Source organism: Mesocricetus auratus, unplaced genomic scaffold (genome assembly GCF_017639785.1).
Source record: "Mesocricetus auratus isolate SY011 unplaced genomic scaffold, BCM_Maur_2.0 Super-Scaffold_100015, whole genome shotgun sequence".
NCBI classification, from domain to species: Eukaryota; Metazoa; Chordata; class Mammalia; order Rodentia; family Cricetidae; genus Mesocricetus; species Mesocricetus auratus.
In genome coordinates this window covers 53,988,768-54,095,928 of record NW_024429198.1, presented here as the reverse complement: position 1 = coordinate 54,095,928, position 107,161 = coordinate 53,988,768, and the positions used below count along the sequence as shown (strand labels likewise).

General features: G+C 45.3%; 1 protein-coding gene, 1 long non-coding RNA gene and 1 pseudogene across 3 annotated transcripts; all 3 read left to right on the top strand.

Moving 5' to 3' along the window:
* Positions 1–22,122: 22,122 nt before the first annotated feature.
* LOC101834944 lies at positions 22,123–34,066 on the top strand (annotated as a pseudogene).
* Positions 34,030–57,225, top strand: Ino80c (INO80 complex subunit C). 2 transcript variants are annotated; one of them, XM_021234784.2, is made up of 5 exons: positions 34,030–34,337; positions 40,037–40,147; positions 41,266–41,398; positions 42,315–42,382; positions 56,827–57,225. In XM_021234784.2, the coding sequence occupies exons 1-5, from the start codon at positions 34,185–34,187 to the stop codon at positions 56,956–56,958; spliced, it is 597 nt and encodes a 198-aa protein (XP_021090443.2). In that variant the 5' UTR covers positions 34,030–34,184; the 3' UTR covers positions 56,959–57,225. The 2 variants fall into 2 exon arrangements, with proteins under 2 accessions (XP_021090443.2, XP_005065387.1); XM_005065330.4 differs by having other exon boundaries at positions 34,037–34,337; positions 41,266–41,377.
* Positions 57,226–69,284: 12,059 nt separating this feature from the next.
* Positions 69,285–87,535, top strand: LOC110343416. Its single transcript, XR_002385680.2, has 4 exons — positions 69,285–69,430; positions 81,398–81,486; positions 84,468–85,589; positions 86,692–87,535. It is a non-coding gene; the product is annotated as an uncharacterized LOC110343416 (long non-coding RNA).
* The last annotated feature ends 19,626 nt before the right edge of the window (positions 87,536–107,161 follow it).

Here is a 107,161-nt window from a genome sequence, read left to right as displayed (position 1 = left end):
GTGAGCGCACTAAGTGCTGATGGTTGAGTAGTTCTGTGGGCGTGTCCCCAGATTCACGCGTTAAACCCTCATTCCCAGCACCTCTAATTGAGACTGCGTTTGGTGACATTGATGTAAAAGGACTTCAGGGTGGATCCTAATCCACTGTGGCTAAAAATCAACTGCTTTTCCCCAGAGGGCCGTCCTATCAGCCCGTCTCACACATTCCAAAGCACGGGATTTTCATTTTCCTTCAGTTTGGAACGGTTTCAAATTTCTCTTGAGAGTTTCCTTTTGATACCATTGTTTCTAAACAGGGTCTCATGCCGCCAAATGAGTATTCTTTGATACAATTGTCTAGAACTTTTTTATGTAATCTGTTACTATTTTGAGTCTTTTTTTTCTACTTACACTTCTATTCATTTGTAGTTCAATTTCAATGAGGGCATAGATAAACCTTTATAGAATTTAAATTCTGTTTCTGTAGTGTTTGTTTCATGGCTCTGGCAATATCTGGATATGTTTTGGGTACAATGTTTAAGTGTCAAGTCCAGTTGTTGCATGTTGGTGCTTGTTAGATTGGGATTGATGGAGGTGGCATGGAAATTAAAGACAACAGTATGGCCGCCCTCTTGCCAGAAGCTTCTGGAATCCAAGGAATCCAACAGCCCACTGGTGTTACAGTGACATCAACTTTCCTGCCCAGTACTTTCCAGTTCCTTTGAGACTTTTTTGTTTTTGTGTTTTTACTGGGATTAAAGGCGTGCGCCACTACCGCCTGGCTTTTTTTGGTTTTTGAGACAGGGTTTCTCTATGTAGCTTTGGAGCCCATCCTGGCACTCGCTCTGTAGCCCAGGCTGGCCTGGAATTCAACTGCCTCTGCCCACCGAGTGCTGGAATTAAAAGCGTGTGCCACCAATGCCTGGCTCGCTTGAGACTTTTAAACCATTAACCTTCTAGTGCCCAGTTCTAAATTTTTGCCTAATTTTTCATCAATTTGTTTTATCAGTACACAAGGAATGAGGGCTAAAATCTCCAAATATATTTCTGGATTTCTTTGTTCTTTCAATTGTGCCCATTTTTGTGTTTTATGTATTTTAAAGCTATGTACATATGTGCCTATGTACATATGTGTATATACATATGTGCACATATTTAGGAGATGTACATCTCTGTGTGCTATACCTAATAATTTTCCATACTCCGAGGTCTACTTTGCCTGACTCCTGGCTGCCACCACCTCTTCCTCTTCCTCCTCCTCCTTCGGCAGTGTCTTATTATATGGTGCCCGTGCACATGTACACACACACACACACACACACACACACACACACACACACACACAGTGCCCTAAAACATACAATTCTGGAGTGCTGAAATTGCAGGTCAGTACCGACAAGGCCAGCTTTTTGCTTAACACTTATTCATCAGATCCAGTGTTGATGAGTGGTTGCACGACACACTTTTCCTGACCTCTCACGCTACGTAATTATATGTGCAGTGAGATCTGAGAATCTTGTAGACAGCACACAGTTGTATCTTGCTTTAAAAAAAAACCAATCCTCTCTCAATATTACGGTCTTTTTGTTTATGTGTTATGTTAGGACTACTTGTATGTCATTTATATGTCACATAAGTGAAAATTCTTAGAGTTCCTCTTTATGATCTGTTCAGCTTGTTGAATCTGTACATTTATGTCTTTTAGTAAATTCCAGAAGTTTCCAGCCATTATTTGTCAAATGCTTTGTAACCACATTCTTTTTCCTTCCTCCAGTTTTCTGATGATTCAAATTTAAAATTTTCCTCATTGTTCCACAGTTCCCAGTGGCACTGTTCACTCTTTGAAGTAATTTTCCTTTATTGCTCATATTGAAGAATTTCTGTCTTCAACTTCCTGACTCCTCTCATTTCTGTTCTTCTATTGAGATCTTCCAGGGCATCTTTATTTTTGTTATTTTATACTTAAAATCTAAAGTTTTCATTTGATCCTCTCTCTCTCTCTCTCTCTCTCTCTCTCTCTCTCTCACACACACACACACACACACACACACACAAACACACGTGCCTCTCTCTGCTTAGACTTCTTTTTCTTTCCAGTCATTCTAAACCACTCTTGCTTTTTTTAAAATCAAAACCTTGTTGCAATATCAGCTTTGAATTTTTCATCTTATAATCCAAGCTGACCTGATATCTGGGAGTTGCTGTCTTTAGATGGTATGTGTTCCTGAGAGTTGTTAAGATTCACTTAGGTTACTCTCTTTTCATTGTGTTTTTTTTTCCCCTAAGACAGGACAGGATCTCTCTATGTAGTCCTGGCTATCCTACAACTTACTATTTGACCAGACTGGCCTTGAACTCATAAAGATGCACCTGCATGTTGCTGGTTCTTTTTTCATTCTTTGTTCTTTGAGGTCCCATCATCCAGCTCCCAAATAAACACACACAGTCTTTTTCTTACTTATGAATACACAGCCTTAGTTTCTAGCCAACTTTTCTTAACTTAAATTATCTTGTCTACTTTTTGCCACTGAGCTTTCTATATTTTCTATCTCTTTTTTTCCTCCTTACTCAGAGGCTGGTTGTGTAGCTGGGTGGCTGGCCCCTGGAGTTCTCTGTCTCCTTCTCTTGCTCCTCCCTCCTCTCTCCTCTTCTCCTATTCATTCTCTCTGCAGACCAGCCCCACCTATCCTCTCTCTCCTGCCTATCTATTGGTTGTTCAGCTCTTTATTAACCAGGCAGGTGTTTTAGACAGGCAAAGTAACACGGCTTTATAGAGTTAAACAAATGCAACATAAAAGAAATAACATACAAAAGAAGGAAGAAACATATCTGCATCATTGAACAAACATTCCACAACATGAAAGAATGTACCCCATCTTTGACTAGTATCCCACAACACTTACCTTTTCCTCTCAAGTGCTGGGATCAAAGGTGTGGGCCACCGTGTGCTGCACTTCTTCATTTTGAAGATGTATTTATTCTTATTTTGGGTGTATCAATGTTTTTTTCTCGCCTGCATGTATGTACATGCACCAGGTATGCACAGTGCTTGAGAAGGATCCCCTGGAAGAGAAGTTACAGATGGCTGTGTGCTGCCATGTGGGTGCTGAGAACCGAACCTGGGTCCTCTGTACTCTTAACTGCTGAGCCGTCTCTCTTGGTCTTCTGGCTAGAAAGCCTGAACTTCAGTTTCCCCACTCTGGCACGTTTCTGACTGCACCTCGCCTCTAAGAAATGGGAAGACAGACTCAGAAAAATCATTTCACGTTTTGACTAAGCTCTGGTCAGAGAGGAGGGTCCCCCACCTTCAGAACTTCAGACCTATCTGACTGTTGCCATCATCATTGCTGTCACCTCCGTGGGACACAAGGTTAGGTTGGGCATGGTGGCCCTAACTAAAAGGGGGATTCCTCATGCTCTCTGACCTTTACATTTGTCTTACCATCAGGCCAGAAAGAGAAGTTTTCTTGGAGCAGCTTCTGGTTATCCCCAGTAGGCTATTCTGTGTTTTAGGCTACCTCTGATTACAAGTGAGGGTATATGGGGTGGGGGACACGATGACTCATCGAACAGTCTCTTTTGATACCCTGATTTTCTTCCCCAATCTCCCTGCTATTGTTCCCTCAACCAAGCCCTCAGGCATCGTTCATGTATAATCTGTTCATGGTCCACGGATGTATCAGTAACAGCGTTTGTATTGAAGTCAGAATGGGAAATGGCTTTTTGTTGCAGTCATTTCTTTAGGATGGTTGAGTCTTCTCTGAACTTTCTTCGAAACTCATCCATTTTGGAAAACTCTCCCCCTAAAAGTGTCTAATTCTCCAGATGTGGTGATGACACCTGTAATCCCAACAGCTGGGAGACAGAGACAGAGACAGTGGCAGAGGCTCTCTATCGTGAGACTAGTTAAGAGGACAATAAAGAGAGGGGGGGCTTCCTCAGCTCAGAATTCCCGAGATTCAATATGAAACAAAGTCAAAACCAGCAGGCTAGGTATGTCTTGGACCTTAGGACTTCCTGTGCATAGATTCTAAGCTGAAGTCTGGATATGGGAAGCTACGAAGGAGACACAGAGGGAAACCCAGAGATGATCTAAAATGTGGCTCCAGGTAGGGGTTCTTGGAGAACCCTATGGCGTAGTCCTGTGAGATGCCATTGGGTCTCACTTGTTAAAGGGATAGATCTATCCTGTATTTGAGACAGAGGCTAGCACCCGCGCGCGTGTGTCTGTGTGTGTGTGTGTGTGTGTGTGTGTGTGTTTCCAAATGCACTAGGCACTTTCACATCCAGCCTCTTGAGTCCAGCCATGTTGACTTCTGAGTCTGTGAGTCTTTGGACCATGTGCTTGTCCACCCTCAGACTGGACTTCAGCTGGGTGTTGTGAACACAGTAGCGTTTTCCTCTCATATATATATACCTGCCTTTAAGAGCTCCACTGAGTGCTGGAGAGATGGCTCTGAGGTTAAGAACACTTGCAACTCTCCCCGAGACCCTGGGCTGCGTCCCAGCACCTCCGTCACCTGGCCCACAAGTGCCTGCCGCTTAAGGAGTGAAGAATTTATTTTGGCTCACAAAATAAATTGATGTGCAATCCATTAAGGGGGGAGACACAGCAGCAAGAACTTGAGACTTCTTGTCACATGGTACCCTCAGTCTGGCAGCAAAGAGTGCTAAACGTTCCTGCTCAGCCAGCTTTTCCTTTTCATTTGCTCAGTCTGGGACCCCAGCGGGCGGGATGGGGCCATCCACGGATAGGGTGAATCTTCCCTTCTCAGTTAACCCCACCCAGAAAGTCCCTCCCAAGCTTGTCCAGAGGTGTGTCGCCTAGTAATCCTGGAAGCTGTGAAACCATCACCGCCAGGAAGGGCGGTGTGTGAGGAGGCGCGTCAATGGCCAGTCCGTTCCCGCCTGCCTCCTCAGCTCTCTAGCCTGCGGTCTGCCCTGAGGAGTTCTTTACTGGGGCTATCTCACTGCACTCTGGGAAGAGCCTGGTGCACGACCTGGTGTTCCGTGATGGGAGTTTTCACAAGGATGCCTGGACTGTGTCACCCAGACATTTTCACGGGGTAGCTTTCTCGTGTGTTCTTGCCTTCCTTAGAGGGACCTGTTTCAATCATCCTTCCTCACTGTTCAGTTGCTGTCAATGCCTCTTGTCCCCTCACTAAGTAAACCAGAGGTAGCCATGGAGAAAATGGTATTTGGGATTATTATTATTATTTTTTAGTCCCAGAACTCAAGAGAGAGAGGCAGGTGGGTATCTGTGAGTTCAAGACCAGCCTGGTCTACAGAGTGAATTCTAGGATAGCCAAAGCTACATAGAGCAACATAGTTCCACTCTGTCTCAAAAATAATAGACAGACAGACAGACTACTTTAAAAGCCAGGTACTGTGGTATGTGTCTGTAATCCTACCCCCTAGCTACATGGGAGGCTGAGGCAGAAGGATCTCTGAGCCCAGAAATTTTAAGTCAGTCTGCTAAATAGCGTGAGATATGCTCTCAAACAAACAAACAAGCAAAGACAAACATGAGACGAAACACTTTAAAATGCTTGAAATCTGGGCTGAAGTTCTGTTCAAGCTGGCAGGGGCAAGCAGGGTAGGATGGGTCACCCCGGAAACATACAGGGGAGAGGTGACTTTGCCAAAAGCTTTAGCGTCTTCAGGCTTCTAGAGTCATGCAAGAAGACTGATCTGAATTAGGCGTCAGTACTCTAGGGTTGGAATGAACCAGAGTGTGAGGGAGGGAGGGAGGGAGAGAGAGAGAGAGAGAGAGAGAGAGAGAGAGAGAGAGAGAGAGAGAGAGAGGGAGGGAGGGAGGGAGGGAGGGAGGGAGGGAGGGAGGGAGGGAAGGACAGAGGGAGGGAGGGAGAGAGAGAGAGAGGGAGGGAGGGAGGGAGGAGGAGGAGAGGCCTGGGAGAAGAGAAGAAAGATAATTGGCTCAGGAAGGGTCACCAGGTTGGGAAGTGTGACAAATGTGGGCTTTATGTACAAAAACGTCATAACGAAACCCATAGTTTTGTGTGCTAAAATAAGCTAATTTAGGAGGGGAAAATTAATAGACGATATGAAAGCCCCCAGCTGAGAGATGGCCCCAAGCAGACACCCTGAGGACAGAGAGCATGGAGCCCACCCCATAACAGAGAGGAAAAACCACGATTTTGGCGGACACAGTACCTACAAAAGGCCTCCACACAGATCTCTTCCACACCCTCCAGAAAATGAAAGGAGAAGGAAGGCAAAGAGAAGCCTGGGACCCGGGAAGGGAAAGCTCGTCTAGGTTTTCTCAATATATGTATTCTATAAATAGATGTTGAAAAGGCAAGGACAGGAATAGCCTGCAAGGTTGTTCCCCTCGTGCATTCATGCATTCCCTCCGCCAGCTGTGGGGCTGTGGCTTGCCAGGCATGCTGCCAGGTGGTGAAATATGAACACAGTGAATTCACATAGTCTCCCCAAAGTCACTTATAAGCTGGAGTCAGCAATGTGCTGGCTGACAGTTTCGTAGTTTTTCCTTCAGAAGCCTCCCGGAGGGAGCAGGTCAGGTCCTCTCTCATTTTGAGATAGAAAACTAAAGTGAACAAGAATTAAAAACTGTGTAAAAAATCCCTTTCTGTTGCTATAGCAAAATGCCTGAGGCTAGGCACTATATAGAAGAGGATCGTTAGCTCACCGTTCTAGAGATCCGGCAGCCCCAGCTAGTCTGCCTCTGGTGAAGCTGGCATGAAGGGCTCTGTCATGGTGTAAATGCATGCAGGAGGCCACATGGAGAGACCAGAAGCCTGAGAGGAACACTGAGGAGGACCAGTCTTGCTGTTTATTACAACCCTTTATGAGCACTCAGTAGCCGTCTCAATATAGATAGTCATTCCTAAGGGCAGCCCGCGCAATGACCTTCAGCTAGACTCTCTGCTCGCGTTTTTCTCTGTCTTTTCTTCTCTCTCTCTCTCTCTCTCTCTCTCTCTCTCTCTCTCTCTCTCTCTCTCTCTCTCTCTCTTGAGACAAAAAACCAACAACAACAAAAAGAAGAAAGAAACAAAGAAAGAAGGAAGGAAAAGGAAAGAAAGAAAAGAAAACACAAATTCACAGCCTTAGGGAAATTCTCTAAACTCCCACAAGGCAAAGGGAAATGAGCAGCGTGATGGGTTTCCTTCAGAAGAATGACCTTAGCGCGTGTCTCACCACCTAGGAGCCCCAGGGATAGCCTCCTCCTACAGAACTTGAGCCAGACGCTCGGATTTGTGAAGGCTTGTCCTCTACACATAGAGCTTCTTGATATGCGCCCTCGTTTCTGGGACCCAGCACACCGGGCACATGGTTGGAGTTCAACAAACACTTGGTGAATGCAAGAAATGAGCACGCTCACTTCTCAGGCTTCGTCTCTCCTCCCAAGAGCAGCCCCTTTCTGTCATTGTGTCAGCCACCTGAGCATGTGTTGTCTAAATTAATACCCAGGTGAGCTATGTAAGATTAAGAAATTTCTAATTGTATTTATTACCTCTGTGTGTGTGTGTGTGTGTGTGTGTGTGTGTGTGTGTGTGTGTTCAGTGTGGGTGTGGAACTCTGAGGACAGCATTCAGGAGTAGAATTCTCTCCTTCTACTGTGGATTTCACCACTCAAACCCACTCTTTAGGTTTGCAAGGCAAGCACTTTTTGCTTCCTGAACCATCTCACAGTTCAAGATAAGGGCATTTCATGATGGAAATTCCAGAGTTCAGGTAGGCTCACATGTGCTCAGACATCACTCAGTTGACTCCATCCAGGTTATAAGCAAGACTCAACTTCTCCCAAGCACTCCCAGGTTCCTTCCTTCTGCCAGCTGGACCTGTCCACACTGAAACTCCATTCCTAGTAGTCCAGATTCCAGTTATTATCACCAAAGAAAACAGTTAGTGGCTGGAGAGATGCCTCAGCAGGTAAAAGCACTTGCTGTAGGAGATGGGGACTTGACTTCACTTTCCCAGCAGCCACATAAAATCTAAGCATGAGACATCTGTAACCCAGGGCTGGAGGGCAGAGACAAGTGGATCCAGGGACTTTCTGGCCAACCAGTCCAGGCAAATGGTGAACTCCAGGTTCAGTGAGAGACCCTGTCTCAAAAATGGAGATGGAGAAGCAGCTGAGGAGCACACATGACATCAACCAGTGATCTCCACACAACCCCACACGCGCCTGTGAACACATGCACATACGGTGCACACTCATACAAAAGCAAACACTTAATTGGATATGTTAGCACATGTTTGAAATCCCAGTAGTAAGGACAATGAGATAGAGCAATTTTGTGTCTAAAGCCAGCCTAGACTATTCAGCGAGAGCCCTGTCTCTAACACAAACCAAAAAATCAAAACGAAAAATAAAATAAGCTTTTATTGAGGATCTGATCTATTTGCAAATCTGAGAATTCAATAAAGTGGGTCATAGTTCAGCACCTAAAGTTTAGAAACTTGTATGTGTTCGTTTTTGCTGTGTAACAAACAATCCCCAGACACAATGATATTATAAAATAAGCATTTGTTGATTAATTCACAATTCCCAGCTTGCCCAGCTTGGCTTTTCTTGTCCAAGACAGCTTAGTTTACCTGGATGATCTGTGATGGTTTCTCTCTTGTGACTGGTAAGCTTGCACAGGACAACTCATCTTAGGTTGGACAGCTGAGATCATTGCTCCTTGAAGCTTCTCTCCTTCTCTGGCTAACACAGGTTCCTTACATGTGGCCTCAGGGTTTTCTAACATTCCACTGGCCAAGTCCTATTCAGTAGCAAGCTCAGATTCAAACATTAGGACAGAAAATGACTTTTAAAAAGAACATTATTGTTATGGTTTGTGTGTATGTGTTGTGGGGGGGGGAGGGAGGATTCATGTGTGCCCCACGTACTTGTTGGAAGTCAGAGAACACCCTGTGGAGCTGATTCTCTCTACAATGGGTTCTGGAGACCAAACTTTTGTCACCAGGCTTTCTGCTCCTTCACCCACTAAGCCATCCATATAGTGGCCCTGGAGACTGAACCTTGGCAGATGGAAATCGTGGAATGGTGCATGGGAGAAACCGGGGTGGTCACATTGCAAACTGTTCTCCATAAGTCTCTTTGGGACAATGAGGGTGATACGTGAGAAAATCAATATGATGCAGCCTCAGACTTGTGCCAGGAAAAGCACACAGAGAAAGTCAGCTTTGACCTGAGCAGGTGAGATGGCAGTGAGGGGAGGGGGGTGACGGCGAGAGGCAGAACGAGCGATGTGGCAATGCATTCGGCACGCACACAGTCAGCAGCTATGGTGTAGCTCTGATCATAGCAAAGGGCTCATTTTCAGGCAAGGAAGAACCGAGAAGAGTAGAATTGTGCTCTGCAAACTGGGTGCAGCCTGGAGAGAGAGAGAGGCTCTGTAGTCTCTAGCTCAAGTACACAGTGGCTACATAAGACCTTGCATAGAGCATGAGCGATCTAACCGCAGCTAGCTGGCCACAGAGATGGGTGGGATGGAGGCTCCTGTTGTAGAACATTAATTTAAGATGTGTTACATTTATTTACACTGTGGAATAATTGTTTAATATGCAAAGATGTGTTACATTCTTTCATGTTACATTTGTTAACTCTGTGAAGCTGTGTTACTTTACCTGTCTAATATACCTGATTGGTCTAATAAAGAGCTGAATGACCAATAGCTAGGCAGCAGAGAGGTAGGCGGGGTTTCCAAGCAGAGAGAATAAAGGGAAGGAGAAAAAGAGAAGACGAGGAGCAAGAAAAGGAGGGGAAGAGGACATTAGGGGCCAGCCACCCAGCCACCCAGCCACCCAGCCACCCAGCCACCCAGCTACTCAGCCACCCAGCCACCCAGCCACCCAGCCACCCAGCCACCCAGCCACCCAGCTACTCAGTCACCCAGCCACCCAGCCACCCAGCCACCCAGCCACCCAGCCACCCAGCCACCCAGCCACCCAGCCACCCAGCCAGTCAAGAAGTAAGAAGTAAAGAAAGGTACACAGAATATAGAAAGACAAAAGCCTAGAAGCAAGAGGTGATGGGAGAATTTAAGTTAAGAAAAGTTGGCTAAAAACAAGCCAAGTTAAGGCCGGGCATTAATAAAAAAGAACAAGCCTCTTTGTGATTTATCTGGGAGCTGGGTAGAGGGACCCCAAAGAGTAAAAAGCAAAACAAAACAAACAAAAAACCAACCAACAGCACTTGGTGCCCACGGGCTCTTGCTTCCTCTATATGCATGCTAAATCCAACCATATTAGCACTTAGCCCCCAGGGTTGTGGCGCTGAATTAGCAAATGTGTGCAAAGGGCTTGGCACAGCTCTTAGATTCTCACAGTAAGAACAGAGAGGTTTTAGTGAAGAGCCAATAAGCAAGAGACAAGCTTATGTATACCAAGGCTCTACTGTCACTGACTCGAAATTATTTATATTTTGATATATTGTTATATATTAATACTATATTAGACATAATACACAGCGATATATTATATTATTAATGTTTTTGAAAGAGTCCAGCACTGTCATCTTCACTGAACCAACAAATTGTGTTAACTGGTGCTGGCCTTCAGTGGTGGAAGCTGTGACAGAGGAAGACCCTGCATCTGGAATGGACCTGAGTGGACCCATGAGGCCCGACACCCAGTGTGCTCGCTCCTAAGTACACACTGCCATTACAGAGCAGACCGAGGAAGAAACCTAGCATTTGGAAGCCTGCAATTTTCTTTCTTTGCAATTAAGTTGTTTTAGTACATTTAAAAGTAGAAATGTCAACCTTTCCTTCCCCTAAACGTTCTCTCATTACTCCTGTGTGGTTATTATCCCATGATGCAATGGGGTGGGAGAGATGGGAAAATGGAGGAGAGGTGAGCTGGAGCCAGGAGAGTGCTCAGGGGGCAGAGGAGGTGGGACAAGGGTGGGAGGAGAAGCAGAAGGTGCTCAAGGAGGTCTTAGAGGAGGAGCATGTGGGTGGCCTTGATTTGCCAAGAGTTCCGTCGCAATTTTCCACAGCCTGTCTTGTCTAGCATAAGCCTTCAAGATGTGAAACCCAGCAAAGTTTAAGCATGAGAACAGCGCCAATGTATCTGGTTTATGCTAGCATATGTGCTCGTGTGTGTGTGTGTGTGTGTGTGTGTGTGTGTGTGTGGTGTGTGTGTGTGTGAGAGAGAGAGAGAATATATGCACACGTGTATGTGTGTGTGCATGCTTGTGTGTATATGCTTGTGTATGCTTGTGTGTGTGCATGCTTATGTGTGTATGTGTGTGTGCATGCATGCATGTTTGTGTGTGTGTGTGCATGCTTCTTCTGTGTGTATGTGCGTGTGCGTGCGTGTGTGTGTGCATGTGTGTTATGTACATGTGTATGAAGTGTGTGTCTGCTTGCATGTGTGTATGTATATGCATGCGTGTGTGTGTGTGTGTGTGTGTGTGTGTGTAGATGGATGGGGAGACTGGCAGGCCCTTGGATGTCAGCCATCAACCTCCGCCTTGTTTGAGGCAGGGCCTCTGGTGTTCACTGCTGTAGTCACTCGGCTCCTCAGCTCTGTGAGCTCCCAGGGCTTCTGCGTCCTCCTCACCTTCACTGCAGGAGCAGTGGGATTGCAGACTTCAGTATTATACAAGTTCTGAACACTCAGGTCTTTGTGCTTGCATGGCAAGTGGGTTAGCCATTAAGCCATCTCCCCAGCATTGAATGTATGCACTCGTATTTCTGTGTGTGTGTGTGTGTGTGTGTGTGTGTGTGTGTGTGTGTGTGTTACAGTGAAAATGTGGAGGCCAGAAAGCTACTTGCAGGAGTTGGTTCTCTAACCAAATAGGCTCTGGAGATTGAACTCATCAGTCTTGGGGGACAGTGCCTTTATTGAGCCAGCTCCTCAGTTCACCCCTCCCCCATGCAACACACACACACACACACACACACACACACACACACACAGTGCCTTTACTGAGCCATCTCCCCAGACCCCCCCCCCCCCACACACACCTGGCATCTTTCCCATTACAACATTGTTTTCCATGACTGTGAGTCCACATGTATTACAGATTAGCTTGAGCTTAGGTTTTATGTAAAACTGAATTCTGAGTGCCAAGTAACCAACATGCAGCATTATGTTTGGAATACAACTTGTCTGTAAGATGGACCAATGCCCATTTAAAATTAACTTAGTACTGGATGTCGAAGTTCCAAAGGGCTCCATAGGAAGGATTCTCAGAATATTTCCTCAAATTGACCAGTCCCTAAAACACCCTCCACAGGTGACGATGATGTCCGGGACACTTGGGGACAGAGTGACTGTGTGCAGAGCTCTTAGTTTCATTTTGATATAAATCGATTCCATACCACTTCTATGACCTTGCTGGAACCAGTCTTGGGATCTCTTTGGCAGTCAGGAGTTCAGACCCCCAGATAGATACTGCCTTACTACTTTCACCATTGGGGTCCTCTGTAAGTCGAAGACACCAGCCCGGCACACAGGAAGTTTTCAAGGATCCTAGGCTAACTCTACTATGTAATCTCTGCTTGTTCATCACCGGTGTGTCTGCACTAATGTGCTTTGAGAATCATTTCTGTATGCTTTTGCCTTCTTCTGGCCTGCACTCAGCTGTCTTCATTTCCCTTAGGAATTGTCTTCCAAAATAACCCTGTGCTCTTAGCCCAGACCTAGAGGGCATGGGCTATCCACAGAGGGAGGGATTTCCTTGGCTAGATTGAGCCTCTGGGGGCTAAAGAAAGTCAGCCTACTGAGCTGGCTGACCCTGCTGGGGTGCCAGCGGGAAATGGCTTTATTTTCTCTCTCTGTCTTCAGAGCCGGTGTTTAGTTGAATTTCCACTCTTGACTCTGTGACAGACAGACAGCTCAGGATAACCTTTACTCTAAGGCTTGTATGCCTCAGAGGCATTTGGTTGAAAATGCCAGCTTCCTCTTGTCTCTGCCCCCGCCCCTTATTCCACGGTGTGCTGCATATTCCGAGGTGTGTTGCAGAAGCAAGAAGAACCCTTTACTCTTGAGGCACTCTGCTCCTTCAGGGAGCAGAGCCCTCGAGTTTCAGTCCTCCTCTTACCTGAATGAGGGACGGAGGCGGAAGGGCCGGGTGAGCCTTCTCTTGGTCTGTTCTGAGAGGATGCTCTTGGGGATGTGAACTCGAGAAGCTGGGCGTGGTGGCATGAGTGGGAGGCTGGGTCATGGTGACTGCAGTGAGTCCAAGGTCAGCCTGGGCCACAGAGTTATAGAAGCGCCTTGACTAGAGTAAGGCCTGGTCTCAAACACCAAAGCAAACAGCACAGGAGAGGAAGAAAGTGGGAGGGGACACCCCCACCCCTGCCCCACCCCTACCCCACCCCCACCCCACCCCCACCCCTACCCTCCCACCCCCCAACAAATCCCCTACCCCCGTCTCTGTGGCCCTGAAGATAGAACCCATCTACACTGAGCTGCTTGGCAGCCTTTAGAGAGAGAACAGATTCAGGGAGGAAAGTCTGCCAGCCAGAGGCCACGTTCAGATTTGGTTAGACAGACAGATGTCTTCTTGAACATGGCATTGCAAACAATTTAAATTGTGAACTTCAGGCCACAAACTGCTTTGGCCCAGAGTTACTTTCCTGAGGTATCTGTGGCACAGAGACTCCCAAGGAATCCTCAGAGGTCACTTAATGACCGAAGAGGTCATTTAAGCCAGAAGGCAGAGCAGGTTGTCCCCGATACTGCCCACCTCCAGGTCCCCGATTCTTACTGTGCAACCTGGGCAGGGAGGAACACTATCACGGAACACTCAGTGCTGGGCACTAACACTTAATTTAGCCAATTCATCACTCTTTTATGGAGACAGGGTCTTAGGTAACTCAGACTGGCCTGAACTCACTATGTAGTCAAAGATGACGTGAACTTCTGATCCTCCTGTCTCCACTCCTTAGGGGTTGGGATTACAGGCTTGCCTGACCACGCCCAGTTTTATGTGGCATAGGGATTAGAGCCAGGGCCCTGTGCATACTAGTCAAGCTAGGCTTTTAGAAACAGGGCCCAGCATGGAGTCCAGGCTGTCCTGGGGACTCACACTAGTCTCATGTTTCAACCTCCCAAGAGCTGAGATTGCAGGTGTGACCTACTGTGTCTAGCAACGGCACTACTTTGGACACGGTCTTCCTGCCGTTCATCTGTCTTAAGACTGGGTGTGCATGGGATGGTGGCTGCTGAGCCAGCCTGTCTTCGTTGCTGGGGTCCTGGCAAGAAAACACCTGCAGGTCTAGCAGCACCAGGGGCCGGCTGTGGCGGGCCAAGTCAGGATGCTCACACCTGTAACCTCAGCACTCAGGATGCTCACGCCTGTAACCTCAGCACTCAGGATGCTCACACCTGTAATCTCAGCACTCAGGATGCTCACACCTGTAACCTCAGCACTCAGGATGCTCACACCTGTAACCTCAGCACTCAGGATGCTCACACCTGTAACCTCAGCACTCAGGATGCTCACACCTGTAACCTCAGCACTCAGGATGCTCACACCTGTAACCTCAGCACTCAGAATGCTCACACCTGTAATCTCAGCACTCAGGATGCTCACGCCTGTAATCTCAGCACTCAGGATGCTCACACCTGTAATCTCAGCACTCAGGATGCTCACACCTGTTCCTCAGCACTCAGGATGCTCACACCTGTTCCTCAGCACTCAGGATGCTCACACCTGTAATCTCAGCACTCAGGATGCTCACACCTGTAACCTCAGCACTCAGGATGCTCACACCTGTTCCTCAGCACTCAGGATGCTCACACCTGTAATCTCAGCACTCAGGATGCTCACGCCTGTAATCTCAGCACTCAGGATGCTCACACCCGTAATCTCAGCACTCAGGATGCTCACACCTGTTCCTCGGCACTCAGGATGCTCACACCTGTTCCTCAGCACTCAGAATGCTCACACCTGTTCCTCAGCACTCAGGATACTCACACCTGTAACCTCGGCACTCAGGATGCTGAGCTGGCCAAATTCACGTGAACTTGACACAGGCTAGATTTATCTGAGAGGGAGAGAATGTCTCCATAAGACTGGGCTGTAGGCTCAGATAAGACAAAACCATCATATCGAAGTTGGACAACAGAAGGAAAAGAGCCCCAAGAGGAGGTACAAGAATCAGAGTCCTGCTTGCTCACACACTCAGGAGTTCCATAAATACACTAAACTGAGCTATAGTGTATGCAGAGGAGCTGGTGCAGACTTGTGTAGACCCTATGCTTGCTGCTTCAGTCTCTTTGAATTCATATGAGTTTTGCTCAGTTGATTTAGAGGGCCTTGTTCTCCTAGTATCCTCCATCCCTTCTGACTCTCACATTCTTTCCACCTCCTCTTCCAAGGGGTTCACTGACCTCTGATCTCTGAGGGGAGGGATTTGATGGAGACATCCCATTTAGAGCTGTGTGTTCCACGGTCTCTCTATGTGTGCAATGTCTGTCTGTGGGTCTCCGCATTTGTTCCCATCTGCTGCGGTAAGAAGCTTCTCAGATGGTAGCTGAATGAGGCACTGATCTATGAGTATAGAGGAATATTATTAGGAGTCACTATATTGTTCCTTTTTCTTTTTTAGACCAGTTGTATTTTGGTTTCACCATAGGTCTCTGGGCTATGTAGTCTCAAGTTCTCGATCACTTAAACAGTGTCAGGTCTGGGTTCCATCTCTGTGGAGTAGACCCGGAATCAAATCAGACATTGGTTGGTAATCTCACAAGCTGTATTATGACATTATCCTAACATGCTTTGCAGGCATTGTAGATCAAAGGTTTTGTGACTGAGGTAGTGTTTACATTTCACTTTTTGTAGCCTGCAGAGTACCTTTCTATACCAAAGATGTTAGAACACAGGGGTGAAGGTTCTATGCAGGCACCAGCTCAACCTCTCCATGTTCAATGAGTTGTGTGGGTGTTGTCTTCAGCAATGGGCCTTGCTGTCAGTTTGTGGAGAGCAACCTATTGCCTTGGAAACAGCCTTGGTTGGTTGGGAACTTTCACGGAACACTTCAGTCAATCTAGTCCTAGTACTGGAAGCTTCATTTGGTGACAAGGGATGGACAGTTGGAACTCCATCTCCCTCATTATTTGGAGACTTCATTATGACAGCCTTCACATATTTTAGCAAGTTTCCACACTACACCTCAAATGCCCCTCAATTCTAGCTGTTTCTCGCTCATTCCCCCTCTCTCTTCCCCCAGCTCCCTTCTCCCTCCCCACCTGATCCTCCCATCCCTGTCACCCCCACCCCTGCCCCAGTCTACCCATGAAATCCATTCCACTTCCCCTCCCCTGGAGATCCATGTGATGCTCCCCTCCCCAGCCCCTTCTTTTATAGCTAACCTCTTTGGGTCTACATTTCTTTAATGGCTAATACCCACATATGAGTGAATACACACCGCATTTGTCTTTCCGGGTCTGGGTTACCTCACTCAGGATGCTTTATTTCCTAGTTCCATCCATTTCCCTGCAAATTTCATGACGTCATTTTTTTAAACAAGTGAGTAATACTCCATTGTGGAAATGTGCCCCATTTTCTTTATCCATTCTTCCATCTTCTTTCTTCTGGGACACCTAGGTTGTTTCCAGTTTCTGGCTATTATGAACACAGCAGCAACGAACATGGTTGAGCAGGTGTCCTGGTGGGAGGATGGAGCAGCGAAAGCAGTTTTACATCATCTTCATGCTAACAGAACAAAGAAAGCTATAAACCATGGCATTTAAATAATACGCTGGTGGGAAAACCAGAGAGGTGGGTTACTGCAAAATGGAGGAATGTCAACTGCAGGCCTTGGATGCTCTCTGATGACATTCTCAGCCCTTCCATTGGTGGAGGATAGGGTTGTGTGGAGTTAAGACATTCCAAAGGTTTTTATCTGTTTTCCAGAATCTTAGGACAGATACAGAGGTGGGCAGGAATGGCTCTTTGTGGGGCTAAAGGTAGCCCAAGAGAAATTGTAATTATGCTTCCAGACCTGTAACGTTCCAAATTCTACGGTCATTAAAGTTTTCATCAGCCTTTGTAGCTTATTTTCAGAGATCCCCATTTGCAAGGCTCAGTCCCCAGAATGAACATTGGCTTTACCAAACTTCCCGTCTGGCTTCAGCTATCATAACTGAGGAACTGTTTATACCAGTGTGACTGCCCTGACCCTTCCCAGAGAAAACAAAAGAACTTAAAAGTGTTCATGATTCTACAATTCAAGTGTAGTTTAAAACATGTTTCACAGTAGTGTTGACAGTATCTACCCCTTTCATAGTAATCTTGTGACATTTAGACTGTAACCAATCCGTATATTTTTGTTACATGTTGCTTATTCGTTTGGGACAGTCCATGTGCACTGTGGTGCCTGTCTGGAGGTCAGGACAGTTTACCCAAGTCAGTTCTCTCCTTGCATCATGGAGGTCCCAGAGACTGAATTCGGGTTGCTGGGCTTGGTAGCAGGGACCTTTCCTCATGGGGCCATTGAAGCGCTCACTTTAAACCATTTTACTCTGAGAGTTTTGGACAGGATATTAAATGTGGGTCATTAAGGAAAGCTTGCATTAAATAGGTGATCTATTGGAGATGCCGCTGCCTGAGTGAAATCAAAGAGCCTGCAGTGTCTTCTCACCTGACTGGGTTATGCTCCTTTGTTGGGAGATTATGTCAAGTTGTCTATACCATGGTATGAAGTGACTTTTCTACCTGCTATTAGTTCTGAACAAAGAACTTCAGAATCCTTTGGCAGGAAATCAATGGCATACTCAAATTAGGAAAGTTCATGGGGAATTTAATGATGTAACAGGGAGTCTGGGAGTCAAGAGACCACAGGGATAGTGCGATCCCCACAGGGTCATTATGGGAATCAGGAAGGAGAAGTCACCTGGAAGGAACCAAGTCCTCCAAACCTTAGGCTGAGCTTACTCAAAGGGATCTTGTCTAGGGGGAGCTGGGAGAATAAATATCCTGTCCTTTCACCTGCTTGGTGGCCAGCAGCCAGGAGATGTTTCCATTTGTTTATCTAATAAACTGTGTGTGTGTGTGAGTGTACATATGTGTGTAAGTGTGTATATGTACAGGTAACTGTGAGTGGTGTGTATGAGTGTGTGTGTATATGTGCCTGTAAGTGTGAATATGAGTGTGTGCATGTGTGAGTGTGTATATGTGCCTGTAAGTGTGAGTGTGTGTGTGTATATGTGCCTGTAAGTGTGAGTATGAGTGTGTGTATATGTGTCTGTAAGTGTGAGTATGAGTGTGTATGCATGTGTGTGAGTGTGTATGTGTGTGTGTATATGTGCCTGTAAGTGTGAGTATGAGTGTGTGTGTGTGCACGCGTGCAGGAAGGAGAAAGAGGGAAGATCAGGAAGATCATTTGTCAGGGGGATTTGTGCATTCTCATTTTCCATGAGCACATCTGACAGCTGAGTTCACCATCTCTCAGATACAGGAGGAATGCTAAGCCAAAGAGCTAAAAAAATGTACAATTGCACTTTTAAGGCCTGAAGGTTATTTTATCTCGAGATCTTTTTAATTTATTAGCAGCAGCAAAAATATAATCACAGAAAAGCCGCATTACCATAGGTGAGTCAATTCTAACGTGACCTGTCAGGGGATGTGAGTAGAGGTCTTCTTACACTCGGGATTGGGGCTCTGAGGCTCTTGGCATTCGTGATGAAGACTTGGGCTGACAGCTGGTGTCTAGGGATTTAGTAAAATGGGAATAACTTTGGGCACAGGCTGAGTTAGGCACAGGGCTGTGACAGATGCAAAGAGACACTCAGGATACATTCCCTTACAAACAGGATTTTAAAAATGTAGAAGTGGAAAACAGGGAGATAATGTTCTCAGTTAATGGATATTGATGTTAAAATAAAAAGTGTGTGCATGTGCATACATGTGTGCTTGTGCACGCGCACACACATTTTCAGATAAGGTCTCTCTATGTAGCCCTGGCTGTCCTAGAACTCATAGAGATCCACTTACCTCCTAGATGTTGGGATTAAAGCTGTGCACCACCATGCCAAGCAAGAGTACATATTTTTAACAATAGATTGATATTCCAGCATGATTAATTCTGCCTAGGCATTTGCTTGTAGGTGTGTGTGTGTGTGTGTGTGTGTGTGTGTGTGTGTGTGTGTGTGTGTAATGGACCCTGGTAGCTTTTCAGTGCAAGGGAACAACATAGGCCTGGGCATATAACAGCAGAGGTGGGGCGGGTGGGTGGGTAGGGATGAGTGATGGGGATGAAACATAGGTACGGAGTAAGTATGATAGTGCCATGGAAAAATGAAACTTGCTCTCTCTACCTCGTGATGGGATGGAAAAGTGTTTCAGATATTGGCAGATTGTAAGGAGTTGCATGTGAAATGTTCCAGACTTACCTATTTGAACACGAGGTCCACAGTTGTTTTGGAAGATTATTGACCCTTTTGGGAGTGTAGCCAGAGGAAGCGGGTCAGTGGTAAGTGGGTCTCGAGGCTTACGGTCTGGCCCCACTTCCTGCTCTGGCAGGCTTGGTGGTCTGTGGAGATGTAAGCCAGCAGCCCCGGGCTACTGTTGCAATACTTGCGACTGCTTCTGCCGAACGCCCCGGTTACCAGTGTGGGCAGCGTGCTCACCCTGCTTCCCCTAAGCTGCCCACATCACAGGAGATGGAGCTGATACAGTCACATGCTCCCTGTCTTCACTGTGCTGATAGAAAGTGAAGTTAAGTTTAACGGAAGCACAGATCCGACGTACAACATAAGCAATAAGCCAGGCATGCAGGTGTACGCCTTTAATCTCAGCACTCAGGGGCAGATGTCTGAGTTCGAGGCCAGCCGGGTTTTCAAGTGACTTCCAGGACAGCTAGGGCTGTGTAGAGAGAACATGCTTCAACAACAGTAACAGCAAACCCAAAATGAAATAAACTAAACAAAGCATGTGTAAGAAGGTTGCATATGAAAAAATATCTTCCTAGTATCTGCTTTCTAGTGGAGCAATTTTGAAATGATCAGGCTTGTGAAATTAGGATTCTCATACACAAGCTATAATGACTAGCTATAAAGCCAACCGCCTCCCATCAGGGTTACAGCCTAGTTAGAAACATACACAGAGGCCAGCAATAAAAGCACAAGGGAGATGTAACAAAAGGCTCTGTTGTTCCAGCTGCCAGGGTTTCAGGAGTCCAGGGAGATCTGTGTGGTGCTGCCAGGGTTTCAGGAGTCCAGGGAGATCTGTGGTGCTGCCAGGGTCTCGGGGAAGTCGAGGAGGAACCAGCTGGCTTAGGAAGGAGGCAGGGAATCTGACATGCTCAGGAGGGAGTATTTGCAGGGTGGAAGGTATTTGTGCAGAAAAGTGGTGAGACTCAGTCATGACAGGGCATCAGTTGGAAAAAAATCCTAAGGCGACTTAAATAGCCATTGGTCTCTGAAATATTTAGGTCGTCAGTGACAGAAGCCCTGTCTGAATCACCCCACAAGTCACAACTAGAGTGTCATTCAGATGCCAGGTCCACTCTTCCCATGAGCTTTGGGGACGATTAAAGTTAATTAACACTGTCTGCTGTTGGTTGGGATGTTTATATTAACTGTGCCAACTGGAATTACTGACATTTGCAGGATTCCTCATATTAACTATTTTAGATAACATCCTGCAAATAGTTGCAATTAGCTTTACTAGTGAACACAGCCAAACAGGCTTAGAAGAAATAATATGCAAACTTTTACAGGAAACTGAAGACAAAGGACTACATTGTGATTCAGTCTGTGAGGTTGGTGCAATTTAATCCAAACCCACCAAAGAAATGACAAGAAAAGACATTACAGATCAATATTTTTCATGGATATAGATGTAAAAAATTTTAATAAACCTGAAGCAAGTCAAACCTGATATTGACAGGGTAAGAAGAATTTTAACACAAGAATTCAAGGTCAGTTTGACTTTCGGGAGGAGGACATCTAATTTGCCATTTAAAAAGTTATATGGGTTTAGTTTGGTGGTACATGTCTTTGATCCAAGCTCTTAGGAGGCAGAGCTCTGTGAGTTTGAGGCTAGCCTGGTCTACATAGTGATCTCCAAGACATCTAGAGCTACAAAGTGAAAATTTGTCTCAAAAAGCAAGACAAACCAAAAACAAATTTGTGTGTCTGTGTGTGGGTGTGTACAAGTGAGTACAGGTGCCCGCAGAGGCCAGTACAGGTGCCCACAGAGGCCAGAGTATCTGGCGTCACAGACAGCTGTAGCCACCTGGCGTGAAACTGAGCTCAGGCCCTCTGCAAGAGCACTATGTGCTCCTAACCACGGGGCCATCTCTCCAGCCACTAACTCGTCTCAGAAATGGTCTAAAAAGGACGAGCTACATTATTTCTTTACTAGATGCAGAATAAACAAACATTTGATGAAATCCAACCTTCACTCCTGAGCAAAAGCCCTTAGCAAACCGGCACTAGACCTGATGCCCAGAGACGTGGCCCAGTATCGACTAGGTGGCAGCAGGCCTTGGTCAGACAACTTGCTGGGTGGGACACCGGCTTGGGCTGTACCTCTTCTCTCCGGTAGGGGTCAAAGGTGGGAGCATGGGTTACTGGAAGGGGGCAAGACACCTGAGTGAGATGTTAGCAAATGTCCTCCTTGGACAAATGGTGTTAACTTGATGGGGTCTAAAATCACCTAAGAGACGAGCCTCAGCATATGTCTGAGGGAGTTTCCAGCTGAGGTCAACCGAGGTTAACTGACCCACCCTCAATGCGAGCGGCGCTATGTCATGAGCAGAGGGGTCCTGGGCTGAAGAAGATGGGAAATGTGAGCCGAGCGCTCCCATACCTCTCTCGGCTACCTGACTGCCGGACGGTGTGACCTGACTGCCGTGCCATCCCCGTCTTGATGGACAGTGATGTGCCTTGGATCTGGGAACCAAAGCAAACCCTTCCCTTCTAAGCTGCTTTGGTCATGGCAACCAAAGCAGCTCACACAGTGCCCCTGCTGACCTCTTGATGCTCTTCCTGTCCCCAGAGACTGTCGTGCTGGGGAAAGTGACCTGCCAAAGCAATCTACAAGAACCCCCAGGAGCTGGATAGTCAGCACTTGATTTCTCTGAGAAAGTTCTGAATCTAAAGAGGTTCCAAGACCTCATTACTCACCTCGACCCTTAGCTGTCGGGAATGGTAACCAGATCCAGCTTCTGCTAAACCCCTAGCTCCCATATGTGTATCATCTCCCTCTACACGGGCCAGGCTGGTGTCCAGATCAGCAATGCCTGCTGGGAACTCAGCCATCTGAAACATGGCATCCAGCCCCATGGCCAGATGCCAAATGGCAAGACCGTTGAGGGAGGAGAGGACTCCTTCAGCACCTTCAGCGAGACGGGAGCTGGCAAGCACGTGCCTCCAGCAGAGTTTGTGGGCCTGGGACCCACAGCTATTGGTGAAGTTCAGACTTCCAGTCCACCTTGGAGCACTCTGAATGTGCCTTCATGGTACACAAATGAGGTCATCTATGACACCTGTTGTAGGAACCTTGACACCGAGTGCCCGGCCTACACTAACCTTAACCGCTGCCTTATTAGCCAGATTGTGTCTTCCATTACTGCTTCCCTCAGATTTGACAGAGCCCTGAGCGTAGACCGGACCCAATGCCAGACCAACCTCGTACACGTCACATCCACTTCCCGCTGGTCACATGTGCCCGTCATCTCTGATGAGAAAACCTACCGTGAGCAGCTTTCTATAGCCAAGATCACCAGTGTCTGCTTAGAGCCAGCCAACCAGATGGTGAAATGTGACCCTCGCCTTGGTAAACACATGGCTTGCCGCCTGCTGTGCCCTGGTGATGTGGTTCCCAAAGGTGTCAGCGATGCCACTGCCACCATCAAGTGCCCCGCTGGCTTCAAGGTTGGCATTAGTTACCAGCCTCCCACTCGGTACTTGGGGGAGACCTGACTAAAATCCAGAGAGCTGTGTGCGTGCTGAGCAACACTACAGCCATCACTGAGGCCTGCGCCTGCCTAGATCGCGAGTTTGACCTGATGTATGCCAAGCGCGCCTTTGGGCACTGGTGGAGGGCACGGAAGAGGTGGGGTTCTCTGAGGCCCGTGAGGACACGGCTGTCTTAGAGAAGGATTATGAGGAGGTTGGTGAGAATTCTGTTGAGGGAGAGGGTGAGCAAGAAGGAGAGGAATACGAATTCAGTCTTTCAGTCCCTGGACCATGTCAAACTCTAGAACTTCAGCTTCAACGTCAGGTGTCAGGCATTGGTGCTTCTAACAATTCTGTGATCGTGTCTTCTCCATGTGTTACCCGTACGATTTATTTTTTTTCCATGATGTCTCAGAGTAAAAGCTTTAATAAAAAAATACAGAGGTTCCAGGGGTAAGGTTGTGACCACAGTAGCTCTCCAAGTTGTGACAGGCGCTCAGGGCTTCTACACGAGTCACATTCTTTGCACACAGTCCCCTGTTCTCATTTGCATGGACTGCTTGCTTGCCTTGTAGCAGGGAGTAGAGGAGGCAGGTGAATGGCCTTCATGAGAGAACAAGGCACCTTCTGGAAAAAGTACCACACAGTTCAGAGAGCAGAGACAGGTGTGTGGCTGTTAAGCAGTCTTCCCACGGCTGGCCACCATGAGGAAGACCCAGCCACACAAAAGCCAGATGCTCTGGTCAGCCATAGGAGGGTCACAGGCTGGGAGGGGGTGGGAGCTAAGGAGATGGACACTAACTGTGGTGTGTCCTTGTTAGTGCGCAGCCATTGCTTCTGGGAGAAAGAAATTTTCTCTGTTGTTGAAATTTTTCTCTGACCAGGTGTTTGCTTGAGGGAGAGAGGGAGGAGACTCAAGCCTTGATTGAGGAATCACAAAGCATTCTGGTCTTGGTCTGGGAACAAAACACACCCTGCTAAGATGGCTGCTTCTGGCCAGCTTGCTCTGGCCACCTTGGCTGTGGCAAATGCTCCTGTGCACCTTTGTATACATGACAGTCGTGACATTTGGGGGTAGGCTTGGGTCTAAGGAATGGATGCTGGGAGTTTTAACTATAGAAAACAATGGAGAATATAATAAGTGAAATGAAGAATAACACCGTTTTAGCTCAATTTAGTTGTGATTTGTTTAGAAACTGAGAAAGAATGGAGAACCAGCAGTCACTCTGGCTTTTGTTGCTAACAGTAACCAAGTCTAACGGTCCAATCTCTGGATCCCTTCCTTCCCCAGAGGCTGGGGATGCCAGATTTACTCTGAGTCTCCCTGTGGCAAAGCCCCACCGTCCAACGTGCTAGCTTCAGCTTTAGGTGACATGGGTGTCACATGTGCACAGTCATGCAGAGGCAGAGGCAGACCCTGTGTGTCCTGATCTGTCACTCTCCACCTTATTCCTTTGAGACAGGGTCTCTCGCTGGAGCTGAGCCGGCAGCCGATAATCCTCACTGATCCTCCTGTCTCCATCTCCTTCAGCACCCGGGTTAGGGCTTTCACGGGGATACCGGGGATTAGAGCTTAGCTCTGCAAGCTTGTGCAGCAAGTGACCTTCCCCACAGAGCCGGCTCCTCAGTCCCAGGTGTAGCTCAGCCTGGCTCTGACCTGTGATCCTCCTGCTTCTGCCTCCTCAACACCCTTTCCCATCTGTCTTACCCAGGTTTCTACTTCTGTGATAAAAACACACTGGGGAGGAAAGGGTTGATTTCCTCTCACACTTCCAGACAAGAGCCCATCGCTGAGGGCAGTCAGGACAGGAGCTCAAACAGGGCAGGAACCTGGAGGCAGAAGCTGAAGCAGGGGCTGCGGAGGGGTGCTGCTCACTGGCTTGCTCTCCATGGCTTGCTCAGCTACCTTTCTTATAGAACCCAGGACCACCAGCCCAACGATGGCCCCACCCACAGTGAACGGGCCCTCACACATCCATCAGTAATCCAGTGATCGGGAATATTGTCTATCACAGATTCAGGCAAGGATCCCATGACTGAGCAGCATCCAAACCCAGAAGAGAGGCTGCAGTACCTTGAAGATCCCGACGCTCAGTCGCCAAGCAGACGTCTCAGTTTAAAAACATTGTTTTTAAAAAGTACAACATTATCAAGCCCCTAAAAGCTTTATTCCCATTGTGAATCCGATTATAAAGCCTGCCGTACCTCAAGGTTGCCTGCAGGCAGTCTGAAGGATGCATTTTCTCAGTTCAGGTTCCTCCTCCCAGATGACTGACTTGTGTCAAGTTATCGCACACAGAAAATCTAAGCAGGACGCTATCCGTGTGTGCCACCACAGCCAGATCAAACTTTACTCTGGCAAAGACTCGTGGATGGCTGACAGAGGTGCGCTTTGCCAGTCTGGGCATGAAGGAGCAGGCGTTTGTCACCAAGTCAGCGAGTGTGGGGGTTTGAATAAGAATGGTCCCCACAGGCTTACAGATTTGAATACCTGGTTACCAGGGTTACACTGTCTGAAAGGATTAGGAGGTGTGGCCTTATTGGACAGAGTGTGTCACTGAAGGTAGGCTTTGAGGTTTCAAAAAGCCCTTTCCAAACTCAGAGTCTCTGTCTTCCTGCTGCCTGTGGATTCGGATGTAGAATTCTCAGCTACTTCTCCAGCACCGTGTCTGCCTGGGTGCCAGGGGGCTCCCACCATGGTAATAATGGACTGAACCTCTGAAGCTGTAAGAAGCCCCAATTAAACGCTTTCTTTATAAGAGTTGCTGTGGTCATGGAGTCTTGTCACAGCAATGGGCCTCTGACTAAGACAGCATGACACCTCGCCCATGGTGACTATAATGGTACACCTCTGTGACTGGCTTCATTTGGACTCTGCCCATGATGTCAGGTCTGCTTTGCTGCCTGGAGCAAAATGACACCACCCAGAGACCAAGGATTTCTCGCTCAGTTTCCTCTTATTTCCTGCCCACCTTTCATAAACAATTCTGCTGCTCAGCATCCTCGTCCCCTTCAGTCCCTGCCTGGATAGCACATGTGCAACACGTTCCGTGTCCACCCAGAGCTAGTTCTGGGACAAATTCAACAAGACACCAGAAAGTGCATGCCACAGGAAGCTTTTTTTCATGAAAGGTACAAAACGAGCCAATACTTAGAGATGAAAGTGGTCTTAGACACGAGGGCTTTATGGTCCAGAATGACTATATGTTTCACTATACAGCATTATTAACCTTCCCTTGCAAGGGGCAATGGTTTGGTGAAAATAGTTATTCATAAAGTCAATTAGAAAAGTCTCAGTCATGTGGAAAAACTGGAGCTTTCATTGTAGATGGCGTGATGGTAGAGTGATACAATTGTTTATCTGAACTCTGCTAAACCATACTCTGCTGCCTCAAAACGCTATTCTTGGTATAATCCAACATGCATATATACATGCACACATTCAAACACAAGTACCGTCTCATGAGGCTAAAATAAAACACGGACAGGCAGTGTTCAAAACATTTTCTTTTCAAGTTTGCTGGCTAAATGATTGTATTCATGGGTTCATTTTTCTTAGTTCTCTCTCTCTCTCTCTCTCTCTCTGTGTGTGTGTGTGTGTGTGTGTGTGTGTGTGTGTGTGGTGTGTGGGTGCATGCATGTATATGTGTGTTGGTGCTGGGATTAAACCTGGAGTCTCTACATGCTAGGCTGGTGCTCCACTATTAAACATTTCCAGCGCTACTCAAAGTACTGATTCAAAAGAGCCAAACACCCTGGAAAGACCCTAAAAGTCCTGTAGAAGAATGTATGGACACGCTGAGAATAATGTCAGTATAGAACACTGTTCAGCAATGACAGTGAAGAATTGCCCCATTCTGTGAAAGGAATCTCACCAGAGCAGACACACACATAAGAGAACATGCAATGTGTGCATGACTACATTGCCATGAAGTTTTGGATCATTGTTGAGTTAGAAACTGGATGGTGATATCTTGAGGTATGGTAGTCTTTGGTGATTGGATTGACAATGGGAACATTACCTTTTAAGGTGCCAATATTTTTTTTTACAAAATAAGGGAGAGGGGGAGGGATATTTGTCTTGGAGGGACAAAGGACTACCTCTGGATAGACTGACATGGCCCCTAGGCAAATGGCAGCTAGAATGAGGCATTTAATTTTGATTGGACAGGCTCATTAGGGTAGCAAAACGGGGCTTTTGATGGCTGGATTTCAATAGTTTGATAGTTGAACCTTGGTAGTGAGTCTCAGGAGGAGGAAGTGGCCAAATAAGGGATCGGACTTTTGTGTTCAGAATGTAATCTAAAGGTTTTTAGCAGGGCAGAGGAAGTGGGAAAAGGGTCAGGCCTTCCAGAGCCCCGTCATAAACTTTACGACTGATGGCTGAAACCCTCAAGATGAATTGGGTGCTGTAGCATCCTCTTGGCTCTGGAGTCTGAGTCTGTGACAGACAAGTTTCAGGTGCCTCAGCTGCCCTGGTATGGCTCTCTCTCTCTCAGCCATGGCACGACGGTTGTACTTTCTTGGGAGGGCTGCCACTTTTGCCTCAGTTTCTGAAGACAGTAGGCCTTAGAGCAGCGGTTCTCAACCTGTATGGGCCGTGACCTCTTTGGGGGCCAAACCTTTCACAAGGGTCACCTAAGACCACTGGAAAGCACAGACATCTACATTCATAACAGTAGCAGAATCACAAAGCAGCAATGAAAATGATTTTATGGTCGGGGGTCACCGCAACATGAGGAACTGCATTAAAGCGTAAAAGCACTAGGAAGGTTGAGAACCACCGCCTTGGAGACACAATGGTAGCACAATGTGTGCATCTCACGGCAACGCTTTCCAAATGATGCTGTTCCCTTCTTCTGACTTCTGCCACCAAGGCCAAGGGAGCAGATGCGCAACCTTGTATTTCTTAGTTTTGATTACCGAATGTATTTGTTTTGTAAAACTTGACCTGCTTATCTACGTATGATTCCAGGATGCTTTTGTGAGCTGTGCTTTAAGAGAAACACTCTCTGGGGGCTCAGGGGATAGAGTGCTTGCTTCACAAGCCTGAAGAGCACATGAAAAGCCAGGCCAGGCAATGTGCACTTGTGACCCCCCATGCCATGGGAAGCAGGGACAGGTGGATCCCTGGAGCTTGCTGGTCTGCTAAGGGTCGAATCAGAGTTCCAGGTCTGTTAAGAGTTCAAAAGTCAGGTGGGAAGCCAGCGAGTGGCTCGGTGGACCAAGTCTCCCAGCCTTGGGTTGATCTCTGACTGCCACGCGAGCTATGGCGCCCACACCCACAATAAACGAAATGTTAGGAACAGTAAGTGGAGAGAAGGTGGAGGACAACATGGCCTCCATGTGCATTCAGACATTCAGATGTGCGCTCTCTCTCTCTCTCTCTCTCTCTCTCTCTCTCTCTCTCTCTCTCTCTCTCTCTCTCTCTCTCTCTCACACACACACACACACACTTTCTCTCTACCTGACAAACCCAGCTCCTTATGGAGAGGAAGACACTGAAGCCCTTGTTTCTTCCCGCTCCAACTGCAGGCAAAAGGAAGGCACAGCACTTACCACAATGGAGTTCTTGATCAGACAAACTCCATTTCCCCGGGAGACGTTGGCCATGTGCCTTTGGTCTCTGCACCTTACTCATGGCCTTATGCGTGGGCACCTGTGACCATTTTAGACACACTTGTAGCACCCATGGTGGCTTATCACTCCAGTCCACAGTATTTAAAGGACATAAATTCTGTTAAAATGTGTGAGCCGAGGGAAACGCCTAAAGCCAGTCCTCAAAGGCAGAAGTGGAAAACCAGAAGGCGAGCAAGCGCCCAGTTGCATCTGTGCACCGGGCTGTGTAGCGGAGGGCAAGGCTCTATACACCTGCTCATGCTGGAACACGGTCCAAAAGCCTGGCAGCCTGCACCAACGATCTGTAACCCTCCTCAGAAGTTCAGAGACGCAGTGTGAACAGCCCGAGAACACAAACATGAATTTCCAAACGTGTGAAAGGGAACGTGGGGTGAGGGAAGCAGTCAGAAACACTAGCCACAGAGGTCCAGGAATTGGGATCAAAAGAGCCGAGGCAGTAGGGGATCCAGGTCCCGGGCGGGGCTCAGCCCGCAGGAGCCCTGTGGGCTGGACTAGTGGGGTCAGCAACTGCTCTGCAGACAAGCGCTCCTGGCGGGATTTACAAAAGAAAGATGGAGAGTCAGGACGTGGGTCGTCCCGTGCCGTTTGTAAGATCTAAGACAAACGAACAGCAAACAAACACGACAGCATTGAGTCTCTGGCTCTGGCAAACGGCTCCCTGGGTGAGGCAGAGAACAGTATCTCTGTTCCACAACCTCTGGGCTCTGTCTCGGGCTGTGTCCCCGAGAAGGACTGCTGCCAACCTGTTTCATTCTGTCCCTTTGCCCAGAACGGGTGTCCCTCCCCCAGCCATGCCCTCCACTTGCCCTGTCCCTTGTGCCCCTGCTGGAGCACGGTGGGAGCCGGACTTGGCTCGGCCTCTGAAGGGCAGGAGCAGGGATGTCTGATGAGGGTCGAGTAAGAACGTCCTGGATGTGGCTTGGGTTTCTCAGCCTTTGGGAGTTTTTACTTTGCTTTGTTTGTTTGTTTGTTTTGTTTTTTGTCCCTCCCCCCCCGGAAGTTTACAAAACAAGTCTTTATCTCTACTAATTCCATAAGCAGCATTCTCCGAAGCTTTTTGGTTGACCTTCTCTGTACTATCTCAATGTGCTGGTGCTGCAATAGAAGCCAAGTCTTGGGCGTAAATAAGGATAAACAAAATGAACAGCATAGCAGCAGTTAGGAAAATGATACAGGGGAAACGAAACAGGCCAATAATTTAAGAAGGCAAATGCGTCACAGTTGGGGATTATCAAGTTTGACAAAGAAGAGAACCTCAGACATGGAAGAATTACAATAATCATTGGTTTCTTTCTCTACGGTATGCAAGAGAGTATGTGTAAAACTAACGGCTCATGCTAAGTGATGGGTGGGGCCTCTGGTAAGAGTGAAGGGATGACCAGTGCCCAGAGCCGGAGTCGAGGGGATGGGTACCAAGCGCACTAGGGAAATGCCACTCCGCCAGCAGGATCCCACCTCTCACAATGAAAGGTTAGAAGCCTACTCTGTGGGAAGTCTTTTGTCAGCCCTTTGGGGGTTATACTTGTAATGTTAAATTGGTGTTTACTTAACATTTAAGAAGTCATTACAGGAAGCAGAATGACCCATAAAATCTATTTTCCTTTATTCAGACTTTGCAAGGCAACAACCTGTGGGGATCAAGTTTAGACAGGAGATTGCACGAGCCTGGGTGTGCCGGCCCTGTCTGTGGAAAGGAGCAAAATTTGACCTTTCACATTGCAGGGCCTATCACGGGTGTCCTGGAAGTGGGCTGGGTGCTAGCATCTTGTCAGGAGGCTGTCCCTCACAACACCGTAGAGAACAGCTTTCCCAAGCCCTGCGTGGGCCTTCTGAACTGATACCTTCTCGTCACCTAGCACATGGTGTGGTTTCCTCCTCTCCCCACTTTCTGTGGTAACTTGTCCCAAGAGATGGGGAGCACACCAGCTTCCCAGCACCCCAGATAACAGCATGTCTCCTCCTGGACCTAAGAGATGAAGAGCACATCAGTTTCCCAGCATCCCAGATAACAGCGTGTCTCCTCCTGGACCTACCATCCTCTCCCCCAGCCCAGCAGTGAGGAAAACTGAAGTTCCCTACCCCTTGCTCAAGTTCATCCGGAACCTTCTCTGAACTAAGACCTGTTCTACAGGTGGCGGCCTGGACTGTGCAAGAAGAAAGACCCTCCTTTTGCTTTGCCTGTTTACACGGAGCAGAGAGGTAGAAACAGGGAAACTCTCTCCAGGTCCTGAGCTTACACTTGGAGAACCTACCCTAGGGACCGAGGACCGCAGAGTCTCTTGTTTGAATGGGCTTGTGCCCTTTTCAGGGCTACAGAAGACGTTGTTCCTAGGTTCAGTGAATCTTCGCAGGGTCCTAGGAGGTGGTGGGCAGGAGGCTGTGGTTTGGGGAGTCCCACACGTTCACATATTGTGACGGACTGAGGGGCAAGGGGCTCATGGTAGCTGGGAGAGCTTTCTCGGCATCTTGACCAGCAGTTTCAAGGTTTTCCCCACCATTGAGGAGTCCTGGATCACTCATGCTTTGTATGGCAAGCTATGATTTGCATATTTCTCAAACATTATCAAGAGAAAACGCACAGCTTGTCCTCCAGCTAGCAACAGCAGCCTGATCCTAAATATCCACTGTATTTCCTGGGCTTTTTTCCGAGACAATAAACCAGGCACTCTATGTCTCAAAACATGGGACAGCTTAACGAGTAAGTTATTTACTTGTAATCTGTAAGTCTTAACTGGGATCAAGAATCTGCTTAGCTGGTCCATTCGCTCTTCTGTCACCAGTATCGCAGGAAGGCTTCAGCAGCCTTTAGTGAAAGAACTGTGGCACTGGTGAGGGTCCCAGGAGCTTCAGGGACCGATAAGGAGGTTGCAGAGGCAGCTCACATCATGCAACAGAGGTAGACAGGCCTTCCAAGTTCCCAGGGATGACAGGCCGTTTAGGGGAAAGTCGGCTAGCTGTTCAGTTCACTGCTCCACTCCGATGCTCATAGGTAACATGTGAGATTAGCATGCGGTGAGGTGTAGAGGTCGCTTCACAGAGGCCTCTTCACGTGCTGGCGGTGGGCAGTGACCGATGCTTCCATGGTGGATGCAGAGCAGGTTTCTGGCCAACTTAAAGACTCTGCAGCTTATGCAGCTGTCCTCCAGCTCCACCATCTGCTGACACTGCTGCGCAATCCTTGATGACCCTGACAGCTACACACAGAACCTCTCCTATAGGGGGTGGGGCTAGAAGAAAAGTAACGTCCATACACGAGGAGCAATGTGTGTCTAGGCCCTGGGGGAGGAGGGAACACAGCCAACTGTTGGAGACTGACAAAAGTGGAAACCGAGGGGAGTGCAGAGACCTGAGGAGGAGGCAGGTTTCTGATTGTGGACCATGAGCTTCATTCTAGGGACAGCAAGGAGTCAACGGAGGATTTCAAATAGGCAGCATTATCTGAAAACACAGAGTCTGTCTTCTGGAATTGAATGTAACGCCTCAGCCATAGGCACCAAAATTGGAAGCAGGGAGACAGCTCGTAAGGGCGATGGCAACTCAGGCCCGAGGAGTTATTGGAACAACTGGGAAATGTATGGGGTTGGGAGGGCAGAGGGTCTCGGACATCAAGGAATTCTCAGGGTAAAAGAATGGAGCAAGAAGATTCCAGTTCAACTATAGCTACTCATGATGACTGCTGGGAAACCTGTACATCCAGGGCAATTTGACCATATGAAATGATTTTGAAAATCCTATAGTAGCATCACAAAGCATTTGGTAAAACAAGACATCTGTCAAAGAGACAACTGCAGTTTAGGAAGAAAGTAAGAGGATGGTGGCATTTTAGAAACCGGGGGAGAATTTCAGGAAGAAAGCAGCGAGACCAAGACTAAATTTGATAATTGGAAGCCAAATGGTGGTGCATCCACTTGTCTGGCTCCTTTAAATTTGAGCTCAGTAAACGTTACAATAGCAGGCCAATAGGATGCCCCATGTTCCAAGTCCTCAGAGACACATGCACACAATCCGGATGGCTGGGGCAAAGGGAATAGCTGCTTATTAGAAGTACAACTTGAACTGAGACAAAAAAAAAAAAAAAAGGGTAGTCACCAGGCCAGGAGCTAGGCAGTGTCAGGAAAGGAAACAATGGAAACAAAAGTATGAGTTTAGAGACCAGAATATTCTAGGAAATTTAGAATGTGTCCCTGGCAGGGCACAAAGATTTTGTTGTTGGGAATTGAACAAAAGAAGAGGGATAAGCTTCAGTTATTAAGGACTTAATGTGCCAAACTAAAAAGTTATCTGGTTTTTATCTAAAGGATAAAGGGTCCCTGTATATAACAAAGCTAAGTGCTACAGTCAGATTTAAAAGCCTGTTCTAGCAGCCAGTGGAAGTGAGGACCTTGGAGCCAAGGAGATTAGGAAATGATGACAACTCAGACTTCCATTTGGAGATGTCACAGGGATCACATGGGGGACTGAGTCACTGGGGTAGGAACAGTGAAAATGAGAGTTAAGCTGAGAGGGTGGCTGGAATAAGAGGTTTGCTGGAGTGACTGCTGGTTGAAGGCACGAGTCTCTGAGACAAGGAATAAGGAGAATACATTTAGATGAGGACAGGGGGTTGGAGATCTGGCACAGGAAATAGCGTTTCAACACCAGAGGCATAGTTAATAGTATTGTCAGTTCCTTGTTCCCTAACTGGCCCTTCCAGTCTGCAGCCTGTTTCAAACATCGCTGTGTATTGCTGCTTTGACTACTAACATGTAGATTCACTCCTTTATTCTTTACTTCACCCAAACATAATTATAATGCACCAGCAACTCGCAAGTCACTGTAACGGGGGGCAGACATATTTATCACTAGTCGAAACACAACTGGTAGTCACCTCACAGAGATTTTATTCAATCCTAGCCGAAAGACATGTCCCACCTAGTTAGAAGCCACTAAGTTAGATAATGGCATAAAAATTGGCTCTGGAGAAATGCAGTGCAGTGTGGGACATTGAGATGCATGAATTGGTTTAGACCTGCGGCCACCCTGACATGTGCATGTAAGATTTTGTCTGTTGATGTGCACTCAGTGAGGAGAGCAGAGGAGGAGGGATAGCAGTTGCATGCCAACAAGCGGTTCTGGACCCCTAAAACACGGAAGAACACCCTATTGTGCAGTTCTGATACAGAAACTTCAGCCCAGCTAAGAAATAAGACCGAGAAAACAGCTCAGCAATCTGTCAGTGCACTGATATTTAACTTCCTTTATTCTCACAGCCATTGAGATGGGCATTGTGGCACCTGCCCGTAATCCTGGCGTTTGGGAGGTGGAGGCTGGTTTGGAATTCAAACACCACCTCGACTACGAGTTTGGGGCCAGCCTGGTCTACAACACAGAGTTGCAGGGCAGCCAGAGCTACACAGTGAGACACCCTGTCTAAAAACCAAGAAGAAGAAGGAAAAAAAAAGCTACTGAAAGATCGGATGCTCGCTGGGAGCCTCAGGAAGGAGCCCAGACCAAGGCTCACAATCTCATCAGCGGCCACCAGCTCCACGCCTTCCGACCCGGAAGAAGCACTTCCGAGCCCCGCCCCCAGGAGCAGCCGGGAGGAGTCCGTTAAGCTCCCGGAGACCGGTGGAGTCCCCGAGCATCGGCACGGAAGTAACCCCGAGCCGGAAGTGCCCGGGCCCGCCGGAGGAGGGGTGGGGGCGGGGAGCCGCAGGCACACGGCGGGCAGGATGGCGGCTCAAATCCCAATCGTGGCTGCCACTTCTACCCCCACCATAGCCAGGAACAGCAAGAAGAGGCCGGCCAGCCCATCCCACAACGGCAGCGGAGGGGGATACGGCGCCAGTAAGAAGAAAAAGCTGTCCGCCTCCGGCTTCGCTCAGGTACACTGCGCGCACCAGCCGGGGGACGAGGGCGCCTGCGCAGGCTCCAGAGGCGCGGAGAACGCATGCGCGGGGGGGGGAGGCGGAAGCTGAGGCGCGTGCGCAGCCCTGCCGGGTGGGGGTGGGTGGCGAGGCTCGGTTACCGCAGCGGAGCGTCGTAGTTCCTGGTGGAAATGAGTGTGTTTTTGAGTCATAGGTTAGAAATCGCCCGCGTCATAGAGTAAGGTGGGAGGTTATGATCGGCTTAGTACAAGGGCCGCCCCGCTCTGTGGGGGACTTGGCTTCTGTGTCTCTGCAGGGGACGTTTGCGGGTGCCCAGGGAGCTTCTCCCGCATACACCCGATGAGAGTCTGAGGGGTCGCCCCAGTGCACGTGGAGGGATGCAGAGGCGGTTGACACCTGTGGCTTCCTTCATCCTTCTCGCGTGTGCTAAATCTGGAGGTTAAGACGCTGAGGTCTAGCCGAGTGGATCTGCGCGTTCAAGGCCAGCCTGGTCTACAGAGGGGGTTCCAGGACAGCCAGGGGTACAGAGAAACCCTGTCTCGAAAAACAACAGCAGCAACAACAACAAAGAAGTTGATGTCAATACGAAAGTGCTGAGCACAGAGGGTTTGCACAACAGACTTATCTACCTAGCGGAGACCTGCGGTGTTTGCCTGGGTCTTGTTTTCCCATTCCCACTTCATGAGGATGGTTACGCTCCTGGTTAAGCTTCTCAGTTTGTGTGGTGCGTTTGCCCAGCAGCTCAGTTGGTAATTGGCACCCCCTCCACCCCATTTTAGCATTTTATTGTGTTAATATGTTTGCATGCAGTGAAACAAACCATTGGCAGTCTCAAGATAAGATAGCGTTCTTTTTTTCGAGACAGGGTTTCCTTGTGTAGTCCTGGCTGTCCTGGATCTAAGTCTGTAGATCAGGCTGGCCTTGAACTCAGAGATCCGCCTGCCGAGTGTGGGGATTAAAGGCGGAGGGTTTTGTGTTTTGAATTTTTTTTTGTTTTGTTTTGTTTGTTTCTTGAAGCAGGATCTCATGTTTCTCAGGTTGGCTTAAAACTCAATTACTGATCATCAATTACTGATCCTTCAGTTTTAAGCTCCTGAATGTTGAGCTTACAGTGTTCTTTGCTGCAACTTCGGGTGATGAAACAGAATCCACCAAACTCAACAATCCCACATGGAGTTTATTGGGAAAGGGAGCAAAGGGAGGGGTGGGTGTTAACAGATCGGGAGCAGAAACGGAAAGAACAGGCAGGAGGCGCTTGCTTATACAGGGAACAGGAGCGGTTTAGAATGAGTCTCAGCAGTTAGGGCTGCTGAAACTGGAGTCATGGAGCTGCCGTTGACCCAGCTGCTTGAGGCCCCATTTCCGTATGGTTTCTGCATGCAGAGTCTCTATGCAGCCACCTTAATGCATGCACGACACAGCCATGCAACCCTTGACAGCCTTTGAGCTGTCAGTGAGGAGCGATCAGCTGTCAAAGATGGATCCTAGGGCGAGGGAAGGCAGCCCAGAGAAGATCGATCCCAGGGCGGGGAGAGAGCCCGAGGATTAAGAGGCCCTGTGACCAGGAAAGATTCCCTAAGGAGGAGGCATAGGCCCAGGAGAGGGCTGGCATTGAGTGACAGGCGGGTGCCGAGAAACCATTGGGGCAGGAGAAGGAGAGGAGCCGGGCAGGAACAGGGCCAGGTTGCCCAGGACCGGGGAGAGGAAAGCCAGGATATCAACACACAGGCTTGCGCTGTCACCCGGCTCCATTATGTACACTTGAATTGAGCTTTCATGAGCTGTGTAGTGTGATTTAAATGTTATTTTATGCCGAGACCAAGGAATATAGTCACTACATTAAGATGAATTTTTGTTTGTGTTTGTCTTTCTGGTTTTCCTTTTGTGTTTTGATTTAGACTCTCAATGATGTAGCCCCTGCTGGACCTGGAACTTCTGGTGTATAGACCAGGCTAGCCTAGAACTTACAGAGATCCACCAGCCTCTGCCTCCCAGTGCTGGGATTAAAGACCTGTTTTACCGCCGGGCGGTGGTGGCACACGCCTTTAATCCCAGCACTCAGGAGGCAGAGGCAGACGGATCTCTGTGAGTTTGAGGCTGGGCTGGACTGACAGCCTCCAAAACAATACAGAGAAACCCTGTCTCATAAAAAAACCAAAAAACAAAAAACCTGTTTTACCAGGCCCTGGTCTTTATGGACCACTTTTGGTTTGGTTTGGATGGAGACACCATTGTCTTGCTATGTAGTTAATGTGTCTGTCTTCTTCCTTTCCTTTCCCTTCCCTCCCTTCCCCTCCCCTCCCTTTCCTTTCCTTGCAATCTGTTTAGACAGAGTCTTGCTATATAGCCTAGGCTGACTGTAAATTCACTATGTACCTGGGCTGGGCTTCTTAGTCCAGGTTACTAGTAGATGTTTCTGTGTTTCATTCTTTTTGTTTGTTTAGTTTTTTGTTGTTTGGTTTTTCAAGACAGGGTTTCTCTGTGTAGCCCTGACTGTCCTGGAACTCTCTCTATAGACCAGGCTGGCCTTGAACTCACAGAGATCCACCTGACTCTGCCTCCTGAGTGCTTGCATTAAAGTGTGAATCACTACCCCCCAGGCTGCTATGTTTGATTCTTAAATGATGATAAAAACACCATCCCCTTCCTTTTAAAAACACCGGAGGAAGACAAGGTTGTCCTGACGTCTGAGTCCCTGTCATGAGGGCGGCTGTGGGCAGAAGCCATCGTTAGGATTCTATGGTTCAGCATAGGCCAGAGGAGCCCCTAGGCCTTGCTGACCCCAGTGTGTGACAGCAAGACTAGTCTACCCTGGACTTACACTGTCTTCCTTAGTAATGGGAAAAGGGCATAGCCCTTAGTTCTTGGCGTCACTTCTCCATCTGTCTTGGGTCTTTTATGTCTCAGGGCTGGATATTCCACGTCTGAAAGCCTTTTAGTGTTAATGGTTCTTTCACAACATGGAAACCGTAGATCATCGTGTATCGTATTTTACCACAGCTGAGCATCATAGACTTGGTTTTCCCTGTGACTAAAGGCCTTCCTGTCACCCTAACTCAGTACTGGCTGGAGACTGAATGAGAGGAACAGAGAAATAGGGTGGAGTAGCCTGGGAGTGGAGTTTAAGAAGAGGAAGACAAGTAGAGACCAGTGTGACCTTCCTGGGTTTATCTGGCTCCAGATGGCACAGAACCCTCCACTGTTTGTGTAGCCACTGAGTCAATCCCCAGGCTATCTTCGCTTCTGGAGTCTTCCCCAGACTGCTGTCCGGAACAGCAAGCTCTGGCCACCTTCACCCCCACTGCAGGCAGCAGAAGCACTCTCCCTGGAAGACCCTTACAGCTGTCTGTCTAATCCACACTGACTGGCCGCAGTGACTGCTTCTCACGGGGGGGGGGGGGCCTGGAGGATGGGCTGGGCTTCACACTGTCCACAGAACTCTTGCTCTTGTCACCGTCATAGTCGGGCATTAAGGCTCTGGTTTCTTTCCCTTTCCCTTCCCTTTGCCTCTTAGCAGTTGAGCTTGTGTGTCCCAGATGACCACTTTCTCCTAACTGCAGGTCTCCTGAGGTTCTTTACTTGCCTCTAATTAGCAGCTTGTACTTTCTCCTTTTGCTCTGGGTCACGGCCTCTTAAAACATAGATTTCAGGGCCAGGGAGCTGGCGTGGTGGGTAGATGTGCTGATGTAGCAGTATACAGGATAGATTTCAGTGTGAGCCTCTCTCTCTCTCTCTCTCTCTCTCTCTCTCTCTCTCTCTCTCTCTCTCTCTCTCTCTCTCTCTCTCTCTCTCTCTCTCTCTCTCTCTCTCTCTCCTCTCTCTCATTTCTGTTTAGCCCCGGCTGCCCTGGAACTTGCTCTGTAAACCAGGCTGGCTCTGAACTCACAGAGATCTGTCTGCCTTTGCCTCTCAAGTCCCAGGGTTAAGAATGTGCTGCTACCTCTTGGCTTCACTTAAGGCTGGGGTTTTGCATCGCACTGGGAAGGCTGGCGTGGTGGAGGATGATGGGACAGCTGTCTATACTGAGGAGTGGGGTGAGCAGACTGGAGTCCAGGCCCATGCTGAGACCCTGGGGAGGAATTTGGGAAGGTGTTTTGAGGAGAGACCTTTCTGAGAACTGTTGTGACAGTGGATGGCCCTCTTCCTGTTCCTGGTACAGATCCCATGGAGAGGGCGCACACACACACATACCTTATAGAATGACATGTGCACTTTCTCAGGAACAAGCTTCACTCCTAGGTAAATACTCAACAGACATGAAAGCATGACAGCTGTTCTAGTTTGATTTCTTTCTTTTGGGGGGTGTTTTCTGTGAAACAGGATCTCACAGTGTAGCTTACATAACAGACTTGTTATGTAGACCAGGCTGGTCTCAAACTCACAGAGATTTGCCTGCTTCTGCCTCCACGTGCTGAGATTGAAAGCGTGTGTCACCATGCCTGGACTAGTTTGATTCCTGTTTCTGTGATAAACACCTTGAGAAAAAGTAACTCATGGTGGGACAGGATTTATTTCAGCTCTCACTTCCAGGTCACTGAGGAGTCAGGACAGGACAGGAACAGTCCATCACTGAGGAGTCAGGACAGGAACAGTCCGTCACTGAGGAGTCAGGACAGGAACAGTCCGTCACTGAGGAGTCAGGACAGGAACTCACTCTAGGAGCCATGGGAATTGCTGCTTACAAGCTCACTTTTCCCCTGGTTTGTTCCGCTGGCTTTTTTATATAGCCCAGGCCTGCCTACTTAGGGACAGCGCCACCCAGAGTAGACTAGTCTCCTGTCATCGGTGAAGACAATTCCTTGTAGACCTGGCCACAGGGCAGTCTGAGCAAGACACTTCTTCATTGGAGGAATCAGAACATTGGTTGTCTTTGAGACTGGAAGGGATTGGCCAGGAAGGGGCAAGAGAGTGTTCTGGAATGGTGGGTGTATTCAGTGTCTTGGAAAGGATTTGGTCATACCAGTGTCAATACTGGAAACTCCTGAAACCTGTCCCTGCCACGTATGCATTTCGCTCTGTGAAGACAATGCCGTATTCCTAAGATGCTTGTCTTATAAGCCAGATGGCATTTCTTGCTTCTACCTTGTTTCTCTTGTGTTGTTAGCGTAAAGGCTTGTTTTAAAGCTGCTTGACAGGACACTGCATCCCAGCTTCGGCCAGCTGGGCCACATCCCTCCAACTTCCTCCTCTTTTTCAGAATTTCCGTGTCCTGTTGTCCCCAAATGCAGCCAACTCCAGCCTGGGTCTTCTGACCAAATTAGACACTTGAGGTCCAGACTCTAAGGCTAGCCTTCCTGTTTCAAAGCATAGTTGACAAGATCATCAGGAAAGAAGGACTATGTGGTACCATGGAATGGATTTAAATTGAAAAGCTGTGTGCTGCGTAGGCTTCAACCAGTCCTCTCTGCCTCGATTTCCTATATGATGAGGATAATGGCACCTTAGCGTTGTGAGAATTAATGAGTCAGCTGGAAGAGGACAGCAGACCCTGTGCTTGGCACTAGGGGTACCAGGAAACCTGGCACTGGGGTCCTGCTTATGTCTGCTGTGGCTCCTGCTTACACAGATAGTGTTCCCCAACCTCCAGGGCAGGCCACCTGCTGGAACCCTGGACCGCTCGCATGTCTGTCTTGCTGAGGGCGTACGTGAGGAACATCTGGCTTCAAAGGTTTTTTTTTTTCTTTCTGTGTTTTAAGGGTGTCAGCATTGAAGCCATGAATGAGAATAAAATGGCGTCCTCTGAGTTTAGTTCTGGCCCTGTGGAAAAAGCTGCCAAACCATTGCCATTTAAGGATCCCAACTTTGTGGTAAGCATATAAGGTGTTACACAAATACGGGGTGAACAGCCGCGCCTCAGCCTCCGATGTGGCTGCGTCTGAGCTGGGTCTGGGGTTGCCTTCTCCCTCAACTCCACTTGGCACTCCCTCCCACGGGAGGGGGGAGGTAAGGGGGCATGGGACAGGACGGGAAAGGCCCTTTGTCATCTCCCAGTGTGCCAGGCCTTTTCAGAATTCCCCTGAAGGTAGACCTTTGAGTTTGATCTTTCCCATGATTGTTCCCCTAGCTCTCTGTTGGCCTTAAGTTTTAAAAGAAGTTAGAAATAGACAACTACAATAGGAGTGCTCCCCACTAATTCCTTTAAAGCCTTTCATTCATGAAGGCTGTACTAAATAATCACTTTTAGCGACCCAAATTATACCTTTCAAGGTTTATTTATTTGTTTATTGAGTCTTGGCAATCCATTGTGACCAGAGTCTGCAAATATGTTAGTAGTCGTTTCCATCTTATTTTTTAATCTTTATATCACAAAAATTTTCCAGAAAGCTTGCCATACCATGATTGAAGCTTATTTGGATTTTCCAGGACCACTAGTGATTAGGAGGCAGAGAGACACACCCTCAGAGGGGAGTTAGAAATGTAATCTCAAGATCACATCCAACTTTGTGGTAAACTGATTTTAAAGGGATGAGGTCATGAGTGAATTCACCCATGGTGAACACAGTAAAGAATTCACTTTCCTGTGCCCGTGGTAAAGAATAGCCATTTATTTCTGTTCTGTCACCAGAAAACTTGGGGGTTTAGATAGCCCCCAAACTAAGTTATTTTTGTTTGCTTATTTATACTTTGTTCATTTTGTTTTGTTTTGTTTTGTTTTGAGAAAGAGTCTCCTGTAGCCCAGGCTGGCCTCAAACTCATCCTGTAACTGAGACTGGCCTTGAGCTCCCAATTCTTCCTCCATCATGAGTAGCCACGGACTGTGTTCTTTTAAACAAAGATTACAGTATATGGTGAGATCCCTTTAAAGGTCTCAGTAGCACAAATAGTTGCTTACAGCTTGAGAGGTGCCCGAAGGCTCCGAGGGGCGTGGCGTCAAGTTGGGCGCATCGTTCACTGACTCGTCTCTCTAACCCACTTTTAATTTGAGCACTCTGGCCACGGTGGCGCAGTAGCTGGCAAGAAGAATAGAACCTGGAAGAACCTCAAACAGATCCTCGCTGCTGAAAGGGCATTGCCATGGCAACTGAATGATCCTAACTGTGAGCTGTCTACGGCCTTCCGTGTGTTTGTAATGCAGACAGGAACTTCCTTACAACCAGCCTACATTATTTGCTCGTGTTTGTGTTATTGTGGGAAAACGTTCTTAGCCTGAGAGCCTACAGTGGCACCCATCCAGGGATATTATGCATGTATTCCCTTTTCACGGAGTCTGTTTGCGTTGTCATGGGGGGGGCGCGTTAGTTTTTAGTGTCATTATTTGCAATTTCAGTCTGGAGAAGTAGATCCCACTGTGATAATGATGATGCTTCTATTAGACCTCTCATTTAAAAATCTACTGTCTAAGTTTGTTTTCACAAAAAATGTAGCTCACCTGTAATGTGAGATTTGGAGAGTCTCCAGCAAGCAGCTAACAGGCCACACACTGCTCTCTGAGTAAATACCCACTGCTGAGGTGTGTCCAGCCTGGACAAAGCCCGTTAGATGTTCTGCTCAGCTACACTGGAAACTTCAGGATCCAAGATCTCCCCCGTCCTGCTGTGCATCTTTCATGGGGTGACTCAGATGGTGACAAGTTAGTCATCTGGGTGTGGACCGCTGGAGTCTGGGTGTGTGGATCCAGTTAGTGGCTGTGTGGCCTTTCGTCACCAGGAGCCCGTTTTAGCTGGAGACTGTGAAATAGCCTGTGGGTAGACAGACCTGGCGGTTCCACAGGGGTAGCTTGTCTCTGGTGGCAGGGCAGGACCCTAGCTGAGGCCTGCCCTTAGTCTGCGACACACTGTGGTATTTTTGACCCCCTCCCTTATCTCCCTGGTTAATCCCGGGAGGCTTCTGTAAGTGTGTAATCACAGAGGAACATTTCAGGACTATTACCATCTGTTAGCTTCGAATAAAGAATAAGGGAGAACATGGAATAAAGGAGAAAGAGTGGGCTGTTTTGAAGGTTATGTGATCATCTCTTTTCTTTCTTCTTTTTAGACTTTAGTATTGATGCTCCTCCATCTTTTAAGCCAGCTAAGAAGTATTCCGATGTTTCAGGCCTTCTTGTGAGTATAATTACATGTGTCTGTATTAGCATTAGGTGTAATATTTCACAGACATGTCTGTTTACACCTATAGCCCTGCCAGGAATTCGGTCTGTGGTCTGTGTCTGTGTGAATAGTCTGAAGAGACCTTTGCTCCAGAAAGCAAGACACAGAATTTTCACTTCTTGTTTTTTCCTTTTTCCTGTATGAGACAACATGAATGACACAGCCACTCCTGTTTTCACTCTTAAGGTTTTAAAATACTGATTTTACACTGTTGGCGGCACTGTCAAAACTCTTCTGGGCTGGTGGTGGAGCTCAGTGGTAGAGCACCTGTGTAGCATGCCCAGCCCTGTAGAGTGGATCCTGAAGTCAGAACACACAAACACAAATCTCTAGCCCTGTTCCCAAATGAAGCCGCGTATGTAACCCACATGTCTAAAAGAGCTGGAAGCCCCCTCTGCACGTGTATCTGTGGGTCTGGTCCTCTGTCCCCCTCCCTAGCCGCCACCACTTCCCCTCCAGTGCTTCAGAAGCAGGTGGGATTGAGGCAGACCTGGGCACTGAGAGCCTGCTTCCACCTCACCCAACGAGGAGAGGGTGCAGAACCTGTAAAGAAATTCCTGCTCACGTTCATCCTTCATCTCCTGTAAATTTGAAAAGTGGGGGTTTTCTGCTTATTATAGAAATGATGAAGCATACTACTTCTAAAATTTACCTGTAGATCATTTGAATGCTTTTCAGTTTAATAAGGATAACTGACTCCACCATCTGTCACAAACTGGCCAAATTAATTCTACACATTATACCAGAAAAATGCATCTTCTGTTGTCATGTAATCTCCTCTCTCAACTCCTGGTCTCGTTTATTGTTCTAATGTATGCTTCTGTCTGAATTCATATAGCTTGAGTTAGGGTGGTTTTGTCCTGAAGGCCCATTTGCTATGAACTTAGGCCTCAGAATGGTGTTGTTGAGCCATTAAGGGGTGGGCCTGATGAGTAAATTGTTCTTCTTAAAAATGACCACTCCTGGGTCAGATCCTGTAGGAACGGATGATTTGTGCAAGAAAGGACTCTCATGAAAAGAGCCTTTATTTTTTTTCTTTCTTATTTGCACATATGCTTCTTTTGTGCTTGACCTGCTCTCTTTACACCATACTGAAGTGCAGCCAGGTGGGTCCCTCACTAGGGTGCCAACATTGAGAGCTAACTAAGCCTCCTTTCTTCTTAAAAAAAAAGTAGTATGCATGTATGTATGTATACTATGTGTGTGCTTGGTGCCCTCTGAGGAAACCCTGGAGCTGGATAGCCAGCAGGAGCTCCTAACCTTTGAACCATCTCTCCAGCAATGTAAGCCTCATTTCTTGATAAGATTGGGTATATTTTAGATTGCAGCACAGAATGAGCTAAAACACCATCCCAGCTTTCGTGTTATGCAAGTTTATGTCATATCTCTCATGAGTGTTTTGCCTTTGTCTGTATCTTTGTTTTAGAGTGAGTTTCTTGTAAAGAGGGTCTAGCTTTGTACCCACCTGACCAGATGACAGCTTTACATGGTTCACATTTCAGTGACCATTACTGTGGGTATGTAGTTGGAATTTTCTTTGGACTGTCAACCAGCTCCCAAATAAAAACATGGAGATTTATTAACTATGAATGCTTGGTCTTAGCTTAGCTCTTTTAACTTAATTTAACATGTTTCTCTTGATCTATGATTTACCACTGGGCTTTTTACTTTCTTTCATTCTATATGTCCTACTTTCCTGTTTCCATGTCTGACTGGCTGGTGCCTGTCATCTCCCTTCCTTTCTAATCTTAAATTCTTCTTCTTTCTTAATCTCCCTGCCCAGAAGTCTTACCTATACCTCCTCCCTAGCTATTGGCCATTCAGCTTTTTATTAGACCAGTCAGGTTCCACAAGCAGGCAAGGTAAAACAGCAACACATCTTTACATAGTTAAACAAATGCAATACATCTTTGTATAGTTAAACAAATATTCCACAACATTTCCTCTTTTTTGTCTAAATAAAAAGAAAGGTTCTAGCTTTAACATAGTAAGACTATATACAATAAGAACAATTGTCATGTAAGAATTACATTTACTACAATATCCAGCCCATTTGAATTTGGAAAATTCAGAGAAAATACTCCATTATCTGTCTTGTTGTATACCTAATTTGCTTTCTAACTTTCTATCCTAACTTGTATTACCAATCCAAAATTATGTTTGTAGACCTCAAAACATTTTCTTAGATAAACAATTTAAGCTTTTATGCTTCTCAACCTTATAAACATTACTTTTTTATGTGTTTCTTTTCTGAATTTGGTAATAAGGAAAACTATAACTATTTCATCTTCAACTTCATCAGAGACCCCAGGATATAATATTACCTGAGTAAACAGGAAGTGCAAAGCAAGCAACTTCCAAAACTATAGAAATGGCAGAGACATCTGGCTGCCTGGCCAATAGTCACCCAAGCTTCCTCTGCAATGTTGGGGCATCCAACTTTGGTCTGTGGGCCTAGAATATCTGACAAACTTTTCTGTGAAGCAGGAATTTTGAAGGACTGTTGCAATTTTTCTTAGCAAAGTTTGTCAGTCTTTTTCCTTTGTGTCCTACTTGTCCAATTTGGACAACACACTGTCAGCAGTCAGGGCAAGAGTACTTGTCCAATGGCAGCTTTGCCACAACGAATGCAAACTCTATATGGAGGCTCTCCAATGCCTATCATCCTTTTATGAAGTAGATTGGTGCTGCCAGAAGCAGATGTGTCTCATTGTCATGAAAAGCCTTAGGTTATTAAACATATTAAATGCCATGTTCTGAAGGTCCCTAAAGCATTTGAAGATCACCTGTCTATCTAAAATACATGTTTAACCTTGAAAACATACCTAACATGACTATAAGTCATTATAGATGACTAACTACTAACCTGCAATTTTTTGTAATAGTAACTTTCAAAGACTATAACTTTGTATTACATTCTTTTTTTTTTTTTTTTGGTTTTGGTTTTTTGAGACAGGGTTTCTCTGTATTGTTTTGGAGGCTGTCCTGGAACTCGCTCTGTGGACCAGGCTGGCCTCGAACTCACAGAGATCTGCCTGCCTCTGCCTCCCGAGTGCTGGGATTAAAGACATGCGCCACCAATGCCTGGCCTATATTACATTCTTAAATGAGCTCATAGGTACAAGAGTAGAAACATATATATGATATAACAAAAATAACCTTGTATCAATATATAGAAGTCCACACCAACATAAAATATTTGAGATAAATAGTTATCTTTATATTCTATAATCCTATATCCCCACTAAATCATGACAAACATCAAGAGCCACTGAATGACCAAAAATCACCCACCCACCTCTTGGGAATGTGGGCATTATGTTCTCTAGACTGTTTCCTGTTGTCTAGGTGCAGTAACATCCCCAGGGGACCCTGAGAAAATTGAGATAATGGTCAAGTCCTAAAAAAATCAGCTATAACATTGGTTGTTCTGTCTATGTGCAATGGGAAAGTACAAGGCTTATCTGACGTTCTGGCTGAAATTGTCTGTGCGGCTGGACCATCTCAGCCAGCAGCCTTGAAGCTGTTCTGGATGCAGAACTCTGAGGAAACTGCATCAGGGGTACTCTGGCAGGTTGGATCACCTGGGCCACCTGTTTTCATTGGTGTCTGGTCTCCTTTCTCTGAAAGCATACAAACTAACAAAGGTAACATACATATCTGCATTAACACAGGTATGGACTGTGCATTGCACACAAGCCAGCCAAAGATGATTTTTTTGTTTTATGTTTGGGCAAGTAAAAGACATCTGTCAGCTTTTTAAGTTTGTTTGTACTGTATAAAGCTCTATCCATGCCATTTGAAAGGATGGCATGTAATAAGTCATGAGGACCCTGTAACCAACAATATTTATTTTGTCTCACCCAGTCTCAGAACTGTTCCTGTATGTCAAGGGATTGGCATATATGTCAACTATGTATGTATGTATGTATGTAAACATATATGTAAACAGTCTTTTAGTTTTTCTAGGCTTATTTATGTCTATAGCCAAGATTTTCAGCGAGTCAAATCTGGTCTCTATTTTGAAGGAATTCACAGCCTTTCATTTCCTGTGGAAACAAAAGCGTAACTTCTCCCCCCAACACAATACAGTTTCTGAATTCCATTTTAAAATTAAGACATCCCTAAAGTATCTAGACTGGTTTAATTCAGCAGTTCCTTTTACAATCCTATGTCTCTCAGCTGCTGTCATTTGCTGATCAGCATTTAACAAGTTCAAAGTTAGCAAAGCACCATACAGGATCCAGACACCCTGGGTATTTCCCATCTTTACAAGACATATATATCATATTATATATAAACCACCCTGTGTATTTCCCATCTTTACAAGACATATATATCATATTATATATAAACCACCCTGTGTATTTCCCATCTTTACAAGACATATATATCATATTATATATAAACCACCCTGGGTATTTCCCATCTTTACAAGACATATACATCATATTATATATAAACCACCCTGGGTATTTCCCATCTTTACAAGACATATATATCATATTATATATAAACCACCCTGGGTATTTCCCATCTTTACAAGACATATATATCATATTATATATAAACCACCCTGGGTATTTCCCATCTTTACAAGACATATATATCATATTATATATAAACCACCCTGGGTATTTCCCATCTTTACAAGACATATATATCATATTATATATAAACCACCCTGGGTATTTCCCATCTTTACAAGACATATATATCATATTATATATAAACCACCCTGGGTATTTCCCATCTTTACAAGACATATATATCATATTATATATAAACCACCCTGGGTATTTCCCATCTTTACAAGACATATATATCATATTATATATAAACCACCCTGGGTATTTCCCATCTTTACAAGACATATATATCATATTATATATAAACCACCCTGGGTATTTCCCATCTTTACAAGACATATATATCATATTATATATAAACCACCCTGGGTATTTCCCATCTTTACAAGACATATATATCATATTATATATAAACCACCCTGGGTATTTCCCATCTTTACAAGACATATATATCATATTATATATAAACCACCCTGTGTATTTCCCATCTTTACAAGACATATATATCATATTATATATAAACCACCCTGGGTATTTCCCATCTTTACAAGACATATATATCATATTATATATAAACCACCCTGTGTATTTCCCATCTTTACAAGACATATACATCATATTATATATAAACCACCCTGTGTATTTCCCATCTTTACAAGACATATACATCATATTATATATAAACCACCCTGGGTATTTCCCATCTTTACAAGACATATATATCATATTATATATAAACCACCCTGTGTATTTCCCATCTTTACAAGACATATATATCATATTATATATAAACCACCCTGGGTATTTCCCATCTTTACAAGACATATATATCATATTATATATAAGCCACCCTGGGTATTTCCCATCTTTACAAGACATATATATCATATTATATATAAGCCACCCTGGGTATTTCCCATCTTTACAAGACATATATATCATATTATATATAAACCACCCTGGGTATTTCCCATCTTTACAAGACATATATATCATATTATATATAAACCACCCTGGGTATTTCCCATCTTTACAAGACATATATATCATATTATATATAAACCACCCTGGGTATTTCCCATCTTTACAAGACATATATATCATATTATATATAAACCACCCTGGGTATTTCCCATCTTTACAAGACATATATATCATATTATATATAAACCACCCTGGGTATTTCCCATCTTTACAAGACATATATATCATATTATATATAAACCACCCTGTGTATTTCCCATCTTTACAAGACATATATATCATATTATATATAAACCACCCTGGGTATTTCCCATCTTTACAAGACATATATATCATATTATATATAAACCACCCTGGGTATTTCCCATCTTTACAAGACATATATATCATATTATATATAAACCACCCTGGGTATTTCCCATCTTTACAAGACATATATATCATATTATATATAAGCCACCCTGTGTATTTCCCATCTTTACAAGACATATATATCATATTATATATAAACCACCCTGTGTATTTCCCATCTTTACAAGACATATATATCATATTATATATAAACCACCCTGGGTATTTCCCATCTTTACAAGACATATATATCATATTATATATAAACCACCCTGGGTATTTCCCATCTTTACAAGACATATATATCATATTATATATAAACCACCCTGGGTATTTCCCATCTTTACAAGACATATATATCATATTATATATAAACCACCCTGGGTATTTCCCATCTTTACAAGACATATATATCATATTATATATAAACCACCCTGGGTATTTCCCATCTTTACAAGACATATATATCATATTATATATAAACCACCCTGGGTATTTCCCATCTTTACAAGACATATATATCATATTATATATAAACCACCCTGGGTATTTCCCATCTTTACAAGACATATATATCATATTATATATAAACCACCCTGGGTATTTCCCATCTTTACAAGACATATATATCATATTATATATAAGCCACCCTGGGTATTTCCCATCTTTACAAGACATATACATCATATTATATATAAGCCACCCTGGGTATTTCCCATCTTTACAAGACATATACATCATATTATATATAAGCCACCCTGGGTATTTCCCATCTTTACAAGACATATATATCATATTATATATAAGCCACCCTGGGTATTTCCCATCTTTACAAGACATATATATCATATTATATATAAACCACCCTGGGTATTTCCCATCTTTACAAGACATATATATCATATTATATATAAACCACCCTGGGTATTTCCCATCTTTACAAGACATATATATCATATTATATATAAACCACCCTGGGTATTTCCCATCTTTACAAGACATATATATCATATTATATATAAACCACCCTGGGTATTTCCCATCTTTACAAGACATATATATCATATTATATATAAACCACCCTGGGTATTTCCCATCTTTACAAGACATATACATCATATTATATATAAGCCACCCTGGGTATTTCCCATCTTTACAAGACATATACATCATATTATATATAAGCCACCCTGGGTATTTCCCATCTTTACAAGACATATACATCATATTATATATAAGCCACCCTGGGTATTTCCCATCTTTACAAGACATATATATCATATTATATATAAGCCACCCTGGGTATTTCCCATCTTTACAAGACATATATATCATATTATATATAAACCACCCTGGGTATTTCCCATCTTTACAAGACATATATATCATATTATATATAAACCACCCTGGGTATTTCCCATCTTTACAAGACATATATATCATATTATATATAAACCACCCTGGGTATTTCCCATCTTTACAAGACATATATATCATATTATATATAAACCACCCTGGGTATTTCCCATCTTTACAAGACATATATATCATATTATATATAAGCCACCCTGGGTATTTCCCATCTTTACAAGACATATATATCATATTATATATAAACCACCCTGGGTATTTCCCATCTTTACAAGACATATATATCATATTATATATAAACCACCCTGGGTATTTCCCATCTTTACAAGACATATATATCATATTATATATAAACCACCCTGGGTATTTCCCATCTTTACAAGACATATATATCATATTATATATAAACCACCCTGGGTATTTCCCATCTTTACAAGACATATATATCATATTATATATAAACCACCCTGGGTATTTCCCATCTTTACAAGACATATATATCATATTATATATAAACCACCCTGGGTATTTCCCATCTTTACAAGACATATATATCATATTATATATAAACCACCCTGGGTATTTCCCATCTTTACAAGACATATATATCATATTATATATAAACCACCCTGGGTATTTCCCATCTTTACAAGACATATATATCATATTATATATAAACCACCCTGGGTATTTCCCATCTTTACAAGACATATATATCATATTATATATAAACCACCCTGGGTATTTCCCATCTTTACAAGACATATATATCATATTATATATAAACCACCCTGGGTATTTCCCATCTTTACAAGACATATATATCATATTATATATAAACCACCCTGTGTATTTCCCATCTTTACAAGACATATATATCATATTATATATAAACCACCCTGTGTATTTCCCATCTTTACAAGACATATATATCATATTATATATAAACCACCCTGGGTATTTCCCATCTTTACAAGACATATATATCATATTATATATAAACCACCCTGTGTATTTCCCATCTTTACAAGACATATATATCATATTATATATAAACCACCCTGTGTATTTCCCATCTTTACAAGACATATATATCATATTATATATAAGCCACCCTGTGTATTTCCCATCTTTACAAGACATATATATCATATTATATATAAACCACCCTGTGTATTTCCCATCTTTACAAGACATATATATCATATTATATATAAACCACCCTGGGTATTTCCCATCTTTACAAGACATATATATCATATTATATATAAACCACCCTGGGTATTTCCCATCTTTACAAGACATATATATCATATTATATATAAACCACCCTGTGTATTTCCCATCTTTACAAGACATATATATCATATTATATATAAACCACCCTGGGTATTTCCCATCTTTACAAGACATATATATCATATTATATATAAACCACCCTGTGTATTTCCCATCTTTACAAGACATATATATCATATTATATATAAACCACCCTGGGTATTTCCCATCTTTACAAGACATATATATCATATTATATATAAACCACCCTGGGTATTTCCCATCTTTACAAGACATATATATCATATTATATATAAACCACCCTGGGTATTTCCCATCTTTACAAGACATATATATCATATTATATATAAACCACCCTGGGTATTTCCCATCTTTACAAGACATATATATCATATTATATATAAACCACCCTGGGTATTTCCCATCTTTACAAGACATATATATCATATTATATATAAACCACCCTGTGTATTTCCCATCTTTACAAGACATATATATCATATTATATATAAACCACCCTGGGTATTTCCCATCTTTACAAGACATATATATCATATTATATATAAGCAATATATATAAATATATAACATATACACAACCTTATTCTTTCTTTAAAGACTTAATTATTTTAAAACTATCTTTTTCTATGACTATCTATACCCATTTTCTTTCTTAAGCATCTATGCACACTGTAATCTGTTTAAAGTTTTTTTCAGTCTGGACTTGTTTTACTGTGCACCCGTAGTGTGCTCTGACCTGTAGCCTGAAAAATGAAAGACCCAGAGACAGATATTGGGTTTCAAGTTGAAGATCAGAGAAGCAAAGCATCCAGGCCAATAGATCTTACCTCTCCCCAGCCGATATGGGTATCCTGTCTCCACCAATCCTCAGAGACAAAAGCTCTCAGTTCCTGTCTCCTCCTGCCTTTTATTCCTTTCTCCATCCAGCCATATCACTCCTGTCTCCATATCCCTAGAGCTGGGATTAAAAACATGTGATCCCACATGCAGAGATCACTTTTGTGTACACTGCTTCTGTTAGGGCTGGATCAATTCCGTGTAGTCACTGTGGCCTTGAACTCACAAAGATCTGTCTACCTCTTAATCACGAGTGTGTGCCGCCATTTCCTGGCTAGCTAGTGTGGCTGCTAGGATTAGGGGTATGTATCACCATTGCCTGACCTCTGTAGCTTGTAGCTGCTTTTGCTTTGTGAATCCTCAAGCAATCGTTAATAAATCAAAGTAATATATCACCACAATTCCCCTTTTTTATCAAGTACAAAAAGAAGGCTACAAGTAACATAAGGAAAACTATATACAATAAGTATATATAATGTATACAGGCAATAAGTACATCAGCAACGTCTAGTCCATTAGCATTTAACAAATTCAGAGAAAATACTCTGTTATCTATCCTGTCCTGGTAAGTCCAAAGTCTTGTATGTGATTTATTTTCTATTCTAATTTGCATTATCAAATTATCTTTTAATGTCTCTCATACTTTTACACTTTACACATCTTTATTGAGTTTCTTTTCTGAATTTGGTAAACAAAGAAAACTATAACCTTTCTATCTAGTCTTCAACTCCTTCAGAGACCCGAGAAGAAAATAGTATCAACTGAGTAAACAGGAAGTGCGAGCAAGTGACTTCCAAAAAATGTGAGAAATGCTAAAACAACTGCTGCCTGGGCAGTCACCCAAGGTTCCTCTACAACTTCAGCCTGTAGGCCTAGCATGTCTGACAGACTTTCCTGTGTGGGCAGTCACCCAAGGTTCCTCTACAACGTTGGGGCATCCATCTTCAGCCTATAGGCCCAGCATCTCTGACAGACTTTCCTGTGGAGCAGGATTCTCTGAAGGGTTGTCCTGCCTTGTCTTAGCAGGATTTTGCAGTCCCTCTTTTTGTCCTGCTCCAGTTTGGACAGCATACTGTCAACAGTTGAGACAAGGGCACTTGCTTGTCCAGTGGCTATTTTTGCTACAAAGAATGTAAACTCCATGTTAGTTTCTTTGATGCCTATCATCTTCTCTCACGTAGACTGGTGCTGCCAGGAGCAGACATGTCTCATTGTCATTTAAAAAAAGAACCTGTGTTATTAAAACATCTTAAATGCCATACTCTGTAGATCTCTGAAGTGTTTGAAGACGACCTATCTAAATTATATGTTTGACCTTGATAATATGCCTAATATGGCTACAAGTTCGATTGTAATACGTGACTAATTACTAACCTACATTTCCTTATTATCTTATATAGTTGGTAATAATAACTTTCAAGGACTAGAAGTTTGTGTTACATTGTTAAATGAGCTGTATAGGTGCAATACCTTGAACAAGATTAAACACATGTACAGTATGTTTTAACAAAATTAGTCTCTACTATAGAACTGTCACATACTTTCCTCATGAGGGTACCGGGCTAACTGGACATTTAAACTTTTATTTATGCCCTTTTTTAAAATGTGAATGGTTGCCCTCATAGTCCTAATGCTTGTCTTACCAAACTGAGTTTATTTTCAGCACTGCTCTGCTTTGTGTGGAGTGTGAGGACATGTTTGTTCTTTGTTGTCATGTTTATTGTATGTCAGATAGCACAAAATAGACTATTATTAGTTCTTGCTTCAGTTATCATTTAGAGAAATGCGAGCCCCGGAGGAGACCCCCGACCCGCGGGGATGAAGTGATGAGGGTCGCTACTAATTTGATGGGTCTTCACGAGCAGATCCAATCTTAAAAAGCAAACTTCAAGAGGCTAAGGGAAACAGGCTCAAGACAACTTTTGCTGATCAAGAGCCTTTATTCTTGGGGGTGAAATAGTTTTTATAGGTAGAGCAACTCAGGGGGTGGTATAAGCATGTCAATCAAGTCTGAACTCAAGTATACACCAAATAAGGTAAAGACGAAGCTGTAATTTTTCCATCAGTTGCATTACGCAAATGCTTATCAGTGTAAGCCAGATGCAGGAAATAGGGGTAAAAAGCATTCAAAGGAACACAATAACCTTTTGTTAACAAAGACAATTGTTCTATAAGGCTTACTTCTGCCTATCATTATGGTAAAAGCATCCAAAGGAACACATTAACCTTTTGCCAACAAAGGCAATTGTTCTATAAGGGTTACTTCCCCCTGGCTAGGCGGGTGGGCTGCCCTGTGTAAATTTAACTTTTGTGGTTAGCTATTTCATTTGTCTCAAGGGCATGTGTGCCCGCAGTCACGTAGGCAGAAGGCCAAGAAATGGCTGACAGACTCCATTTTGTTCAAGGTTCTTAGCAGTCCCCAATAGAGAAACCAAAAATTTTAAAGAATTTTTTTGTTGCTTATTCTGTTTCCAGCTTTTCTTCACTGGGTTGTGTATGTCCATCTAGCAATCTGATCCACAGCTTTATCCTAGAATTACGCCCTGAGTCTCCCACGTTTCCTTGGCCATTGCTCTCTTGAAGCCGCTTGTCTGCTGGATGTGTGCTGCGTGGGTATCAGTGGTTATCTGAGGCAGGAAGGCTGGTGTGGGTCCTGAGATGGGAATCTTGCCCTTGTCATTCTGGGCAGCTGGAAGTCATGGTTTCTGAGCAGACTCAGAAGCTGGCCCCTTGGCATGCCTGGTCTCCTCAGCCATGGCAAGCAGCTGTCTGCTGCTACAGTGGTTCTCTTCTGTGAAGAAGCACCACTTTGAAGAACATTATTCCAGGCCTCTGTGGCATCAACAGAGATCTTGCCATATATACACAAGTTACCTAAGCCCTGAATATAAGAATTAAGGTCTTCAGAATATAGAAGAACTCTACTCCCAAACCACTGACAGACAGCCCTTTAAAAGACGCAGGAAGCGGTAGGCAGTGAGACGGGGGATGCGGGTGATCAGCAGGTGTTCGGCCTCCCTGGCAGCTGGAAGGACTGACAATGTTGGGTTGTGTATTTCAGCCTGGGTGTAAAGAAAATGTGTGTTCCTCCACTGCTGTTTGGGAGTAGGAAGGGTATTGATGAAGCCCCATTGAAAAACAGTTTGTCAGTTTTTCTTATTAAAAACAAACAAAAAACCTATGACTTGGCAATTTGCCTTCTATGCAGCTCCCTGGAGAAGTAGAATATTCAAGGAACTTAGGCAGAAGTGTTTCTGAGAGCCTATTAGTAAAGTGTTGGGGGTCCCTTGGAGGTCTTTCCTTGAGACGTGCTCTGTTATCTTGTGAGGCAGATCCGTGTCCATGTTCCAGGGCACATCCTTGACTACAAAAGGCCAAGTGTGTGGGCTGTGTGATTAAAAACACATGCACATGCACTCACAGGGGTGCGCGCATGCACACACATGCATACACACTTGCTGGGTAGTTTCTCTGCTTGGTTTGTTTAGTAAGGTATAAATTTTAAAAGTGGAAGGGATCCCACCTAACTGGTTTTCTCGAGAGAAGCAAAAGACTTTGAGGTAGAAGATGCTGGTAAAGGGTACTTTCTTTCTTCTTCTTCTTTTTTTTTTTTTTTTTTTTTTTTCTCGAGACAGGGTTTCCCTGTATTGCTTTGGAGCCTGTCCTGGAACTCACTTGGTAGGCTGGCCTTGAACTCACAGAGATCCGCCTGCCTCTGCCTCCCGAGTGCTGTGATTAAAGGTGTGCGCCACCACCGCCCAGCAAAGGGCACTTTCACTCTATGAAATGCTTTAATTTTAATTTTTAGATGCTAGTATAGTTCATCTTGCTTGGCCACAGGAAGGAAGGCATGGACGTGTGTGTCACACCCTCATTTTGCAAAGCTATGATGAATATTGTGACTCCAGAGGCTCCTGGGAGGTTGTGAACACTGCCTGTCATCCTAAAGCTGGGGCAAGGCATAAGCAGTTGGCCAAGTCCCCATAGGCAGGCAGCCTGTTTTCTTCCAGTCCCGAGGGACGGAATCCAGAGGGGGTGGGAAAGTCCTTACTCATCTGGCTCGGGGATATAGTTTGGCATGCTCCTTTCTATTCGGAGCACTGCACGCTGGCTCCTGGGTCCAGTCTGTTCCAGCTTTTGTTTGTGACCATTTCGCCTGTGCCACAAGATCTCTGTGTTCTGAATTGTTTATACAGCAGCCTTCTTGGCATGAAGTGTGAGCTTGGGTGGCCAGCTCAGCACAGTGCGGTTTGGCTGGTGGTGGGAGTGAGGCTGCCACATACAGAACCACAGGAGGCTGGGTCATAGCTTTATCTGTGGAGCCAGATAATCCAAATCCCTTCGGGGAAAATGTGAGGGTGGCTTGCCCCACCAGAGAGCCCACCCAACTGTTGCACGGCCACGGGCTCTCGGAGACGGCTTTGTTACTGTTTTTCAGTCTTTGTCTATATTGTTGTCATCAAAAGAAATGTAATTCGCAGGAGATAGCATCGGACAGCATTGCTCCTAGTCCTCTGGCCCCTTCCATTTCTCTCTGCCCCGTCCTTGAGCCTTGGAAACGTGAGAGATGTCCACTTAGGGCCAAGAATGCAACAGTCCCTTCTTCTCGGCACTTAAACCAGTTAGGGGCCTCTGCAGAGGCGGGAGTTAGAAGGCAGGGATATGTTACCATTATGAAAGGAGTTTGGGGCCTGCAGCTTGCAGCCCTCAAGATACCAATAAGAAGTGTCCCAGGATCTGATGGGGCTGTTCCTCTTCCTCCACACTGTCCCTTGGAGTGGTCCTCAAGTCTGGAAAGATGATTGAGTCTTTGCCATGTGTTCTTGGTGACAGTGAAACTTGACGAAGTTGTATTTTACTTTGAGTAAAGTAGGAAAAAGATTAAAGTTTGTGCTTAAAATATCTCCACTAACAACTTTCTGTCCTTCCCTGTCTGTTTCTCACGCAGGCCAATTACACAGACCCTCAGAGCAAGCTGCGGTTCAGCACCATTGAAGAGTTTTCCTACATTCGAAGGCTGCCGTCTGACGTGGTCACAGGCTACCTGGCCCTAAGGAAGGCCACGAGCATCGTTCCCTGAGCCTGAGAAGTGGGGATAAAGTGGGAACGGCCTCAAAAGCAGATTCTGCACTTGTGATATTGTGTCATGGAAACAGACGTGTTCTGCTGTCAATCTGAGAGTGACAGCTCTGTGCCTTGGAAAGGATGTCTGGCTTTACCGTAAGGGTCTTTCTGGTTCTTTTTTTCCTCCACGTGTGGCATTCCTCTTTTAAGTCATACTTCAGTTGTTGCCTCGAGTAAACATTGTTTGATAAGAAAATACAGTAAAATTATGCATTTAAATTAACTCAAGCAAGTCGCTAAATTTTGTTGGCAAGTTCTGAACCCTCTTGCAACATTTTCAAAGAACGTGCAATGAAGACACAGATCTGGATTGTCCTGGAGCCTCACAGGCAAACTGGCCCTTCATTGGATCAGAATGGATTGTTCTGGAGCCTGGGGAGCATGCCGAACCCTCCCTGAATCAGGATGGATTGTCCTGGAGCCAAGCAGGCATACTGTCCATTCCCTGGAGTTTCAGAGTCTCGGTCTGATTTCTACTGTGCTGTCGGGAGTTTTGAAACTTTGAATGATTACCCCTCAAGGCATGCCTGCTGGTGATATATCTTTGCTTCATGGTAAACTGAGCTTTTAAAAGCAGTTAGCTAGATTGAAGAAACATTTTAGAGGGTTAGCTGTTAAGATCACTTGTTGCTTTTGTAGAGGAGCCAAGTTTGGTTCCTCACATTTACATGGTGACCCACAACTGTCTCTAACTCCAGTTCCAGGGCATCCAATACCCTCTTCTGACCTCTAAGGACACCGGGTGTACACATACATACACACAGGCAAACTCTCATAAGTATAAAGATAATATAAATATTTTCTAAATTGTATTTTCTCCTTAAGACCACACTGATATCCACGCTGCTCTGATGTGAGTCCTTCTAATACGTGCTGCATGTCTTCACTGTAAGAGAGGAGCCACGAGGTACACCTTAGAATGACCAGAGTGTTAGAGATGGGATGGGGGAAGTCCTGTGTATATGTCAATAAAGCACTGTTGGCCAATAGAGAAGCAAGATAGGTGGGACTAGGAGTCGAGGAGGACTCTGGGTAGGAGAAACACAGGGAGTCCAGATGTAACCGCCATGGGGTAGGAAGCCCGGAAACTTCTCCGGTAAGAGAAATACTTAGATTAGCAATTATGGGTTAATTACTTAAGTCAGAGCTAGCCAGTAAGAAACAAGCAAGGCCAACAGCTTCATAATTAATATAGTCTCCTGTGTGTTTATTTGGGACTGATGCGGCTCTGGAACCAGGCTGGCGGGAAGGCTTCCCTTTACAGAGATGCATGTTGCAGAGCTGGGTGTGGAAGACTGTCACTGTAGTTACTTCTCTTGCAGTGAAATGCCTGGAAAGAAGGAATGCATGTCTGTTGCTGTGGGAAAGGCATGGCAACAGGAGCATGAGCCAGCTGGCCACACCGCATCCGTGGTCATGAATCAGAACAGACAAGATGTGAGGCTGACTCTACCTCCTCAGGGTCTGTCTCCAGTGACCCACTTCCAGAGGGGCTCTACCACCGTGGTACAACTCAACAGCCTGTGTCACCCACCACTGGACACCAAGTGCCCACACATTTCACATTCAAGTCACTACCATGTTCTCCGAGTTAGAGCATGTGTTCACCCAGACTTCAATGTGCTTTGTAACTGATGATGACACCTAACAAAGGGCCAAACGATTTCCCACTATATGACTCTTTTCTGAACCCACGCCCCTTAGGAAGAGTCAGTCCACCATCAAATAACACAGGTGCCTATGGGGAGGTCACAAATGATATCTTCTTCATGAAACAGTGTTGTTTCCAACAATGCTCTCATCTGAGAGAATGTGTAAGCCTCATTGGATCCTGGTTCAGACAGAAAGCTTAAAATGTTTCCAAGACAATTATAAACTTGATAGATTTTGACGTGTGAAGATACGTCAGAATATGTATGAATACTTTTAATCAGAATGCTGGAATCATGTTAAAGGAAAGGGTTCATATTTTAGAGGCAAAGGCTAGAACATTAATGGGTAGAGCGATGTGATATCTGGGATTTGTTCAGGGTGGCGTGGAAGACAGGAAATGGACGGAAGTGGTGTTGAAACAAGATTGGCTGCAAGCCAACTGTTGTCTGCCAAGGACACCGGAGTTCTTACACCGGCCCACTCTGTGTTGTTTTAATTTCTCCACAATAAACTGACAAGGACGTGGTGTTTTTACTACTAACAGGTGAACAGAGAAGATAGCCACTTTCTGAAGCTTCTCATACAAGCAGATTAGGGAGAAAGAACCATGAGACAGTGACTCTGTCCTGTAGATGCCCTGAACTGAGGCCATCTTTGCCCTGCTGTCAGGGGATGGTGTGGTCAGCTTTCGGTTGCTGTGACAAACACCTGAAAAAAGTTAGCACACTCATGATCCAATCACCTCAAGTGAGCCACCGTCGGGGGACCCAAGCCTTCAATGCATAAGCCTTTTGTGGGAGGTATTAGCAGCTTCTTGGGTGCAATTAAATCACATGAGGCAGGGTTTGGAGTGCATCAGGATGGCTTTCTGTGGCTTGGGGAAACACCTGTCAATTGTATTCCTGGCAGAAGCTGCACGTGGGGTCCGGAATCTGTCAGCACAAATCCAGCTGTTCTGTCTACAGAACTTCCCAGACAGCGGAGCAAGGACTAAGGCAGAAACAGACAAACTGATACATTCAGAACATTGTCCCTGAAGGGGATTTTTCTATTGGAAGGCCAGAAACTCATCTTTATCTCTAGCAGTTTCCTCCCATTTGTTGTCAGGAGAGATAACAGTCGCCATGGCCTGGGCTGGCTTGCTGCAAAAAGCCCTTGTAATGGTCTGCTCTCCAATTCCCCAGGCAGCACTCATCAGTGTTCACCCGCAAACCTGTGGGACGGAGTTAGATCTTCAAAGCACTAAGCACAGGAGCTGCTGTCCCTGAGCTGCAGCTGGGCGTGTACCTTACTAAGGAGGGAGGAGACAAGACACGCCCCGTGGAGGCCAGTCAGTTAGGGTTCGGGGCTGTAATGAAACACCATGACCAAGGCAACTTGGGGAGGAAAAGGTTCATTTCAGTCTACACTTCTAGGTAACTTGGGGAGGAAAAGGTTCATTTCAGTCTACACTTCTAGGTAACTTGGGGAGGAAAAGGTTCATTTCAGTCTGCACTTCTAGGTAACTTGGGGAGGAAAAGGTTCATTTCAGTCTGCACTTCTAGGTAATCGTCCACCACTGAGAGAAGTCACAGGAGGCAGGGGTTGATACAAAGACCACAGAGGGGTGCTGCTTACTGGCTTGCTCCCCATGGCTTGCTCAACGTGCTTTCTTATAGAACCTGGACCGCCATCCCAGGGAAGGCACCACTCACAATGGGCTGGGTCCTCATCCACCAATCACTAGTTAAGAAAACACCCGACAGACTTGCCTGCAGTCTGATCTTATGGAGGCGTTTTCTCAGTTGAGGCTCCCTCCTTTCAGATAACTTGCCTGTGTCAAGCTGACGTAAAACCAGCCAGCAGAGACACCTATTGTGTCTGCTGTAGAAGCGCATGCATCCCAGGGTCTCCTACTGTCCCACAAGGTGAGCTCTTTGGCACAGCACTCAGACCAGGCTTGAGTTACACTTTGTCCCACTTGTACAACAGACCAGCCCTGTGGTCAATGACCACTTCTAGTTCAGTCTTAAATTGCTAATCCTTCATAAAATGTGCATCCTGGTAGACTCAAACTGAGAAGATTCAGCAGAAGGTGATGCTCAGCCCCTGAGCTTTGATGGGATCTCCCACCTCCCTCGGCCCTCATCAGAAAATGGTCCTTCCTGACCCGAACCTTCTCAACCGTTATCCCATTCCTCTTGGATGGGAGCTCTCCACAAGCTCGTCTCTGTCGGTTCTGTCCGTTGCTCTTGCTGCTCATTTTAGACACGCACTCTCTCCACCCTTCGTTCTGTGTATTTTAACAAGCCGGCTCTCTGTTATGGCTCAAAAGAAGAAGCAGATAGGCAGCTTAGTAAATAATTAGATGGGGTGGAGGGTGTGGCTTGGGTGGCGGAGGGTTTTGCCTCAGGTGCTCAAATCCTAGAGTTCATCCCCAGCGCCACAGTGGCACACACCTATAATCCCAGCACTTGGGAGGTAGAGGCGGAAACTCAGAAGTTTAAAAGTCAGCTTCAACTACATGGTGAGTCTGAAGCCAGCCTGGGCTACCTGAGACCCTGTCTCAAAAAAAAAAAAAATAGAAAAGGAAGAAATAAACAAACATGACCTGTGACTGAGACCGGGCAGGAGTGAGGCATGCTGGGTGGAGAAGAGGCCCAGAGAGCAGAGACCCTGCAGAGTCAAGCTCAGGAGCCCAGGAAAAGGCTTGCTGGACCTCTTCACCATCCGTAGTTCTTTGTGTCCCCTTTAGTGTTACTTGTGTATCCTACTATTGTCTGTTCCCACGGATAACAGGCCATAAACGCTTAAAAGCAAACAAAAAATGAGGGCTAGCTGTCTTGCTTGTGTTGGTGACTGGGCAGGGTGGAGACAGGGAATCCTTCCTACTGTAAACACAGGGCTCCTGGATCCACCTGCGTTTCTTCCATGACTCAGTGGCCTCTGTTCCAACTGCAGACAAAGCCCTTCCTGGAAGAGTTGATGTTTTCCTGGCCTACAGGATGCGGGCCGCTGACAGGTGCACAGTGGTCACCAAACACAGCTCTCTTCACAGGGGTCAGAAGATGAGTCACATCCACCAGCCTGGTGACTTGGGAGTCTTGACTCTTTCCATCACACACGTGGGGCAGTGTGGCCTAGGGTTGTGCAGTGTGGAGCACCGAAGGGCCTCTGCGGCGATCCAGTCAAGGCCTGGTGAGTGACACCTCCCCTAATAACAGCTGGGGAGGAAACTGGCAGCGAGGGATAAAGCAGAGAGTTTCTGTTCTTTTCAAAGAGTCTATCCAAAGACAACACCAGGCCCTGATGACGCTGCCTCAGGACACTTCATCTGTATGGTTGCCCACACTTGCTCGACTGTGTGCTAGGTCTGGCAGAGGAACTGTACCTGGAGGATTTGCGCACCGACCCCTTATTGGCCTTTCTGTGACGGGAGCAGTCATAGGGACACTGGGTCACGCGCACAGGAAACGTGGTCTGAGCCTGCCTGGGGCCTGTAGGAAGGAGGAGGTAGGGAGGGTGTGTGCTGACTCCGCAGGGTCCCACCACGGATCCCAGCCTCTTCCCTTCCACTGAGCTGCAGTCAACGCCCAGGCCCTCTTCAGGTGTGACGTCATGCTTACACTCGCAGCCTCAGAGCCAGGAGTGCAGTGAACTGTTGTTTATAATTTACTCCGTATGTGGTGTTCTCTTTTTGTTTATTTTTATTTTATTTTTTAATGTGCATGTGCTCTTCCTGCATGAGGCATACTCGCCAGAAGAGGCACCAGATCTCATTATGGATGGTTGTGAGCCACTGTGTGGTTGCTGGGAATTGAACTCAGGACCTTTGAAAGAGCAGCCAGTGCTCTTAACCACCGAGCCATCTCTCCAGCCGATGTAGCAGCAGAAGACAGATCATCATGAATGCCATTTTATAGTTTTTTTAAGTAAGAAAATATTAAATGCTTGGTATTAAGGGTGTCATAGGCGAATCCTAGGGAGTGAATGGATTGTCTGGGGTGGGGTTGGCAAAGAAGGTAAACTTGAATATTTGGAAAGGGAGAGAGAAATTTAATTTAGCTCTAGGCAAAAAGATGGCTGCTGTTTTTCCCTGGAGCTCGGTCTCACGTGCTTGTGTAGGACCCCCCCCCCCTTCGACTGCTTCACTCCGTTAGCCAACATACGGGAGGGTCTGGAATCTGCTGAAGGCCTACAGAAAGGAGGGGAGAAGGAATGAGGCCTGACGGTAACGTGCGTCACCCCCGCTCTGTTTCCCCAGGAACCCTGACAGCACACTTTCTTGGCAGGGAAGATTGGGTAAATGCATTTAATTAAACCCACTTTCCACTGCCATTACCAGGCCTCGCAGTGAGTCTCACACATCATATGCGGCTTGTAAATTTCTGGGTAAAAGTCTAATTACAAGAGCGAAGACGTTTGATGTCTCTGTCAGCTGTGATGTTCCTTTAAATGGTTGCTTTGTCCCTGTAGGAGTCGTTGGATCTAATGGAACTGAATTTGTATTGACGAACCTGGTGTGCCTGAGCGGGGAGCAACAGGCAATGAGGTTCCCTTCACTTCTGAAGACTTCCTGGCCCACTGTCACTCCAGAAACGCCTTTTGCTTCAAATCAAAGTAATGGGAGACGGGAAGCTGGGGAAATGACTTGGTGGGGGAAAGAGCTTGCCGTACAGGCACAGGGACCGGAATCTGAGCTCCAGCACCCACCAAAGAGTGACCGGGTGCACCTGTGTGGTGGAGAGGCAGGAGTGTCCCCAGGGCTTTCAGACGGCGAGTCCAGCAGAATCGGGGAGCTGCAGGCTCAGCGAGAGACTCTGCCTCAAAAGCATGTGGAGTGATAAAGACACCTGGTGTCAACCTCTGGCCTCCACGCATAGCCACAAACACTCCATTAGCTCCGCACACATCCAAACATCTGTGCACACATAAACACGCACCTGTACATGTACACACTTATACATACACAGTCTGAGTAAGCTGGGTCCGAAAGGGCCAGGAGATGAGCTGTAAGGCAGGCAGTACTGTTGCAAGTACGCTATATCTCTTGGTACGCAGCTCTGAAGGAAGCGCCCATGCCCATTCTGTACTTGGTGACAACCAGGTTGCTTTTGTAAGCAGGTCACATGGTCACATGCTGTCTCATCAGCACTCACAGAACATGTTGCTTCATTATTGACCATGAAGGAAACAGTCTTGGGGACAGTGGTCCGTCCGCCCAAGCTACATGGGAGTCGTGAATCAAGCTGCGCCGAGGCGTCTGGGAAGGGAGAGTTGTCAGGAGAAGTGTGCCGGTTCCCCACCCCACCGCCCTCATCACTTCCGAAGAGCAGACCCTGAAGAAGGCTTGCTCTTTGCAGCCTTGCTTCACGGGTCTCAGAACTGCATTCTGGATATGGAAGAGTGCTTTTTAAGTCTCACTGACGGCTCTGCTCTAGTATCTCCTGAGGTAAGTTGTATCCAATGTCACATGGCTTTTTCACATCATGACAAGCTCATTCTCTGTCCCTGTCACCTAGAGCAGCCAGATGGTTGAACACGCAGTTCAGCAATTGCTTTTCTGGAAACCTTCCAGGTCCCCTCCCTGACCCTGCCATCCTCCCGTGGGTCTCCACTCTATAGCTGCCTTGTTCACTAGGTCTGGGAGACTGGCTCCCTGTAGACTCTGAATGCAGTAGAATTCTAGAAACATCTCCCAGTTGTGGTGGTGCACACCTGTCTTCCCAGAACTTGCAATGTAAAGGCAAGAGGACCAGGACTTCAAGCTTACCCTCAACTATATTCTGGTTTCAGAGCAGTCTGGACTCCATGAGACACTGTGTCAAAAACAAACAAACAAACACACGAAAAACCAAAAGAAACTGACAGAAGCCCACAGCGGGCTGAGGATACAGCTCAGCTGGTAGAGTGCTTGTTTAGTGTGTACAGAACTCCAGGTTCAATCCACAGACACACACAGAGCCAAGCCTAGTGGAGGCGGAGGCAGGAGAGTCAGAAGTTCAAGGTCAGCCTCAGCTTCATAGTGAGCTCCAGGCCAGTCTAGAGTGTGTAACAGTAACTGTATTACTAACCTAGGAAGAGGGGGAAGGTGTTCAATGCAGGAAAATAACTGGAAACCTCTTGGCACTTAGCATCATGGGGAATTCACAGAGTAATGAGCGGTTCTTCAAAATGGCGGGCGTGGGAGCCGGTGAGACGGCTCAGGGGGGAAAGGACTCGCCACCAAGTCTTACGATCTGCCTATGATTCTGTGGGGTAGGAGGAGAGAAGTGGCTCCTGCAAGCTGCACCCCCCCACACACACACACAATGAATAAATGTAATTGAAAGTGGGAGTGTTGTGAGGACAACATCCTAACCCGATGGGACACTGGGTAGCATCATCATTTGGGGGTAAAACTACCAATGGTCATAAGGAGAATGTTTGCAATTATGTCTTCTTCCCATGCATCCACTAACCCTGCTGCCATCCTGCTGTTTCTCTAGAATCTAGCAATTAAAGCAGAATTTAGTCCCCAACTATAGTTATACTTACGTTGATTTTGAAATTTGACATGATATATATAACTGTAGTTTTATTTAAGAGACTCAAGTCTACCTGATCTCAAAATTGCTGGCTGATACAAGTTCAAAATCATTTGGTTTAGATGTTTGACAGTTTTCCTTCCTTTCTTCCTTCCTCCTTTCTTCTCTCTCTCTTCCTTCCTTCCTCTCTCCCCCTCCCTCCCTTTCATGTATGTGTGTGAGTGTGTGCATGTGTGTGTATGTGTGTGTATGTGAGTATGTGTATGTGTGTAAGTGTGTATGTGTGTTAATGTATGTGTGTGCATGTGTGTATGTGTTTATGTGTGTGCGTGTGTGTGAGTGTGCGTGCACATGTGTATGTGTGAGTGTGTGTGAGTGCGTGTATGTGTGTGATATGTGATATGTGCATGTGGTGCACATGTGTATGTGTGTGTGTGTGTGTGTGTGTGTGATATGTGCGTGTGGTGCATATGTGGGCCAACGCAGGGCTTCAAGTGATCCTGCTCTCTCATTCTCCATCTTAAAAGACCTTGAGGCGGACCTCTCACTGAACCTGATGTGGGCTGGTGGCCAGCAAACCCCGGTGATCTTCCTGTGTCTGCCCCCGCTGTGCCGGTGTTACAGATGCGCATAGCCACACCTGGCCTTTTTCTAGGTGCTGGATATTTGCACTCTCTGTTCCCACGCCTATGCACCAAGCGTGCTACTGTCAAACCAGCCCCGTTTCATTTCTTTATCCATCCACCTTAGAATGGCAAGATGCACCCTGCCTGTGAGAGTTTAAATGATGACCGAGGTAGCTGGGCATGGTGACACACACCTGTAATCCCAGCGCTTGGGAGGCTGAGGCAGGAGGATTGTGAGGCTAGCCTGAGCAATCACAGCAAATTCAAGCCAGCCTGAGTCACATGGAGAGTCCCAACCTTATGTCAGAAGGGGGAGGGGTAAATATAAACAGTGGTAGAGCCCAGGAGAAGGGCCAAGAAGACACTGATAAGCATGACAGTCAGAAATGCACCGGAAAGATGATGGAACTGGACCGAGCAGACCAGGTAGGCTCTCGTCACCAAAAATGGTGTTGGAATATTGGGGGATGTAAGTAAAGAGGTGTATTGTCATGTTTTAATCAAACAGGGAGAGAACAGGCTAGAGTTTTGAGGACATAGAAAAGACATGAGGGCAAGTTAAGAACAGAAAACTTTCCTTGGATGATCGTCATTTTCTACACCAATTGAAACATTTGTAACGTGCATGGAGAAGAAAAGGACAAGCCAAAGATGCCTGGTTTCCAAAGCAGGGAGCCCAGGCCTGCAACCATGACTCAGCAGGGAGGAATGCGGCCCAGGCTCCCTGCAGCTGTGATAAGGACAGGATGGGGCACTGAGGAGGACATCCTGCAGAGGCCTTGGGACTTTCCATGTGGCCCCAAGAACTCTGGCCTGCATGTCAACACTAGTTTATTAGTTCTAACAAATACACTATACTAAGGGTAAGGGTATCAGTAGGGGACCTAGGTGTTGGGGTTATGGGAAGTGTGTGTAGGGTTTTTGCACCTAGTCTGAAAATCTGAACTATTTTAAAACTTAGATAAAGAATAATGAAGGCTTGAAAGCCATCTTCACCCCTGTCTGCTGTGGAGTAGCCAGAACTTTGCCAGATATTATGAAGGGAAATATCACTCATTGTATTGTTTGTTTTTCTCATTACAATAACCAAATAGCCCCATAAGAGTAATTTAAAGGGAGAAAGATTCATTTTGGGCACACAGTTTGAGAGTACAGTCCACCACAGCAGGACAGGTTGGCAGCATGGTATCGGGAGCATGAGGCATTCAGGGTGGTGACGTGGCATCGCATTGGGAGCATGCGACAGCTGGCCACGTTGCATCCAGAGTCAGGAAGCGCAGAGAGAATGCAAGTGCTCACCTCACTTCCTCCTTTGTCTTCCGTCCAGGTCCCCAATTCATCAAAATGTGTTGCCCGTATTTAGAATGAATGTTCCCTCCTCAGTTAAACCTCTTTAGACATGCCCTCAAAGACACAAGCAGATGTCTTCTAGGTGATCCTAAAGGCTGTGAGCTTAGCCATCACGCTCAGGAATCTTAGCACAGCCTTCCAGACCACAGGAATGCCAAGGAGCCGCGGCCACAGCGGAGCATGCACTCATGTGCTCTTGGCCTTTAATCAATTGCTGATATCTATTATACAACCCACAGGATCTATCAGTATGTACTTTGAAATCCTCGATTAACTTGTTTACGATTCCAAAGGCAACTCATTACTTGTTGAATAGGACTTGAAAAAGCAAGAAATGATTGTCAAAGTGGCACCTACTTTAAGAAATGGTGTATTGCAGTTTCCCTGAAGAAATTCTTTGGAAAAGACCCTGAATGCCTGCTCACTACATCTACCCAGTAGAGATGGAAAGGAAGCAGTTGTTTCCAGCGGTAGCCAGCTGTGACCAGATACCAAGCCCCCCACCTGACACAGTGCAGAGTCCAGTCCATCCCTTCCTGCAGAGATTTGTGAGTTTATAAATTCACAGCACTCTGATTTCCATCCAGTGCGAGTCACTCAGGCTGTGGTTATTTCACCCTGACCCTGACCCTGACCCTGACCCTGACCCTGGCCCTGGCCCTGACCCTGACCTCCTCACAGTGTCCTGGCCTCCTGTCTTCTGCCTGTTGCGGGTCTCTTCCAGCCTTCACGTGCTTTGCTAGCATAAGACCTGCACCTCCATATGAGCTAGCACAGAAAACCAGACCCTAAATGGCCAGGCGCAGGGAGACTATCAGCCAGACTTTGATTCAGTCCCCTGCAGGTTCAGTCCTTTGTCAAATACACATCATAGTTTGCCTCATTTATTTGTAAGAGTTTTAATGCTTCCCAATGAAGCAAAATTAAGCAGAATCCAACTGGCCTTTTAGCTCTGGATCTCCCAGGGCCTTCTGGGACAGCAGGACAGCCCCTTAGTAAGCACAGCATCATGCACTCATGGACAAAACACCTGGCTGCCTCTTTCACCCCTCCGTAAATTCAGTAAAGGTTATTTCCATGCAGATTTACCTCCCTCATAATTAGTGGCTGATCCTTTGTTCGCTTAAGTCTGGGCCTGAGAATAAGGCAGAAGTCCTGGACTTGGAGTCCGGGGTTCTAGGTCTGACATCAGTGCACAAGGGTCAGTTCAAGAATGTCAGAGGCCGCAATGCACCCATCTTCAGAAGGCATGGTCCCACACTTCTGAAGCTTTACACAGAAGTGCTTTGCAGTATGCTGCCGATATGAAGGGATGCTGCTGGTTCCTGCCTTAGTGCTCATGGCTGAGGCAGGAGGATTGCCAGGAGGGCAGCTTGGTCTACATATCGAGTTCCAGAAGTAAACACAAACACACACACACACACACACACACACACACACACACACACACACACAGCAGTTAAGAGCACTTGCTGATCTTGCAGAAGGCCTGGGTTTGCTTCCCAGAACTCACATGGCACTCACAACCATCCGTAAATCTGGTTCCAGGAAATCTGATGCCCTCTCCTGATCTCTATAGGCAACAGGGACACATGCAATACACCTATAATACATTTACAACCATGAAGACAAAACACTTTTACACGTGAAGTGTTTAAAACATTTAAAATATACAAATGAATAATTTTAGCACACTCACAAGGTTGTACAACCATCAACCCTGTGCCCTCTAACCCCCTCCCCAAGAAACTCTACACTGATTAGTATCCACACTTTCCAAACTTCCCCTTGTAGTCACTAACCTACTTCCTGTCTCTGAGACTCATCTATTCCGGGTGGTCTATAGAGGTGGAGCCCGTGTCTTGTGAGCCCTGAGCCCATGAGCACCCATGTACACGTGTGCTGGCTAACTTTTATGTCAACTGGACACAAGCTATAGTTTTCAGCGAAGAGGAAACGTCAATAGGGAGAATGCCTCTGTAAAGTCAGGCTTTAGGCAACCTGTGAGGCATTTTCTTAATCAGTGATTGATTGGGAGGGCCCAGCCCATTGTGGGTGGAGCCACCTGTCTAGGTTCTATGAGAGAGCAGGCTGAGCAAGCCATGAGGAGCAAGCCAGTGAGCAGCTCCCCTCCATGGCCTCTGAGTCAGCTCCTGCCTCCAGGTCCCTGCCCTGTTTGAGTTCCTGCCGTGACTGCCTTGGATGATGAACTGTGATGTGGAAGAGCGAATGAAACAAACCCTTTCCTCAAGGTGCCTGTGATCATACTTCACACAGTAACAGAAGCCCTAAGGTAATGCATCTTGTGAAAGCTGTGAGCGCCTGTGTACTTTGTCTTGTGAGCACCCTACCCACGGTCTCCAATGCACGTGTCTTGTGAACTCTGGGCCTATGGGCGAGCACCCAAGCTTGAGTCTTGTAAGTATTACACCCATGAACACCTACCTGTGTTCACTGTGCCCACAGTACGTCTAGGAACAGAATTGCTGAGTCATAAAATAACTCTGTGCTTAGCTTTGCTGGAACTGCTGAGCTGTTTTCCAGCATGCCGGCACCGCTCACAGCTGCAGTGTGCAAAGGTTCCCAATCGTCGCTTGCTCACGTTGCTTCATTTTTTTTATGGTCATCCAAGTTGGTATGAGATGTTATGTCATTGCTGTTTGTGCGCACTAATGATGCGGAGTCTCTTATTGCCGCCATGTGTTTGTGGGAGAAGTGGGGATGAGAGGCCTGTGGCTGTTTTGCTGTTAGGTCAGTGTCTTCTTTTGCTGTGGAGCTAGAAAGATCTTTCAGTATTCTGGATCCTAGACTCTTATCAGATACATGCCCTGAGGATGTTTTGTTCTATTCTGTAAGCTTGCCTTTTGCCTCTTGTGGTCTTGTGATTTGATACACAGGAGTTCAAAGTGTGTGTGTGTACGTGTGTGTGTGTGAGAGACAGAGAGAGAGAGAGAGAGAGAGAGAGAGAGAGAGAGAGAGAGAGAGAGAAAGTGTACACATGTATGTGTGAGGGCTGTGAGTATTGATCAATTGTAGTCAAATGGAATTGTTGATAATCTTATTTTTCAATTATTTGTTATTGGTGCCTAGAGATACAGCTAAAGTTTATAAAATGCTCTTGTATGTGGAGATGCTGGAAGTTCGCTCAAAGGTTCGTCTCAGTTCTTTCCAGTCTTTTTTAGTCATTAGTTTGCCTTCTTTGCTTTGTGATTCCAGTGAACAGTGGTTTCCAGTAAACGTGGGCTGTAGTCAGAGTGGACATTCTTGCTATGTTGTCCATTTCAGAAGAAATCTTCTGCATTTCATAGTGTTAATTGGAAGGGTTTCTTTTTTTCAAACCCCTGTGTCAGACTGAGGCCCCTCCTCTTCCCACTATTCTGAGAATCTGTGTCATGACCAAGCATTACATTTTGTTAAATGCTGTCCTTGTATCTACTGAGATCCTTGTCTTTTTTCTTATTAATTCTGATAATGTGATGGATATTCTAAATGATTGGTATTGAAATAATAAAACAATCTTGTATTCCTGGGAACAGATCCACTAGGTCATGCTGTATTGTCCCTTAAAAAATGCTGTGCTCAATTTGGTAGTATTTTTCTTAAGGATTTTTGTGTCTGTATCCATGAGGAATATTGGTCTGTGGTTTTCCTTTCTTGTAATGTCGTTGTCTGGTTTTGGATTGGGGTTTGTGTTAGTCAGATTTCTGTTACTATAACAAATGCCTGAGCTTATGAATGTACAGAGAGAAAAGGCTTGTTTTGGCTTGTAGCTTCAAAGGTTCCCATCTGTGAGGGATTGGCTCTATTGCTTTGGGCCCTGGGTGAAGCTGCACATAACAAAAGAAACACATGCTGGGCTCAAACTGCTCACCTCATGACTGAAGAGTGAAGGAGAGGAAGAGGAAATGGCTGGGCGTCCATGCACAGTGTCCACCATGTTAACGCCCTGCACGAGTGTGGGAAGAGAGGGTGTATGTACATCAGTGTGCACCAGCGGCTAACACCAGCAGCTGACCCCTCCTTTTTCTGTTCTGTTCAGCTCTCAAGACTAAAGTCAGACACATGAGCTCAGTGTGTCTTGTGCAATAACGTTCACATCTCTGGTAAGGTTTTTGTTCAGGCAAGGTGCTCTGCCTCTTTCACGGCCCCAGCCTCCCCCCAGAGCAGTGACTGTCACTCAACATGTTCCATAAGCAAACCGTGACCAAACCAATGTCTAAAATAGCACTGGTCCTTTTCCAATTAGAGAAATGGAACACCACGTCCTGGGGACCTACTATAGGCTTGTGTCCACCAAAAAGTCATACTCCAAAGTCTAAAGTCATAATACATATAAGAGGGCATTTAGAGCTTATGACATCATAGGGTGGAGTCCTGATCCAATAGGTTTAATACAGTCACACTCCCATTGATATAACAAAACACCTGAAGCTGAGTACTTTATACTGAAAGTGTTTTATTTAGGTCACAGTTTGGGAGGTTGGAACCCACCCAAGATAGGGTGGAACCATTTGCTCAGCCTCTGATGAGGAGCCCCTGGCTGAGACACATCATAGTGGACGGCATGACAGTTAAGGCGCAAACAAGAGAGAGAAATTACGTAGGAGACAAGAAGCTGGAGAGCAGGATGATGGACCAACCTTGCTCTCTTGTACAACTTATTCTCCCAGAAATTACACAGGATTCTAGAACTACATCAACACCTTCCAAGGGCAGGGTTTTGGTTACTTTTCAATTGCTGTGTCAAAACACCTCAACTAAGACACGGCTTGTAAAAGAAAGTTCTTGATCTGGGCCTCATAGTCCCAGAGGATGTAAGTCCAGGCCATCATGATGGGGATCACGGCAACAGGCAGAGAGGCATGGCACTGGAGAAGGAGCTGAGACCTACATCTTCATCCACGGTCACAAGGCACAAAGAGACAGGTGCTGGGAATGGCCCTGGGTTTTGAGACCTCAAAGTTCAGCTCCATAGATGCATCTCCTCCAACAGTGCCACACCTCCCAGTCCTTCCCAAACAGTTCCACCAACCTCTGCCGGAGTATTGAAATATATGAGCCTTAGGGACCATTCTCATTGAAGCCCCCACAGGCAACATCGCAGTCATCTAACCACCACTCTCTTACAGGTTTAACTACTTCAACACCACCACACGGAGGACAAAGTTTCACCCCAAACACCTGACAATTGAGGCATCAGGAACACTCTCTCTTTCTGTCTCTGTCTCTGTCTCTCTGTCTCTCTGTCTCTGTCTGTGTGTGTGTGTGTGTGTGTTTGTGTGTGTGTCTCCAAGACAGGAAGAGGCCCTTATAGAAATCTAATTGGCCATAGACCTTCATCCTAATTTTCTAGACCCAAGAACTATGAAAACTAAAGTCCTTGTTTGTACAACTCCTGTAGTATTCTGTTTTGAACAGCCCAGGCAGACTAATATAGGAGCTCCATGAAACAGGCCCGGTGTTTCCTGGTTCAACTCAAACTCTGGGCCCTCTGGTGGATGCTGAGGATGTGGTTGTCTGTCCGGAACCGCAGGCCTGGACAGGCCGCCCCTGCCTTCCCTCCTACCCCTGGTCCACAGGGCCCATTACACTTCGTCCTGTAGTCTTTGGAGATTCCTGCAGTTGGTTCTGCTCTTTTCCACAAACTGACGATCTTTCTCTGACATGAAACCTCTTTCCTCTGACCCTCACATTCACCTCAGTTTTCCGTAGTTCTCCCGATGCCCTAGGTGAGCAGCAGAACAGAGCACTGCTGGGACGGCAGCGGTGGGCTGAAGACTGCACCCCAGCCTGTGTCGCCCTCCAGATGCCGGGGGCTTGGAGCCTTTGGGTTGGGGAGTTATAGGATTCTTCTGAGCATGGTGGCTTACTGCGTTGAGTGCTACCCCCACTGTGGGGGCTGAGGCTTCCAGACTAAGCCTAGAATGTAGTTAAGCAGTTTAATAGGTCTGGCTTAGTATAGGAAGAAGAAGCTAAAAACAGCAGTGGCAGATGCTTGGCTAGCAAGAGCCAGGCCCTGGGTTCAGTCCTCAGCTCTGAAAAAGAGAAGTCAGGAGAAAAAACCGGTAGGGAATAAAAGTAGGGAACAATCCATGGATGTCTGATCACAGAGTGCTTCGAGTTACAAGGCCCTGGCTGGGAGGGGATGCGAACATTTGTACACAGCAGTATCTGGGTCATCTCCAAAGTCTTTTGTCTCCACCTGAGATGCAGAGACACAGAAATCCTTAACAGTCAGAGCCACCACACCTGGACGCCCACCGTGTGGACGGATGTGTGTGAGCTTTACAGCGGGCTCAGGCGGCAGAGGGGATGAGCACGCATGTTAGTTAGTTTTCCCCTCGCTGTGACTAAAACACCCGACAAGGCTAACTTAAGAAGGAAAGAATTTGTTTTAGCTCACAGTTTGAGGGGATACATCCCCAAGGGAGGCAGCTGGTCACATTGCTCCCACAGCCAGGAAGCAGAAACAAATGACCTCTGGTGCATGGTTCTCTTTTTCCTTCTTATTCAGTCCAGGACTTCGACTTATGGGATGCTGATACCACACCCAGTTAAACCTTTCTGCAACACCCTCATAGATGCGCCTCAGGGTGGTTTCCATGGCAACTCTGAATCAAGCCCTACCACGCTGTGTGTATGCAGGACAAGCCTGAGGGTCTGGCTCACTGGGGCTCGTTGAGGTTTCCCTCGCCTCCACGTGTTTTTGAAGCGGCAGCACAGTAGTCGGCCTGACACCATCTGGCATCAGCAGGAATGCTATAAATGTTTCCGTTTTAAGTCAGGCCAAAGCATTATTTTACAATATTATCAAGGCATTCCTTCCAGTAGTTCCCTAGTAAGTACAAATGCCAAACAAATGTCCACGGCGAAGGAAATCAATATAATAAGAAAATAAGAGATGAATTTATGCAATAATAACGCCCTTCTCCAGCCCAACTCGGGCCAGCTGAGTACATAGGACTCTGAATTTGTTCCAGAAGCTTCCACAGAAGCCAGGAATGTTTTGGACCTTTACTCCCACAGTTCAGTTGAACTGGCCTTTTGCCATGATGGAGAGTTTTATTTATTTGGTTTTCGTTTTCCAGCATGAAATCCTGACCTGTCTTGAGTCCCCCGAGTCTGGAGCTATGTGAATGACTTTAACTAGAGTCTTTCCGCTCATTTGTAAGGAGAAGGCTTCCTCTGGGGCGAGTGGGTGCCTGAAAGCTTCACCCTCAGAGAGGCAGGTTCTGCTTAGACAACAGCTCTGTTTGGACAGCTCATCTATCAGGACGTTTTCTCAACTCCCCTGTGGTAGTAAGTTTTGTTTGGGGCTAGCGCCACTTTCCCTCTTGAACCGTTAGGATTTTTTTTTATAAGCTGGTGGGCTTTTCTGTCTGGAGACCACATGCCCAGGCCTGTATCCCACATCATATCAAAGTGTACAACTGAGGGTGCCTAGGCATTTGTGTGTGCTGTAGAGGGCTGGCCTCAGATCTGTATCAGCGATCCTAAGGGGTATTCAGGGTAAAAGGGGGGAGGAGGGGGGGTAGAGGCAGGGAGGCATGGGGAGGGGCGGGGAGGGGGCAAAGAGGGGCTTGGAGGTTTCAGTTCAAAATAAAATGGCTGAGGGTTCTTTAAAAGTTAATTTGTAAATAGCATATGCATAGCCATTGTATCCAGAGGTACTTATGCCAGAGAAATGAAAAATATGTTCATACAAAACCTACAAGTGAGTTTTCATAGCAACTTTATATGTAATGGTCATAAACTTGAAGAGGTATAATGGCCCTTTAACCAGAAGATGGTGTGAGACCAAGACAGGAAAAATACACCTTGCAGGTTAAGGACTCTGTTTTCACTTAAGACAGTTAAGATTAAGTTCCTGTTTGTCCTGTGACTCCTGGACATTTTCTGGGAATCCAGAGATGGACCTGGTCAGAGCCCATCTACCTGGCCCGTATTTAATTAAAGCTTGCTTCCAATTTGGCTTTAAATTGTAGTAGTAGTCTTAATCTTGACCTGTGGGATTAACAATGGTTGAACACACTGTCTTAAGTGCATGCCATGGAATACTACTCAACAACTAAAAAGAGAACAAACTATTGATATACATAGTCACCCAGTGAGTCCCTTGAGAATTGTGTTTACTGGATAAAAACCAACCCCGCAAAGGTTACTTACTGTGTCTTCCCATGTGCATGACAGTCTTGAAAGGACGGGGTCATAGAAATGGAGAACAGGCGAGCTTCTGAGGGCTGGACAGGAGGTAAGAGGAAGTGACGTGTCTGCCTATCAAAAGTGACTTGAGGGGCTGTTATGTTGGGCACGTCAATCCCACTGATCGAGAATAAGACCACTACCACAGTTTAGAGCCAAATTTGAATCAAGCTTTAATTAAATACTGACCAGCTGGATGGGCTCAGGCCAGGTCCACACCCGGGTTCCTGGGAAATGGCCCAGAGTCAAGAATGGCAAGGACTTAAGGAAAACCCACAATTCATTGCATCTCCCATCAGGTCCAATCAGGGGCAAATATCTTGACTATTTTTTGCCTACATATCTCTTGCCCACATGTTACCAAGCACATCCGGTGCAGATGGGTCAAACAAACTTGTTCAGGGGAGTGAAAACATGTTATCTCCCATAAACAATAGCCTCCAGCGTTTCAGGAACCTTCTGTCCTTGGGCTTGCAGGTCCGAGGCATTTTGTGTCCTGGCTCTCTAAGGCATAGTAATTAAAACTTAAAGTGTAACTTTAGCTCACACAGGAACCCTTTGTGCTTGTCCGTATCCTGGATTGTAGTTTACAAGAGGCTGCTGTTGGGAGATGACGGCGACCAGCACTGGAGTGATACGACACACTCTCACTGCCCGCTGTCGTGCCTTCCCCGGAAGACCTGGGTGCCTTGGCTCCCACCAGCCTCACTCAACTCTGCTCATCTTCACACACTGTCCGTGTGCTTTTGTCTTCAGACCATTCCCTCTTTCTGTGACGATGCCGCACGGGATTGAGACCCACCTTAAGGAGCTCACTTAGTTACTGCTACAATGACCTTTTGTCCACACAGGAGCACAACCTGAGGACTAGGACTTCAGGAGATGCTTTTGGGTGACACAGTTCCACCCACAGGCAGGCCATGCTTGGAAAGAAGCAGAAATGGGAGGGCAGCCCTTGGGACTAAGCTGCAAACGCTGGACCAGAGCAGCCTCTCTGAGCTCATGCCCACACCCTGGGTCAGCTGACTCTGAGTCACTCCCACGACACCTTGGAAACATACTTATTGCAACTGTTTCTGAAGTTGTAACAGCAAAACGATTTTATTTTGTAGCTTTCCAACTTACAGTGTGTATGACCTTGGGGATGTCACTCACCACCAGATATATTTACTTGTGTGAAAATGAGTATAACATTCTGTTATTTATTTTAAAACTTAAAATATGATTACATCATTTCCCCTTCCCTGTCCTCCCTCCAACCTCTTCCATGTACCCCTCCTACTTTCTCTCAAAATACTAGTCTCTTTTTTGTTATTGTCAAGATACTTCTGTATATATACACACATACACACACTCTATCTCACACGCACGCACACACACATACATACACACTCACACTCTCTCACACATGCACACGTACACATACACACTCACACACACAAGCTGCCCGGTCCATTTAGTGGTACTTGATGTATATGTTTTCAGGACTGACCATTTGATATTGGATAACTAATTACGAGACTCATCCTTGAAGAGGGTTATTTCTCCTGCTCCCAGCATTCTTAGTTGCCTGTAGTTCATTGCCTGTGGTCAGGGTCCAGCGAGGGTTCTCACGCTTGTGGTAGTCTGTCTGTGTGGTAGTCTGTCTGTGTGGTAGTCTGTCTGTGTGGTAGTCTGTCTGTGTGGTAGTCTGTCTGTGTGGTAGTCTGTCTGTGTGGTAGTCTGTCTATGTGGTAGTCTGTCTATGTGGTAGTCTGTCTATCAGTGTTGCACTTCTTCTGCTCTCGTTTAAGTAGTCGCATTACTGAGGGATTGTGGGCAAATTTCCCTGTCATTTCTAGGAGACAATCCCATAGTAGATTGCCCGGTCATTTGACTCTCACAATTTTTCCTCCCCTTCTTCTGCCCAGTTCTTCGAATCTTAGATACAGGAGTCATATTGTGATGTATCAATTACGGGGCACCCCATAACCACTCTTCTCTGTATTCTGACTGGTTGTGGTTTTCTGTAACGGTCTCCTTCTGTTGCAAAGAGAAGTCTTTTTGATGAGGGGTGAGAGTTGCACTTTCTGTGAATGTAAGGATAGATATTTAGAACAAAGTTATGGATTATGCTGGCTTAGTTAAGTGGCAGTATAGAGCTCTCTAAGACCCATAGCCTCATTGGCCTGGGGTAGTTAGCTAGGTTCCAGTACCAGGCATGATTTCCCTCCTGTTGGGTGGGTCTTAAGTCCGATAAGAGAGCTGATGGTTGCTACAAGATATGAGCACTGCTATTGTCCCCTTAGGGTCATCATGCTGTGCTGGTTGCAGTGGTTCATAGGCACTGAAGCTGGGTAGCATCTCTGGTTGCTGTCTTTCCTTGAAAGCTTGCCCACTCCAGTTCTAGGACAACTAATCTTCAAGGAAGATCCAGCTCAGATCTTCCAGATCTTGTACCAGAAATGCATGCCGTCTTCACAATGGGAATTTACTTTCAACCTCTGAGAGGCAACTGAGTGGTAGCCTATATTGTTTTGGGAGTCTCTTGGATAGCCCTAAGCAACAACTCAAAAGGTGGCGACCTGTGTCTGATATAGGGGGTTTTGTTAGATACTCTATGACTCTTGGGGTAGGTATTGTTAGCCCAAGTGGGACAGCCTGATTTGATATATATAGCACATACATCATAACTGCTTTTTAACTAAAAAAAAAAAAAGGTTTCTTTTCCTAAAGACAAGGGCATTTAGTTAGTAGCACTTTCTTGACAATCAAGTAGGTCTCAATGATTTATCTTTGCCCCATTCCCTAAGTCCTCCAGTTGGGAAGTAGGTGGATAAGGATAAGGTTCAGATCATGAAATCTCAGGGTACTTGGAGAGTCGCACACGAGCTGTAGAGCTCCTCCAGGAGTTGGAGAGGCCAGGGTGCAGTGGGTGACTCTGGCCTAAGAACCAGAGTCTGCGGAACACACAAGCAAGGAACATGTCAAACAGAAGGTGACAAAGAGGCAGAGTGTGGTGCCTCCGACGGGAAGGCAACTCTTCATGCCGCTTCAAGGATCCTAGACCAGGTATGATGTCCTCCCTCTCTATCCTTTTCCCAGATGCAGAATGAATTCTCAGGCTGGAAAGGACCCAAGGGAAGTGGTCAGGCCCAGAACTGTACATTGAGCTCAGCAGCTTTCCCATTTCAGTGAGGATGGAAAATCATAAAACATGATCTCAAAAGGCCTTCCACCTCTCCCAGGACACAGGGAAAGATTTATGTCAGCCTCAGTAACAAACAAAGTCAAAATTCAATCTAGAATTCTCTATTCTGGGCTCTAGTTAGTGTACATGCTTGTTAATAAACACTTGGAATAATTTCCTTCTGGGAAAATAATGAAGCTCTTGATGTTTGGATAAGTAGATTTTTCAAATCAAAGTTCAGCTCTCAAAGTGCCTAGTGAAGAACACTTTGGGCCAGCGATGGTGCACACCTTTAATCCCAGCACTTGGGAGGCAGAGCCAGACAAAATTTTGGGGTTTCAAGGCTAGCCTATAGTCTACAAAACAAGTCCCAGGAGAGCTAGGACTGTTACACAGAGAAACCCTGTCTCAAAGCAACAAAAAAAGAACATTTTTGGTATCTGAGGGTGAAACATCAAGGTTACAACATTGTAGGTTTGCTCAATTTAACCTTAATTTTTACTACTCCTTCATATCCAAATGCTCTAAAATAACTGTTTTCTGTTGGGAATACATGCAGCTGAAACTAATAGTTATGGAAGTGAAGGGGTTGACAGAGCTTCCCCTCTCAAAACAATGGAATGGAATTGTTGAACAACAAATCAACAAACTCAATCAAATGAGTGAACAAAAGCCATGTCAACCCAGGTGAAATTTTTCTGGCTCTCCTGTGCCTCCATGCTTGCTGGCGAGTGTGCTTACACTGTCAGTGGAGAGATGACCTTCACTTGGTTTAGAGTGGAAGTATGGAAACCCACAGCCAGCAGCAAGTGGCTTGACGTTGCTGTCCTGGTTGAGATGCACGATACGGGACTGGGTAGAAGTTTCACAGGAGTAGCCTGGAATGGAGGATGTGTGGTGGGCTTGGTCAACAGCATTCCATGTGCGTGGCTGTTCATGAACACACACAGTGAGGACCCAGGAGGGTGTGGAGCTAAAGCAAGAGCGCCAGAATTGAAAATGTCCCCAATTTTACTATGTTCCCTAATTCAAGCAAAGATCCACCAGCAACAGACTGTAGGTTCTGACCAGTCACAGAGTGACCATTGAGCTACACAGACAGAGGTGACTCATGAGAAACCAGTCCCATACTCCCATGTGGTGGTTTGAATAAGAAAGGTCCCCACAGACTCATATATTTGAATGATTAGTCACTGGGGAGTGGAACTCTTTGAAAGGATTAGAAGGATTAGGAAGTGTGGCCTTGATGGAGGAAATGTGTGTGTGTGTGTGTGTGTGTGTGTTCTTTGAGGTTTTAAAAGCTCATGTCTAGCCCAGGTTTTCTCTGCCTCTTTTGGCCTGCAGATTGCAGCTCTCAGTTCTGGGCCATGCTCCCTGCTATGAAGATAACTAACTAACCCTCTAAAATTGTAAGCAAGCTGCCAATTAGTTCTTTCTTTTATAAGAGATGCCATGGTCATAGTGTCGCATCACTGCAATAGAAACCCTAACTAAGACATCCCACCAAAACCAAGTATAAGTGACATTGTTTCAAAATTAAGCAGAAATATCAAGAGATACATCCTGCAGGCCAATAGATCAAGTCACAGCATATATTTTTATGAACCAGAGAGATAGCTTAGCAGTTGAGAGCACTTGTTCTTCTAGAAGATGCCAGCACCCATGTAGTGGCTCACAGCTGTTTGTCTATAACTCCTGTCCCAGGGTATCTGATGCTCTCTTCTGGCTCTTACCAAGCACACACATACACACATGGTAAGCATACATATATACAGGCAAATATTCACACACATAAAATAAAATAAAAATAACGTGAAAAACCACACACACACACACACACACACACACACAGCAGCAGCAGTAATAAGTAAGATTTTCAGAGGAGAAAAAGAAAACAGAATCCAAACTTAATTTTACATATTTCTGAAGAGATCCACACTTTAACAAAAACTGTGAATTACATAAGAAGTGAGCCTTTCTGGGTAACGTCCATGGAAACTGTCTTTGTCTAGATGTTGGATTCAGCAAACACTTGAAAGCTGCTATTTGAAATATGTTGAAAAAAATAAAAGAAAACCATGTTTAAAGAATTTAAGGAAATATTATGAAAATGACTCAAGAAGCAGAAATATCAATAAAGAAATAAGATTTTTGAAAAACCACATGGAAAAGTCTGGAGTTGAAAAATTTCACAGCAAAGAGAAACACTGATTGCATGGGGCCAGGAGTATTCTTGAAGTATCAGAATTTTAGTGAGTTTTCAGGCAGATAAACTGTTATCCTATCTGAGAAACCAAGAGGAAAGAAAGAAAGGCAAGAGAAGGCTGGGAGTTTGTGGGGCACATAGACCCCGCCAGCTGCAAATGAGCTCAAGATGAGAAAAAGGGAGGAAAAATGCCAAGACATATGGGCTGAGCACTCCCTAATTTGAATGAGTGCATTAATTTGAGGTTCAGGAACACAAATCTGGGCTCTCTTTTTGACCCCAGTGGCCACGGGTGCACTGGAAAGGAGACTAGTCGCTGAGTATGTATCAGCTTGGCCACTTAGAAAACTGTTTTTTGTTTAAGAAATTTGCTTGGGGGAAGTATGTAACCTGAAAAGGTTTCCTTTTCTGTTTAAAATGGTATCAGACCATTCTGTCACAGTGTTATTTAAAAGGGTTGCGCTCTAGTCAGCAATGACGGAAGACAACGGAGGAAGCATGGCATCTCAAAGTGCCTAAAGAGTGTCATTCAAATAACGCTACAGGCAGCAGAACTAACACTCAAACACACTCTCAGATAAATAAAGAATGAAATATTACATTGCTAATAGTCCTGACTTAACCATCCCCCCCAAAAATGCTAAGAAGTCTTTCAGTGTGATAGCTTGCTGTCACTATTACAGCACCTGAGGCGATCAACTCACAAGGAGATAAGGGGCTGCGATGAGGCAACACATGACCATTGGCTATCACTGGAGCAGAGGTTGTTACGGTAAGTTGATCTTGTAGCCATGGCAACAAGAATGCACAGCGATGCAGTGATAGCAAGGTCTATGCTGATGCTGATGGGGTATTTTCACTGCTTTGGAAGGCGGGGACTGCTAGACCCTATCTTGAGAGTCCAGCCATGCACCTCTTCCTGTCCCTTGGCTGCACCTGGTCTTGGGGAGCTCTGAAGTAGGGGGGAAGTGAAAGGTTAACTGAAACAGGGTCCTATTGATGCAAGGTGACTCAGTGGATGGAGTGCTTGCTATGCAAAAATGAGGTCGAGTTCTGAACCCCCGATATGTACATAAAATCTGGGAGTGGCAGTGCAAATCCAGTGTGTAACACTGGGTTGTTGGAGAAAGGTTAACCTGAAATGGCGATCTTCAGGGCCCATGAGAGACCCCCGCCTCAAAAAACTAAGGTGATAGGAGAGGATGCCTGACGTCAGCCTCTGGCCTCCACACATGCATACAGGCATGCGTGAACAAATGCTCAAGCACACACATGTGCACATATCACATCCATGTGCATGCGTGCACACACCAAGACATACAAAAGAGACCAAAAAAGTACCAGACTTGTACGCTAAAAAGTATAAAACATCTTGAGAAAAGTTAAAGATCTGTGTAAGCAGAGAAACATTTTGCCTATGTAAAAAGCACTACTATTGGAATGGTAGTTAGCTGGCAGAGGTAGCAGCATACACTTGCTCAGGAGCCTGAATCCTCAAGATGTGAACTTGAGGCAAGCATGGACCACATGGAGAGACCCTGTCTCAAAGCAAAATGCAGCTCTCAGTAAAATGTCCTATACATTTAGCAGAGTCCTAATCAAAATCCTAACAGGGTTTCCTGTTTCTGTTGGCAATCCAATCCCAAATGCATATGAAATGTAAAGGACCTGGACTAATAGTTAAAGTGCTTTTTAAAAAGGAAAACGAGTCGGGCGGTGGTGGTGCATGCCTTTAATCCCAGCACTCGGGTGGCAGAAGCAGGAAGATTGCTGTGAGTTCGAGACCAGCCTGGTCTACAAGAGCTAGTTCCAGGACAGCCACCTCCAATGCCACAGAGAGAAATCCTGTCTTAAAACAAACAAACAAACAAACAAACAAGAATTTGGAAGGCTCATTGTAGGTGCTCAAGCAGTACAGTTGGATGTGGTGGTGAACACTTGTAATTACAGCGCTTGGGAGGCAAAGTGGGTCATTTTAGGTGACAGCCAGCCTGTTCTAAATAGTGAGTTCTAAGCTTGTCATATGTAGAGCTATGTAGCAAAATGTTTTCCTTAAAATTCCTTCCCTCAATAACACAGAACAAAAGAAACTCCAAAGCTGTAGTGATTGAGACAGTGGGGGCTATGAACACGAAGCACAGACGTACAGCTCAACGGGACGTATAGATCACGCATACGGGTCAATTGAGAGTCCAAAAGTTGGAATGGCAAGACGGTTTAGAGCGTGACAGCAAGTTGCGTTCAACCCTTGGGCTTGCATGGTTGAGGGATACAGCTGACTCCCATAACTCGTTCTCTGACCTCACAGCCTCTCACACACAGTTAATTGAGGGCAGGGTTTAAACGGGTTCACCAGGCCCAAGATAAATGATAAATAGATGTTTTATTGGGGAACAGCTTACACAGATAAGAGGAAATAACCACCGCGACCTTCCTGCTCCAGAAGAAGCAGTCTCTGCCTTTCCCATGCTTCTGCCACCCAAGACAGCGAGAGCCCACAGCTCTTCTACCTTAAAGTGTGGCCACCACTGCAAGTTCACTGCCAAGGCAAGATGCCACTACAGTTAATTTTGTTAACTGAGAAAGAAATTTGCCTCTATGTTTATCATCGACTAATTTTTTTTTAACAAAGGCAGTGAGGTAGTTCATTTGATAAAGATTAGCCTTCCACAAATCTTCCTGGGACAATTGAATATCCTCAAGTTGGAAAATTCAATTAGACATGAAAATTGACCCTAAATGTACCAAGGACTGAAAATTATGAAACATTTAGGAGAAAACGCTACAGAAATTTATTGCAGTTTGGGACTGGGTATAGAATTGTTCAATAGCATTTGAAAAGCACAGTACAGTATGAGCATAAATAAATAGATAAGACCACCAAAATTTAAAGTTTTTCAGTCAATCAGTTCAAGGAAAAGAAATGGAGATGCAGCTTAGTTAGCTAGTAGAGAGTTTGTAGCATGAAGAAGACCCTGAGTTTAATCCCTGGTACCACATAGATCAAGCATGGTGGTTCAGGCCTGTGAGTAAAACCCTGGGGAGGTAGAGGCTGGAAGATCAGAATTCCAGGGTCACTCTCATCGTGAGACTGCCTAGAAACAAAACAAACAAGCAGAAAACATGTGAAGGCAAACTACAAACCATGAGAGACGTTTACAAATTTATGCCATAAGGGATTTGTACCCAGAATACATAAAGATCTGGAGAGATGCCTCAGTAAATAAGAGCAGTTACCGCTCTTGCAGGGGACTTGGGTTTGGTTCCCAGCACCTACATACAGGATGGCTCACAACCGCCTGTAATCCCAGCTACAGGGGATCGGACACCTTCCGGCCTGCACAGACACTGAATCCACGTGGTGCACGTATATGCACCAAGGCACACACTCATACACATAAAAGAAAATAAATCTTTTTTTTAAAGACCTCTTACAATTTGTCAGTTTGTGAGTCAATCTACTCAACCTGAGAATAAGCCAAAGATTTTCACAGGGCTTTCACTACCAGTGGCATTCAAATGACGAGAAAAGTGTGTGGTGACATGCTTCTGACCAGTGTGAATGGGCAGAATATATAGGGGATGGCTCTCCAGGCAGCAGGAGTTGGGGCAGGGTTGTCCTGCTGTCCTAGAATCTGTGATGCCTAAATCCAGTCTGTGAATGGTCAATATGGTAAGAGCAGCTCTAGTCTGGAACGCGTTTATTGCTGGTAGCCATGACGATGTTCTGTCTCAAGACTCTGCCTTTTTCAGAGCGTGCTGTCGCCATGTCACTGGAACCTCATTGACACAGAGGATCAACGTGTTCCCAAGACCGGTCTTTCCTGGCCACCGGATTGCCTCCTAACATCCCTCTCCTAGCCTAACCACATCAGGAGTGGCAGCGGCCCTGCCCTTAGCCTTCCGCTCCTGGTAAATTGCGCTGTTCCTGGTTGGTACTGAATAGTTCCACTCTTCTGGTTTAGCTCTTTGAAATAAAGGGCTGTGTCCCTTCACCTGTCATGTCTTATAAAGGAAAGAACAGGGAGAGAAGTGAAAACATTTTCCATGGCATTTCCGAGCAGTCCCTAGCTGGGACTCATAAAAGCGGGAGCCAAGCATGGGAAGGAAGTGTGGTTTTCTGAGCTTTGCTGAATAGAGGGAATTTCTCTTGTGGGGCAACTTGCTTGGAACTAGAGAGAGGTGCAGCTGAGACACATGATTCTCATTACCACCTCCAGCCTTTCCGACAGGACACAGAAATAACTGGACACACTCTGTTTTAATTGTGATCCTTCAGCTTTAAAGAAATGACCAGTGGGAACCTGCAAGCCGCTACAGAGCTCCATTTTACATTCCCTGGTTTCAGCCTGGTGTGGATTTCCTTCAGCAGGGACATGGTCACAGCCACAATTGCTGCTTGTTGTTACAGCCCTAAGATTTTCACCCAAACCCACATGAACCCATTTATCTCTGTGTGTTTCTCTGCATATACTCTCCTCGCTTGGTACCTTTATCCTTTTAGGGTACATAGGGACAGTTATATTTCCTCAACCCCTCCTGGAACAGAGAAACAGGGGCAGGAGCCTCATGGCGAATGACCGTAGAGAGTGGAGCACACTCAGTGCCTGGAACGGCTTCCCAACCTGTCTGGAGTTCTACCCTCAGGAATAGTCATGGATGTTGGAAAGTGCTTCATGTCAGGACACAGGCTCGGGTGAAACCCAACAGCACAGGTGACAGTGAGACCCCACAGCTGAACTTCAGCAGAGCCCGATCCCTCCCTCCCTTCCTTCCTGTCAGTGGCAACAGAGATGAAGACACACAGAGTTCCACGTGTCAGGTACAGCAGCCTGGGGCATTCGTTCCTTTGGTCTTATAGGGACCTTGACTCAGGTAAGACCGTATCCTTGGTTTCAGCATATGAAAGAATTTCAGAGTGAGCTAGTGTAGAGAGAAGCCTTTTCCTTGCTAGCCACTTTAGTTTTTCTTTATCCAGTCGCCTGGGCTCTGCCGAGTTGTAGTCCCCAAATAACACACAAGACGCTGTATTAATTATGAAGCTGTTGGCCTTGATTGTTTTACACTGCCTATCTCTGACTTAAGTATTTATCCCATAATTGTTAATCTAAGTATTTCTCTTCTCTTAGAAGAGTTCAGGACATTTACTTCTCTGGTGGGCTACATCGTGACTCTCTGTGTTTCTCCTACCCAGAGTCCTCCTGGACTCCTAGTCCCACCTATCTTGCTTCCCCATTGGCCAACAGTGCTTTATTGACATATACGCAGACCTTCCCTCATCATCGGTGACTGTCCAGGCAGTAAGATGTCTCTGTCAATCCTAGTGTACATATTATCCTTCTGTGGTCTTTGATGGAGTTGAAGACAGATAGTTATAATTATAGTTTTCCTTAGTTATGATAAAAGATAAGCTATATATAGAACTTTGGACTCACAAGGATGGGATGGATGATATTTTCTTTAAATCTTGCTGAATGTTGATAGACAAAATATTGTAACTGTGCTTTTGATAACTGTTCTGTTATATATAATTTGACTATGTTAAAATTAAGACCTTTCTTTTTGTTTAGACAGAAAAGAGGAGATGATGAAGGAAGTTTTGCGTATATGTCAATAAAGCACTGTTGGGCCAATAGGAATCTAGATAGGTGGGACTAGGAGTCCAGGAGGATTCTGGAAAGGAGAAACACAGGGAGTCAAGATGTAACCGCCATAGGGATAAGAAGCCCAGAAACTTTTCTCCAGTAAGAGAAATACTTAGATTAACAATTATGGGGTAAATACTTAAGTCAGAGCTAGCCAGTAAGAAACAAGCAAGGCCAACAGCTTCATAATTAATTCAGCGTCTTGTGTGTTATTTGGGGACTACAACGCAGCAGAGCCCAGGCGACTGGCAGGGAGGAAAAACCAAAGCAGCAGACAAGAAAAAGGCATCTCTCTACAAGCCAGTATGACTTAGAGATGGATTTCACTACAGGAAACAGAGAAGTGGCGTGGGGACCCCAGCACCCATGAAGTTCCGGTCTCTGGACTCCCTGAAGACAGCCTACACAGAGCAAGAGCTGAGCCGGCTTTCTTCGGGAGCCAAGAGGATAAACAGAACGTGCGCGATTGGTGCTGTAGCCACGATTCCCATTACAAAACAAAATCAGATGAGAGAGGACAGCGCCCCAGTGCTTTGCTGGCTGAGTTACTCCACAGTCACATGCCATCTTCCCGCTCCCCCTAGTTCCACATTTCTTAAAGAAGTCATCTTGGTACACGCTCTAGTTTCGCTTCTGTTGCTCCGACAGACGCCGATGAAAAGCAACGCAGAGGAGGAAATGGCTTGTTTGTGTCACAATTCCAGGTTACAGTCCGTCCTTTCGAGGAGCTCAGGCAGGAACTCGGGCAGCTCTTAGTGCCACATATGCATTTGAAGGACAGAGAGAAACAAATGTTTTCACGCTGTCTCCTGGCTTCTGTTAGCCCGCTCGCTTCACTCTTACCGTTCAGAGCCCAGCACATGGGACGGTGACCCCACTTTTAGGGTGGTTTTCCTACATCAATTAACAATCAAGACAACCCCGGCAGACTCCTTGTGGGGCAGCGTCCTCTAGGATGTCCCTCATTCAGACTCTCTTCTGGGTGACTCTAGGTTGTGGCAAGTTGATATTTAAAACTAGCCAGTACAGTATGGAACCAGAGCACGGTTTAGTTGGTTCCTTTATGTAAATAAAAGTGTGAAGCACACACACACACACACACACACACCTACACATCAAGACACAAACAGCAAAGCATTCCTGGGTCGTAAAACAAAATACAGAGATTTAAGTTGATTTTCTTTTTTTGTTGTTGTTGTTGTTGCATTTATTTGGTGTGTGTGTGTGTGTGTGTGTGTGTGTGTGTGTGTGTGTGTGTGTAGGTCAGAACAGGGTTGTAGGAGACAGTTCTCTCTTTCTATCATGCTGGTACTAGGAATCAAATTCAGAACCTCAAGGCTTGGCAGCAAATGCCTTTACCCACCAGTCCTGAATACCAAGACTGTGTCACATTAATAACACAGCTCTTATATATTATAGAAAACGTATGGTGAGGAATATCAGAAGGGTAGTGCCTGGAAATGATTTCCAGATTAGCCATGAAATCAAGAAGTTCCAGTAAATGTAGAAACAACGGCTCGTGCAGATGATGATGAGTGTGTGTCACTTAGGGCTACAAATTGCTGTCTTTGAACAAGGCAAGCTTGGCCACAAACCCTGGCCTACAAAAAAGGCATTTCAATCTCAGGAATGATTCGTGAGATCCACATGTGATCCATCCAGCAAGTGTGTCTGATGTTGCTCTGTCAGTTGCTTGTCCTTCTTTCAGACATCTCCTAATAAACCTGAACACATGAGTTTGGCAGTCCCCAGTGCTGTCGGAGAGGGGATGCTGGTCTTCTTAGTCATTGTGACCGTGTCTCTGGCCCTATGGGCATTCCTTGCAACAGCCCTCCAGCAGTGAGAACCAGCCATGCATGGATGGGCCAAAGGCTTGCCATCACTGGTTGATAGTTGATAATTTGCCACCATTCAGGTCCCATGGAGTGTGAATCTCTTTAGAAAGGGACCCAGATGCTCCCCTCTCCAACTGGATCCCGAATGTACAGCCTGGCTGAGCGTGGAACAAAGATATCTCAATTCTCCTGGCACCTTTCTCATAAAACTTTACATTTCCTTTCTTCATGGTGGGTGTGATGGTTAGTTTTATTTGTTTATTTGTTTTTTGAGACAGGATCTCTCTATGTAGTCTTGACTATTCTGGATCTCTTTTTAGACAAGACTATCTTCTAACTTAGAGATCCTCCTGCCTCTGCCTTCTGAGTGCTGGGATTAAGGGTGTGTGCAGCCACACTTGACTTAATGTTAGTCAGTTTTGATAGTCAAGGAAGAATTGTCTGGATTGTGTTGGCCTGTGAGCTTACCTGTGAAGGACTGTCATAATTATGTTAATTGATATAGCAAAGCCCAGGCCACTGTGGGCGACACCATGCCCTGGGTTCTGAATTACAGGGTAGAGGAAGCCAGCTGAGCAGCATGCCACAATCATTTATTTCTCTCTGCTCTTGACTGGATGTGATGGGACCAGTTGTTTTAAGTTACTGACGCTGTGTCTCCCCTGCCATGATGGACTATCACCTGGAATTGTGAGCTACAATAAATTCTTTCTTCCCTAGGTTGCTTTTTGTCAAAGTATTTTTATCACAGCCATAGAAATGAAGCCAAAACACAAGGACCCTTGCAGTGTCTACAGAGTTCAAATCTTTTCTCTCCTGTTTCTCATATCCTGTTGTTACTTAGTTTCTCCAGCTTCTATCCTAACCATATGACTAAAGCCTATTGATAAGCAGCTTGTGAAGGGCTGTAGCAGACATGTCCTAAAGACAGTAGACAACCCAGTCTCTGGAGTGTGAGACCTCCTCCTCCTCCTCCTCCTCCTCCTCCTCCTCCTCCTCCTCCTCCTCCTCCTCCTCCTCATGGTAAAACAGGATGGAAACCATGTAAGAAGGAAAATCCTTATTCTATCTCACAGTTTAAGGAACTGCGGTCTATGTTGACAGGAAAGACCTTGGTGGCAGGGAAGGCATGGTGGCAGGCAGCGTCATGACAATCAAGAGTATGAAGGAACTGGTCATGCTGGGACACAAGGAGGACGCGGTGAGAAGCAGAGTCAACTGTAACCCTCAAGGCTTTCACCCAAGTGACCTGCTCTCCTCAGTCATGCTTCATGCTACAACGTTTCCACAGCCTTCCTGAACAAAGCCATCAGCTAGGGACCAAGTGTTTGCAGACATGAGCCCGGGGCCGAGGAAGGAAAAGAATAGAAAGCTGGCAGATAAGGGCTGGTGAGACACGGGTGCTGGCCAATAACTCATGACCTGAGTTTCATCCCCAGGACTCACTCAGTGCAAGGAGAAAACCAGCTCCCACAAGTTGTCCTCGGACCCACGGGCAAACCCCGCCCCACCCCCACACACAGAGTAAACAAATAAGTGTAATTTTATTTTATTTATTTTGGGGTGGTGGGATTTGGAGACAGGGTTTCTCTGTAGTTTTGGAGCCTGTCTTAGAACTTGCTCTGTAGACCAGGCTGGCCTTGAACTCACAGAGATTCGCCTGCCTCTGCCTCCTGAGTGCTGGGAATAACGATGTGTGCCACCGCCGCCTGGCAATAAGTGTAATTTAAAAAAGAAAGGAAAATAAGAGGTTAGTTCAGGAAACCTAACATTCAAATATTTAGAGCTTCAGAAAGAAAAAAGAGGGGATAATAAAAAAATGAAGAAGCAGAAGGAGAGGAAGGAATGAAGGGAGGGAGAGGGAGGGAGGGAGGGAGGGAGGGGGGAGGGAGGGAGGGAGGGGGGAGGGAGGGAGGTCAGCAGCAATCAGCAGGACAGCAGTTGGCCACTGATGTCTGTGTAAATGAAATCTGAAAGGAGAGGCAAGAGATGAAGAAACTTGACCAAAATTTTCCATGTGTTTTGAAAATGATAAAGATCTAAGAAACTCACTGAACCCTAGACATTAGGTGAATAAAGAAAACCAAACCAAGGGAAACCATTCTACTAATGAAAGTATCTTTTAAAAAAAGCTCTTTAAAATTTTTCATGCAATATATTTTGATCATATTCTTCTTCCTCCCCCAACTCTTCCGAGATATTCAACTCCCTATTTACCCAACTTCATAATCTCTTTCTCTATATAAAAAAATAAAAAAACAAGCAAAACCCCAGTAAGATGAAAAAAGAAAACAATGAAAGCAAAACAAAAAGTACACAGTCACACACACACACACACTCACACACACGCTCACACACACACTCACATGCTCACACACACACACTCACACATACACACAACATGCAGTCCATTTTTGTTGGCCAACTAGTCCTGTCCCTGGGATTTGCCCTAGAGTATGGTTGATAAACCCAGTGACACTCCACTGAAAAAAACTGATCGTCCTTTCTCAGGAGGCCAGTGATAAACAACTTCTTGGTTAGGCGTGTGACTTTGTGTCAACTTCCCCTTCTTGTGCTGGGATTTTGCTTGTTTGAATTTATGCGGATTCTGTGTGTGCTGTCACAGTCTCTGTGAATTCACATGTGCATCAGAACTGCTGTGTCTGGAAGACACAATTTCCTTAGAGTCATCCACCACCTCTGCCTTTGCAATCTTTCTGCCCCTTCTCCCATTAGGAGAACCTTCAGGAAAGGGTTTGATGAAGATGTATTGTTAATTTCTCTAAAGTTTCTCACTCTCTGGACATTGCCCAGCTGTGGATCTCTGTGTTAATTGCCATCTATTACAAGAAGACACTTCTCTGATGAGGGCTGAGCAATAACAGTTTGTCATTAGGAATCATATTATTGCTTTGTTCCTTTAGCAAATTAATAGCAGTAGGTTTTCCTCTAGGTCCATGACTTGTCTCATGGTTCTTGGCCAGATTAGCAGTGTTAGGCATGGGTTTCGTGTTGTGGGGTGGACCTGAAATCTAAACAGAAGATGATGGTTGGTTCCTCCCACAATATTTGGGCCACTATTGCACCAATCTGTCTTGCAAGCCATTTGCTGCTGAAGGGTGAAGGGTTTGTAGGTTGGAGATGTTGGTAACTTCCTTTCTCTGCTGTGTGCAGAGAACCTTCCAGCATCATGAAAGCTAGTTAGTAAGAGTGAAGCTTCTAGTTGGGCATCAGCTTGGTTTTTGCACATTTTTTGATGACCTAAGAACATGATATCTTTAGCACTAGGGCATCACGATTAGGTTGTGGAGAGTAGTCAATAGCCTGTACTGTTTCTGAGGGGTTTATGGGAAGTTTGTGCCAAAAGACTCAACAAGATGTGACCCATTCCTGGCTCTGAAAGTTGCTTGGTGGCATAAGATGTCCAGTTGGTGCACTGCCCCCCCTTATATGGTGACTCCATTTAACTTTCTTATATGTTCATATTTTAGAAAGTTCCTACAGTAGTATGTTTCCGTGTGGATTTCTCTCTTTCTTCCTTTTTTCCTTTCTTTATTTTCTATTTGTTGTCTGTTCTCAAGACAGGAACTCACTCTGTAGATGAGACTGGCCTTGAGTTCACAGAGACCTCCCTACCTCTTCCTACCAAATGCTGGGCTTAAAGGCATACAACGCCATGCCTGGTTTCCACGTGGATTCTAAAAGGCCTTTGGAATTGGTTGCTCTCCCCATATTTCTCTCTTTTACTCTTCTTTCCCATCCCACTTCCATATTTAATCTTCATATTCTAGTTTCCCCATAGTTTCTCCATAACACCATATTCTATTTCCTCTTGCTTGGAATATTCGCCACCAAACACACACACCATTGGTTTTTTACTAATTACCTAGTATCATTGGTTATCCTAATTGAATCACAGATACCTACAGCTTTAAAAATAGTATGTGGAATATTTGCCTTTTGGGGTCTGCGTTACCTCACTCAGTGTGACTGTTTCTAGCTCAATCCATTTATATGCGAATTTCATTTTTAACAGTTGCATAATATTCCATAGAGTAAATGTACCATAGTCTTGATATCCACTCATCAGGTGATGAACATCTAGGCAGATGAATTTCTGGCTACTATGAATAGAGAAGCAATGGACATGGATGAGCATGTATCTCGGTAGTGACGTGAAAAGTCCTTTGTGCATATGCCCAAGCGTGGTAGAGCTGAATTTCCTGGTAGATTGTTTTTCAACTTTTTGAGTAACTTCTACACTAATTTGCACAGTATCTGTACCAGTCTGCACTCCCACCAGCAGTGAATAAGTGTTCCCTTCCCCTGAATCCTCCCTGGTAGGTGCTGTCATTTCTTTCCTTGACCTTAGTCATTCCGGATAAGATGAAATCTCAAAGTAAATTTAATTTGCATTTCCTTGAAGTAGAACATTTTCAAAGTGTTTCTCAGCCATTTGTGTTTCATCTTTTGATAACTTTGTTTAGTCCTGTACCCCATTTTCTTAATTGGGTTATTTGCTTTCTTAATATCCAGGGTTTTTTCTTCTTTATATATTCTAGAAACTAACCCTCTATCAGATGCATAATTGATAAAGTTTTTTTCCATCCTGTAGGCTGCTGCTTTGCTCAAATGATGGTGTCCTTTGTCATACGGAAGATTTTTAGCTTTGTGACTTCCCATATATTAATTGTTAGTCTTGGTGCCTGTGTGAATGGTGTTCTGTTCAGAAAGTCCTTTCTTGTGCTAATGAGTTCAAGACTATTCCCATTTTCTCTTCTATCAGATTCAGGACATTTGGTCTTATGTTGAGGTCCTTGATCCATCTGGGGTTGAGTTTTAATTTATTGTTTTATTTCATAGGTATGAGTGTCTTGCTTGCATGTATGTAAGTATGTATGCCATGGTGTGACTGGTGCCCAAGTGTGGCAGACTAGGACATCAGATTCCATGGAACTAGAGTTACAGAGAGTTGTGAGCTACAATTCTGGGAAGAATTGAATTCCAGACCCAGTGGGACAGCAGTATATGCTCTTAACCATCTCCTATTTGGGAAATTACTGCTTCTATTTCATAAAGGGTTATGGGCCTATTTCAATTGTTTATTTCATCTTGATTTAACCTTGGGAGGTCATATATATCAATATATGGCTCAGTGTTTAGCTGTGGGTGTCTGCTCCTGCTTCCATCAGCTACTGGATGAAGGCTCTAGGATGGCAATTAAGGTAGCCATCAATCTCATTATAGGGGAAGGGCATCAAAGGCAGCCTCTCCACCACTGCCTAGATTCTTAGTTGGGGTCATCTTTGTGGATCTCTGAATATTCCTTAGGGCCAGACTTCTCTTTAAACCTATAATGGCTCCCTCTATTAAACTATCTCTTTTCTTGCTCTCCTCTTTTCCTCCCCTGATTCAGTCTTCCTGATCCCTCATGTCCTTCTCCCCCCTCCTCTTTTCTCCTTCTCTTTTTCCTACCACCCTCCCCTTTCCTCCCATCCTCCCAATTTACTCAGGAGTTCTTGTCCCTTTCCCCTTCGTTGGGGGATCATACAGTTTTCTCTTAGGGTCCTCCTTGTTTCCTCGTTTCTCTGGCAGTGTGGATTGTAGGTTGGTAGTTCTTTGCTCTATGTCTAGTATCCATATATTAGCGAGTAAATACTATGTTTGTCTTTCTGTGACTGGGTTACCTCACTCAGGATGTTTTCTCCTAGTTCCATCCATTTGCTTGCAAATTTCAAGATTTCATTTTTTTTTCCTGCTGAGTAGTACTCCATTGTGTAAATGCACCACATTTTCTTCATCCATTCTTCAGTTGAGGGGCATCTAGGTTGCTTTCAGGTCTGATTATTACAAACAATGCTGCTATGAACGTAGTTGAATAGATGTCCTTGTTGTATGAATGTGTGTCCTTTGAGTATATGACCAAGAGTGGAATTGCCGGATTTTTTTATGGTTATTTTATTTTATTTAAGGTTTTTTTTCCTTTTTTTTATTTTAGAAGCACTCTTATTTTACATATAAATCCCCCCATTCCCTCACCCTCCCATCCTCTCATGCCCCCCACTGACTCCCTCAACCCACCCCCCACATCCACTCCCCAAGGACAGTGAGACCCTCCACGGGGAACCATCAAAGTCCTTCACATCCTTTGGGGGAGGGCCTAGGCCCTCTTTGTTGTATCTGGGCTGCAATAGTGTCCCTCCATAGGGAATGGGCTCCCAATGTCCATTTGTGCACTAGGGATAAACACTGGCTCCACTGTTAGAGGTCCCATAGACTGCCCTGACCGCCTAGCTGGCACCCACGTTCAGAGGGCTTGGTTCCGACCAATGCTGGTTCCCCAGCTTTACGACTAGGGTCTCCATGCTCTCACTAGGTCAGGTCAGCTGTTTCTGCGGATTTCTCTAGCACAGTCTTGGCTCCTTTGCTCATCCCCCCCTCCCTCTCTGCAACTGGATTCTGGGAGTATGGCTCAGTGTTTAGCTGTGGGTGCCTGCTTCTGCTTCCATCAGCTACTGGATGAAGTCTCTAGGATGGCAACCAAGGTAGTCATTAATCTCATTATAGGGGAAGGGCATCAAAGGCAGCCTCTCCACCACTGCCTAGATTCTTAGATGTGGTCATCCCTGTGGATCCCTGAATATTTCCCCAGTGCCAGACCTCTCTCCAAACCTATACTGGCTCCCTCTGTCAAGGCAGTCAAGGCATCTCCTTTCTTGCCCTCCTCTATTCCTCCCCCCTCCCCTTCTTCCCCTCTCCCCTTCCCACCTCCCTCCTCTCTTCCCCTGTGCTCCCAATTTGCTCGGGGGTTCTTGTCCCCTCCCCTTCTTCGGGGGACCATGCGTTCTTCTTTTGGGGTCCTCCTTGTTTCCTAGTTTATCTGGTGGTATGGACTGTGGTCTGGTAGTCCTTTACTCTATGTCTAAAATCCATATATCAAGTGAGTACATACACTGCTTGTCTTTCTGTGACTGGGTTACCTCACTCAGGACATTTTCTTCCAGTTCCATCCATTTGCCTGCAAATTTCAGGATTTCGTTGCCCCCCCCCCCGCTGAGAAATACTCCATTGTGTAAATGTACCACATTTTCTCTATCCACTCTTGAGTTGAGGGACATCTAGGTTGCTTCCAGGTCCAGCTATTACAAACAACACTGCTATGAACATAGTTGAACATATCCCTTTTTTATATGAATGTACATTCTTTGGGTATATGCCCAAGAGAGGAATTGCTGGATCTTGAAGTAGATCGATGCCCATTTTCCTAAGAAACCATCATACCAATTTCCAAAGTGGTTGTACAAGTTTACACTCCCACCAGCAATGGAGGAGTGTTCCTCTTTCTCCACATCCTCTCCAGCATAGACTGTCATTGGTGTTTTTAATTTTAGCCATTCTGGCCGGTATAAGATGGTATCTCAGAATTGTTTTTGAGTTGCATTTCCCTGATGGCTAAGGATGTTGAGCACTTTCTTAAGTGTCTTTCAGTCATTTTAGATTCCTCTATTGAGAATTTTCTATTTAGTTCTGCACCCCACTTTTTGGTTGGATTGTTTGGTGTTTTGGTGACTAGCTTCTTGAGTTCATTGTATATTTTGGAAATAAACCCTCTGTCAGATGTGGGGTTGGTGAAGATCTTTTCCCATTCTGTGGGCTGCCATTTTGTCTTGTTGACTGTGTCCTTTGCCTCAGTTTCAGGAAGTCCCATTTATTAATTGTTGATCTCAATGTCTGTGTTACTGGTGTTATGTTCAGGAAGCAGCCTCCTGTACCAATTCATTCAAGGGTACCTCCCAGTTTCTCTTCTAAGAGATTCAATGTGGCTGGATTTATGTTGAGGTCCTTGATCCATTTGGGCTTAAGTTTTGTGCATGGTGATAGATAAGGATCTATCTACAGTCTTCTACATGTCAGCATCCAATTGTGCCAGCTTGAAGATGCTTTCTTTTTTCTATTGTATAATTTTAGCTTCTTTGACAAAAATTGGGTGTTTGCAGGTGTGTGTGTTAATATCTAGATCTTCAGTTCAATCCCATTGGTCTATCTGTCTACTTTTGTGCCAATACCAAACTGTTTTCAAGACTATAGCTCTATAATAGAGCTTAAAGTCAGGGATGGTGATGCCTCCAGAAATTCCTTTATTGTACAGGGTTGTGTTGGCTACCCTGGATTTTTTGTGTTTCCATATAAAGTTGAGTATTGTCTTTTCAAAGTCTGTGAAGAATTGTATTTTGATAGGGATTGCATTGAATCTGTAGACTGCTTTTGGCAACATTGCCATTTTTACTATGTTGATCCTACCTATCCAAGAGCATGGGAGATCCTTTCATTTTCTGGTATCTTCTTTGATTTCTTTCCTTAAAGACCCAAAGTTCTTGTCATACAAGTCTTTCACTTGTTTGGTTAGCATTACCCCAAGACATGATATGTTGTTTGTGGCTATTGTAAAAGGGTGATGTTTTTCTGATTTTTTTTCTCAGCCCACTTATTGTGTATATAGTAGGGCTACTGATTTTTTTTAGTTAATCTTGTATCCTGCCACTTTGCTGAAGGTGTTTATTAGCTGTAGGAGTTCCCTGATAGAATTTTTTGGGTAATTTATGTAAACTATCATATCATCTGCAAGTAGTGAAATTTTGACTTCTTCTTTCCAGTTTGTATCCTCTTGATCTCCTTTTGTTTTCTTATTGCTCTAGCTAGAACTTCAGGTACAGTATTCAAGAGATATGGAGAGAGTGGACAACCTTGTCTTGTTCCTGATTTTAGAGGAGTCACACTGAGTTTCTCTACATTTAGTTTGATGTTGGCTGTTGGTTTGCTGTATATGGCCTTTTTTATGTTTAAGTATGCTCCTATTACCCCTGATCTCCCCATGACATTTATCATGAAGGGGTGTTGGATTTTTGTCAGAGGCTTTTTCAGCATCTAGTGAGATGTAGTTTTTTTTTCATTTTGTTTATATGGCGGATTACACTGATGAATTTTCATATGTTGAACCATCCCTGTATCCATGGAATGAAGCCTGCTTGATCATGGTGGATGATTTTTCAGATGTGTTCCTGGATTCAATTAGCCAGTATTTTATTGAGTATTTTTGCATCAGTGTTCATAAGGGATATTGGTCTGTAGTTCTCTTTCTTAGTTGTGTCTTTGTGTGGCTTGGGTATCAAGGTAATTGTAGCCTTGAAAAGAGAGTTTAGCAATGACCCTTCTGCTTCTATTGTGTTGACCACTTTGAGGAGTATTGGTATTAGCTGTTCTTTGAATTTCTGGTAGAATTCTGCACTGAAACCATCTGGCCTTGGGCTTTTTTTGGTTGGGAGACTTTTGATGACTGCTTCTATTTCATTAGGGGTTATATGTCTATTTAAATTCCTTATCTATTCTTGATTTAATTTTGGTAAGTCATATCATCCAGAAAATTGATCATTTCCTTTAAATTTCTGAATTTTGTGAGTACAGGTTTTCAAAGTATGACCTGAAGATTTTCTTTTTTTTTAAAGATTTATTTATTATGTATATACTTTTCTGTGTGCATGTATGTCTGCAGGCCAGAAGGGGGTGCCAGATGTTATTACAGATGGTTGTGAGCCACCATGTGGTTGCTGGGAATTGAACTCAGGACCTTTGGAAGAACAGTCAGTGCTCTTAACCTCTGAGCCATCTCTCCAGCCCCTGAAGATTTTCTTGATTTTCTCAGTGTCCATTGTTATGTCCCCCTTTACATTTCTGGTTTTGTTAATTTGCATGTTCTCTCCCTCTGCCTTTTGGTTAATTTGGATAAAGGTTTGTCTATCTTATTGATTTTCTCAAAGAACCAACTCTTAGTTTCATTGATTCTTTATAATGTTTTCCTGGTTTCTATTTTATTAATTTCAGCCCTCAATTTGATTATTTCCTGGCATCTACTCCTCCTGGGTGAGTTTGCTTCTTTCGTTCTAGAGCTTTCAGTCGTGCTGTTAATTCTCTAAGGTTACTATTCTCCAGTTTCTTCATGTGGGCACTTAGTGCTATGAACTTTCCTCTTAGCACTGCTTTCAAAGTGTCCCATAAGTTTGGATATGTTGTGTTTTCTTTCTCATTGAATTCTAGGAGTCTTTAATTTCTTTTTTTTATTTCTCCCTTGACCCAGGAATGGTGCAATTGCACATTGTTCAATTTCCATGAGTTTGTATGGTTTCTGTGATTTGTGTTGTTGTTGAATTCTAACTTTAAAGTATAGTGGTCTGATAAGATACAAGAGATTATTCCTACTTTTTTGTGTCTGTTGAGATTTGTTATGTTGCCAAGTATGTGGTTAATTTTAGAGAAGGTTCCATGTGGCACTGAGAAAAAGATATATTCTTTTGTGTTTGGATGGAATGGTCTATAAATGTATGTTAAATCTAATTGGGCCATAACTTCTGTTAGTTCCTTTGTTTCTTTGTTAAGTTTCTGTCTGGGGGTCCTGTCTGGTGGGGTGTTGAAGTCTCCCACTATAAATGTGTGAGGTTTTATGTGTGATTTGAGTTTTAGTAATGTTTCTTTTACGAATGTGGATGCCTTTGTATTTGGGGCTTCATCTTGATGGATTTCTCCTGTGATGAATATGAAGTGACCTTCATCTCTTGATTGCTTTTAAAGTCTAATTTTTTAGCTATTAGGATTGCTACCCCCGCTTGTTTCTTGGGTCCATTTGATTAGAAAATCTTTTCCCAACCCTTTACTCTGAGGTAATGTCTGTCTTTGAAGTTGAAGTATGTTTCGTATGTAGCAGAAGGATGAATTCTGTCTTCATATCCATTCTGTTAGCCTGTGTCTTTTTATAGATGAGGATATTAATAACCATTGATTGTTTATTCTTGTTTGTTTTGGATTTGCTGGTGTTGGTGGTATTGTGTGTGGATACCCCTTCCCCTTTTTTTCTTTTGGCTGTTGATAAAGTGGGATTATCTATTGCCTATGTTTTTGTGGGTGTAGTTAACTTCCTTAGGTTGCAGTTTTCCTTCCAGAACTTTCTGTAGGGCTGGATTAGTGGATATGTATTGGTTTTTTGTTTGTTGTTCTTTTTGTTTTTCTGTATTGTTTTGAAGGCTGTCCTGGCACTTGCACTGTAGACCAGGCTGACCTCGAACTCACAGAGATCTGCCTGCCTCTGCCTTCTGAGTGCTGGGATTAAATGCAGGCACCATCAATGCCTGACTGGTTATGTATTGCTTATATTTGGTTTTATAATAGAATATCTTGTTTTCTCCATCTATAGTGATTGAAAGTTTGATAGTAGTCTGGGCTGGCATCTATGGTCTCTCAGGGTTGGTAGAATATCTATCCAGGACCTCTGGCTTTCAGAGTTTCCATGGAGAAGTCAGGTGTAATTCTGATAGCTTTGCCCTTGTATGCTTGAATTGTTCCTTGCAATTTTTGGCTTGTCTTTTCCTCCATTTAAAAAATTTTTTGTTTGTTTTTTCTTATATTTTTTAAAGGATTTTCTCATTACCTCTTTGAGGGTCTCTATCATTTTCATAAAGTTGTTTTTTGGGTTGTTCTCTTCTGCTTCATCTGTGTTGGGATGTTCAGGTCTTGCTGGTGTGGAGTCCCTAGACTCTGGTGGCATCATATTGATCTTTCTGTTGCTGAATGTGTTCTTTTTTTTCAGAATATGAAATTTTATTACTGTTTTTCCACTGTCAAAATTTAAGATCTTGGTCTCTCCTTCTTGCCTTTTTACAGGGCCAAAAGGGACACATTGGCTACTTTAACAACCTTGAAGCGGACTCCAGAAATATCACCTACAGCATGACTTTTTCAGTCAAACCCAGCAACCAGAAGAACTTCATCGTTTTCCTCAGTGAAGTTCAAGCAGCCATCATTGGACACGAAAGCTGTGATCTTCTTGCAGTTCTGGACGAGCTGCACCTGACACGCTTCCGGATAGCGGAATGTGGCTGAGCCCTGACGCACTTCCGGATAGCTGAATTTGGCTGTTTAGTTTCCACCCCTACTTTTCCCAGCACAATCCGGTTCGCATGAGAGACACCTCGGAAAGGGTTGGCCTTCAGGGCTTTCTTGTACTGTTCATCATGCCACTGCTGCAAGCTTCCTGGCAGTACCATGACCATGACGCTTGCCCATCTTGCCCGACTGTGTTCTTATACTGTCGTCTTCCCATCCCTCCTTCCAGTGGGTGCAGGTGGGGTCTCTTCCTCTCCTCTTGTCTCTCGGTGAGTGTAGGTGGACTAAGACTTCGATGTTGGCAACTCTGGATGGTCCAGCCTCTCTTGGTGTTCTCCTCAGGCAGAGGGCACAGGGGGACCAAGTCTCAAGCAGAGGGCTTAGGGGAGCAGACTCTGGATAGTGCCCCAGGGCGGGTCCACTATACAAGGAGCCGACCCAGGAAGTTCCAAGGAGGAGATGGGGGGAGATGGGCCTGAGTTGGCCCCACACTCACCTCAAGCTAAGGGCCTAGAAGAGCCAAGACTGCGTTGGGGGTAGACTCTAAAGAGTCTGGGCTGCCAGGACAGGTCCACTACAGACCCATGAAGTTCCAGGAAGGGGAGTTGGGCCTGGGCGGATCCTAGACTCACCTCAAGCAGAAGGCGTATGGGAGCCAAGACTGCAGTGCGTGCAGACTCTGGAGAGTCGGGGCTGATCTCTAATTTTATTACTTCAGAACTTAGCTATACTTGGTTAGTTGGCCAGGGGTTTGTGAATTGTGTTGATTTTCTCAAAGAACCAACTCTTCATTTCATTGGTTCTTTGTATTCCTTTTTGTTTGCTTGTTTCTGCTTCACTGATTTCAGCCCTAGTTTTATTATTTCCTGCTCTCTACTAGTCTGGGGTATTATTTCTTCCTGTTTTTCTAGAGCTTTAAAGTGTGTCATTAAGTTGTTGATATGAGATCTCGTCGGTGTTTTGGTGTAGGAACTCTTAGTATGGACATGCTGTGCTTTCATTCATTCAGTTCTGAAAAGTTTCTAATTTCCCTCTTGATTTCTGCCTTAACCAAGTTTTCAGTCACTTGCGAGTTGTTCAGCTTTCATGAGTTTGTATATTTTCTGTTGTTTCCATTGTTGCTGATATCCAGCTCAACCCATGATCATTAGATAGGATGCAGGACATCATTTCCTTTTTCCTGTCTCTGGTGAGACTTGCTTTGTACGATAAAATGAGGTCAGTTTTGGAGAAAATTCCATGGGCTTCCGAGAGGAAAGTATATCTCCAGTGTTTGAGTGGAATAGTCTATAGACACCTGCTAGGTCCATTTGATTTATGACGTTACTCAACTCCAGCACTTTTCTGTTTCGCTTTTGTCTGGATGACCTGCCAGCTGTCGAGAGTGAGTTGCTGATTTTTTTTTTGTTTTGTTTTTCGAGACAGGGTTTCTCTGTATTGTTTTGGAGGCTATCGGTCCAGCCTGGCCTCAAACTCACAGAGATCTGCCTGCCTCTGCCTCCTGAGTGCTGGGATTAAAGGCATGCGCCACCACTGCCCGGCTGAGTTGCTGATGTATTAGTAACTGATTATCGCTGTATTAGGAGCAATATGTGATTTTAGCTATATAGAGTTTTGTTTTGTTTTTATGAATTTGGGTGCCCTTGTGTTTGGTGCGCAGATGTTAAGAACTGCAGTGTCCTCTTAGCAGATTTTTCCTTTGATGAGTTTAATCTTCAGTTGATGTCTATTTTGTCAGAAGCTCTGCTCCCTTCTTAGTTCCATTCCAGTGGAATATCTTTTCCCACCATTTTACCCTGTGCTGATGCCTGTTCTCAATGGTGAGATGTTTCTTGGATGCAACAGAATGATAGATCCTGAGTTCTTTTCTTTTTAGCCTAATTTTTATTGATTCTTTTGGAATTTCACATTATGCACCCCAATCCCACTCATTTCCAGTTCCTTCATATCTGCCCTTCTCCCTGGTAGCATCCTCCCCAGAAAAAAGAAAATTAAAAAAAAAGATTACTTTAAAAAAAAACACTTTGCCAGGCAATTGTGGCGAACATCTTTATTCCCAGCACTCAGGAGGCAGAGGCAGGCAGATCTTTGTGAGTTCAAGGCCAGCCTGGTCTGCAGAATGAGTTCCAGGACAGTCAGAGCTACACACAGAGAAATCCTGTCTTGAAAAACCAAGAACACCAACAATAACAACGACAACAACAACCACAACGACAACAGCAAGCCACTTCACTCCTCCGTTTGTCCCGCCTCTCCGTCACCTCTTCATTCATCTTTGTCCTGTCGGCTTCACTTGCAAGTGTTCATGGCAATGAGTTGTTTGTTGGTTTGGTTCAAGACCTCTGGCTCTTGGCGCACCATCGATACCGACCCTCACTGAGACTCTTCTCCGGTATCTTGTTGTTGCCCTGACTGATGGAGCTCTCGCAGCTCTGGTTCCACAAGGCCAGTTCCTTCACAGTCCCAGCAGGTAATAGCGTAGATGTTGGAGTGGGCCAACTTAAAGCACTGGGTGTGGGCCTGGGTGGTAGCTGAGCGAGGAACGCCCCCTCCCTCCTCAGACGAGCGCCAGAGTCATCTCTCCTGTGCCCGTGGTGATGGTTGGAGGTAGCTCTCCCAGGGCTGGGGGTCATTAGGAACAGCTCTCTCGCTGCAGCCTCCAGCGAGGGTCAGGACCGGATCTCCCACGGTGTACAAAGTGCAGGGCTGGGTCAGCATGACCCTGGGATTTCAACGGGTCTGGCTCGCACAGGCCCTGGTGGTGACACAGGCCTCGGGCATCAACACAAACCCCAGCTGCAGCGGGACCGCAGACCCAGACACGGCCCTCAGCAGCAGCTCAGGGTGGCACATCTCCATGGTTCTGGGTGGCACCCAGATCTGCATGGTCCTGGTGGTGGCATGGCTCTCAGACACCAACGTGGCCACAGGTGACCACCCAAACCCCAAGCATCCACATAGCTGATGGTAACAGGAACCACGGACATCAGCACAGACCACAGCTTTGGCAGGGCCACAGACCCAGACATCACCTTCGTCAGCAGCTCAGGGTCAATGTCACCATGGCCCTGTGTGGCAGCACAGGCCACCCAGATCAGTATGGCCCCAGTGACAGCATGCATGGCTCTCAAACACCGACATGGTCTCAGGTGGCAGCCCAGACCCCATACATGCATGGGGCTTCTGGTGGTAGCAGGAGCCATGGGTATCATAGACTCTAGCTGCTGTAGGCCATGGACCCGGCCATGGCTTGGGTATCACCCTGGGTCCTGACGTCACTGTGGTTCCCAGTGGCAGCACAGGCTACTCAGGTCAGCATGACCCCTGCAGTGGCATGGACCTCGGACACCAACATGGCAACAGGTGGTGGCTCCGGGCATCTTTGTGGCCTTTGGTGGCAACATGGGCTATGGACATCAACACAGACCCAGCTGCAGTAGGACCACAGACCCATATGTTGTCCTTGGAGGCAGCCCGGGCCCGGATATCACCATGGTCCACGGCGGTGCAGGCACCCACATCGGCCTCTTCCTGACGCCTGTGCCTCTCTCCAGCACATGAACCTCCCGCGGCTCCTTCTACCCTTTCTCCACCATACGGCTGCCCATCACGTGGTGCCCAGGAGTCTGTGGGTGTTCTCCACCTGCCCACGCCAAGCAGGCCGGTGCGTCTGGGGTCCCGTTTTCTAATCAGTCTGTCAGTCTGTATCTTTTTTACTGGAGAACTGAAACAAACCAATAATATTGTGAGTAAGCTAACAATGATTAATATCTATTAATTCCTGTTATTTTGTTGTAGTGGTACGGGCTTCCCATTTTGACTAACTTTTCTGAGGTTATTTAGCCTTTTTGTCCTCTTCGGGATCGTGAACCTTCTCTTCAGACTGAAGTTTTCCTTCTGGTACCTTCTACAGAGCTGGATTGCTTGACAGAAATTGCTTACAACATGAAATGCTTTTCTTTCTCTGTCAGTTACTAGGTATAGTAGTTAGGGTTGGCAGCAGTGGCCTCCCAGACCTCGCAGAACAGCCACGCAGGCCTTTCTGGCTCCCAGCGTCCTCACTGAAGCCAGCTGTTACGCAAACAGGCCTGCTTTATCCATGAAGTGGTGTTTTTTCCCCTCCTGATTGTAATGCCCTTTCTTGGTTCTGTTCATCTAGTGTTTTGATTATTATGTATCATGGGGATTTTTTTTCTGGTCCTGCCTATTTGATGTTCTCTAAGCCTTTCATATCATTTATGATTTTGTTAAATATATTTTCTGTGCCTTTGACCTAGGTTTCTTCTCCTTCCTCTATACCTATTATTTGTAGGTTTGGTCTTTTCATAGTGTGCCCATTTTATTGGAGGTTTTTATTTTTAGATTTATATTTGTCTTTGATTGAGATATGCATTTCTTACACCGGAAAACTAGGGGAGGCTGGGAAAACTAGGGGAGGCCTGACCTTGGGGCTGCATCAAAAGGCCCAGTCACAAACATCTTAAATACAGCAGTGCAGGGTTCTGTGCTGTCTCTGGGGAAGGGTTGCATATGAACACAGGGAAGTGTTACATGGGAGCATGGGGAGTGTTACACAGGAACACAGGTGTAAAGGGAAGCCTTTTCCTTGAGAGAAGCCTTCCCGACAGCCTGGTTCTAGAGCCGCATCAGTCCCAAATAAACACACAGGAGGCTATATTAATTATGAAGCTGTTGGCCTTGCTTGTTTCTTACTGGCTAGCTCTGACTTAAGTATTTATCCCATAATTGTTAATCTAAGTATTTCTCTTACTGGAGAAGTTTCCGGGCTTCCTACCCCATGGCGTTACATCTTGACTCTCTGTGTTTCTCCTTCCCAGAGTCCTCCTGGACTCCTAGTGCCACCTATCTTGATTCCCTATTGGCCAGCATTGCTTTAGTGACATATACACAGGACTTCCCCAACACACAGGGGACTGGTACACGTGAACATGGGGGAGTATTACACAGGAACAGATACAGGCATGAACAACACACTCCTTTCTGGAAACAATGCAGTCAAGAAAGCATGAAGTGCTATCGTTAAGGTATAGGGATGTATTAAGACCATTTGTCTAAAGTTCCTCATTCAACAAACTCCTTCAAAACAGATGACAAAGTAAAGTGGTTTTCCCAACAAAACAAGAAGAGATGGATCACCAGAAAAATCATGTTGCAAGAAGCGTTTGAGAGAAGTCCTGCAGACAGGACAGTGACATCAGGCAGAGAATCGGATTCCCTCGTCGAAGCGAGAGGAACAATTCTATGAGGAAACAGAAAGATAATTTTTAGTTTTTAAATCTCACATGAAGATACTGGGCTGCTTAAAGCAAAAGCAATAACCATATGTTGTGGGTTTAGAGGTAAAACATATGACAACAATAATACAAAGGCCGGAGGGGAGAGATGGGAGCAAACTCTCATAAGATTCTTGCGATATATATGGGCAAAATAACAGAATTTGGTGGATTAAAGATGGATACTGTAGCCCTAAAGCAAAACAAAAGTAATATGATAAAGGGTGACCTCCAATGAAGCAGCAAATGAGGTACGATGGGGTCATAAAATGTAATCAGCAGCAAATGAGGAGGGAAGGGGGGCAGAGAGACAAAGAACAGGGTACACTCAGGAAATAAATGTCAGGAAGAAAGATGTCAGCACAACCGCATCAGCCGTCTTAGTCAGCGAGAACGCCCAGATTATCAGGGCCGGTTTTTAGAACGCAGTGCTCAGGTAGATGCCTCCTGTCAAAAAGTGCCATTTCAGTATGAGGGCTTGCATCACGCACACATACAATTACCTACTTCCAAATAGCTGGGCCAATTTGATAAAGACGCAAAGAAGGGCAAGTTGTCCTAACGGTTACCCGCGATGTCTCAGAAGAGCGGCGTCAATGCAGGGCAACCGCACGGGGCGGGCAAATGGAGACAAAAGCACAACACAGCTCTAAACTGCGCCCGGGCGTGACACGAGCTTCATGGCCTTTCTAAAAATGCTCCCACACCCTGGAAGGAGAGGAGGCATCGTCTCGTAAGCAGTGTCGAGAAGACTAACGAACTGAAAGCTGAAGTCCTAGACGGCCTTGGGGAGTTTGTGAGTGTGTTCGTGCATGAACGTGGGCGCCCATTTGTGTGTGCAGGGGAAACACAGAATTGGGGTTCTTCTCTACCATACTCAACCATATTCCCTCAGGACAGGGTCTCGCACTGAATCCACAGTCCGCCATTTCTCAGCTGTGCTGACTGGCCGGATCTCAGCAATCTCCCTGCTTTTGTTCTTTAGCACTGATGGCCACACCCAGTTTTTATGTGGGTTCTGGGGAGCTAAACTTAGGTCCTCATGCTTGTACCTCACATACTCTTACCCACTAAGCCACCTCTTTAGCCTGCTCGGGAATAGTCTAGTAAAGCTGAACTTAGCAGGGAGTTTATCCTAGAGAAGACCATGAGCCCTAAAATGCCAGTCTGTAGAGCAAAAGTTGAGGTCAAAGTTAAGGGTTTCTGCTTTACAAAGGATTCAGTAGACCAAGTCACTGGACAGTTGACAGAAGATATTTGGGGTGAAGATATATTTTTGTGGTTTTTCGAGACAGGATTTCTCTGTATGGTTTTGGAAGCTGTCCTGGAACTCGGTCTGTAGACCAGGCTGGCCTCGAACTCACAGTGATCCGCCTGCCTCTGCCTCCTGAGTGCTGGGATTAAAGGCATACGCCACCAAAGCCAGGCCCAGGGTGAAGATATTTATGATGACAAAAAAAACAGCCTGACAAGGAATCAGTAAATAGACCCTGCACTGCCCAATATGACAAGAGCTAGACACCTATTGTTAGTTACACGTAAACTGCTGAAAATTAAGTAATATTTAAAAACCCAGTTCCCCAGTCACATGATCCACATTTCCAGCACTGTGTCTGCTCGCAGTGGTGTCTGTCATATTTAAAGGCACAAACATATCTGTTAGCTCTATGTAAAATGAGTGTTCCAAGACATACTGGGATGTTTTATAGAACAAGGAAAAAAAAAACATAAGAAACCCATTA

Excerpts from the sequence above, each read along its gene's own strand:
- Ino80c (XM_021234784.2), top strand. The coding sequence starts at position 34,185 with ATGGCGGCTCAAATCCCAATCGTGGCTGCCACTTCTACCCCCACCATA. Across the intron at positions 40,148-41,265 it reads TTAAGGATCCCAACTTTGTG|CACTCTGGCCACGGTGGCGC; the intron begins GTAAGCATATAA and ends TTTTAATTTGAG. Across the intron at positions 42,383-56,826 it reads CCGATGTTTCAGGCCTTCTT|GCCAATTACACAGACCCTCA; the intron begins GTGAGTATAATT and ends TTTCTCACGCAG.